Below are 144,179 nucleotides of genomic sequence, written 5' to 3' on the forward strand. Positions count from 1 at the left end.
CTGTAATGTATATCCTACAAAATTAAGAACTGTGAGGGGTGGCTTGGGCAGGATGGTTGAGAAATGTTGAATGTGTGAGAATGTTGGAAGGGGTGACATAGATCAAGATGCATTGTACTCATAAACTGCTTTGTTGAATGGCAGCTTAAAGACAATTAAAATACTAAAAAAAATCCTACATTTCAGATCCAAAAAAAGAAGAGGTTTAATGCAATTGTCTTAAATACTCACATGGCATTCCATTACTCCACATCACATTCCCAACTGACACCTGCACTTAATAGAGGCTTTGGAGTCCTCATTTCAAAGCAAAGGTCAGTCAAGGTGACTTAGGCTGAGTAACACTAGAAAGGGGTTAACAATATCCCTATGATTTGTGGCTTATAAGTAAGGGGCTAACCTTAGGACAGGACCTATTCATAGATACAACTAATAGCACCATTACTCAACGAAGAACAGAATGGGAGAGAAGCAACAAAAAATACAGAGAATTGCTTGCTTGCTTCATATTTTGTTCTAATGTCAGAATTTTTCACAAGCATAAAACTATCCTTTTTATGAAAAAAAAAACTCTTGGTAAGTCTTTTGGAATGACCTCACAAAGGGAAAGATCCAAGAACAAAGGTTTCTATGCATCTCTTAATAATCCCTCACTAGAATGCACTGAATCAGCATCCCATTTGTTTTCCTGTGTGTTAAATCAGCTTTCTCATGGCCATGGCAGAGTACCTGCCTGAAGCCATTTAATGGAAGAAAAATGTATTTGGGGTCATAGCTTCAGAAGTTTCAGGCTGCAATGACTTGGCTCCATGCCTTTGATCCCATTGTGAGGTAAGACATCATAGCACTGGAAGCACATGGAAAAGGAGTGTGTTCACCTTGAAGAAAACAAGAAGCAGAAGGAAAGATGATTAGACGTTCAGGATGCAGTATCAGTCCCATGGACAATCCCCTACATGACCTACTTCTTCAAATAGGTTCCACATTCTAAAGCTTCCAGAATATCTGAAAATAACACTGCTAACCTTGGGACCAATATTTCCATACATTAACCATTAGGGGGACACTCCATATCCAAACCATAACAATTTGGGAACGTAAATCCAAGGCGTGATTATGTGGAGGGCTAGAGCCAGAGACAAGAGGTAGGTAGACCAAAAGCTTAAGATTGTAAGATGTATGGCATAGGGAAAGTAATTTGGTATTTGATCCACTGAAAATATTTGTCTTTTGGCTACTGAAGATAAACTAGTAACCAATTAGAAATCATTTATTTTACTGCTTTTTGAATACTTATTTATATTCCCCAGAGAGTTCAGGGTCAAACATTAGAGAGAATGGGGATATGAGCTTTTTCAGAGGAATTGGAGATACATAAAAATGATTTATTTAACAAGGTGTGGAAGGACAAAAGAAATACACAAAGATGCTGAAGGCAAAAAAAAAAAAACACCAATAAACAAAGATGATTTGAAAGAAAAACTTTACTACAAATTCCAGATCTTTTCACATCAGCTGTGGAATACGTGTAAATCTGGGGTACAGATTAATGTGACTAAGGTCTTAAATTCAGGGAAGCCCTGCTTTTTATCTGAGGCTTGTGTGAAAGTTGATGAGTAGAATGTAGAATGCTCCTAACTGAATTTGTTCATCCCTCACACTTGTTAGACCTATGGGAACCATAGCAATGCAGTCTGTTAACACCTGGTCCTTGCCAGTACTAACTACACATTATGCGTTTAAGTGGGATTAAGCCTGTCCCAGTGTGCCTAGTCCTGTGTCATTTAATCCTTGGGAGTATTTAACAATGGAAATTATTTTAAAAGACATCAGAACTTATCATTCTGTTTCCTGAGTCTTTCCCACGTCCATCCTGACCACTATAAAAGTGTGTCTGGTAGACTGCATTCCACAGTGGTTGAGAGATGTGTTTGGGGTCTGTAGAATATTCCCCTTCCTCATGTTTCCATTACTCAGGAAACATTTTCAAAAGATGAGATCTGCTCAATTTTGGAATAGTTTCCAGAGAGATGTGGCAATGTGCCGCCTCATTTGATTTACTTAAAATTAGACCAAAGTGAGGAATCCCAGTGTCCCCCTGGGAGCTATTCTGTACCACTGGGAGTATAGGAGCACAGTCATGCCCATTTTCTGCTGGACTACAAGAAACTCTCCATCGTTGAACTATATGATGATTTCCCTTTCAAACATCGGTCATCTCCATGAGAGTACAACTATTAAGTTAATATTCTTTCTGAGTCCCTCTCTTTCCTCTCCCAGCTCTTACCTGCCATTACCTTCTGGCCTCATGTATGTTGATTGTAGTAGAATTAGAGAACACTTGAGGGAAAATAAGTCTGTGCCTATTCATGTCCTAATCCTGAGAAGTCAACTGCAGATTGCAGTTAAAGACTTAAGAATGGATCTCACTGCATATGGGCATAGCAATCACCTCTGGGTGGGTAGCTTCAACAACTGAAAGTTGTTTTTCTCACAATTCTCTCAAGACTATACATTTGAAATCATAGACAAATCGAGTTCTGGCTAGGGTTATTATCCTGACTTGCAGATCATCAGATAGCCACATTTTCCATGTTTCCTCACATGGTGAAGAGAGACAGAAAGAGAGAGAGAGAGAGAGAGAGAGAGAGACAGAGACAGAGACAGAGACAGAGACAGAGAGACAGAGAGACAGAGACAGAGAGACAGAGAGACAGACAGATAGACAGAGAGACAGAGACAGAGAGACAGAGAGAGAGGAGACAGAGACAGAGACAGAAAGAAGAAAGAAAGAGAAAGAAAGAAAGAAAAAGAATTCCCATCCTTCTGAGACCATCCTCTTTGTGGGTTAGGATCCTCACTTTATGAATTTATAATCTTCTCTAATTTTGTCACCTAAAGACCCTATTCTATACAAACTGGAAGCTTGGATTTTAATATGAGTGTAGATTGTATCTGTATGTATTCATATGTGCATATGTATGTATGTGCATTTAGTTATATGTACTTCAGTTACATAACAGGTTGATATATCTACCATCAAATAAAAATGCATGATGGTTTCAGCAATGAAAAAGGAAAAGAATGAGTATAGAGTATGTCTATTGTACCGGAATTTCTAACTATTTAATTGTTTAATTTCTCAATCCTTAGAGATAGGTCCCAAAGCATGAACCAAAATTGACCTAGAAATCCTAAGGATTTTCATAAGGCTACAGTAGAAGAAAATCTTGACTCACTCATCAGAAAATTTAATCTTCTGGTTTGTTCTTTTCACAAACCTATTTATGAGTTTGATAAACTTTCACAGTTTTAGTGCTGGTTGTATTGCTGATTTGGTTTCTTAACTCAGCTATCTCTAACTGTAAATTTAGGTCTTCCCATGACTTCTGATGTAATATTTCAGGGATCTGAGATGTATGGATTGATATTATGATTATTTTTTGTCGGTTGTGGGGCTTGATCTCAGGGCTTGGGCACTGTCCCTGAGCTCTTTTGCTCAAGGCTAGTGCTCTACCACTTTAAGCCACAGCTTCACTTCCAGTTTTTGGTTAATTGGAGATAAGTGTCTCATAGAGACTTTTCTGCCCAAGCTGGCTTCAAACTGCATTCCTCAGATCTCAGCCTCCTGAGTAGCTAGGATCACTGGCACCTGGCTAGTGGCACACTTTTTGTGGTCAAAATCCAAAGGAAGCTTTAATCCCTTGAGGAGGGTCTAAATATTCTCTAGCTTTATGACAAGAATACTAGAAAAGAGAAGAGTTCAGTGCAATGTTGGAAATCAGACTTTCTAGGGAGAAGCAGAAGGCAAACACTGAGCCATAGTTGACAGGTGAAACTAGGGAAGATTGAATGGAAGGATTCATGGAACAAAAGGGACAGCCTCTTGTGTGGTCAGGGGAGTAAAGAGACCTTGCACTGAGGTATGGAGTCCTGATGTTTGGTAAAGGGCAGAATAATGATAGTTAACTCGTAACTAACAAGTGCTTTTGTATTGCTGGATATTTATAAGTGCTTTACATTGATCGTAGTCCATTTAATTCTGACCATAGACCTTGAAGTAAGTACTGCTTTTCCCTTAAATTCCGAAGGAAGTGAATGGCAGAGAGATGAAGCACATGGTTTGAAATCACATGGTTTTGCTAGGTGCAGGATGAAGTTGACTTTAGTCTATCTCCTAGTGGCTGTTCTGTTCTGCCAGAACAAGGAAATGGAGACATAATCATGTTCCACCATGTTTTCTATACAGAGCATTGTTCCAAGAGAGAAGTATGTACGTTTTTCCCCTCAGGCACATATACTATGTAGAGAACAGTCCAATATGTGAAGGTACCGTGTGTCTTATAAAAAGCAACCATGTAAAAAACAGGAGAATTGGGGGACAGAGAGTGATAGTAAACTCCAAATGAGGACTCATCAACCCTGCCAGAATCAGGAGCATCTACACAGAAGAAATGAAGTGTGAAATGAGATCTAAAGATCCACATGTGTTACATTATGTGTGAATGGAGGAAAACCAGTGAGAAGAAAGAGGTAGGAGGAATAGTATCAGTCTCACAATGAAGGCCTGTAGCAAATGGTAGCACTCGCTCAGTTATTCCAAGGCCCCAAGAGTCCAAGGTATTACACTTACTCAAAAGTAGTTTAAGACTATTGGCCGGGCATCAGTAGCTCATGCCTGTAACCGTAGCTACTCAGGAGGCTGAGCTCTGAGAATCCTGATTTGAAGCCAAACCAGGGCAAGAAATTCTGTGAGATTCTTATCTCCAATTAAGTACAGAAAAAGCTGGACATGGCACTATGGCTCAAGTGGTAGAGCGCTAGCCTTGAGCAAAACCACTTTAGCAATAAGGAGCTCAGGGTCAGTGCCCAAGCCCAGAGTTCAAGCCCCAGAACAGAACAAAAAATACTATACCACTTACTTTTGTGAAATTATGCTCTTCATATTCTAGTTATTGGAGGCATAGCATATGTCTCATGTATCTTATATTTCCAATACCAAATTAACAATAAATGTTCAATGCTTGTTGAATCCCTAAATTCATGAACGATCCTGACTTTTTTCTTGCTGGATATCTTTTCCTGAATTTATGACTTCATCTTGTGTAATCAGCATTTTCCTGGTCACTCCAAAAGCACCATGCAGTGTTTCTAGACTCTCAAAAGATGACTAAGACAAAATCCATGGCAGGAATGCCACCATCTACTAAGGAAGACAAATAAAAACACAAGTCTTTCAACTCCAGTATGTCTATGTATAAAATAGAACTGAACGTATCTATATAAAAATCTCTTCCAAAAAACACTAAACACAAAAGAGGAAAAGTTTACCTTCCATTGTTAAACCAGGGAGAGGCCCCTACCATAACCAAAAATGAAATCTAATGTGGTCAGTAATCAAACATGCATGCTATTACTAAGTGCAATGCACTGAGAAAATAATGTCATTCTTATAATACTGTCCAAAACACATTATCTGAATTTCAATATTAGAGGAGGGAGGTTATATCAAGTAATTGCTATGTATTTTTCTAAAGGCCACAGTAGCAAATGGAAACTAAAAATATTAAAATGAAAATAAAAGACTGCAGATCTGTCCCAGATTAGAGGGCACTGAGGATCCAAGGAACTTGAGATTGGACTCTCAGACTGAAAAAGATTATCAAGGAGATGGCTCAAAAATTTCAGGTAAGGTCTGTATGCTAGGTTTAGAATCATATCCATGCCTATTTAATAAATTCGGTAATTGTACTTAACCAAAGGCTATGTAACAAGTTTACATCTGTAAATGTCTAGTGAAAGGTAAACACATTTTATATAATTTTCTTTGACTTCATTGTCATTTTTTTCCTCCTAGAAAGCAAGCAAGAAGAGAAAAAAATGAAGAAAGGAAGGAGGAAAGAGAGAGAGAAATAGAGAGCGAAAGAAAGAAAGAAAGAAGAAAGAAAGAGGGTGGGAGGAAGAGAGGGAGGAAGGAAGGAAGGAAAGAAGGAAGAGAGGGAGGGAAGGAAGGAAAGGAGAGAGGAAGGTAGGGAGAGAGGAAGGTAGGGAGAGAGGAAGGTAGGGAGAGAGGGAGGAAGGTAGGGAGGGAAGGAGGAAGGAAGGAAGGAAGGAAGAAAGGAAGGAAGGAAGGAAGGAAAGAAGGAAGGAAGGAAGGAAGGAAGGAAAGGTGGGTGGGTCATGAGAAGCATGAGGGAATATTTTGTTGTACTATATAATTGAAATGATTTTTATGTCTGACATCCATAAGCAGCCCAGAATCAACAAACTTATATTCAGAATTTGGGAACAGTGCAAACAGGAAAAAAAAAACTAAAACACCCTATGCTGGGCCTTTTACTTACGTCTCTGTTGCTCAGTACTTAGCATCATGTCATTTTCCTGTCTTCTACTGTGTACCATAATTTTAATTCTATTTTACAGAAAGAGTTCCAAAGCAATCCAATTCCTCTTTCTGAACACAGAGAGCAAACAGCTTAATTGGAAATTGCTGTTTTTCTTCTCCCTGTGATGGTAAAAATCATTTTCCATTTCTTCAGGCAGTTTGAGAGTCATTGCCCTGCAGGAAATGAAGAACGTTTCCCTGCACTTTATTTTTCTATGTGCCACAAAATTAATTACGATTTTGTTTAATTTTAGGGTTGAGTTAGAGATGACAGAGAAGTGAAACGAATTATGGAGGAGTAGATAATACACAGACTTATATGATGCTTTGGAAAAGTTGCCAGGCGAATAATTGATGGTGATCGGATGTGTCCAGACCTTCTCCGTGAAAAAGTCCTTATGCCAAAATAAACTAAAGCTGCCTCTCTCTCCCTGTTCATTGCACATTCCTAAATACATACATGCACACATGCACACACATAGACTAAACCTCGCACCCACAGGAGTTTGTATTTTGAGCCTGCCTCTCATCATTGTTCACCCATTCCGAATGTGGCTTGAAATGCCCATTTCCTTCTATCTCATTTGCAAGCCAACCTCCTTTGTCTTGCTTTTGGCCCACATTTTACTGTATGTGATTTTGTGTACCTAGTCTCCCTGACCCAATCAGTGTGTGTGAACTACTGCTTTCTTTCAGGAGATTTTCCTGCCCTCACAATACCACGCTATAATCAGAGAAGCGAAGCAGCTGTTCTCAGGCCCTGCCTGTGCAAAACACAAGAGTCCACATATCTTACCCTGTTGTACAAGGTTTTATGAGAACTAGATGCTCGCTTTCTATCACTGGACACTACAAGAGCCCAGAGTATCCTTTCTTTAATAGTTATTCTTCAAACATGCTCTGACATTTTGCATTACCTTACCTGTAACCCACATAGCTCTTCTATTTGGAATGAATATCTTTAGCCTGCATCATCATCCTCCAAAATTTTAGGTAGGTCTCATATCCATATATGTATGATCTCTTTCTTGAAACCACCCTCTATTTTTTCTAGGTCAGAATCCATTATTTTCTTGTATATCTTGTAATTTTTGCTAGTTTCTTATTAGCCTGCCTTGAGCGGCTCTTGCTGGCCACAATCTCTACTCTTGACTGGGCTACTGATGGTGGGATTTGAACTTTCTGAAGATAGGTAGAGAGTCTGTATGTTAGTGTCTATTCTACTTTAGGGTATAGAGGTGTCATTCAGAAAGGCAGCCCATGAAAGGTTTAGGAAATATTGGAATATATGATATAGTCTAAATATCTCAGCAATGTGGAAAGTCTGCTCCTATGGAAATACAAGGGCACTGTGATTCTGGAAAAAGGCTGCAAAGAATTAAATAAGAACAGTGGAATAGACTACTTAAGAAAAAACCCCACCACATCAAAGATATGTATTACTGAGTAAAATACCTTGGAACCTTGTATAAAGCAATCTCTAAAGGGTTTATGTTTATTTGTACCATGCCCCTTTCCATGTGTGTTTGTGTATTTTCATAAATACCTTACAATGTTCTTTACTTCACTAATTCTTGAAACTCATCTGTAGCAGGTTGACAATATTCCCTTCCCTTTTATTTTTTGGCTGGTCCTGGGACCTGAACTCAGTGCCTATGCACTGTCCTTGAGTTTCTTTGTGCTCAAGGCAAGCACTCTACCATTTGAACCACAGTGCCACTTAATGGCTTTTTCTGTGTATTTCAGATAAGAGTCTCATGGACTTTCCTGCCCAGGCTGGCTTCAAACCATGATCCTCAGATCTCAGCCTCCTGAGTAGCTAGGATTACAGGTGTGAGCCACCAGTACCCAGCTATCTTTTTTTTTTTTTTTTGTAATGAAAAACTTGAGGTTAGAATTAGTCCACGACCTCAGGGAATCTCTATGTCCACCCGGGATCAGAATGAGGATTTAACAACCAAGAAGAGTTAGATGAAAGCTAGAAATGGTTTCCACAGAAAGAAATGGCAGGGCAAAGGCCAGACTTAACTGTCATCTGTCATCTAGCTCTCCTATGATTAGATTAGAGGTCTTGGATAAGCTATTTTTTTCAGGCTATTGTTTCTTGTTTATAAAGTTGCAGATGGAAACTATAGGGACACTTTTATTTTTAAAAAGTGGCTCTTTGAGAAGGTCCAAGTTTAGTTTGCTACATTCACAGTAGGGACTTAACTAGATTGAGAAAGCCTTAAGGTTTGTGTGTTGGAAGCCTCTGACCCTCCACATTGTTCTATTCGTGCTGAGGATTGACCTCAGCAGCATAGAACAAGGGGTTGGTTGCATTGCTGGGCTAGGTAGGGGGTCAACACATCACCTCTTTGAACCATTGTTTCAGAACAGCATGGCAGAGGCTGCAGGAGAAAGTTTAATGTACTCTACTGGTTAAGCCTATAAAGTATGGGTCTTGCTTGTCTGGATTTGCGACTCATCTCTAAACCAAAACAGTAGTACCTCATTTCCCTTATTTTTGTAATGATGAAAACAACAGACCTTAGAACTTCTCTTGAAAACAGAGCATCTTCAAATGCTCGCTATTTTTTATTCCTGTGCCAACCACTTAAACCTACTGGGAGGATCCAAGAACAGTTTGTAAACTTTAACTTACTAATGGAAAATAAAGGCAGTAGGACAAATATGCCTTTTTATTTAAAACTGGGGAAAAATGTGCCCTCTTGTTCCAAAGTCCCGCTGGGGTCATAAGCTAAAAATCCCAAAGAAAGATTCATGCCATTTAGAGAACATCATTTATTCTCTTGAAAATATCTTCAAATTCCGTTTCATAGTAAATATTCTTTAAGATGTCTTTTGTTCAAATCTGTTTGCAGATTTGGGTGTTTGGATGCTTTCTTTTACATATGCCCTTTTCCTGTTAGAAAAACAACTTAGGGGTAAGCAAATACTACGGTGTTTCAAGTTATAGAAGCCATTTTTTAATCTGTGGAGAGTTCAAACTAGTTGTTATGAATGGAGTGGTGAATCTTGTGCCCATCCCACAATTATATATTAAAAATTGATGATTTTTTTACAAGCTCACAGAAGAAAAGAGTTGGTTATGAGTCTCAGGTGAGACTTTGGACTTCAGGCTTTTGAATTGATACTGCAATGAGTTAGTACTTTGGTGCTATTGAAATAGAATGAATGTATTTCACATGTGAGAATGTCATTTTGGTTGACTAGGGTGAGAGACTATAGTTTTAATGTTGCTACCCAATTAAATCCCAACTCATGTGGAAGTTTAATCCATACTGTGAGGTAGGAGGAGATAAGACCTCATGGAACCATGAAGGTAGTGGTGGGACTATGAGGGTTCTACATCCATGAAAATTCAAAGATCTTCTCATTTTTGTTATTATAGAAAATAAACTATATATGTGTATATATATATAAACTAGATGTACCCTATATTCTCCGTAACATCCCCTTTTTTTGTTGTTGTTGGTTGTGGGGCTTGAACTCTGGGCCTGGGTGCTGTCCCTGAGCTCTTCAGCTCAAGGCTAGCACTCTACCATTTGAGTCACAGCACCACTTCCAGTTTTCTGGTGGTTAATTGGAGAAAAGAGTCTCAGGGACTTTCCTGCCAGGTCTGGCTTTGAACTGTGATCCTCAAATCCCAGTCTCCTGAGTAGCTAGGATTACAGGCTTGAACTACTGGCACCCCGCTCGTAGCATCCCCTTTCTACAAATTAAATATTCAAAAAAACGTAATAACTTTAGAACATAAACACAGGATAAGAAAAATAAGTCCTCTTGAGTTTTGAATATTCATGTCAAAATAAAGGGGTGGCACATGTTGTGGGTTTCTCCTATTTGCAAAGGATTAACTATGAACAGAATAATCTTGTTCTTTGAAAACACCACATCAATATATGCATTGATTGACTATAATAAAAAAGAGCTTGGAAAATTGTATAAGGCAGTTTCCAAAATGGTATTTGATTATTTGCACAATCACCTTATGGCTAGTCATACTTTTAGAAAGGCATTGTCTCTGGAATTCTGGAGCATTGCTGAACCTTGCAAATCTAGTAAATAGAAAATAAAAGCTGCCACTCCAGGCTGGGACTGTGGCTTAGTGGTAGAGTGCTTGCCTAGCATGCATGAAGCCCTGGGTTCAACTCCTCAGTACCATATATATAGAGAATGCTGGAAGTGGTGCTGTGGCTCAAAGTGGTAGAGCACTAGCCTTGACAAAAAGAAGCTCAGGGACAGTGCTCAGGCCCTGAGGTCAAGCCCCAGCACTGGCAAACAAGCAAAAAATAAAGCTTCCAGTCCAGCACCCACATTTATTGACATGCTTCTGTTTGCAAATAATGATACATAAAGCTGAACTTATGTCTGTCATGGAGATTGTGAAAACAGAGAGAAAAACTACTTATAAATAACTACTAAAGGTAGAATGAGTTCCTTTTGAGAGAATGAGCAGGAGGGAATGTGATCAAGAAGGAAAATGACTGGAATTCTTCAAGAAGTGGAGATATCTGGCCCAAGTCTTAAAAAGACGTTTATAAATATTTCTATGGTTACTATTAATGTGTTGTACAGAGGGGCTATCACTTCAGAAGTCAGGTAATGAGTACACTTCTTTTTATTTGGCATAATGTCAACCTTTCCTTGCTCCCGTTTTCCCCTTCCATCCTTGCCCACAAGTTACAAAGGTCATTTCCACACAGTATACTGACTATCATCATTGCAGTGTTCAGTCAGAAGAAGTTTTTTTTTAATTGTTGACAATTTGGAAAGAACGTGGCAGAAAACACTGGAATTCAGGAGAGGAGGAGAAGGGTGACCAGTAAAAGGGCAACCAGCAGAGACAAAGGAATGAAGACAGGTACTGCAGCTCAGGTTTTTGGAAAATGGCTTACACATGGTTTTACTTGCTTGAACTCAAACGAAAAGATGAAAAGCTAGGAAATGTTAGGTAAGACTTGTAGCGTTCATGTCCCTCTACCCTAAAATCCAGTCACCATTAATTCCCCACCTCTTACTAGCTTTCTGAAAAAGGACCACTTCAAACATTTTCTAAACTGTTCTTATGTGATGTTGTATTTTTTTTAATGTGGTAAAAATGTGAAAAGCAATGGCATGTATTAAATTAAACATGATAGAGTCTTACAGGACTTGTTGAGAGTCCTTAGTAACAATATAATTCCTAACTATTTAGTAGTTGAGGGAGGATGCTGCATTGCCAACCGACTCCTTTATTAAGCCTATATTCCCAGTTGAAGCCATTAACTAGATTTATTAATTCAACAATGATATATCGTACATTTGTACTGGGTATTAAAATAGAGCCTATTCTCATATAGCTTATTCTGGCAAAATAGTGTACAGGCATAGACATCCAAGCACTAACTGTGAGGATCAATATTTGGCATACAGTATACTGACTTCTGTAACACTGGTGGCTGACATGGTGTCTGAGGTAGAGCCTGGAGTATGGATGGTATGCAATAAATGTTGGGAAAAGATTGGAAGATAAGGAGACCAGAACCAAAGGAGGAAAGATTTGGGGTGAGAAAATGAGATCAATATGGATAATCCTGGAAACATAACTGGATGGGCTAATGTTAAGATGCTATGAGGTACTGGAGGAAGTGGAATGCATAATTCTGCTGGGTCACGTTAAGGCTGACAGTGACATTTCTTTCACCACAAGGCCGCCCAGACTGATTCCATTGCAGATACAGATATATTCTAAACCATAGAGTGAGTTAACTTAGAGAGTTGTTGCTAGAAAAGTTCTTGGAGCCTTTTCAGTACAAGCTTCTTTCCTTAATCTCTCTCTATCTCCTTGTACACTCAGTAATGTCTGTCTAACAAGCATGGAGATCTTCTTATCTGTTTTGCAATACCTTCTGGCTTGACCACTAGAACGCTCAGAGCTTATTCATATAATACTACAATAAGACAGGTCCCCAAAGTCCTGACTAGTTGGGTAATACACCTTACTCTCAATGCTTCATTCATTTACTTGTGTAGTTAAAACATCTATCATTTGCCAAAATATTTACTTAGAACACCAAACAGGATAAAAATGAAAAACGTAACAAAAGGTTAGCTGTGTTAATTCTTTTAATGACATGTTTAATATGTCATCTATAGATAGCATACTAAAAGTCTGAGGAAATTATTGCAAAAGTTGATCATGATGAGAAACCAGACAAATGTATCATTTTATTCTACATATCCTGAAATGTTGGTAGTTTAGTTAGTTTAGATTCATAAAATCCAACTTACGAGAAGAAAGAAACCTAAGTGGCTAAAATCTACGTGAATGTAAAATGTAACTCCACAGTGCTTTGTTGTTATGTGTCTGCTTAGCATTACACAGAATCCTTTGCACTGAATCCGATTGGATTTTGGACACTCTTACTGTTATGAAGACTGATTCCAACTTTGTTCAGGCTAAAGGGCATGGAATCTGTTCCTGAATTTGTTCACAGAGGGCCTCTGGCTGTGCATCCTCTGCCAATCACTATTGTAAATATATTATCTAAGTGATCAACATAGGAAATTTATGTTCCAATTTTTTAATTCAGCAACCACCATGACCAATCTCTGGGCAGAGCCCTCAGGAAGTGACTTGTATTTAGCTTTGAGTTTCTTCCATGAGCTCTATACCCATACAATAGGTGGATTAGACAAGGAAGCAAGAGATAGGTTGACAATACTTAATATAAATACCTTCTTTTTAGAATGGAGCAAATTATCTGAGATGGGTAACCTGACAAGTGTTTCACGGAAATAAGTAAAGAAGATTTAGGGTGTGTATGTGACATTCTCTAACACTTTTTGGTCTTCACTCTTGGCAAAAATAGTGTGTCAACAACTTTTACCTGATGCCCTGAATGTACAGAGGCTTTCATTTGGCACAAAACATGGAAAAAAGTGGAGAAAGACTCAGAGATATTTCCAGTTACAACTCCAGATGGCACCATTCACAAAGGCTGCAGTATCAATGGCACCCTCTCAAATTGTGCAGTGCACACTCCTTTCAATGGTGCAAAATAAGACAGAGAAACGTTCTTTTTATGTGCTAACAGGGCAGTATAAGAAGGTAAAAGATACAAGGTTATGTAGAAAGCAACTGAGGCTTAAGGCAGGTATGATTGATGTAGATTTGTGAGGCTCAGATACAAATCCAGTCTGTAGAACAGAATTTGGAATCCATGATGCAGGCTAATTGAAAAATATTGCTGATTAAAAGGTGAACCTGGGATTAGAAATTTGGATTTAAGATTGGCTAACAGAACTGGAAAAAACTGCCAAGATGAGATGGGTTGTTTTTGCTTTAGAAGTAGAGCATAAAAGTAGAGGGATACGGAATTAGACCTTGGCAAACCGTAGGGTTAAGAAAAAGGATTAGGGTAAGATGTAAGAAAAGCTATGACAAGAGCTGGAAGCAATACATTCACCCTCCAGCAAATTCTGTTCAGTGTCACTGGGCAAATTGCAGTGGTATATCACAGACCACAAGGACTCTGTGGTTTTGAGAATCTTTGTTTGGCAAAATCTGGTTTGCCATATAAGGTCACAAATTGTCCTTTTTTAAAAAAAACAACAAACACATATTCTATTACTGTTTCTTAAGATATGCCTCAAATGTATTCAATTCTATCTGAAATAACTCCCACTAAGTAAAGGAAATTGAAATCCTACAAATTCTTTTTTTTTTGAAGGTTGAAAATATAAGATTTAATATAGGAGACTTGATCATCATTAGAAAGTAAATTGGAGAATTTTCAAACTCAAAGGTATTTAAGCAGAAAGATTTACCCAGCTTATTTTGTTGAAATTTTAAGAACTTCAAGAATATTTGCCCCACTTTATTTCTGAGATGTAAAAATACAAAACTTTTTATTACTGAAATTACGTGACTGGTGAAATCATAAAATTGCAAGTTGGCTGCCAAAATGATACTATAATGTGCAATTGCAGGTGCGTATATTTAGACAACCAAATAGAATATTAATGTGACCAATTCTTAAAATATTGTTTCTGTTATCCTTATTCCCTTATTTCAAAATTATCACTTGATTCCTTCTTTCACTGATAGGCTTTATAATTTTTTAAAATGGCATTGGTATTGTTTTAACTTATAAACTTATTAATACAATATTTGGATTCAATATAGTAGTTCTTTTTTATTGAAAAGGTGATGAGTAGGGAGTATATTTATATAGGTAAGGCAATAAATGCACTTGCTACAAATTCTTAAGAATCATTTATAATTGTATATATAAACAGACAAGGTCAAATGCATATATTACATGAATGTATTAATTAACATATGGTAAGCACAGGGAAGAATTCCAATGGTGGAACTCATTGGAACAACTCTCTAACAAAGTGAATACCAGGAAGCTAGAACTTGGATGTCAGAGCGTGAGGCCAAAGGGAGGTGTAGATTAATGAAGAAAGGAAGAGAGAATACAATCATAATGTCCAGTGTGAAAATGACACCAGGAAAGTTAAGTGGGGTTGGGAGATGGAGGACAATAATGAAATGGTTGACCTTGATCCAGATGAATTTGACTCACAAACTGCTGTGTTGAATTTAAACCCCTTTATACAACTACGTAAGGATAATAAAAAATGAATATTTTAAAAAGCCATTCATTATTTAGGTAGTAAAGGAGTTTACATTCAGCTACTCTCTTTCATATTCAGAGGGAGCTTAGGCTCAATAAACATCTTTTGAAATTCAGTATTGGGAGAGAATTTTGGTACAATTCCTTTTGTTCAATAGGTACTTAATCCATCTCTGACATGGTAACAAAGTTAGGGAATGATACAGAATGAGAATACAATCCTTACTCTGTAAACTTACACCATAACCTACTTACGCAAGCAGTAAAAAGTAAAGACATTAGAGAAACACACACTAAAATGTGTAAACAAGGAAAACGTTAGAGAGTAAGAGGAGATTATGATTTAGCTAGGGTAATGATGGAAAAAAACTTTCTGAGGCAATTATATTTTATCTGAGATGTAAACATGAAATAAACAGCCTTATAAACAGCCTGAACATGGTGAATGGCATATACAAAGGTAATAGTGGGAGGAACTAAAAGTTGGAGAAGGAGTCAGAGGCCAGATTGTCTTGTAGATGATTTAGGACTGGATATTACAATGGGGTGACTATCAAAGTCATCTAGTAGCTGATGGACTAAGTGATTGATGGATGGATTCAATGGTGTACGTGGAAATAGAATACAGCACTTATTAATGGATTATTGTATAGAGCCCAAAGCACAGAAGAGTCAAGAATGACATTTCAGGAACAAAATTTAGTTTTGTTTTAAATGTGCAAATTTGAAAGTCAATAGAAGGTTTTTTCCTTCATACTAAAAAAAAATAAGTTGATAGACACACATCAAAGTGAACAAAAATGCTACCTTGTTACATGGAGTCTAAGTCTCAATACCTTCACTATAAGCTGCTGGATAATGACCTTGATACTGACCTTGGCATCCAAGGCTTTCAGTGATGTCCCCTCTACCATGACACCTTTTTAGTTCACTTTCCTTCCATGCAGTTCCTTAGTTTATAAACTATTAATTTCTGTAAAATATGAGTTATTTTCTTGCTGTACCCTAAATAAGGTAAAATCTAAATAGAGTGTTGTTATGGAAGAATGAAAAAAAGAACTTTCTGTTTAATTCTGTGCCTTGAGATAATGGGGAAAAATAGATTGAGGTCACAAGTTGAAAGCCTTCTGAATTTCTTTTCAGTACCTAGCCCACCAACCTCCACATTTATTTTTGTCTCTTATTGTATCATCATAAATTAATATTTCAAAAGATTTCATTGTAGTCTTTATACCTAAACTCACTTATATATATATACTATATAACTTGATTAAATCCATTTCATTTATATAACTTATTTTTAATTCCTTTTCCTTTTCTTCCTGCTTCATAACAGTTGAAGTGGATTTTATTATATTATTTTCATACATATACATAAATGTAATTTATAATGTTTGACATATATAATGCCATGTATATGTATATGCTAATATATATATATATATATATATAAAATGTTACATAAATGTGTACCTTGATCACATCTACGTCCATCATTTTCCTTTCCCTTCCCCCTCATTCATTGTTTACCATCTGAGCAATCTTCCTTTCATTACCATGACATATTTTTTTCTGGATTCTACAATATGAGCAACAACATTTGATATTTGTCTTTACCTCACTTATTTCTACCCATTTTCCTAAAAATGACATGATCTCATTTTTCTTTGTTGATAAATGATATTCCATCATGTATTTGTACCCCATTTTCTTTATCTAGTCATTGTCAACTTCGAGCTGTCTGAGTCTTAAAGATTTGATGGGATTAGCCTGATTCCTAGCCCTGTACAGGTATGTCCTGATTATTGGAGCTGTCTTTAAACCTCATTCCCATGCTAAAAGTGGTTTGTTCCTGGATCACAGTATGTGTAATTAAAGAAGATATTCTACAATTTATTTTGAGCAAGCAAACCTCTTCATCTTCAGTGTGTCCTACAGTGAGGTCTTTGTTTACATTTTGTCTCTACCATTTGTCAATATGGAAATCTGAAGCTCCTGGACAGAGGGAAAATAAATGAAAAAAATAAAGCCAGCAGTAGGTAAGCAAGGCTGAAAATAAAGAGAAAAACTAAGGCCTGATGACATTTTTCTTCGAGCCAATGGATTAAGCTCCACATTAGATGAGTGTTATTTCTGGACTTTAAAATTGCATGAGTCAGTAAACCCTCTTTATGGTTGAAGCCAATTTGACTTGGATTTACCAATGCTTGCCATTTGAGGCAACTTGATACAGAACCTTTGAAAGGTACCTGAAGATTCTGATGGGCAAATAAAGGGTCCACTGATATTTGTGGCCTCACACTGCCATAATCTGAGAACTTACCAGTTTATGATAGTAAGCAACATAGAACATAACTTTAAATCAGGGTAGTCCAGAAAGGAGGTCCTGTTGAGATTAGCCTTGTTTCATTCTCATTCCCTACTTAGCCCTTAGACTTCTGTATCTGTCTCCCAGAAGAGTAAAAGGAAGTAATTCTACTTATCTCTCCTTGAGAAAAGCTTCCTTCCCCGGGGCTAGGAGGGCCTACACCAAGTTTACTCTCCCACTGACACCATGAATGTATTCATTTCCCTTTAGGTATTTAACGTAAACCAGATAAGCCACAAAGTTATAATAACTTTAGTCAATTTCAATTCTAAGACAAGTGGAATGTTTGGGGGCCAACATTTCAAGTACAAGATATTGTGATTTCAATGAGGGTGAGCCTTTGGGGAATTGCTTTCTCAAACGTTCCTTCCAATGTTTACATTATGGCATACAGTCCAGGATTACATGGGGAATGATCCTCTTGAACCTTGTTAGAAAGTCCTCGTAAATCACATTCAAGAAAATATAGTTAACTTCCATATACATATATATGAAACTCAAGAACGTGGACAAGTGGAATGAATTCCAAACTGTCAGTTTATAGCAGTTAACTTTCCTTTTCAGTCTGGGGATTGAAATTTGGAATGAGGAAAGCTTTAATGGGAATAGCATGTTCTTTGAGAAGCCAGAGGTTCTGGCTGATTCTCGAAATAAGGAATGATACTTTGGAATTCAGAAAGCTGAGGTTATACTCTCAGGTGTGTGTGGGATTCAGCTATCTCCAAACTACTAATGCTGTGTTTTTCCATCTATAAAATGGGCTTCATCTTGCCATTTCATGGTGAAGTATAAAAAGGAAGTATTCTTGAATAAATATAGTATTTATAATGCGCTGTGCTCGATATATCAAGTTTTGCATATAGACATTAGTTGTTACCATTTCACCCTTAATATGTACTAATCATTAAGTAGTGATGCAGATTAATATTTAATACATTTAATACTCATACCATTAACAGCACAGGTTCTAGTAGGGTTACTTTTTCAGATGAAAACTTTTAAGCACAAAATTTTGAAGAAGTGCCCTGAGGTCATACAGGATGCTGCTGCTTGCTTGTAAGGCATCTATTTCCTTTTGTTTGGAGTATCACTGTGAGTGGGTTCAATTTTTCTGATGAGACAACTGGCTTAACTGTTTTAGTACATTTTGTGATGCTATAATGGGAGATATAGGTCTGAGTAATTTATAAGGCTAGACAATTCTTTTCTTAAATTATAGAGGTTAGGAAGCCCAAGATTAATGTGGCAGTATCTGTTGAGGGTCTTAATGTATCCTCAAACCACCTAAGGTAGATGACAGAGCCACGAATCAGCTCTATGTTCACTGGACAGAAAAGTGGAACAATACAAGCATCTTCCAGTAGGCCCTATATACTTCCAAATCATTGGGTTGGTGCTTAATTTCAGTGGTAGTTTTAAGAGCAGACAAAAATATTCAAACCACGGTACTTTCAAAGTATTTCTAACTTTCTCAAGATCACCCAAAACTTAGCTCCGACCTTTTGATTATCTTTTAGTTCATAGTACACTGTAATATTTCCATCACTCGCCAACTATTTCCATTTCAAAATTTTTGATTTTATACTTTCTACCTGTACCATTCTCATCCTTCTTCTGGGTGACATTTGGATGACTTATAATAGTGGCTAAGTAGATAAACTATAGATCACTAGGTATATTGTAAACTGATATTACTTTCATGGAAATTGTTGGAGGAATGTCATGAAAGCATGTCACTAAATTGCCTATCAATTTACAAGTATGTTGAATAATTTGATTGAGAAGAGTCTTTTTAAATTTTAACATCTTCATGATCTAATTAAAATCTTTAATCATTAATACATGATCATGCCATAATAATGTTAACATCATTTACACATCATTATGTCATCATCACATAGTATGTCACATTTACTGATTCCAAACTTTTAAAATTAGGATTAAGGGTTCTGAGTTCTTATTGTTTCTGGTAAATTTCACAATCACTTGAAGAAGTTCTCTGTTGTGTTTTGCTGTCAAATCTGGTAGGGTGCCCTAAAAAAGATCACTGTTCCTCAAGTCATGAATGTAAAAATTTCTAGTATTCTTCTCAATAGTTATCGTGTTAGCAATGGCTCTCAGCTCCATTCCCATAGATGCTATGTAAAAGGGAATGCGTTAAGCAATAAGGTATCACTACATGGCTATATGAACTCAACAAAACTTTGCTATTGTTCTGAAACCACCGATAGTGCAATAAATAAATTGGCTGAATTAGAATGACAGGCTGTAGAAGGTGAATGGATAACGAATTGTCAGAATTGGAAAGAAGACTGTTATGAAACTCTTCTGCACTCATCTCAAATTACCTTACATGAACATTGTGCCCTGCAGTTTGCAAAGATTTTTTTCAAATACTTCATTGAATTTAATCTGTACAACCACCTTATTAGGAAGATATTCTTTTTACAATACTACAACAGTAAGGACTAGACACATACCGGAACGCACCTAGGGTCCACAGCAAGAAATGGGGCTTAAATATTAATCATGACCCATCAATGTTGACCCTAGAGTCTAAGTCTAACACATTATACCAATGGAACAATAATACTATCAGCAGAGAAAGAGTTAAAATCCCATGAGTTTCTTTGTGAATGCTTGGCTTCCAATGAATGATTTGGATTTTTCTTCATTTTTTGTCTCTTCCTTTGTTTTGATAGTTTTCTTGGCCACATTCATGGGAAGTGACTCCAATGAAAACTTGGTGATTTCCAAGGCTGGTTAATGTATCAGTGACCACAGATTCTCAAGGATGTAGCCAAACTTGATGTCCTCAGTTGTGGGCCAGGCATCCTCATCCGGTCCAACAGGATGATCTCCTACTAGAGCTCAAGTCTCTGTGTACATTGGCCTTGGCCTTTATATTGGCCTTTATATTGGGCATGCAATCCATGTCTACAGCTGGGGCATTTTTTATATGAACACTAAAGACACAAAATACTTTCAGTTTCTTCAAAAACTACTTTTTGAAATATTTAATTGCCTTTAAGGAGTTGTACAAAGAAGCTGCTATTTAACAAAGCAGTTTATGAATACAGCGCATCTAGATCAATGTCCCCGCTAGCAACCTTCTCATTCATCCAGCCCAATCCACTCCTTCCCTCACTTTCTTAATTTTGTAGGATATCCATTGAATTCTTGACTACATTCTCTCCAACTTCTCCTCTTCATTTGTCTATCCTTCACCACTTGACCTCTGTCTTACTTCTTTCAAATGCCCACTTCCTGGTGTTCATTTTGTTGAACTTTGATGTTGCCTTTCTAATGAATTACACTCTGAGTTTTTCTTGGAATCTACCATATTCCTGTCAGTACATTTGTATACACTTGTATACTACCTGATATATCTACTTATATGTTTATAAATAAATTCTAACTTTTATGTATGTCTATCTGGGCCTAACTTACTTCACCTAACCTAGTTTTTATCAGTTCCTTCCATTTCATTGCAAATGATACAAATGGATGAGTAAAATTCCATTGCACATGCATATCACATTTTTTGATCCATTTGTTCATGGGAGGGTATCTGGATTGATTCCATACTTTGGCTCTGGTGAATAGTGCTTGCCGCAATGACATGCTAATGGCATGTATCTTGGATAGTAAGCTTTTGGACCAATGCCCAGGAATGGAATTCCTGGATCATAGGGTAGTTCTGTGTTTACTTTTATTGAGGAACCTCCATACTGCTTTCCAGAGTATTTGAACAAATTTACATTCTCACCAACAGTGTATTCTAGAGTTTTCTATTGACCACGGGACTCTGCTTTTTTCTCTGTCTCCTCTCCATTAGTGGCAGAGTTTTATTTATCATCAGTTTCCTTTATTTTTCCATGCTTTAAGTTAACATGTTTGTTTTGGAGAAGTACAAGCACTGGTGTGACCTCTGCGCTTACTTATTCACTTTTAGATCTTGTACACTGCTTCTCTGGAGCACTGAGCTCTCTCTGGCAGGTGGTGCCAATGGACCCTTTGACTCATTTAGATTTTAAGGGGAAAATTGTTCCTGTTTTGTTATCCATTGTGTATTGTGATATAATAACTTGTATAGTATAGAGGCTTCATAGCCTCATTTTTCAAGAAGATGAACACACACACACACACACACACACATACTTGAACACATCTTTGCACTATAACCATCCATTTAAAGAGAACTAGGATTGAACTTATGTCTGTCTAAGGTAAAAGTCAGTGTTTCTTCTTGCTTCCTTAGTCTGATATTGAAACTAGGTTTTGAAATGTGATATTCCACCACAGACTTCTAATTGATTCCCATGTCTCTTCTGCTAAGTTTATCTTTAGCTAAGACATAAATTCTAGAAAAAATAGTTATAATTTCTAGTTTTGGTGGTCCCAATATAGTTTAACTAGACTTATTTTCACAGCTCCAATTCTCCGTAATACTGAGTGACATTTTCAGCTGAGCAGCATTACCACTGATGTCAAAGATTGCACCGACCACCTTTTCAATTCTTGTGTCATGGTACAGCATTATAACTAAAAGGACAAGCTGAAGTTGTATGTAAAAGATGGTCCCTGTTAAAGGGCAAGTTATGAGCCCTTCCTTTCCTCTTTATCTTCCCTGTTGCTTGAGGCAAGGTAGTCATTGAGGCAGACATTTTGTCATGTGAAATTGATGTCTATATCTCATTGATGAGAGTAAAGAGGTAAAAGGTCCCTATGTTACTAACATAAAAGAGCTACCACTCCAAATTCCTACCTCCTCCTCACTACATACTTTCAAATTAATTAAGGCTGATCTTTCTTCTTTTAAGGAATTGTTATTTATTTCATGCATATATAATTGAAAACAATCTCAATGGATACATATGGATAGATCTTTAAGAGAGTGAATAGAAAGAGTTAAATGTTGATAGAATTAAGAAAATCTCGCATGCATGGAAGCAATCTAATGCAGTTATCGAAAGTTTTAAATGTAGTTAAGGGAAAACATTTCAGAAATGTAGATTCTTACACCATTACTTGGTATATCTGCATCCAAACAAATTACATGTATTATACTTGCTAGCCCTTCCAATCTTATGCAAAAAGACAAAGTCTGTAATCAAACCTCTGTAATTTCCACTTGCTAGCTGTTTGGTATTGCATGAGCCCATTTATCTCTCGGTCTTATTTTTTAATTGTATTTTATTGTAAAGACGCTGTACAGAGGGGTTACAGTTACATAAGTAGGGTGATGAGTACATTTCTTGTCGAGCACTGTTACTCCCTCTCTTTGTTGTTCTCCCGCTATTCCTCCTTCTCCCTCCAAGTCTTATTTTTACTACACTAATGATAAAGGTACGAGATACTGATAAATTATTGCATACAAAGTAATTTTACAGTGCCTTCAAAGAGAAGAGGTCCAAATACTAGGAATCCCCCTGGATCCTGACATTGGCTACACTTCTGGGCCTTTGTGTCTGACTAGACTTAAAGGAGCTGACTGTATCCTGTCTTCCATACTCCTACTCTGATCCCTTTCCTTTCTGGATGTACAAGAGGTATAGTTCAACCATTTCGTGAAGGCCCCATTAGCATAAATGAAGTGCACACAACCCAGGAGAATTGAGATTCTGTCAGTGGAAATCTCCAAGTGGAAAGGGTCCTGACGTGGGAGTTGTTGCTTTAGAGCCCTTGTCAGTAAGAGCCTTTGTCTTAGGGGTTTGTAAATATTTATTTTTTCCAACTACTATGAGAGGAACAACAGCCATTCCACATGAATGGATTACGTTAAATGAACCCAAAGTCTGTAATTCAAGCTGTCAAACGTGAGGGAATACCAGACTTAAGGCTGCTGTTCCAATCGGCTCAGAATAAATAAGGACTTTGGGCAGAGCTCTTTAACAGAGCGGCTCACGGACATATGGAAGACGTTACTAACAAAGATGACTGAAGAAAAGGAAAAACACATTAAATGAATTCAAGAAATACCTCGTCTTTCCTCCAGAGAGAAGAAGGACTGGGCTTTGAGGGAAAAAATAGTTGGCCTAGAAATAGGGAAATGGATTAAAATTAAACCAAGAATGAGGGGTGGCACGTGGAGGCCCTTCCTGTTCCTAAGACATTTGTCTGCTTTTCATTTCTTCTTTGGGGAGTCTGGTGGTAGGACAGCCAAATAGGAACCAATGTGCCTGTATGGACAGACAGGCTGAGTGAAGAGTCAGGGACATGTTTATTATGAAACTTATGCACTAAGAATCTCAAAGTTTCCTAACCATAGAATAAAGATGAAATTTGTGTTCATTGAAGTAAAAAATGCATTTTCAAAGAGAGATTGACCAGTGATTCAGGTAAAATTGATTCAAATCTATAAATGTTGCACTGGGAAATTACTTTTGCTAGACATAGGCAACAAGGCTTGAGAGCCAATCTGACTTAGTGGGAAAACATTTAGCTTCTAGTCCTTGTTGCATATCTCAGATGCTTTGAAGAAGGAAATAAATTAACCTTTCCTATCTAATCATTAGCTCAAAATGTCAGAATTTTCTTTCTAATGAATTAATACTGAATTGGGTCATTTGGCTAAAACTATGATATCAAGTATACCTGGTGATAGTGTCTTTTTATACTCTTGCTTGGGAAATGATTCAGGTGTTGTTATTAGGTTCAATTTTATTTAAGGTTCTCCTTTACATGTGCTAGGATATACCTCCTTAATCTTTCTAAGGCAGGTGTGGCCCAGTATATTGTTTGTCTAGTGGGAAATAGCAGAGATGACATGGGTTTGAGAAGAAGCTTTAAGGGCTATTGAGAGACTCAGTACATCTGTATCTTCTTCACCACTGTTTTCATGGCCAATCATGATCCAGATCTATAGCCATTCATCAATCTTTCTCTGTGGTGAGAATGACAAGAAGCTGTGTCTTTGAAGCTGACTGGACATGAACAGACAGGCTAAATGAGAAACACATGCTTATTATTTGAAGTCACTGAGATTTTGTGAGAGGGGTATGGTTTTTACGGCAGCAAAACTCACACATACTGACTACTGACTGGTACAACAGAACTGGAGAAAATTGTAATTCCACAATGCATACATTCTCACGTTAGAGTTAGTATATTCCACTGGTCCCTGAATAATTCTGAGAAGTTAATTTTCAATGTTCGTAGTCTTTCAACAGATTTTCTCCACTTAGTTAAGTCAGCCTAATTCCATCCTCTAATAATTGATTTACCTAAGCATTCATAAGAAAGACAAAGTGAAATTAGGGTGAGAAGCAATGCTGCTTACTTGACTAGAATATCCTGCTAAATGGGGATATGATGACTGCTCTCCTACCCTCAGACAGCCCTGAAGACTCTCTGAGCAGAGAGGTGACCTTGCTCAGATACCATTCTGGATGACCTTTCAATGTACTGTGGAGGATGACTTGTAGTGAAGGCAACTCAAGTCATTAAAGTTGACCAAGTAGGATGATGGATAAGACTGACTAATAGTCATCGTAATAATTGATCATTGAAATGAAGATAGGATATGAAAAGTTATTTGTGGGCAGAATTTCCATAAAGGGTTGGATGTGTGAAGGAAAGGTGACCAAAAGAAGGGAGTGACAAGACAGGTATTATTGCATTTATAACAAAGAAAACATCACAAGGAGAATAATGTTAAATGTTGAATATTGCATTTGGTTTGGGGTTTTCTCTTATGATCATGTACAGAGTATCTGTGGTTTCATGGTACTTTCCTTTGAAATCATATTTAAACTCAGATCACCGAACAAGATCCACATTGAACAGGCCACTTGTGGCCCTTCTAGTAAGTTTATGGAGTATTTACTGGAAGGCTACATTGTTTATGGTTCATGGGAGATATTCACAGGAAAATGAAAGAAACAAGGATTTGACCACACTTGTACATCCTGAGAGAGAAGACCACTGGACAATGCCAGGAGAAAGGCCTGAGGAATGCAACAAACCTAAGTTCAAATTCCATTTCTACCACGTCCTTGCTGGTTGGTTTAGAAGAATCTAAACCATAGAGTCTCAGTTTTATCACCTATAAATAATGGCATGTACTTTAAAATATATATATATATAATATATATATATAATATATATATATAATATATATATGCATATACTTAAAAGGATTGTTGTGATGATCCCAGGAGTTAATCAATATAATGTGACCAAACAGAGTAGGTATTGCATACATGCTATTTCCTTTCCCACACACTGAAATGCTGTGGAATGAGACTGTTTCTGACAGACACCCTAGAATGATATGTTTGTGACTGGTCAACTCACCCTGTCATTTTGGGAGTCTGAAAACAATCTTTCATGGTAAATCAAAGGGATTTTTCTATCAAAGAAAAAGACCAAACATTTTTACTACACATTTAAAAGTTGTTGAACCCAAAGAAAGGACATTTGGGCTGGAGGAGATGACTTGGGTACATATGGCCATGAAAGACAATACTCAACGTTCCATGTGATTTCTGGATGGGGATGATAGTAGTAGATGGCCTTTGTGGTTCCAATGAGAAAATGTAGCATGAGACATTTATCAATGTAATTCAGGACAGCTAATAACCCCACTGTGGCTCCTTATAATCTAGGCATAATCTATCACCTGAAGTTGACAAAACACTGATGAATTAACCAATATAGATGTTCCCATATTTTGTGCATCAAATGTATAATGAGGGTCCAGAACATGCAAGGTTCCAGCTATCTGTCAGGGGAATAGATAGGAAGCAATGTCTCTCTATTTACAACACACCATCAGCTCTAAATTCTTTCACTCTAGGACAGACATTGTGACTCAGCCTTTCCTAAGTGTTAGTCATTGTAGTCATCGGATAAATATTAGAAACAAAATATCTGTTTACTCTAATCTGATATCTATTTACTCTGATTTTAAATATAATGGAACTAAAAAAATGTTAGGGGATGGGTGGAGTTGGCAGAGATGGGGGAAAAATGATGAAAGGGGTGTCACTGAGCAAGATGTATTGTACCCATAAACTGACATGTTGAATTGAAACCTCTTTGTGCAACAAGTTAAAGCTGAAAATAAAAAGAAATAATTTTATTCTCTGTAAAAAATAATGTTATTTTCATAAAAATATACTCTTACTCTGATTGCTTTATGAAGAAATAACCAAATGGAATTTGCTTTAAGTATTCATATAAGCTTGACTTTTAACAAAGTATACCCCAGATGTGAACCATGAAAACAAAGCAACACAAGGCAAATTAATGAATTGTGTCCTGACATATGTAATATAAAAGTGAGAATGGTGTGGCAGAAAGGAATTAAAGTTTGTAAAATTGGGTTCTAGTCTTAGTTCATATAATAACTAGCTGCACAGTTTCTGTGATTCATTTCCTTTTGTGAGATTGGCTATCCCCATATGGACTGTAGAGAATGAACTGGCTATTTTCCCAGTTCACTACCTGTACCAAATACTTTTATTATGTAGATCTTATAAAAAATATGATCTCAATGTCTTTATGTGGATTACTTAGAATTTCTGTCACTGTGACAAATACCTGAGAGAATACTTTTCTTCCTTTCTTTCCTTCCTCCCTCCCTCCTTCCCTTTCTTTCTTTCTCTTTCCTTCTTTCTCTTTCTTTCCCTTTCTTTCTTTCTTTCTTTCTTTCTTTCTTTCTTTCTTTCTTTCTTTCTTTCTTTCTTTCTTTCTTGCTTGCTTGCTTGCTTGCTTGCTTGCTTGCTTGCTTGCTTGCTTGCTTGCTTGCTTGCTTGCTTGCTTTCTCTCCTTCTTCCTTTCTTTCTTTCTCTCTTTCCACCATGGGTCTTGAACTCAGGACCTGGGCACTGTCCCTAAGCTTTTTCTCTCAAGGCTAGGACTCTACCACTTTGAGTCACAGCTCCACTTCTGGTTTTCTGGTGGTTAATTGGAGCTAATAGTCTCATGTACATTCCTGCCCAGGCTAGTTTTGAACTGTGATCCTCTTGAGTAGATAGGATTATAAGCATGAGCCATCAATACCCAGCTAGAAATATTTATGTTGGTAATGGTTTCACCCTGTGTTCACTTAGCTCCTTGTCTCTGTATGTCATGATACTCTAGTAGAAGGCCTTAGCAGAATTAAGCTGCTCACATTATGGTAGCCTAGAAACAAAGAGACACAGAGAAGATAGGACAAAGGTAAGATAAATCCTCAAAGACATCTTCTTAGTGACCTACCTCCCCCAACCTGGCTCCATCTCCCATTGGCCAACACATCCAAGATTCATTCATATTATCACCACGCCAACATAATTATTTTTGCCATTCAGGGGAACAAATCCAAGGCCTTGCATATGCTCTAGCATTGACCTACATCCCCAACTCCCAATCATATTTCATTTGGGGAATATCATCATTAGGAACTAAGCCTTCAACACAAATGAGTATTTTGTTATGGGGATACTAAACTCAGATGCTATACAAAGGTTCTGTCATGGGAGATTTGTCTCCTGAGTACAGCACTTAGTAAGTATATGGTTGTTAGGGATTATCTGAGTAGGGACTATGGGCATGAAAGATGTGAACACATACTTTTCTCTGAAGAATTGTGGAAGTGCTAAAGTTACACATTTCAGAATAAGGGGAAGAAACAAGGTAATTGTCCTCATGATGTAGATTGTTATATCCCTTTTAACTGGAACTATTTAGATATATATGCTATAAACACATAAAGAAAAGCCAGAAAAAATAAGTTGGAAATACCTATTAAGAACCTAATAGTGACTAGGCAATATATTACGCACATTACCTATATTGATTTGCTGATTCTTGCTGATAAACTTACAGTATTTGGTTCTACTTCCATTTAAAATTTGCAGATAGATAAAAGAAAGTATTTAAAGTTTAATTAAAATTAACATTCTGTGTGCCTATAACTTTACAAATGAACCCCATGGATAGTAAAAGACAAATAATTATACTTGGACATGATTAATGGAACAGTAATCTAAACATTCACATAGTGAGAACAAAGGAGGATATTCTTAGGAGAGGATCACAAGGGCTCAATAACTATATGTATATGATCAAATAAAATGATGAAAATGAACTCCAAGAAATGGAAGCATTGTACTGTTTCTTCTTCTTCCTCCTCCTCCTCTCCTCCTCTTCCTCCTCTTCTTCCTCCTCCTCCTCCTCCTCCTCCTCCTCCTGCTCCTCCTCCTCCTCCTTCTTCTTCTTCTCCTTCCTTCTTCTTCTTTCTTCTTCTTCTTCTCCTTCTTCTTCTCCTTCTTCTCTTTTTTCTTTGGCTTATTTCTTTTGTCACTGTTTTTTATTTCTCTACTCTTTGTATTGTATATAAGTTTATCATATTTGCAGAGGGGAAAGGGAAGCACAGAAAGAGTGGGACAAAGGGTGAACCCTTTGACACTAGACACTATGTTGGAAATAAACTATACAACTGGGGAGAGAGAAGTCAGGAGGGAAAAAAGCTAGGAGAGATGAGGGAGGGGATGACACTGTTCAAAAGGAAATGTACTCATTACCTGAATCATGAAACTGTAACTTCTCTGTACATCACCTTTATAATAAAATTTCAAAACTCTAAGAAAAGAGAGAGGATATTCTACCCTAAAGTCTAAGTGACCTTAAAATCCCAGAATGTTTATTTCAGGCTCTGGTGAAAGATCAAATGCTAGACAACTATCATCAAAGTCTACAATATTCAAACAGTGGCTATTTTTTTAATAAAACTTTTTACAGATAAGGTACAGAAAAAAAATATAGCTCTATAGATTTTATAAGGTAATTTAGGAGAATTGTGTTTTCACAGGAATTATCAGTCACACATTATAGAATAATATTTTTAAGAGGAAAAATAAAGTTTGTTTAATATAAAAGCTAAATACCAAGTCATCGTTCCTCCTATCAAGGTAATGCTTTAAGGTGACCTGTTATAAATGCCATATTGCCTTTTGCTACTCTTTACCTACTATCAACAGAATTGTAAACAATTGAAAGACAGAAGAACCAGACATACTGGAATAATAACTGGGAGTTTAATGATAGAATATGAAAAGAAATTTGCCAGGTAAGTAAGAGACTTTGATAGGCAGATTTTGAACAAGTTGATTTCACCTCTCAAATTGAAAAGAGATTATACTTGCCTCCCTAGACTGCAGCCCCAGCTTTCACATTTCATTCCAAATGGGTGTTTACTTTTCCCCTATTATGGGAAACTCCTTTAGCCTGGCCACGGAACAGGCCTGAGCAGGCTCCATCCAATCATAAACCCTGAAATTATCCCTGAGTATCACCTTGTTTGTTCTACCCTAGAGGTCAGCAGCAGAAGCATTGAAGACTGCAGGAGGAGCTTTGCCTCCCCAACCCACACATCAGTGAGGTTCAGAATGTACCTCCAGATCCAGGCCTCCATTCCAGTCTAGTGACCTGCATTTCCTCCAACATGATTAAATTTGGTGTCAGACTTGACAGAAAGATAATGTTTTGTGGTTCTGTCCTATTGTGTTTTAGAGCTCAGAACTTTTTACTTCATAATGAAAAACGATCACTCTTTTGAAAGAATAATTGAAATGGAAAAGGCAAAGTAATCACCCTGAATCTGCAGATATTGGCATTTCAGAACACCAAGCACATAATAAAATAATCCTTAAGGAAATTAGTTATCGTCCAAGCATACTGTCTGCTTTGACTGCCTCAGATGCACTCCCATCAATATTAATATCATATTGAAACATGTTCAAGGTCTTCTTTTTTTGGTCTCCAATACAATATCTGAAGCTCAATGAGACATTTTCACACTATGGACTAGGTTTATTAATACCATGAAATAGCTAAAGTTAGGGAAGTAAGAAAACTCCCTAGAATTATGTTCATTCCAGAACTCTGTTTTCTGGGGTGATAAGCAAGAATATCACATGACAGAAGGTTGTCATCTCAGATGACATCTCATCTCATATCCTATTTGTATGCAGAAAGCAGAAAAGACAATGTGAAGTAAGAGAATAAAGTCGAGGGTTCTGATTACTTACCATGGAGAAGTTGTTTTGCAATTTTCTAACTTGTTCCTTTTCACTACCCTATGCCATTGTCATTAGTATAAAATATGGAAGCAAAGGGTCAGAACCTTAAAAAGAAAGCTCTAGGTCATTTGTGTACAGGTAGATGACATTGAATTTAGAGTTCTAGGATGCTCTGAATTCAAATGGCATACATTACTTATTTGGTTGGTGACATTACTTCCAACAAAGAGGGAATGTTTAGGTAGGAAGCCTGAGGGAGAGACTTTTATTGCCTTCAAAACTCAAGACAATTTCACAAAGGAGCAGATGTGTTTTCCCTCTTACATTTTCAGAAAGGGGAAGAAGAAACATAGGTGGTTATAATGCTTTCACCAGGCCATCTTAACTGCAAGATAGATAGATAGATAGATTGATAGATAGATATAGATATCATATTAAATTGCTCTATTAAAGAAATAGCATGATTATCCTAAGTGTGATCAAGGATCTAATCAAAGAATTCACAGAGACATAGGAAAGACTGGTCTTCCATGGGATTTTTGACTGGGAAATCTCAGGAAGACATCAACTTCTATAGTTCCATGATTGATCATTTGGCCTTTAGCACTTAGGGAAACACTGGAGGTACATTCAATTCCTGCAATTTTACATTCCTAAGTTTTGTCCAAACACATATTTTTGCAACAACAACAACAACAAAAAATTCTCGGCAGTGCTATATTATGGCTTTTGGCTGAAATTGCATGCCTAAAATGTGCAACTGAAATATGGCTTCATGGAGGAGATCCAAGTTTTTCAGAGTTATGTACTGTTTGAGAGGGGTCAACTGCAGATCTGCACATCTCTGCAGTGTCTTCAAACAATCTGAATTGCTGAGGTCTGCAAAAGTAATTTGGAAACCTCCAGAATTGGAGGTCCTTTTTGGCTTCCTGTCCTCAAGCTGCTATCCAACAGAATAGGAACCAGAAACAATATGCATTTACTCAAAGCCACCAGGTTGGAGACTTGCTAGCATTAGAAGAAGGAAGGCCCAGGAGAGCTGTCAAGTAGGCGAAACACCTCTTTGATGCCCTGGAGTCTTCATAAAAACCACACGATATTGGAGGTGAAAAGTCTTAGCAATAATTTTTCTTCAGCCAGAGACACTAAACCGAAGCTTAGAAAAGGAAAGGAAATTGTTTAAGAAAACACAGTGGATTGTTCCAAGATGAACACCAAATTCAAAGCTCCTTGGCCCATTTTGAGCTCAAGGAACGACAGAATTTCAAAATGAGGGAAAAAATTCAGGGATCATTACCTCACTTAAACTCCTCTAATTGGATGCTAATGTTTCCATGCAAAAGAGGTTTCATGGCTCATGTAAGTTTGTGCATCCGTGGCTACTGGATTAGTTTCTTGGAGATCCGTGGTCCTCATTTTTAAAGCTATACAAAATGTCATGGGAAGCAAAATAATTTGAATTTAAGTATTTATCTAACCTATTTGACTGCAGAATCATTTTCTTTTTGGCCTCCTACTCACATGCTGGGGGATGATGGGGGGAACATATGGTTTTTGAAAAAGATTTGAAGCTCTAGGCTTGACTCTATTTTATTTATCTATTTGGTTTCTCATTAATCGTTTTATATGTGTCCAGCTTGGGTTTACAATATGGAATGCTTACTTGGCCTGATCTCTCCCTATCAAACTATAAATTCTTTGAGCACATTATTGTTAAGGAAAATAAAGTTTCAATTATTATGTGATTAATACTCTAATGGAATCTCACCATGTAAAATTGGTAATTCTAATCACCAGAATACCACTCTTCATATTCAGCTCCAACTGACTTGCTATAGTCATAGTTTTACTCAATCCTAACATTTTCTCTATGTAGATGAAAGCTCATTACAATATTGACATCCCTCTTCCCTTTCTACGTATCCCCAAACTTGTCTGTTAGATATTCCCAGGTCCTTTTTACTGCTTCTTATCTGTCATGCTTTCAAGTCTCCTTTGCATTCTGGCAACAAATTCTAGTTGAAGCCATAAACCAGTATATAATTTCAACAAACCCAGGTCAGAAATGTTTTAGCTATTCCCTTGGAAAGATGTGAAGTTTTTGTAAAATGCAGGACCTTTGTGAATCTCAGTTTTCTTACCTAATTCATAAGAGGTATTTATCTATTTTATCAAACCAATCCCATAAAAGTCTAGTAAGAGAAAAACTTGTAATATAACTAAAATATTGCTGAGAATAAATTACATCATAAGGCATTATTCCTCATCTGTAGGAATTATTCCAGAACAGCATCATTTGGGTCGATTTCTGAGTGACTACTTAAATAAGAAAAAAGTAAGGGTATGCAATAAGTAGCAGTGAGTTGTTTTTTTTCCCTGACCACTTCTAGAACCTTGACTTCCAGTTTTATAAGATACAAAACATACTGAGCTGCAATTTGGCTTCTGTTTCTGTCTATATTCTTCACTTCAATGCTTTTTAGGGATTTTTGAGTTCCCTCCTCAATATGCTGCCTGTATATAAGCCTCTACCTAATGCCTGCATTGGGTGACACTACATCTAGGAAAATCACAAATAAAGTGGAGATATGAGAAGAGAGGTTCATAGAAAGCCTGAAATTAAGATAGGAAAGAAAAATGACCTACTCAAATTTAGGCAGAGGTGTCAAGGTATCCTTACTTCACAATCATTAAAGAGAGAATTTTGGAGCAAATAAATATTAAAGAGTTTCTAATTCAAAATTGCTACCCAGATATGAAATCATGTCTTCTTGTTGAACATGCTGATACTTTTATCAACTTTGAGCTAGGGAAAATAAGGGACTAAGCTCTAGTCTATGTTAAGTCAGCCCTATTTTTTAGTTCAGTGTGCCCAAAATACTTACCAATAAAATGTTTAGTTGAACCAGATGATTTCTGAAGATTTACATGGCTCTGCTCACAGTGTTCAACTTCTTGGAGTTCTGAGGTCTTTGTGCAATTAATAGTTATAATTCAACTATCCTATGCTAATCATGTTGCTCTGAAGATTTATTAGTGACCTTACCAAAGAAGGTCTAGAGCTTTAGAAAAATTCCAAGAAAGATGCCCTATGGTAAACACTAGGGAAAAGGTGATGAGCAACAGAGACAGGTCAGGATGCTCAACACAGTAGAAGGGTCAGAAAATAATAAAAAGTGAGGAATGCTTTCCATTGGCCATGTCCTTTGATCTGAGGAATGAAAAAAAATGAGCCATGGAGGTTTCAGACAAAGGAAACCACAGGTACAAAATCAGAGGCTTCCATAGGAATGATTAGTTTGAGAAACTGAAGGAAAGTAATTCTTCCCAAACAACAAAAAAAAAATGTTCTATTACTGGAAGAAATTATAAAAGGGACAATGTGCCCCAGAAGAGACTTTTATTCTGATCATTATTAGTCTGAATTATTATTTAGATGTGTGAATCAGCACATCTGAATCACAGAATGCTTCCTAGAAACATAATTTCTTGTTCCCCAATACAAACTCACCGAGTCAGGATCCTGGTGGTTTGGATCCAAGTAGACATGTTTTGGTCAACTGTCTGGATGATTCTGACTCACATGAGAGATTATTATTTCAAGAACTGAAATCATCTTTCAGGTGTATGCATTTCAGATTTGAAGTTGTATTCACAGAGACACCAGAAATCAAACACCTAGTTCAGAATATGTGGTGTTCAGAAGCTGCATGTTTACAACTCCTGCTTTTTTTGTTTACAAAGTACCTAAAATTTGTGAACAAAACGTGACCTCACTGGACTCTAAAATATAACTCTCTAGAGAGCATGATGTTTATAGGATTTAGGAATATCAATTATATGACAAAGACAATTTCCTCTCTGCAAACAGCCAACAATGGCTCTGTTTCTCCATAAATGTCACTACTTGGGTGGGAAAGATATGATTTGGTTGGTACTGTCATGTGAAATACCCTTTTATGTGTCATTTTTTTAAGAAATGAGATAATTTAACACTCCCCTAATCTTTTACATTAGTATGCTGTGACTTACGCCCAGATAAGAAAATAAGTGGAGTCACATTAGTAACCTCTCTAGGGCAGTAAAAGAAAAGATAAATGATAATGGAAGAACAGAAAAAACAACAACACAACTTCCATAGTGCTTTCAGTCATGCTAAAACCTGGTGCACAGGGAAGAGGCTTCTATTGAGAGAGATCATTGCTAATGAAGCATCACAGACAACTACTGCATTGGAGAGAAAGCCCTTTCCTTGTAGGAGACTTTGTTGTGGAAGACTTGGAAAATCCTCGAGGTAGAACCCAATTCAAGCAAGAACCTCAAATATTATTGTTTTTGTCTGAAGCCTAAAATAATGTACCCACTTTTCTTGCTTCCTTATGGTGGTTCAGAAATAATAAATCACATCCTATGATTTCTGATAAGACACCCACAAAGAAGAAAAGTATGAAGTAAAGCACTCTGGATGAGAACAATGTTCTCTAGGGCTGGGCAAATTGTGTTTCTATGGTTCATGCACCTGATATCAGCTCTACCCATTTTTTTCTATTATTTTGGTTGGTCTTGGGGCTTGAACTCTGGGCCCAGGTGCTGTCTCTCAGCTCTTCAGCTCAAGGCTAGCGCTGTACCACTTGAGCCACAGCATCACTTCCAGCTTTTTCTGCTTATGTGGTGCTGAGGAATCCAACCCAGGGCCTCATGCATGCAAGGCATGCACTCTACCACTGAACCACTTTCCCAGACCCAGCTCTACCTATTTTTTTAAATGTAGCTAAAGGTAGTGAGATACTCAGTATGCCCTTTTGTTTTGCAGGTTCCATTCTCTTTAAAAGGAAATGTTGGTTTCAAATGGCAAGTTTCTCTTCCCTGCACACCCATATACAATTTATTCTTACATTGGCTTGTTGCCTTAGTTTAAACCAATTGGATATTTGCACTGATCTTTCCCAAACTAGACTGTATATGACACAGGTATCTCAAGTTTCCTTAAAATAGCTACCATCCCGCTAATAATGTGGGTTCTAGTTAGTATTATTTCTCCTACACTAAATCAAGTTCGTGGATCACACAAAAACTGAGGTGGATTCTGAGGAATCCTCTCCCAAGGTCAGCCTTGGGAACATATATACCCAATTTATTCAGATTTATATGTGATGAGTTAGGGTGTGTCAATGCCAGGATTTCATAAAAAAAGTACTTGGGGAATGTCTGAAATCCTTGAAACACTTAGGGTCAAAGCATAAAAGCTGTTTGATCTATCAAATCTACCTTTCCCCAACAGGCTTGCAGAGAGTTATGATACCCTCTAGTTGCTTTTAGAATTAAGCATCATGGGTTATGGAGTAATTGTGTCTGTGGTTATATTAATGCAAATTGTCCAACAAGGTAGAGGAGAGAAAGCATTAATATTTTTAGCATAACATCTGGAGTTTTTCTCCGGCTCTGCACTAAGAAAGAGTTTGCTAGCAAAGTCTTTTCCCAACCCCAGATCTTTGTTGCTTTGACATGTATAGTAAAATGGTAGAGGGCAATGATTTATAAAAAGATTTGTGAAGATTCAAAGTTCATATTCCTGCCAATTTAAAAAAAAACATCTATTTTGAGCTTTACTGTCTGTAGGATTGCTTTTGCTGTCATTTTAAATCACAGAGAGCTATGTGTTACCAATGTTATATAATAAATGTTTACATTTCCCATTAATAAGACTATTCATCAAATACAGAATATATTATACAGCCCCTAAAATAGAACACATGCTAATTTCAATGCCTTACAATAAAGAATGCTCATGGTTTAACAACAAGGACACTAATATAACATCTCTAATATGAAGCACAACAGGATTGTGTTGATGTGTGAGGCATGGATAAAATGGAATTAGTTCATAAGAGGATGATTTCAAATGTTTAACAGTGAGGACAACATGACATCATCTTACCTGATACTTGAAGGGTGGGTGGAAATTGGGGGAGGAGGTCAAGGAAGTAGGAAAGCTTATAAAGTTATGACAAATGCATAAAGCGTATTTTGACGTGTGTGTGTGTGTGTGTGTGTGTGTGTGTGTGTGTGTGTGATCCCACATGTGTATGTGCATACTTGTGCTGGTATTGTGGCTTAAAGTCAAGCAAGCCCTCATCACTGACCCTTTGATGTTCCGTCAAGGATAGTGCTCAACCACTTGAGCCACAGCTCTACTTCCAGTTTATTTTTGTGGTTAATAAGAGAGAAGAATCTGTAATCTTCAAATCTCAGCCTCCTGAATAGTTAGATTATAGGCATGAGTCACCAGCAGCTGGCTACTTTTTAAAAAAAATCTCTATCTACTAGAAGTCAGGCTTGAGTTTCTGAGTATTATAAGGAACGTGGTATTAATTTTGCATAATTATGGTCAGACTAAACCCAGAATTCAGACTTTTTTTTGAAGAGCAGTAGACAACAAGGGTTGAAATTCACCCAAATAGGACTAAGGTGAAAGCATGACCCTCCACAAAAGAGACACATCTAGTAGGTTTATTTTAAATGAAATATTACTGTTGTGCTGTATTCTTTAGCACTACATAAATCTTCAGGAAAACATTTACAAAAGAAAAAAATGATACTGGCTGCAAAAGGATTCCTTGTAAAATCTCATGAAAAAGAAAATACATTTGTGTTAGGTTTTTCCATGAGACTAGAGAGGCACCATACAAACGAATACAATTTGGGCTAGAATAATACAAACCTCTAAATGGTGGTATCTTTGAGGAACTTTATAAACACCACCAAGCTCCATATTACATGAAACAACTAATTATAAAGGCAAATGCCTGATCTCATTGTCCAACTTTATGGAACCTGAGCTTTCAATAGCCCGATCCAGTAATCTGTATTTTTAAATAGTCCTAGAAGTGACTGGTGTCAGAGTTGAGGAAGACCTCTCTGGAGGAGGTAAGGGAAGAGATGAGACCTGGAGGCAAAGAAAAAGAATGATAATGGAACTGGGAGGTTCTTCTATCCTAAAGAAGAAACACATTCATGGCCTAACAGCAGGTTTGCACATAGAGTACAGGCTGACTTAAAGCATTGCAAGTCACACGCAGAAAGCAAATACTTCCACATGCCTAGGTCTGGAAAAGACACAACAAAACATCTTTTTTTCTGTCTCTCTTTTCTATTTCTGCTTCCCTTGGGACAGATAGCTCTGGGCCTCATGGAGTTATGAATCAGAGTGTTCTGACATAGGCAGCTAATAGAACATGCATTAACTTTAAAATTAGGAGCTCTGTGCTAGCCATGATTTCATTCTTTATTCTAAGCATATTAGCTTCACTTAATAAGGAAGAGATCTGGAGGGTTTTTTTTTGTACATTTCACTGACTCACAATGAATCTACTACCCATTTAGTCTTCTTTTACTTTGCTGCCAATTCTACTTTCTTTGCCTAAGAGCCAGATCACAGAAGTGAATACTTACCATACAGCTTGATTCCTGAACTGTGGGGACTATTGTCTCTGAGTAGATCTACTTTTTGGGGGTATTTGTATCTTCTGTCATTAAAGAGAAAGGTATGCATACCTCTGAAGCTGCTCTCCCTCCAGGGAGAAAGTTCACATCATGAAGCACTTCTGATAAGTTAAAGAAGTACTTACAGATTTCAGTTCAATGACTGGCTTTGATCTAGTACAGGATATGGGGATAAGACTATTATAGCAACCTCATTTTTCTTCTATACAGTATGAAGATACAAGCACAAATAATCTAATGTATTTAAACTATATATGTATATGTATATACATATATGTATATATATACAATATGTATACACACAAATATACACATAGACCCATAAGAAATAGGATTCCTGTCTCTAGGAAATAATCTGATATATGCACGGACCAGTTCACTATCCTGGACTCACTGTATTTTTTTCCATTTGGGAGAAAAGCAGACATTATCATAGTGAATTTATAAGTTTGAGTAACTTTCACAAGCAAAATGTTGCATTTATATGAATACATTAATAAGAATTCATTTATCCCAATTCCCTCAGGTAAAGAGTAAGTCCAATGTCAACGGCACTGATCACAATGACTATTATTTAGTATCCACCACATACATATGTGTTTTGTTTAGCCCTCTTAAGCAGATATTAGACTATCTTCAATGTGGAAGAGGAAGAATGTTTTAGAAAGACTGGGTGAGTGCACCAAGCTTGTACCAGTTAGTGTCAAAGCCAAGATTAGCCATAGAAATACATTTAATGCAAAATGGTCTGTTTGCTCAGTGATCACTGGCCACTATAAAACCAACCCAGATGTTAACCTTTTGACTCAGATGGATGGACTTCAAAAACAAAACCATAGCCTAAGTTGTTTTGAGCTCTCTCCTGGTACACACGGTGATTGTAATGGCTATTCTTCATCTCCCACATAGATGGCACCGTAAATGTTGGCGGGATGCATAGGATGGTACATGAAAGATGGTCTATCTACTGATATTCCCTAGCTATGAAGAAACTGGCTTATAACTTTGGGAACATATAGAAGATAGTGACACATTATTCAAAAGATGTTTGGAAGAACATCAAAGATAATTTATATATTGTATATAATATCTTAGTGCAAAATGTGGAACATAAATATTAGTTCTTTTCTGATAGGCACCAAGAGGAGCCATCCAGTTCCACTGAAAGGAAGAGCATGCTATCCAGGTATGGGAAAGCAGTTAGCTTCCACTAGCAAAACTTCACGTTTCACTTGATCACGAAAAGAACTGTATCACTTATTTCTGGCCCCGGTACAGCTTGCATCCAGAGACTAATTTTGGCAGAGTGTAAAGTCTTAGTCACTTTGTTCAAGGTGAGTTACTTTGGTTAGTTCCTCTAGTTGAGCACTGATTCAACCTGTATGGTATTCTAACTTGTCCCACTGTCAGTACTGTACCTTCCCTCATCCTTGTGTAATAGCGATTACGGGTAAACATCTTAACTTCATGGCAAGGTCTGTTTACTTAGAACATAATGTGAAACTTCTCTCCAGGTCCCATGGACACATAATAAAGTTAGAAGAGTATTAAAGGGAGAGCAAAGCCATACAGAGTCTTATTCTGGTTCCTAGTAGTGTGCTATAGGATACTGGGTACTTCTGCAGCCCATTACTAACCTGGCTAATAGCAGGAAAATTTAGTCCCAAGTAAGCTCCTAAAGTCCATCTGTGCTAGCATTGTACATGCTTTCACTTACTTTTATTCATATTCTCTTTACTTTCTTATGAAGAATCCTGGCTTTATTTCCTTCTTTGTGTTCTCCAAAGCATCCCATGTTCAAAACTGGGACTGCCCCACTTAGTTTTTCAGATTTGTTTTCTGTTCTTGATGTCTTTGGGTCAAAGACAATATCCCTCACCTTAAAGCTACCTGCCATCACCTACTTTTGATCAGAAGCTGTAAAGGTATTCGGACAATGGGTGTACAATAAAGAAGCTCCCATTGACACTCTGGGGTTAGCCTGACTGAGAAGTACATAATGCACACATGATGGATGGTATTCCATCACCTTTCAGCCGGCTTCCTCATTGTGTAAATACTATCCCGTTTAGTGAGGATAAATTTGTTTTCAAATGAATTGCTGTAGGATATAAACATGACTAAATAACTGGCCCAGTAAATGAAGACATGCAATGTATTATAATCACCTGTCATAGTCAGATAAGGAAACATGAAGAAAATATTCTTTTCCAACCAAGCATGTCTTCTTAGGAATGAAATTATAGTTGGTTTGTACTCATTTGCTTTACTTATCTTGTATGAGACCAAGAATGGAGGATGCCAAAAGATAAAAATGCTGACTGAAATAGCTAGGATGAGACAGGCCAAAAGAATTTGAGAAAGGAAAGAAAATTAAATTCATGAATGCTTAATACATGCCAGGTACTAGTGCAAGACCTGTGCATATATTCTATTCTATTTAATACTTATATTTTATAGATAAGAATCGGTAGAGATATCAGTTAATATTTTGACCTACATCCTTTAAATGATCACAGAGTTAGAAATAGAAACTTAAGACATTTTTTTGACCTCCAATGAATGGATCTGTTTCAAGAAATGAATGGAGATAGAAAACTTGGTGTTGTCTACCACATCAAATCATCAATGGTATAGCCAGTATAGATTGGCTAAATGGTAAGAGTAGGAGAGACAAACAGACAAATAGGTGAACAGACTGAGAAAAGGCAAGAATAGGGTGGGAAGGTATCATTAGTCATCATAGAAAAATTAAATATTATGCTTATTGAATAGAAAATACTGGGGAAAACAGGAGGCTATGTATAATTGCAAAGCATAAGTTTTACTTCCCCAAAGCATCCAGGAAATATTTGAGGATACATAGCAGGGTGCCTGAAAGAATTATCCTACCAAGGCTAAAGGAAAGAATGCATCAGCCCCATGTTTTCCACATACATGAATTAGTAAAAAAATTGTCATAAGGAAGATCAATCTCCACTTTTACTTCAATGATAAATATGGCAAATGTTCCGTTTACTCATCCTTTCTCCAATCTCCAATTCTAGGATCTCTTCATTATCTGGTTTTCTGTGGAATTTTCTGAGAGGACATCCTGAAATTATGGATCACACTGTTGACACTTTATGTTTGACATACAAGAGCTGCTTAGCTCCCCCTAAGTAAGGATCTTGCTGTATGCAGCTCGAGGTTTTAATTTTACCTGTTAACTTTCTAATCAAATTATCACTAATGTATCATTATAGGAAAAGTAAGATTACCTTCACAATATCTATTTATTTTAAAGACTTGTGTGCATATTGTCCTGAAAATGATCTATCCTTTTTCAAAGGATGTTCTTTCAAATGTGAATTTTTGTGTAGCTGGATGCCATAAGTATTTTAAAAGGAGGAACAGACAAGGTGACATGAAGCATTATAAAATAATGATGTCTAATAATACCATTTATTTCAAACAAAGGCCCTTAGGTAGTAGGAAAAGCTTTTCATTAAGAAGCCAGAACCCACCCCCCAAAAAAATATTACAAGGGTGTATTTTAAAACTGAAATCTGTTCCAGTGAAAAATCATAGAAAGTCCAATCCAAGCCGAAGATTTTTGCATATGAGTATATATTATAGACATAGAGGTTGGATTTCTTCTGCAGAGAAGGAATGCAGTGTTGTGACGTTTCTGAAATTCTAAACCTGGACAGAGGTCAGGGGGAGTCATTAGAGTCTGAGCACATATGCCAAGGTATGCTTTATGAATGCAAAATCTGAAAGGCTTGCTTTTAAGGACCTGCACAGGTTTCCCTCTTGGCCACCCTGCATCCGGTCTTTCTTAAAAGGAGTCTCCCTTGGAAAATAAAGTCAGTGATATTTTTTCCCCCAGTGAACCCACAAAGCAGGAACAGATGTGACACAAATAACCTCTACTTTATGCATACCTCAGAGAAAAATGACACGAACTGAAGCAGAGATCTGGCTTCAGGCCAGAGAGAAGGACAATTGGAGTTTAGGCCTCTAATGACATGGTTCACATCAGCTCACTCTCTTTTGCTTGTGTAGGTATAAGGAGTGCAGGTGGAAAGGGGAGAGGATCTGCATTTACTTATTGCACAAAGCTACCATGTTTCCCAGCTCTCTGTAATCATTTTCCTACATCAGAACACCCACTCACACTATGTTATTCGACTCTTTCTTAAGGCGTAGGGATAAAGAGATCAAGCAAAATGCTGGTGGCCTGAGTTCTAGCGTTTGAATAGTCTGAATTAGTTTTCTAATCCCAACATCTAACAACATAATTAAAAAATATTTATCTGCTCCACATTTCAGTTTGCTTCTTTTCTCTGGTAGATTACTGGTATCTATCACCTTGAGGTTTTTTTTTTTTTTTTCTTTTGATTTGTTAGCTAGTCCACAAGAAACATTTGGAGCAATTCTCACCATGTAACAAGTGGCTAATAAATGCTACTTATTATAATTATTAAGAATCACTTGTTTTGTAGTCTTTGGTTCATTTGTTGTTGTTGTTGTTGTTTTATTTCCTAGATAGCTAGTCCCTTGTATTCATATAGCATGGCAGATTTGCCTTGATATATAGTACAGTCTGAGTTCAAATCTTAGTAGTGTGTGGTCAAATGTTCAGCAACCAGTTCTCCCAAATAAGGTGGCTCAGATTTGTAGCATTGGCCAGTTTCTGTGGTGTGACTCTTCTTGCCATAGTCCTTTTTAAAATATTGACATGATGGCAGCTGGATTGCAGAATTCCTAAAAATGTAGCAATGGTCTCTTGTGGAGGGGATGTGAGTTAGCTTCATGACACCACGGAGTGGCTGTGCACAGGAGAAAAATGTGAAATCTGAAAAAAAAATGAGTAAAGCCATGAACAATTCATACCAGAGATTTTCAACGTCAAGAAGCTTCTGTCTATTGAGCATTGCAATATTTTATCCCTATCCGGAGGAATTGTTATTGAAATTTTCTGCAGAACACTCATCTCTTGCGTTTTCTCCACAGAAATGAGGACCTTGGTCCAAAAATCTTGGATGCTATCACACAATATAAGTTTCTTATGAAAATTCATAATGTATGCTGGAAGGTTAAAGACCTCCTCTAAGTCTTTGAATAAAGACATATACTCCTTTCCTGTTGTTTGTTATATTGAATTTTGAGTTTGCCTGTCTGAAGAGTTTCACTGAGTTCTCCCTTGAATCTACTGTATTTCAGTTAGTACATTTGTATACATTCCATAGCACTCAATGTATTTACCTATAAGTTTATAAGCTAATTCTAGCTTCCTATGAGGAAAAACATGTGATCTTTGTCTCTCTGGGTTTGACTTATGTTACTTCATCTTTCTTTCCAGGTCTTGTCATTTCTTTACAAATGATGCAATATCATTCTTTTTAATTGATAATACTCATTATATCTCACCATCAGTAAATGCACTCTCTCTCACTTCTTCTGTCTCTCTCTTTCTTCCTTTCTCTCTCTCTTTCTCTCTCTCTCTCACACAGACACACAATTAAGTTACACTGATTAATTCTCATTCATCCTGTCTGTTGCAACCTCAAAGCCATTTATTCAGAAAAATCTGCAATTCCAGAGGGTCCCTAAGACCCCCTGAAGTGCCACTGATATAAAACTCACCAAGCGCTCTTTTCCACCTCTTTCCCAGTTATCTCTTTCCCACCTCTTTCCCAGCTCTCTTTCCCAGGCCTTTACCCACCACGTGGAGGGCCAAGATGGTCTGGTGCCAGCCAGAATGATGAATAACCTACTCCTTACCTGAATACCACATGTGTGGTGCTGTTCTTACTCGGCGACCTCTTTTTAAAAACCTAACGTAAATGGTGCCATGACTAGGATAAAGGGCTTAAAGTCAGGATAGGTGGGATTCCTCTGTGGGTTTTTTCCTCTTTTTTCTTTTTTTTGTTTGTTCTTCCCTTTTCGCTCTGAGGAATACCCACAGTTCTGACGGTCTTTTGCGCACCCGTCTGTCTGCTGTGGACACAGCGCATCGATACCATTGCTGGCCTTCACATCCACGTCCACACCACTTCTCTACTCTGGTGAGTGAAAATACTCTCCACGGTTCTCTGTTGCTCAGTCTCTGTCCAGATGTGGTGCCATGCCAGAAAGCTCCTACGGCCTTTAGTGGAAAGGCCAGTCACCTCTGAAGCCGAGGATGCTTGGTTTTGGGGGCTTGGCCATTTCTCTCTAGAGGGCTCTGGGGGAAGTCGGGACGCCGCTTCTGCCTGGTCACTCTCCTTCACTCACCAGACTGACTCTCCTACTCATTTAATGGGGTGCTGCGAGTCACTCTTGAGCCATGAAACCCCTTTGAAATGCCTCCTGTGCTCCCCGGAAAGCCAGAGTGCCTCATTTTTATGCCATTCTCAGATGTAGACAGTTTTTGCTACTGCAATGGTAAATGGTCAGAAGTCTGTTTACTTTCAGGCTCTCTTTGCTTTCTCTCTTTGCCATTCATGTCCAACTTTCCCTACTTTCCATTTCTCTTTTCTACATTTTGGCTTGTGCCTTGAAGAGTGCAATGCAGGCTGGGTCCCAGGGACCCCCCTCTAGGTTCCCTCTCAAAGGCTAGCCAATGTAGGCTTGATCTATTTGTTCAGGGTTTCTTTGCATTTTTCAGAAATTCTCCATCTTGAATTCACCATCTTGGCCACATGGTGGGTTAAGGGTTTGGCCCCATCTGACCCTTAACCTTCCACCAAGCTTACTACTCCATCCAGCTATTCTAAGGTGCCTTGCTAACAAGTTGCTCTTTTCACAGGCCCTGGTAACTGAGGCCCAACCATATGATGTGCTTTGTTAGCAAAGATGTCTAAACGTTGTCAAAATTTTAGGTTTTGAGTTTTGCCTTTTGTGTTTTGTGTTGTGTATTCTACTACTGACTATGTGGTTCTAAAATACTGGGTATATCTGTGCTAAGATTCTCACATCTAAGAAGTTTTGTCATTCCAGAATATTTGTCGGTCAATTCTTGATAAGGAGCAGGTAAGCTCTACTTATTCTACTTGATCTCCTTGTTGCTTTAATTGGAAATAATAAAGGGCTTTTGTGGCAAAGACTGCAGTTCAAAGTCAGTCTGGGCTGAAAAATTCCTAAGACTCCATATCCCAACTAACTGCAAAGAGCCAGGCTGGAAGCATGGCTCAAGACTCTTATCTCTAACCAGCCAAACATTGGAAGTGGTACTGTAACTCAACATGGTAGAGCACTAGCCTTGAGCAGAAGTGCTCAGGGACAGTGCCCACACCTTGAGTTCAAACCTCCTTGAATACCAACTGGGACAAGCCATCCCAGCAACGAGCACCTAGACTCAGCCAGTCTGGGGAACAAGGGAACATGGAGAGGAGTAAGAGGAGATGATGTCACATCAGCTACTTTGTGCCTGCCCTTTCAAAATTAACCAGAGCTGGGAGGTCAGTACAAGTAAGAAGCCTGCCCATCTAATGTCCTTACCTGTCTATCTTTCCTTTGTCACCTGACTTCTCCTCTATCTAGTCACCAGATGTCAGAAGTAGCTAGGGACATTTCTACCAACATTTTCAGCCCCAAGTCCTTCCTATTGCCATTTATTTGCTCTCTAGTATTTTTTTCCCAGCCCCTCAATGCCTCATGAGACTTCTCTAGACTTCAGCTAAGGACTCATGCCACCAAGGGACAGCTGCTGCTCACTGCCTTCTCCGGGAGGGAACCAAATTCCAGCCTTTTACCCCTTTTGTAGTAGCCAGAGAGAATCCTCGTCCTATTTCATGATTGGAATGTAAGGCTGGAATGTAAGGTCCACTCCTGGATGGCGAGCAGACTCCACCCTCCTCGCAGCAAAGTCTCCACCCAGTACCTGCGTTACCTAGGCAACTGGCACACCTGGAAGAGGTCACATCTGCATCCGCTGAGGTCACATCTGAATTTGATGTGGCCACACCTTTCTCCGCCCATACCCTAGATAAGGCCTAGCCCAGGCCCAGATGCTTTCTTTCTCAGGCCTTTCCCCGCCTCGTGGGGGTCCAAGATGGCCTGGTGCCAGCCAGGAATGATGAATAAACCTACCCCTTACCTGAAAAAACAACAACAACAACAACAACTCAACAAGCATTTTTGTGAAGTCGGGTGCTCTTTTCAAAGAATACTTTAGTTAAGCGTTGTTGAAAAGGCACACGAGATTTTTTTTTTTAAAAAATGCCTGTACAGAATATTTCCTATAAAGAAGAATAGTAAAGCAACACATTTCAGTATTTTTTTGTTGCATTCTGATGATTCTTTTCTATTATCCTAGTCTATAGTCATATTATTTAAATAGCCTTTACTCATGTAATTTGCCTTATACAAATTCATAATATGTCAATATAGGACAGAATTCCAGCTAAAATGGCAACTTAAGACATGTGTTTTTCTTGGTTTCCTTCTGAATCACCATGAAAATTATAATAATGAAATTAAAGTGTATAAATTCATGAGGATGAAGAAAACCAGAAACAAGATGAACTGAAAAAGAAGCATTAACAAATCTTTGGAAGATGGAAAGCAGATGGGGTAAGTAGTAACTGATCTAACAGACTAGAAAATCCTTAAACCCAAGTGTCTTTCAAAAGGAATTCTAATTAAAAAACCAAGTTTATTTGCACTATAGAATTTTGAGAAGGAAAGCAAAAGAAGAAGGTACTAGGAAATTGGGAAAGTATGGGGCTACAATGAGGATTGTAACAGATTCATTAGCAATCCCCATTCATGATTCAGGAAGGAGGCAAAATGATCATTTATTTTTAAAAAGTACTGTAAAATGCAGAGGCCAAGCAAGCAAAAGCTAAAATGAAATTTCACTTTGAAAATAAATGAAATTGGGTGAAAGGTAGCTAGATACTCCCCACCTTCCCTCTTTTCCTAATAAATACATGCAGAATATTGTGATGGTGGAGATTTTATCTCCATCATACTGATTAGACCAATAAAACAATCACAGGGTCATGACCTTAAGAGCATAGATCACCATATATGGAGGCTGTCAACAAACAGGACTATGCTCTAGTTATTTTATCTTTTATTTGTAAATATAAACAAATAACAGTGTTCTGAGGCATTTTAAGAAAGACTTCAGGAAAGGCAAAACTTACAATGTAAAACTGTAAGCAGAAGTATTTAATTAATGCTAAATGAAATTTTATATCCACAAAACAGGAATATAATGTTATAAATTGGCATAATCTGAGAATGGAAAATAAAAGTCACTAGGAATTAACTTTGTGTTGGCCCCTCAAAAATACTTTCAAATTGAATTAAAATTATATTGAGAGAATATTTTAGAAAGTAGAAGAAAAAGGTAAATATTCTGAAAAAATGATAAAAGATGTTTTAATACTAGAGGACTGAATAGAAAGCCCAGAAAAACTAGCAATACTTCTATAATGAAGACAAAGAGGTTGTAGGCATGGATCAATGATAGAGCAACTGATTAGTAAGCATGAGGCCTTGAGTTCAAAGACCAATATCCCAAAGGGTGGGAGGAAACAATGGCATCATGATTTATATAAACAAAAGTAAAATTATGCCAGAATTTAATTTCTAAACACTGAGGATACTGGAAGACCATAAGATTTTTTTTTCAGAGAAGAGGAAATAAGAAGGGACTCATGCACCAAGTACTGAAGATGGAAATGGCATCACTATTCTCAACAGGACCCCAGATGCTAGATGAAAACGAAAGACATATCTTTAAAATTGTAAAATTAAGGACAAATAGTATCAAAGTTCTTGTTCATACAGGGGTGAAATAAAGACAGGTTGATATTTCAGCATGGAAAACTTTACTCATTACCTAAATATATCTCAATAAAACAAGGAGCCACAATGTAAACTAGTAAAGGATGAAAATCAGAGAACAGTAGCTTGTTCTGGGAAAACAAAGAAAAAATAATTCAGAACCAAGAATTGTTTGAAAGACTAAAAAGCAATTAATTTGGAACCTGAGGATAGTGGTCCCCAGGAGAAAGATCTACAAATAGATGATATATGGACACATAAGAGGTAGAGAGATTGATGATCATATGTTTATATATATACATATACACTTATATTTATACATACTTTATATGATAGAGAGATAGATGATGGATAAATAGATACATAGGTACATGTACAGATGCATTTTTATACCATAGAAATAGTTCTTAGACATAATAAGAGAAGTAGTATTGTTCTGGTAAATATTTTCAGACTTAGGAAATAAATCCCTGAACAAATGGATTAATGAGGCTATGTTGAATTCAAGAGGAAGAAAATTAATAGAAAGAAAGGAAAAAATTATGTCATGTTTTATGGCTCAGCTCTGAAAATATTTACACTGCCTAATAATAAATGTCTCGAATGTTGATTCAATTTAAAAATATGATAGAACTCTCCCAAAAAGTTAAGGGAATAAAAAGTGTCCCGGGGCACATTACAACCTAGCAGCCACATCTTCCCCACACATGGCTAAAATGTATAAAACAATGTTTTACTTTATATATGTATACTATCTCTGCATTAGAATATGCACCCATATAATACGTATAACACATATATGCATAATTGAGAAAAAGGAAGATGAATATCCAAAATGTTAAGATTGAATGCATCATGGAAACAGGAATCATTGTGAAGGGACAAAAGATGGCTTTCTTTGTTAAGTGTCATAACACCAATAGGATGTTAAAGACCTTTTCACATATTACCTGGATAAAAATTAAGTCACTAGGCTGCAAAAGGATGGAGGCTAGAGACAGATATGGATCGAGAGGCACATTTAATGGGTTAGGTATTGAGTTCTAAAGTGCTGAGTATGTCTTTTGTGAGTTATACATACATAAACTTTATATATACTATTTGTATGCATCAAGGGCCTAAAAAAGGTATTTTAATGCCAGAAAATATACTAAAGGAAACAGTTGAAGGATTATCTGAGCCTAAGCTTTCAAAATCAACTCTTGGCAACATAATAAACTCTTTTGTCCTCATCCCACCCCACACCAAGAAAAAAAAAAAAGGAGAAGAAAATTTGGAAATGAGAAATGGATTTCACCAAGCATCTAGATACTGTTGGCTTTAGTATCCAATAGGTCTTATCTTTGATTTTTTAAAAAAGTAACTAAATAAAGACTATGTTAGATAAGAAGGTGCCAGTATAAGATACAAGGGCATAAAAACCACTGGGTGAGAGGGAAGAAGCGCCACCTGTGTTTTCACAAGTCTGTCACAGATCTCTAAAATTTAGGATGCATGTGCCTCGCATCCAGGAATTTGCTAATGAAATCATCTAACAATACAAGACTTAGGTAAACTTAGAAATAAACCTTGGTTGCCTATTCTTCCTGATGGACCTAAAAATGGTCAGAGTTCATGCTTCCCTAATTACTCTCTTCCCTGAAAGTCCACACCATTTGAAACTTGTCCCTCCTTCATTCACACACAGCCAATCACATTTATATGCCACACTGTGAGAACTTTAGAAACCACAACTGAAAAAAGAAATGGTTGATCTTCAATTCCTGAAGATGGTTTGTTTTTTCCCCACGATTGATCAAACTCTGATTTGATCTATCAAAACTTCCATACATCACAGCAAAACTTTATAATGTTTATTCATCTGCATTCCTCTAATGTTATATAATAGTAAAAGCATGAAATTGAGACACAAGAGACTCTTAACTCCTGACTCTGTCTGCTTGTTCTGACTGTATCATTTTGAGCAATCCTGCCTGGCTTTTGAGTCGAAATTCTCTCAACTATTAAATGATGATAATAAGATTTTCCTCATAAGATTGTTATGAGTAAGAAATGGGCCAGTAAATGTGTATTTTATGGGCTATAAAGTAATATATAAATGTCAGTTCTATCTGTGACAGGCTTTTCTGTAATATGTTTCCATGTATCATACCCATTTATGCCTCTCTCTCTATTTCTTTTTCCAAATTGGCATTAAGAATTATTAAGACAGAAGTTGCCACAAATATTTATATCTGTCTCCTTGGGTCACGAAGCCTCAAACAGGTGAATCACCTATATTTTGTCCAAGGTACTATTTGTCCTGCCATTTATCCTGATGAATTTATAAAATTAATCAGTCGTATTACACAATTAGTCATTATGAGACTGTGAGAAATTGAATCATGCATCTCTTTTGTAAAATGAGCTGTTTCGAAAAGGGATTGCAATATATGCTATATAGGGCTGGATTCTAGTGTTTGACAATAAAATAAAATATAATTGATTTATAAGCACTGTATCTTCAGATCCATGTGTGCTGTATGATAGTTATTTTAGACCAGTTTATGTTTTAGAAAGCCCGCATTAAACATTTTTGTTTGAGTTTATAGATACACATGTGATGACATAGTATATGAACTAAGGTTTTTTTTTTTTTATAGTATCATAATCTGAATTAAAATCTCAACTCAGGTACTTAAATCTCCGAGCCTCAGTTTCCTTCTGAGGAGTACAGAGAGAAGCAAATAAAAATTAAAGATACTGTACAGGAAGTGCCTGGTTGTCATTTTACTACTGTTACAATTTTAGAATCAGATTTTAGACATTTGGACTCCTGAAACTCAGATGTCCTTCTCTGGCTATGTTTGAATTTACATACTAAGTTGGATGCAAACATTGTGGTGGATGCTGGCTGGTTTGCCCTAGATGTAGCTGACTGCCTTTTCAGACACAGTAGAAACAACAGCTCAAGGAAGAGAGAGTGGCTGAGCTGCATGTGAGAATCTGTGTCACACATGATGCAGATGTTAGAGGAGTCACTTCTCCATTAAGTAAGTGCCTAACATGTGTAGCAAGAGCAGAAGCAAGGCAGAAAATGAGCCATGACTGTCTGCTTGCAATTCTTATCCCACAACTATGTTCAAAGTATGGGGGACACAGGACATTCTCTATTGTTCTGAAAGTTGAGTGCTTTTGGATAAACTTGCATAGTATCACAATCTGAAAAGCAGTTGTAATATCCTGCGCTGGTGATTTTGTAGGATGGAGAATGTAACTGGAAGAAAAGAAAGACAAGAGACTTAGGACTATGAAGAGATAGAGCTCAGCCTTCTGGGAAAACCTCCTAAATTCACAGTCCAGTTTGCCCAATTTATTGGAACATGGAGTAATTTTGCTGTCACTGTTTTATCAACTGAAGCAGAAATGGTCCTGAAAGTAATGCAGTGATGGGAAGAGGGAGTGAAGAGAAACAGATCCAAAGGGAAACTAAGCATCTTCTAAGAGTCACATACATGGTGAGAAGAACCCTAGACTTCTACCATATTGGACCACACTGGAGATTGAGCCACTTGTGTGTGTGTGTGTGTGTGTGTGTGTGTGTGTGTGTGTGTGTGTGTGTGTGTGTGCGTGCATGTGCATGTTTATTGTTGTTACTTGTTTTGGTGGAAGAGTCTCAGCTAGCCTAAAACATATTGATGAATCTTAGTGTTGCTAACTTCATCTCTCAGAAAATGTTAAAAGATAGTTTTTTGTTGTTGTTTTGTTTTCTTTGTCGGGTGTAGGGCCTGAACCCTGGGCCTGGGCACTGTCCCTCAGCTCTTCAGCTCAAGGCTAATGCTCTACCACTTGAGCCACAGCACCACTTCCAGCTTTTTCTGCTTTGTGGTGCTAAGGAATCGAATCTAGGACCTCATGCATGCAAGGCAAACACTCTACCACTGAGCCACCTTCCCAGCCTGATAGATGGTTAGATTTAAACCTCACCCAGGTAAGGACATGGAGATGGGGACATTGGAACTTATATATATCTGACTCCCCAGACAAAATCTTTAGTTACTATGGCATGCATCTCTTTAAGGCTGTTTTCTGGATCATGTAATGGGTGTTAATGGGGTGACTACATCTTAAATTTCATTAGCACTTTTGGACATAAAAGATAAGCATGTTCCAGCTGTGCATACTGCAGGCTAATTCTATAAGATGACACTAGGGAAATCTGTATTTTTCTTTTAAAGTTTCACTGGACATTTTAATTGATATTCTTACTTGAAAATACAAGTTATTGTAGTCTCTTGTCATAGATACAAGGGTAGCAGAGGTTGTCAGTTGGGAAGATTGTATATAAAGACAAACCCTGGGAAGGACATGGAGAGAATCTAAACCTCTGGAGTTGACATCCGATGAAAAATGCCCATAAACACAAATGAAGGAGGCACAGAACTCATAAGGATACAATGACCAAAGTGATTGAATGAAGAGCCTTTCTTTGCAAAGAAACTTCCCTAGAAGGTCTAAGAACACTTGCCATTTTCTGCAGGTACCAATTCTCTCGTTTCCTTATTTTGTTCCATATGAATTTGAAGCTGGGGATAAGGAAATGATTTGACCAGTATTATGGAACTCCTAAACAGAAACTGGGATTGAAATTCAGTTAAATATTGCATTAAAAAGAAAGACTACACACTTGATAAACAACACTTTTCATTTCCAAGTGCGTACGTATCCTAAGAGCTGCTCTTAAGGTTGTAAAAACAGGATCATTTTGTGCGTAATAGAACAGAATTCCTCTGGCACTCATTCCCAGGCACTATTATGCAACCCACAGTTCCTCAAGAAGCCTCATTCAGGTATTTTGAAAGGTTATTCAGGAAGGATGCACTACATTCACATTCTACTTTTCCCTATCCTCAGTGTGAAACCAATTGAGCAAACAGAACCACCCCCCCAGACAGTGATGGGGAGGCATTTGATGGAACCGAATATTAGTAAAATGCATAGCAGACCCTCAAGTAGCCAAGCAGCTAAAGCCAAAGGATAGAGGGCCTTGCTTGAAAAAATGCATAGAGAAACTCACCTCTGATTGAGATTCTCAGTTAATTTTCCTTGGCTGAATCAGACTTATACAAGGGTGTACAGCCATGTCTGTAGAGTTGTAATTTGCCAGCCGTTGTCCAACTCTGGTCTTGAGATTGCTTTGCTGCTCTAACAAAATAAAAGGACCAACAGAGTTTTTAACCACCTTTACTCTTACTTTTCTTCCCATTTCCTTTTCTACACAGAGAAGTCGGTATATGTAGCTGGACAAGAGTTATTGATATATGTGAACAGTGGTGGTTGGGGACACAAAGCAATAGGGCATCAGACAAGACACTAAAAAGACAGAAGAAGATGAAGTCAGCATGTTTGGAAGATAATTTACACTAAGCCAAATAAGTCAAATGATGAAGCTAATGTGTAAATAATTGGAAAATAGTGAGATTCAGTTTCTCACTGTGGGAAAAATGATTGTCCAACATTTAAAAAAATTAAGATGTCTAGAACGCACATTGATTGAATTGGGAGTTTTGTTCATTATTCATAATACATTATCTCAAAATCTACCGGCACAGAATTATCACTTTTTCTGCTTACATATGGTATGGATCAATGATCCAGGAAAAGACCACAAGCAGAGACTGACTTTTCCCCAAGATAACCTGGCCTCAGCTCGAAAACTTGATGGCCAGGGGACACCATGGAAAGCAGCTGGAGCCATCTGGAGTCCTGAGGGGAGATGATCCTCTTGGATTGCATTCCTGTGAACCAAGTTGAAATTACATACTTTGCTCTAACCCCAACTCCATACCCAAGTAGCATCACTGTTGTCTTCACTTATGAGTCACACAGGTTAGTGAGATTCAAAAGAAAAGGCACATAATTTATATCAATGGCAAGAGTCATCACCAACTGTAAACCCTTAAGGCAGCCATGAGAATCTTTCTTATGAGTTAACATCATAGTCAATAGGAACATACGTGAATGTAGGTGAACCTATGTGTGTACATTTCTATACATGTTTCTCCTACCTTCGTTCACTGGTAGGTACTTCCTCCAAACAAAGCAATAGTGCTGAGCACACCGAACATTCACATACTTCTGGCTTCTAGATATATTCTTTCAAAAACAGGACTGAAAAATCCTTAGAGAAATGGCATATGGAGTGTGGGAAAACAATAAGATAATGTGAGGACATGTAATAAAATGGCCAAAGAATAATGAACTATAATAAAATATAAACTATGTCAAAAAAATCATGAAGGTCAGTTTGAAACTATCATTAATGGCCCCCAAATGGGATTCATTAAGCATTAAACTAAATATCAATAATAACTTGCAATAATGCATTAAATTAGGAGGAATTTGTTGAGTTCCCAGTGATCTAAACAAACCAGCAAAAAACCATATCAACAAATGAATGAAAGGAATTTGCCCCCATGTAAATGTAGAACCCATAATGGAAATAGAAAGATCACCAATTTGCAATCATCATTGCATATAAAAATGTACACACATAGGTTCACCTACATTCACATATATACATATGCAAGTGCAAATTCCTGTTCCAGCAAATGGGTATTTATTAGGATTTCTAACAGATCGTAGCTTTTTTTAGTTTACAGGAGTCATGAGTAAGTAGAGTTCAGGCAAAAAACAGACTTGAGATTTTGTGTAATTGTAACCCTCTGTACGGTATTTTCATAATAAAAAAATACAGTATTAAAAAAAACAGACTTAAGGGGGAATTCCGTTCCTGTCCCCAAACACACATCACTTAACAGAAAATTCCACTTAACTATGAAGATAGTTGTCCATCAGTAACATAACCAGGTGATCCATGCAGAAGAATGAACTCTGGTTACTTGTCACATCATGAGTCTCCCGATGTGACTTGCTGAGAAGAGTACAGTTTAAAAATATAGTTCTCCCACCAAGAATGCTTGGCTTATATTAAGTCATGACAACAGACAGGCAGGTTTCACTTGAAAGCTATTCTATAAAAACATAAATGGGTCATACTCTTAAAGACTTTCAAGAACAGAGAAAAGCTGAAATCTATTAAAAAGGGGAGAAGAGTGATAATACCTAAAAATCAAAATGATACACACATCTTGAGAAATACCCTTTCCCAGAACGGGACTTGGCATTTGCATTGGGTAACATGTGCATGGAGTGTAGAGATGGGTGCCACAGTTAGAGTTGGGAACATTCATGTTGGGTGTAGAGAGGGTACTGTCCATGCATCAAGGTTGTTTTTCTGCTTTGGAGGCCTGTATGGTGGTGATGTTAAAAAAAATGTCTGTCTCTGGAAGAAACATTCACTGAGAATAGTCATGGAGTCATTACATTTACTCTTGGTTAAAAATGGTTTAATAAAACATGAATAATGATGGTGTAGAAAAGGAGGAGATGAGCATGAGGAATCTGTACGTTCTAGGTTGAACCCTATTATAAGCTAAATTCCTAGCTACTGTACCTGTCAGTGTAATCTGATTGAGAGACAGGGTCTTCTCAATTGAGGTTATTCATTTTTCTTCTCCTAATTGATTAGGACTGATATCCTCATAAGAAGAGGAAGTTGGAACACAGATAAATTAGTAGAGGGAAGAGGATGTGAAGGGGCACAGATGTTAGCCTTTGAACAGATCCAGCCCCTCACAGACCTCAGAAGGAATCAACTCTGTTTACATCTCATGCCTACACCTTGATTTCAGTCTTCAGGCTAGATTTTAGGCTTTCTGACTTTGTAAGAGGATAAATTTTGTGAGAAGATATTGATTGGTGATGTTTGTTAAAATAGTCCTAGCAAGCCAATATTTCTTCCTACTTATATCCTTCCTAAAAGTTTCAAAAGAAAATGAAAGATAAGGAAAAGATAAGAGATAGAAGTGAAGAGGAGAAGAATGCCAAAAAAATAGAAAAGAAAAGACATAGAGAAATAAGAGAAGAGACAAAGAGAAGTGGGGCACAAGAAGTGGGTAGAGACAGAAAGAGGAAGAGTTCTGATCCCTAGGTTGACAATTCGAGTTGGGAGAGAGGTAGGAGGGAGGATTCAATATAATAGGGCAATAAGTTAATATAAGGGCATTATATGAATATACAATAATGTGATTAGATAAAAAGTGCTATCAAAATAAATAATAAATAGCAAATACCAGTAAAGTTTCAAGAAACTGGCCACTCATCTATGGCTGGTAAAAATCTAAAATTTTCCAGCTCCTCTGGAAAAGTTTGCATTTTCTTCTTGAGCTGAATAAGTGATTGCCATATGACTCAGAAATTGTACCTTTGGACATTTAAGCCTAAGTGTAGAAACTTTCTCGTATAAACCTGTACATGAGTGTTCATAACATTCTTATTTGCAATAGCTGTAATGGAAAAACAATCCAGATGGATTTAATGAAGATTGGATAAACATACTGTGGTACATCAATGCCATGGAGGATTACTCAATAATAAAAATGAACTGTTGGTACAACTTGTATAAATGTCAAAGAACAGCTCACTGTCAAATATAGCGTGGTATACAAGTCTATGAAATGACAAAATGCAAGAGATGAAGAAATGATGGATGACTGTCAGGAATGAGGAATGGGATCATGGGGAAGAATGTGAATGTGTTCATTAAAAGACCACACACACACACACACACACACACACACACACACACACACACACACACACAGAGTGACCCTGATGGTGGTAAACTTGCTTGATTTCTGGACCATGATGAATAAATAACACTACATGTGTGACAATATTACATGTAGGTAAACATACATGCATACACACATGCACAAGTATATATATGAAAATCTTTGATAATCTGAACAAAATAGATAGAGTCTTTTAATACAAATACAACTGTGGTATTGCAAACTTCTATTATTAAAGGAAAGTATGTAGAGTGTACATGGGATTCCTCTGTATTATTTCTATTGTGGAAGCTGTATTGGAGAATGAACTTAGGGGTTGTGTTTTCTAAGCAAGTTCTCTATAAGTTGAACCATGTTCCCAGCCCCTTTTGATTTAATTACATCTCAAGTAGGTCTTATGCTTTTCTCCTAAGGCAACCCTGAACTGCATTCCCAATACTTCACACATTTCTGGGATTACAATCATGAGCCACCACAGCTGCCTCTATATTATACTTTTTGCCAGTATATATAGTCAACAAAATAACAAAAATTTAATAGAATGGTAAAACTACTTAATTCTGAAAGTGTGTTATAAATGTTAAGTATGTGACTTCTATTTTCAAGATAGTTGTAAACATTATTAAATATGTCAACTTTAAGTGTAGATATACACACATTATACTAGGTATTTTGTGCATATTATACTATGTATATTGCTGTGCAATATACATATTTTACTGTTTTATATTTTTATATATGGTAGATATTCACATATTTATAAGTACATGTATTTGCCTTGACTTTGTGTGCAAAGTACTCAAAATAATACTTAGTAGTACAGCAAAAGCTAAACAAATTATAGATAATTTTACTCCATCCTTCAGAGTGGAGTATCATCCTGTTATCTCTGACATTAAGTAGGTATATTGTTTCTTATGAATATTAAAAGAATTATTGAATTGTTTCCTTTTTTTGTTGGTCATGGAGCTTGAACTCTGGGCTTGAACACTGTCCCTGAGCTCTTCAGCTCCAAGGCTAGAGCTCTACCACTTGGGCCACTGCACCACTTCCGGTTTTCTGAGTGGTTCATTGGAGATAAGAGTCTCATGGACTTTCCTGCCAGGCTGGCTTTGAACCTCGATCCTCAGATCTCAGCCTACTGAGTAGCTAGGATTATGGGCGTGAGCCACTGGTGCCCAGCTAGTTCCTAATTTTTTGCACCAACCTTCAAAGAGTTTAATTCACTAAGAGTGGTACTGTTCATAAAGATCTGTAATTTATGTAGAATGCTAAAGACAACGGATCACCAGAAGATCTAGGGTCCTTCTCCCAGCTTCAAAGTCAATGTATTATACAGCTTAGAAAAGCTCACTTTCAGTACTGGGTTGCACTTCTCTGTTTGAAAGAGAAGTTTGAATGGTATTACTTCTAAGAGTCATTTTCAACCCTTAAATACACATGGTTCTATGTTTTACAAGCACAGAGAAATTATTCATCTGGAAACACGAGAATGATGCTAGGATTCCAAAGATGGTTATATGTTGATTCCAAATTTCTGCCTTCTACCTCTCTTTGGGTCTACTTGATAGTTTTCTTTCTGGTCTCTATTAAAGCTCAGTTATGAGCATCTGACTTCTACCCTTATAGCTCTTTGAAGTAACTGTTAGGTAAAATATCTGTCAATGAAAACCAAGACACATTTTTTAACCCCTTCAGGAGTTAAGAATTTGTAGACATTTAAGCTGCAATTACAGCATTAATCACTACCATTTTTTGTATCATTCCTGCCCAAATCCAAGAGGGTGTTGCACTTTCTAAATTTAAAAATAATAAATGCATGTTGTGATTTATGAAAGCACTAAAAATGGTCTTGCAAAAAGAGCAGCTTGTTTATTTTATCTAATATTTATAACACGACCTAATGTATTCATGTTGTGTTTTTAGCGTACTCCTGGGTAATTTTCCATGCCAAAGGTTAGCCAATAGCTGACAGATGTCCTTACTCAAAAACACCAGGTCTTGCACTGCTCCGAACATTCCATGGATTCGTACTTTCCTGGCCTCTTAGATCAAGAATCCCCAGAGACTTTAGAGTGGAAATTGTTTTATATTTTTTTAAATTTGATTTTGTATTTGAACTAACACTTGTTAATAATATGGGCACGGTTGCTTGTACTTATTCTACAGATGTGTATAGTGTACTCTGAACAAGTTCATATACTCCATTGTATTATTATACTCATCTTCCCTCCTCTCCACTTTCTCAAATAATGTTTGAAATGTTGTATTTTGCTACACAGAACACACATCACGTCACATATGTGTAACACACTTGGCTCCTGTTTTCTCCCTTATTGTCTTTTACTTTTTCCTTCCCCTACTGCTGAACCTTCCCGGTACTCTTTATACTATGTCCCAATGTTAGTACTGTAATCACCACCACCATCATCATCATTTATCTCTAGATCATTCAAAGAGTGAAAATGAGAGAGTTAGCTTTTTGATCTTGGCCTATTTCACTCACATGATGATACCTCCTTCCATCCACTTTCTTGGACATTCATTTTTACATTGTGGCTAAATAAAACCCCATGGTATACTTACACCTTTTTTCAAAATGAATTTATCATTTGTTGAGCACCTTCGGTAATTTCACAGCTTGGATATTGTGAACAACACCCAATAAATATGGGTGTGCAGTGCTGGGCACTGGTGGCTCAAGCCTGTAATCCTAGCTACTCAGGAGGCTGAGATCTGAGGATCGCGGTTCAAAGCCAGCCCGGGCAGGAGAGACCATGAGACTCCTATCTCCAATAAACCACCAGAAAACCAGAAGTGGCGCTGTAGCTCAAGTGGTAGAGCGCTCGCCTTGAGCTGAAGAGCTGAGGGACAGTGCCCAGGCCCAGAGTTCAAGCCCCACGGCCGACAAAAAAAAAAAAATGGGTGTGCAAATACTCATATTAATTTATATTTCTTTGGATATGTGCCCAAGAATAATATGATAGATGTATTTTCATGTTTTTGAGGAACCTTTCATATTTATTTCCGTTGTGGTTGTACTAGTTTACATTCATACTAACAGGGTATGAGGATTGATATTTTTTTTTGTTTTATACATTTTTTGAGGATTGCTATTTTTAACTATTTAAGAGATCCTTGAAAGGTAAATCCTTGATGTTTATTGAATACTATGCAAGATTTTAACATTGGCTGAGAAACTATAAAACAAGTATAACACAACCTGCAAGGTTTTTCCAAGGAAGTATCAATATCCTCCATTTTATACTAATCAACATAATTTGACTTTATTACAGCTCTTTCAAAAGATATTTACAACCTGGTTCACAGAGAAAACAAATAGGATCAGATGATATGAACCATGTCAAAGTCACCTGCTTTATAAATGGCAATCCAGAGGCCAAAACTCAGCTTTCTTAGTGCCCCAATCCAGAGTTTTTGCCTATGGTTTTTATTGCCTCCATAAAATACTTTAAAAAATAAAATGAATCATAAAATGTTTGAATGACTGCATATAAACCACACTGATATAATAGAACACTAGTAGATTGAGAATGATTTAATAAGATGGGGAAATACTTTGAAAGTATTGGAAAATAAGGCAAGTCTGTGAAACCCATGAAGTTACCTTTCAATACTAAGGCTGAAGTAAAAACAGTTGTGCACATAAATACTAAATGGGGTGTGAATAGATTCTCATAAAAGGTATTCCTAAGGAGAAAATCCAAGAGGTAAAGCCAATGATGTAAAGACACCATAGGCATTTGAGTGTGTTCAAACATATATTCTCTGAACAAGAATTAATGGTGCCTAATTTGAGATTAAAAATGAAAACAACCCAAGACACCACTTAAATATCATAGAACAAATAGCACATGTATTAAGGAGCAGTTAAAAGTAAAACAGTTTTAATGTTCGTGGCTTGTTCAACATGGGAATGCAGATTTTGATTAACTGAGGTCTTTGCTAATTGTGTGTGTCACTTAGGCATAACCACTAAAACACTGAAAAGAGGAGATTAAATAAGAGCATGTCTTCAAAGCCCTTAAACAACATGACAAGCAAACAACAAAACCCACAAACAAAGAGGAATAAGATTTCCAGGCTGAAGGAAGGGTAAATAAGGCTAAAAGCAGCTGGATTCCCAGTGGAAGACTAGAGAAAAAATTATCTAGAAAAGAACTATTCAGAAAAAAACAGAATATTGACTGGTATGTCTTTCACTGAAGATATTCCATACAGTGGAGCCTCCACCCTCTCTTTTCTGAGGTCTAGATGTCAATGTTACAAGGAAAACTTAGCTAACCTGAGTGATCTCCCAATACCAATAGTTTTCAAATGAAAAAATCAATGTTGTATTTCTGAATACACTAACTCAATAGAGTCTCATGTCAGGGTCATTTTATTATATATACCAAGAGACAATGGTGTGTGCCAGTGGCTCACACTTGTAATCCTAGCTACTAAGGAAGTTGAGATCTGAGGACTGTGATTCAAAGCCAGCCAGGAAAGGAAACTTTGTGAGACTCTTATCTCTAATAAACTTCTCAAAAGAGCTGGAAGTGGCACTATGGCTCAAGTGGTAGAGCGCTAGCCTTGAGTACCAAGAGGTCCAGGGACGCTGCCCAGGCCCTGAGTTCAAACCCCAGGACCACCAAAGAGGGGGAGGGAGGAAAGAAAGAGGGGGGGGGGAGAAGAGGGAGGGATGGAGGGAAAAAGAGGAGAGAAATAGCTATGTAATTGGAACTTTAAAGGTATTAAATATTCTTTCAGTAGATATCCTATGGAATATTGGAGCTAGTATTTGTTTATAAAGCTAAAACTGGCTTTCAATGATGAGGAAAAAAAGAAATCACAGAAAAAACACTCCACCCTTGCTATGCACAAGATGCCATATTTGATGTTGGGGATACATTTAAGGAAAGATATACTCTACTTAAAAATAATAAAACAACTCTCCAATGCCATGTAAGGTAGCTTCTGTTATCCCTTACTGACAAGGAAAAAAATTGTCCTGAATGTCAGAAAGGCTAAATACATTGCATAAAGGCATGCATCTGGTAGACAGAACTGGACTTTCTAAGAGGTTCTGACTAGAAGGAAGGACTGGCAGTGAAGTGCTTTGATTAACCAGTGATTTTCTTTGCTTATGACACAGTGAGCCATGTTCCCCATCTTTTCTGCTTTAGTTTGTTTTGACAGTCTGTCAGTTTGCTCAGGCTGGCCTCAGACAAAAATCTCCTACATCCACCTCCCAAGTAGTTGGGACCCACAGGCATAAACCAACATATCTAACTTGTTCGTTTTTTAAATAGGAATTTTTAAAAAATTATCCTTAAGTATTTGTACAAAGAGATTGCCATTTAACAAAGCAGTTTATGAATACAATGAATCTTGATCAATGTCACCCTTTTCAACATTCTCATAGATGAGATAGGGTCTTCATGAACTTTGTCCAGCTTCTTGCATCTCTAGCTCATAAGTAGGTAGGATTACAGGCATGTGCCACTAAGCCTGGCTTGACTTTTTTCTTCTTGTATTACTGACTTTACACTTGTTTTGTTAACACAACCCTAGAAAATGAAAACCTGATGAAAGTATACTTTGTGTGACATAAACTAACGAGAAACCAAAGCCCATATTAAACTTTAGACACCCAAGATGACTGTCATCTTTGACGTCAGAGATATAACAATATCTCAGAACAACTATTGCTATGATTTAGAACTCTTTCACTGAACATCACAAATCTGCAATGTGTATCAAATCCAAAACACTTGCCAGATAGATCAGTGTTAAGTATAGAATATAGTAATCTGAGACTTTCTATCCGAACTAATGTTGTTGACGTAACTTAGATATTGGCCAAGGTGTCCTTGGAGACACTGCTTTCATTTAATTACCTCCAGAACATCTCTAGAGATGCACTGGAACTGAGACAAACACCTTCATTACCATTTATAAAATTATGAAAAATTCATGAAATTCATAGAACTTCAGATGTTAACTAAGAAACTATACGTTTAGTTCAACTAATTAAGAAATAGGAAGTTGAAATCCCAAAACTGTTAACCAGCCAGGTGCTGGTGGCTCAAACCTGTAATCCTAGCAACTCAGGAGCTGAGAGCTGAGTGTCACAGTGCAAAGGCAACCAGGCAGAAAAGTCCATGAGATTCTTATCTCCGGTTAATAACAGAAAAACCTGGAAGTGGTACTATGACTCAAGTATAGAGAGCTAGCCTTGTGCAAAAAAGAGCACAGAGATAGCCCCCAGCTCCAGAGCTCAAGCTCCAGGTCTAGAAAAACCCACTGTTTTCTATTGTGTTTTCAATATGAAGAACTTATAGAAACAGTCCCACCGGTGAGCTAGCACAAGGCAAATGAAAATCATAATCTACTAAAAGTCCAATTTTTTAACTGGTAATTCAAGATGTATTCAAAATAATCTGTGAATTAGGCCAGCATCATTGACTGTAAGACATTCACTTCTCATCTTCTAGAAGACAAAACTCAGAGTGGAATTGTAAAGAAGTGGCCATCATAGGAACAAAATTTATGATGCTGCAGGATTTATTATTTTTTAAAAATATACAGTTTAGAAATATTTCATCCACCAGTCAACTCTAGAACAGAGAGCTGAGACAGTCTTGTTTAGGGTCTTTCTGATGTGGTTGACCATTTTCATATCCTAGAGATAGTATGCTATGGATCACCATCTAGCTCTGTGTGAATGATGAGCAGAGCTTAAATTCATCAGGAAGGAGACGTGAGACTAAAGGACACAAGCTAAGAAAGAGTGGGGTACCTTCGTGTGCCCGACTCACCCAAAGTTGTACACAGAAGTGTGTCCTGAAGACAAGAAGACAAGGAGAGGTCGTAGAACATAGAAAAGCTGTACCACAGGAGCAAGTCTGAATGGTTCTCTAGTCTTCTTGCAGGATCCTATTACAAATAAAACAGCCAAACAAATGAAATGTTCTTTACAGACAGCACGTAGTAACTTCACAACGAACAAAATCAGTAGGCAAATGATGAATAATGTCCCCAACTGTAGAGAATCTTGTCTTAGCAATAGGAAGGCAAAAACTTATTATAACCAGTGCATTTTTTCTAGCCTTTCCCCATGAGCCCATGTTTATTGTTAATGGAATCTATATCTATATAAAAATATATAGATATAAATATGGATTTGGAGGTTTAAGGATTAAGAGGCCTGTTCCAGGTTTCAGAGGAAAAAGAGGCAAACATAGGCATTTTCTGGACATTGTGGCATTCTGTAACCTGATGATTGAGTGTTTGTTTTCCCATTGTCTGCGTCTCGGCCTGGTTCTCCAACATGAATAATTGTCAAGGTTTTGCTAGGCTGAAGTATATTCCAGAGAAATTGGATCTGCAATTTTGCAGAATTTCAAAATGCCTTTTGCAGTTCTGTGTCAAATTGTTTGTTTAAATCTAGTTTATTTTACCTTCTTGGTCCTGGATGTACTATCAGCTAAAATATTTATACCACTGCCTCTGAGGAGTTGTGCATTTCCCTTGTTCTGTGAAAAAATGTGCTGACCTGCTTTATGTATATGAGTAATTGTTTTTATTTTAAATACTTGAGTCCCTGTGGAAGGAAATTGAGTTGTCTGGTTTATTCTCGCCTTGACCATTTCTTGCTTTGTTTTCATTTTTCACACTTACCAACAAAGCTCTTGTGCTGATCACCAACAACCTCTATGTAGATCACTTGAAGTTGGGGCGTCCATCATATACCTAGCATTTTGCAAAGAGGTGTAGGGATCCTATGCAAAAGTGAACTTGTTTTGCTAACCATTGCTGAAATCCTCCTCCCTCATTCAGACACTAGACACTGAAAACAGTTCAAGTCTCATCTTCTTTTTGTCAGTCTTATTTCTGAAGATGAGTCCCCACCCTACACACACACATACACACACACACACACACACACACACACACACACACACACACACACACACACACACTGCCTCACAGCATCCATTGCCTGTCATAGAGAGAAAATAGTTTGTCAGTAATGACTATTAAAAAGAAGCAGGACCGTAGAAACGGTTGCTATTTGGGATTAGGAAGTCATGGATATTAGGCTGAGATATGAAGACCCAATACCATGGAGATAAATTGTGAGAGCTGAATTTGGATTACCAGTTATTAATAGATTTCAACTGAGGTAAAGGCATGGAGGACATTTCCATTCTTAAAAAATACAGTTTCTGCAACTGTGTAGTCAGACATACTTATATTTTGTAGGTCTTTGGCAGGTTACTTTTAGAAAGGTTGAATATAGTGGTACATTTATTTTTTATTTTTTATATTTTGGGTCCGGTCGTGGGGCCTGAACTCTGGGCCTGGGCACTGTCCCTCAGCTCTTCAGCTCAAGGCTAGCGCTCTACCACTTGAGCCACAGCGCCACTTCCGGGTTTTTTCTTTTTGCTTACGTGATGCTGGGGAATCGAACCCAGGGCCTCATGCATGCAAGGCAAGCGCTCTACCACTAAGCCACCTTCCCAGCCCCATGGTTGTACATTTAAATTAATCACACACTCACTGATGTGGTAACTACTCAATAAGTATGAGTGCATTATTAGCTTATTCATTTTTATAATGATGTTTTTTGTATTTTTATTTCACGTCAGATAGTTTGGGATCAGTATTTTCCTAGAAGGAACATGACTCATGTGAGGGCTATGTTTAACAGTACTTCTTATATATAAGTTACTTGGGAATCTATGTTAGGATGCTCTATTGCTCCTGAGGATAAGCTTTATAATAAAGTATAAAAATTGAACCTAGCGATATGTCTTACCTGGCTGCTGTCAATATTGAAGATAACTTGTTTCCGTTTCTGTTTCTCTGTATTTCCGTATTCACCATGTCTGAAGCTTGGATTTGTCTCCCATATAAATAAGTGTTATATGACCTTCAAAGTTCCTCTCCTTTCTCTCTTCATTTCTCTCTCCCCTTGTCACCATCTTTCCCTATCTCTCTTGCTCTAGGTTTGTTCTCAATCTTTTTCCTTCTTACCTTGTACATTTCAACAGCATTTCTACTGGAAAGATCTTCCTATCACACCACACAAACAACATTATATCCATGTTTGACAACCCTCAGAGATGCACTGTATTGTGAATGAGATTCCTGTCAGGATAATTTGATAACAAGCAACAATGACAAGCTCACTTGCAAGCAATGGTATATATTGTACCGTGTATCTGAAAAATCCAATTTGATGAGTGTTGGGTTTCTTTCCTTGTTTTTGGTTTCTCACTTTATTCTCCAGTTAACTCCACTTATGCAGGTAAAATGTCCAAAGCAGGGATAAGTATCCAAAGTGCAGGCTGCATCAACCAGTTGCAGGTGAAAAAGCATGTGTTGGGCCACAGGGTAGCTCTATGCTAAGTCTTTTGAGGAATATCCATACTGCTTTCCAGAGTGGTTGAACAAGTGTACACTCTCACCAACAGTGTAGTAGCATGCCCTTTAGGCCACATCCCCCCACAACACCCCACATCTGCTATTTTTACTTTTCTTGATAATGGCCACTCTAACTGGGGTGAGTTGGAATCTCAATGTGGCTTTGATTTTCATTTCTTTTTTATTTATTTTTCTTATAAAGGTAATAATGCACAGTGGGGTTAAAATTACGAAAGTCAGGCGATGCATACATTTCTTTTTGAACAGTGTCACCTCTTCCCTCATTTTTCTCCCCATTTAAAAAATTTTTATTTTCTTGTAAAGATGCTGTACAGAGAGGTTACAGTTACATCAGTAAGGTAATGAGAAAATTTCTTGTCAGGCATTTTTTTACCCTCTCTTTTGTTTTTCTCCTACTATCCCTTCCCTCCCCTTCTTCCCCCACTCTGTCCCTCCAAGTTTTAAAGTTCATTTCCAACATAGTGTCTTGTAAAAAATATCATTGTTGCAATTCCTTCATGTGTCTATTGGAGAAACCTCCCTTTAAGCCATTTATTAATTTGGTTATTGTTTCTTTGAGGATTTGTTTTGGGGGAGTTTAATTTTTGAACTCTAAGAATGTTTTAGATACTGGGCTTATGTTTGATGCATACCTATTAAAGATCTTCTCCCATTTTGTGGGTTTTTTTATTTATCTTGCTAGCTATGTCCTTTGCCATACAGAAACTCTTCAGTCTGATGCAATCCAATTTATCCAGCCTTTCTTTGATTCTGGAATCATTACTTAGGAAGTTGCGACCAATGTCTAGAAACCCTAGTGTTGCCCCTATTCTTTCCTATAATATTTTCATGGTATCTGATCTTACATTGATGTCTTTGATCCATTGGGATTGATTCTGCTACACAGTGATACATAAATTCTAGCTTCAGTCTTCTGCATGTATATAGCCAATTCTGCCAGCACCATTTGTTGAAAAGGCTGTCTTTTTCCATCCTGTGTTTTGGGCTCCCTTAGGTAGCTGTAGGTCTGTTGGTTCATATCTGGGTCTTCTATTCTATTCTATTGGCCCTCAGGTCCTCAGGACCCACTCCTGAGCTTTTATCCAACTGACCACAAACTAGGCCACACCAGAGCTACCAACGCAACCATGTTTATTGCAGCATTATTTAATATAGCCAAGATATAGAATCAACCAATATAACCTTCAGTACACAAATGGATCAAGAAAAGATATATCTATGCAATGGAATTGTATACCTCAGTCAGAAAAAAAAATACTGCCCCATTCATAAGGAAATAGAAAGACTTGGAAAAAATTATATTAAGTAAGCCCAACCCAAAGAAACATAGGTTGCAGGTTTTCCTCATTTGCAGTAATTAGAATGTGCCTATAAATCTACAAGTAAACACAGTGCATGGTTTAAAAAAAATTACACTTGAAAATGATAAGACTCTAAACATTTACACAGCAAGACCAGTCTAGGTCCAAGCCGCACTTCTAATTTTCCTCCATTCCACTTACATTACTCTCATCAGACTAAATTCACTGCCCAAACTTTCCATTTCTGTGCTTTGCTCCAAACTGAGTTTTGCAAAATGCTAAGCCCTGTCTCCACTGTCTCTTGCAACCTGCCCTTCTCTGAAAGAAAAATGTGGCATTTAAGAACACCCCAAATACTCTCTTCCTGGAAACACTAAAAATGAAAAAGAGTGACGCAGAAATTATCTGATTATATTCTGGAGTTATCCATTAAGAGTGGACTGACTGAATTGAAGGTTTGGATTGCTTAGTCTCTGTTTTATCTTATTGGAAGATCTTTTTTCTCTGTTTTTCCATTTTAGAAAATCCATGAAGTACTATGTTTGTAATGCTTCCTGGTCTTGGAATTTTTCTCTATTCATTTTATTCTCCTTTGTTAATCAAATATAGCTTTTGGACGCAGAGTTTTGTGTTTTCTAAGCAACAGGTATATGACTTGAAGTCATGTTCCCAGATATTTTAGTCTTAATTATTTTTGAGATAGAGCTTTGTTTTTTTATTTTCTTAGGATAGCCTGGCACCAGCCTTTCAACCTATGCCCCTAAGCTTTGCCCACAGCTGCCCATACAAATTGTATCACCTCACTCAACTTCTTGTTGAGATGGTGACTTGATGACTTCTTGTTGAGGCAAAGTGCATAAGAGTGAGTTTGATGAAATTCCCATTGGCCAAATCTAGGATGAGTTGAATAACAAAATAGAAAATAATGTTGATTTTTAACTCCTAAAAATAATAAATGCTCATCAAGTTACTCAACTACAGTAAATGAGTAAGTTAATGAATGAATAAGTCAATAAATAAATGGAAGAAAGGGACCACATTTTCTTTTATTGTATTAGTTTTCATCTTCAGATAACAAATTATCACTACTAAGTGGAGTAAAGTGTTATTAGTCTGAAGTAGGCTTCATTGAGCTAAAAATCAAAGTATTTTTTTAATGATAGCCCCAAGGGAGAAATCATCCCATGTACTTTCCAGCACCTTCAATATTTTTGAACTCCCAGATTTGTAACTACTTTTATCAATAGCAGGGATAACCTTTGAATGCTCTTCACATGACTCTGACATACCTCTCCTACCTCCTTCTTATCTTTTTGAAGAAGATTTGTGATTGTGATCCACCATATACATAATTTATTTATAACAATTTCTTTTTCTTATGTCAGTGACTGGTCATCTCATAATTCCAAGAGCAGCTTCAACACCTTATCACTAATATTATGCAAATGTATATGTGTATTGTATCTACATATAAAAAGAATATATCTGATATGCATATCTATACATACATATTTAATATGACTGACATAAATGTGCACATATTTAAAACCACGTACATAAGGAAAATATATAGGTTATAGACAACTAATGATAAGAAGTGACTACACATCATGAAAATTGGAACCTAGAGGACAACAAAGAAACAGTGTCAGAGTACTGAGTGAAATAATAAATAAAAGCAAGTCAGTCTGGAATTTTACACCTAGCAAAAGTATATTTAAAATTTTAAAGCAAAATGAAGAGTTACATAAATCAAAAGAAAGCTTAAAGAACTAGTCTCTAGTCATTTATCTCTAGAAGAATTTAGTTTTTAAAACCTTCAAACAAAAATATAATTATGAAAGGAGTTCACCATCCATGCAAAGAAAGAACATGTTTGCAGATATTATGTAGAAAATGAAGTCCTTCCAATTTTATGAAGTTTCATTAAATAACTGAATTTGATTTCCCACAAGAACGTGAAACAATCAAATTTACCCTACCCTACTGAGACAATCAAATGGTAATCAAGATATAAGAACCAAGAATTTTAAAGACATTAGACCAAGAAGACAATTATTTCTGAGAAATAGAAATTAAGGTAAGCCCTAAATTGCCATAGTTTATTCTTTGAGAGAGTTTTCACATCCAGCAGTAGAAAAGGGAATCAAAGTCTAAGGAAAATTGATTTCTTGAGTTAGGGGGGAATGCTAGGGTCTTGGAAGACAACGTTGAATAGACTTCTCATTGCAGAATAACGGGTCAGAGAAAGCTTTGAGGGGTGTGAAGAGAAGCTTTTCATTTAGCTTCATGGAGTGAGTTATGACCATATATAAAGGGTATCTCTCCAATTTTAATCCAATGTTATTAGAGTGGCAATTGTTTTAAAAATTGGTGAATGTCCAGTGTGACTTTAGGCAGATTCATACAAGAATCCTGTAGGAATTACCCCAATGTTTCTGAAATTCATATGTAAATTTATGGCACCTTGAATAGCCAAAATAATTCAAAACATAAACTAACCAAGGATGATACTGCTTTATAGGAATTTTTTTAAACTGTAAAGATTGGTAATGCTTTGTCACAGAGTTTGATTCTTTTAAGCTCAAGAGACCCAGGAGCATGAAGACATCTGTTTGCCATCAGGAGCCTCTTCAGTAGCAGACTTCAGCCACAAAGTTACTGTTCATGTTCCAAAAACCTATAACCATTTTTGTACTGCCTGACCTTAAATTTCCCCTCCCTCATTCCCTTCCTCCTTCCCTCCTTCCTTGCTAACTCTCTTCCTTTCAAAATTTTAAAATGGAATGCTAAATAATATAACTAATCTTTTTAGATATATTAGTTAATAGTATAGCTACCAGAACAACTATGTTTATTGTAGCATTATTCACCATAGCTAAGATAAGGAATCAACCCAGATGCTCCTCAGTAGATGAATGGATCAAGAAAATATGGTATATACATACAATGGAATTCTATGCCTCAATCAGAAAGAATGACACCTCCCCATTTGTTAGGAAATGGAAAGACTTGGAAAAAATTATATTAAGTGAAATAAGCCAGATCCGAAACATGGGTCCCATGGTTTCTCTTATCTGCAATAACTAGTATATGTCTAGGATAATCTTACTAGACAAGCAGACAAGGTCAAAAGCTATGTACATATGACCATATAAGATGATGCTAAGAGGAATGAACCCCAAGATAGGGATACAGAGCTTTTATCTTTGTCACTGTTGTTTTTAATGTAGTATATGATTTTTTTTGTTTCTTTTGTATGTTTTTCCCCCATGGTATAACCCCTGTTTTCACTTTATTTGATTCTGGTGCCATGCACCTTGTATATACATTTTTCTAATTTGGGGAGGGGAAGGGAAATAACAAAATGCTGAAACAAGGATACAGGATGACCCATTGTAACAATGAGATGTACAAGACACTATGTTGAAAATGAACTTTACAACTTCTGGGTGGGACGGGGAGAGGGAAGAGTTGGAGAGATGGGGAGGGATGGGATGGAGGGGAAAAACAAATGAGGGGGTAACAATGCTCGATAGGAAATGTACTCATTACCTTACTCATGGAACTATAAACCCTCTGTATAGTATCTGTAATATTGTATTATAACAATGAGATGGAGAAGACACTATCTTGAAAACGAACTGTACAACTTTGGGGTGGGGTAGTTGTGGAGGTGGGAGGGAAGGGATGGTACAGGAAAAACAAAGAAGAAGGCAACAATGCTCCATAGGAAATGTACTCATTACCTTGCTTATTTAACTGTAAACCCTCTGTACAGTATTTTTACAATAAAAAAACATACAAAAAAGAAAGATTAGATAGATAATCTTTCAAGAAAGAAGAGATAGGTAGATACATACATACATACATACATATATAGAAATGATACATATATACATACATATATGTTAGTCGAAATTCAGGTCATAATTTGGAAAGTGTCTAATTTCTCAGAACTGAGTGAGGTTTCAGGTTATTTGGGATCCATCAATGTTGCCAATAGTCTACTAGCTCAAGATCTGATCAATTGCCTTATATAAATAATTGGGAGTATGAGTGCCCTTGTTTGTGAATTTTTATGATTTCTTTCCCCTTGAATTATCATATAAGCATATGCTTGCTTCTGTAATAACGTTAATTCAAATCCACCACAACAATCTAAACAAACTCTTTCACTTCCAAAAACAATTGGAAGCCTTACTATATATTTGACCTTAAGGTGCAAACATAAATTCTTAAGATCTTCTATAAAAGACAGAACAAAATATGAGCAATTTCCCTTATTATTACTTCTTTAACATTCAGAGTTGACTTTACATTGCCTTTAGCTTTTAGAAAGTTATTGTAAGTATTGAATGGAACAAAAATAAAGTAATTCATAACTCAATAATCCTCTAAGATGAAAGCTACTATACATGTTTGTGAATGTGCATGTATGTATATGTAGATAGGTAGACACCTAGATAGATAGGTAGATAGATAGATAGATAGATAGATAGATAGATAGATAGATAGATAGATAGATAGATAGATAGATAGATAGATAGATAGATTTTGGAAAACATATAGTCCTATGTTTTAACTTTAGCTTCACATTTCCTAATAAGGAATATCACCCTGTTATAATTTCTTGGCCTCTGTTCTTATATCTCTAAGACAAGAATCATCCTATCTATATTGTATAATTGTTATGAGGCTAAGGTAAAGATAGTCAGTATTAAGTTCCCAATTAATAGTGGGTCTTGGTTATGGTTCAATCATACCCTTTCTCTCTTTGTAAGATAGAACAAAGTACTAAAAGGATTCTGGTCATCAAAAGAAGGGAGAAAGCTGTCAGCAGTAAGCAGAACATAACAATTTACAAATGTCTTATTTCACAACAAACTCTGGGACATTCATCGTCTCTGGGTATAAACAAGCTCTGAATCTGGGGATGGTTCCTAGCTCCAGAGTCCAATGTAAACGTACCTGACTGACAAACGTGTGCAAACATGACTCACCAGCTCTTGACTGCAATATGGGTCCATCTGCTGAGCAGAGCCAGCTGCCCCACCCACAAAGGGCTGTTCAACATCTCTTAGAAATGTACAACTTGTTATATTGAAAATGAACTTTACAACATTGGTGGGGGGGGGGTGGGGAAGGATGGGAAGGGATGGGAAGGGGAAACAAAGGAGGAGGCTACAATGCTTGATAAGAAATGTACTCATTATCTTGCCCATGTAATTGTAACCCCTCTGTACAGTATTTTCACAATAAAAAAAATAAGAAAGAAAGAGGGAATTCTGCTTTTTCCCAAGGCAAGCTCCCATTTCAATTACTCTGAAAGCTCTGGAAGAATAGTAGGAAAATTTTGTTAGGGTTTTCTCTCTCTTTTAGCAAAAGGGAAAACTGATTTCAGGGAGAAGAGAAGTGACTTTCTCTAGGTGTCACAGACAGATGCCCAGTTCTCTTTCTGTTTAATCTGACACGTTTTCACACATCTGCAACTCAGCAAGGTATTTACCAACATAGTTTATTCCCCTCTGGAGGTGGAGAATGGGGTGATAATGATAGAATTATATCCTGGAGTCTTCCAAATACCACCCAAGAGTCTCACATGCTGGGAATTTTCCTGGATTGCTGGATTCATGCAATCTGACCCCTGGTTTCTACACTGCCCAAGTGTGGTTTTGCTGTGGTCATTAGACTCCTTCTTGACAACTAGTCAACAATTCAAATGTACTAGTTACATCCACTCATTTAACCTTCACAGATGACATGGACAGGCTCTGGCCTATCCATGGCTCACTGAGACTAGAGGTTTTCTCAAAAACTTTGTCTTTTTCGAGCCTCTACTCCATTAATATAGTTGGGAAACATTTCTAAACCTACTCCCAGAGCAACTGGAGGCAAATGGGCCTCTCTTCGAAAATATTATTCAAATAAAACGCATATAAAATGTATAATGGTGATGTGCTGAATTCAGAGTTTTGGTACATAGTAAGCACACTATGGCAATTTGTTGAAGAAATGAATAGATGCCACAACTGGAAACATGACTTGTACTTGATCAATTTTTCAAACCAAAATTACTCTTCTGAAGTATCTCAGATATGAAAATAAGAGGAATGTGTCGAGGTATTTAATCTTAGTGACTATAAAGCAAAATAATAATATGACATTTTCCATAGGAGAAAAAAGAAAGCATGAAAGCTTGAGCAGGGTGAGGTTTCTTCCTTTTGCTGTGAAATCACTATGGTTCATATGACTTTCATGAATAGTAATTAGTTCTTTCTAGGGTACATATACATACACTACAAATATATACATATACACACACTCACATTGGATCATGTATATGCAAATGAAAATCTAGTCTGGTATGGTAGTTGGCATCATTGACTATCTCCTTTACATTGAGATGATTGTATAAATCATAGTGTCCAGAAAAAGGAATGTGGAGTAAAAAAAAATTATTCCTTTTAAATGTTGCTCCTCTTTCTTAAATGTAATGTTAATTCTTCTCCAGTGTGATCAAAAGCAAATGACTCAGCATATATTAAGTGAAGTAAGCCAGGCCCAAAGAAACATAGGTCCCATGGTTTCCCTTATTTGCAATAACTAGTATATGTCTAGGACAAGCAGAAAAGGTCAAAAGCTATGTACATATGACCATCTAAGATGATGTTAAGAGAAATGAACCCCAAGATAGGGACACAAGTGGTGTTTTCTTTCTTGCTATTGTTTTTAATGTATTATGTGATTTTTGGTTACTTTTGTGTGTTCTTCCCCCACGGTATAACCCCTGTTTTCACTGTACTTGATTCCAGTGCCCTGCATAGTGTATATACAATTTTATAATTTGGGGAGGGGAAGGGAAATAGCAAAATGCTGAAATAAGAATACAGGTTGACCCATTGTTACAATGAGATGTACAAGACATTATGCTGAAAACGAACTTTACAATGGGGGTGGGGAGGATTTAGGGAGGTGGGGAGGGAAGGGAGATAGGGGAAAAACAAAGGAAGAGGTAACGATGTTTGATAGGAAATGTGCTCATTACCTTACTCATGTAACTGTAACCCCTCTGCACAGCATTTTTACAATAAAAACATTATAGATAGATAGCTAGATAGATAGCTAGATAGATAGATAGATAGATAGATAGATAGATAGATAGATAGATGTATATATATGTAAAAGAAAACAATTGCAAGCCGGGCGCTGGTGGCTCACGTCTATAATCCTAGCTACTCAGGAGGCTGAGATCTGAAGATTGCAGTTCAAAGCCAGCTTGGGCAGGGAAGTCCATGAGACTTATCTCCAACAAACCACTCAGAAAACTGGAAGTGGTGCTGTGTCTCAAGTGGTAGAGCTCTTGAGCTGAATAACTGAGGGACAGCACCCAGGCCGAGTTCAAGTCCCACCACTGACCAAAAAAGAAAGAAAAAAGAGTAACTGAACAAGTTTACATTCCCACCAAAAGTGTAGCAGTGTTCCCTATTGGCCATATCCCCCAGAAGTCTGCTTATCCATCAGAAAGAATTATATTTGTAAGGAAATTGAAAGACTTGGAAAAATTATATTAAGCCAAGTAAACTGGAGCCAAAGAAGCATAGGTTTCATGTTTTCCCTCCTTTTGTGGCAACAAGAATATGCCTGTAAACCTACAAGTAAACACATAAACGTATATACACACATATATATGCATATATATGTGTATATACACACACACTGGTACATGATAAATAATATAGGACTCTAGATGTATATACACTGAGGCCAAAGGAGGATAAGAATAGGAGTGGATGACAAAAGCTCACTAGTTCTGTGCATATGATGATATAACATAACATTTCATGAAATGAACTCCAAGACAAAGAAATGAGATACTTTAGTTTGCTTTTATTGCTGTTTTTTTTGTTTTCTTTTCCTTCTGTCTTATTTGTTTGTATCTGGGAGGGTAGGAGGTGCACAGAAAAGGTGGAACAAAGGATGAACGAGTCCAGCAACGGTACTCACTAGACATTATGTGGAAAATGAACTGTATATCTTGTGGGTGAAAACAGGAGGGAAAAAACTAGGAGAAAGTGAAGGAAAGGGAGACATAGGTCCAAAAGAACATGACTCATTACCTGCTTCATAACTGTATATCAACTTCACAATAACAATAAATTTAAATTGTTGCTCTGTATTGTTTTATTAATTTTAAATTAATTGTTATTAAAGAGTTTTACCCTGGTTTTCCAGAGAAGAAGGAAAACACTTCAATCACGTTGACCAGGAGATCATTGACAGAAAGGAGTGGATACACCAATAGTTAAATATGTCAGCATAAGGGAGGGAGTGAGCAGGCCTTTAAGTTGGAATGACCAATTGCTTGAGAAAGTTGAAGACCTTGGCTTTGGTCCAAGCTCAGTTCCCTCTTTGCTTGGCAAGTTTTACTCCTCACTTTTTCCATCTCTAAAAATAGATGGATTTGGTATAATCATTTTGGAACAAATTTAGAAGATCTCCTATGATTCAACATTTTATTGCTCAGTCTATACCAATGGGAATAAGAACATGTGTATGACAACACATATTCTGGAGACCTCTTAGCATCTTCCAATAGGAGGATGGCAGATTCCAGAACTGCACCCTGTTTTTGTGTCTCCTGAAACCAAAAATAAATTTCAGGTCTGAGACCACAAGATAAAATAGGTAAGTTAATAAGCCAGGAGAGGGCTCCAGTAAAAAATATTACATAGACAGTAACTGGAGAAAAGTTAACCAACACCAAACTTTAGGTTAAATACTCATGGCTCACACCTACTATCCTACCTACTCAGGAAGCAAAGGAGGACTATAGCTTGAGTACAGCCCAGGCAAAAATTAGTGAGACTCAGTCTCAACCAATAGCTAGGTAAGGTAGCATCTGCCTGTCATCCCAGTGATATGGGAGGCTGGGGTCAAAAGAATTGTGATTCTTCATTGCCTTACTCATGTAACTGTAACACGTCTGTACAACATCTTCGTGATAAAATAACGTAAAAAAGAACTGTGATTCTAGCCCAGCTAAGGCCAAATATGTTCTTGAGAATGCCATCTCCTTTGAAAAATCTGATTGTGCTGATATGCCTCAGCTATAGTATAAAGTATAAACAAGGGGATCATTGTCTATGTTCCTATACCAAAAATCACCCAGGGGTATAAAGGGTTAGAATCAGGATCAAGTGGTAGAGAACCTGCCTAACCTGTATGAAGTGATTATTTCAAATAAGTAACACATAGATTCATGCACACACAGACACACAGACATAGACACACATATGCACACACTACTTCAAGTCAATAAAAGAAACAAAGAAAATCTTTGTATCCACAGAGCTGAGAACTGCCTCACGGAAGGGGGACTGGATTAGTTTCATTCATGCACCATTCCAGCACAGTTTTGTTTTGTTTCATTTAGGTTTCCTTCAGGCAAGAGACACCTGTGCAGGCCACCCTTCAAACAAAACAACTGCATGGGGGACTATGCATGGGCCAGCAAGGTTTTCCCCAGCCCCTGGACAGAAGCCAACTAGTGACTCTGTTTCTTTACTCATGGCATATAGGCATAGAAGTGAGCAAGATGGGGGGCTTTTCTCTTGTCAACTATATCCTCAAGACCAGTGCCCAGCCAGTGTGTTTAGGCAAATACATTGATTATAGGACTCTCTATAAGGTAGGCTGACTAGAGGCTTCCACACTCTATTCTAATTAAGTGGTTGAGCAAAGGTATTTAGAAACTGACTCCTGGGCTGAGACAAAGGAAAGGTGCAGGAGCAAGTCACATGACTGACTGTAGCCCTCCGCTCACCGCAGAACAAAGCAATAGAGGAGCATACACAAGTGAAAATAGTTATTTTACACTCACGGTACAAATCAAATATGAAACTGGAGGCAAAAGTAGAAACAGAAAGACAAAAATTCTCTGGGAACAGTTTGGAGATGCCATTGGATCCACGGTCCAGGGTCAACTCCAGGTTTTGAAAGTAGAAAAACTTGACACAGTGTCCCCAGATGCACTAGTTGAATATCTTTTCCATCATTTTTAACTTGTACTTCAAACACATGGAACAAGCAAAACACACCATAACACAACATTTAGGGATTCTTGCAACCCCATAGAACTTGCCTTTTTTATTTGGTAGTTTTCCCTCATTTCATGCCTTCACTAACCACAGAATACTCCATGCAGGCTCCATAGATGGGAAATCCTGGACAATCCAGGGGACCAGCAGAGATACATGTGAGTAAACATGCAGGAAAACTGCAGACAGAATGGTGAGATGAGGGATGGACAAGAGTATCCTGAGGACAGGAGACTGGACAAGAGTCTCCATTGTGTTAACACAGCTCAGCAGAAAGACAGTCTTCTCCTCAATAAGAAAATACTGACTTTTACTTTCTATTTCTCTTTTATGATTTTTTTCTATTAGTTTATCTTACTCTCTGGTTCATTATTCTCATTTTCCCCTCCCTTTGAAGTCCTTGAGTATAGGATTTCACTTTACAACTCATGAAATATATTCCTGGATATTATTTTGTGTAATCTTCAGCCCTCACACATAAACTGCTTTCTCTTCATCTTTCTTCTTTCCCATATTATTTACCTCCTTTCTGCCCTTATTATTGACAGCACATTGTTAATTCTTTCAAAAATTACTTTTTTTCCCATTCTACCCTCCAAAATGTCATATGAAAATGAAAATGATAGTCCTTTTAATGTGTAACATGACTGGTAGTAAAGATGATATTATTTTGTTTTTATTTCATGTAACTATCTGGTTAGGTCTTGAATTGGTGAGTTTCTTACTATGGAATTATACCTTAAAGACAGTAGTAAGAAAAGGCACATCACGGGCTGGGAAGGTGGCTCAGTGGTAGAGCGCTTGCCTTGCATGCTCAAGGCCCTGGGTTCGATTCCTCAGCACCACATAAGAAAAAAGAAAAAAGCCGGAAGTGGCGCTGTGACTCAAGTGGTAGAGCGCTAGCCTTGAGCTGAAGAGCTGAGGGACAGCGCCTAGGCCCAGAGTTCAGGCCCCACAACCAGACCCCCCCCCCTCCCAAAAAAAAAGAAAAGAAAAGGCACATCAAACATGTCACTATCCAGTCCTTCCAAACCATACAAAATAATTCAACTGAGAGAATTTGTATGACCAAAATTAAAATTTTCAACCAGTGATGTGAATTCAGATGATTGTATCTCAAAGCAGAAACACAAGAAGTATGGGGGGAAAAAAACAAGGCTTCATTTTACTTCATAAACACATGACAAAGATGAATGATAGTAACATGGATGAAATCCCAAATATTGAACTCAGAAGAATGATGGAAATGATAGCCATTGAATGAAAGAAGGTTATGTACAAATATATCAACAATTTCAATGAGAATATAATTAGCCATGTGAATTCAGACAGAATACAAGAAGCCAAATTAAGTCAGAGATGATACTAATAAACAGAAAGATGAAATAAAAAAGACAACAGAAGATATAAAAGGGACCAAATTAAAGAAGGTGTGTCAAGGCTGGGGGACAAGATAAGGGTAATAGTAAAGCAGAGGAACATAAAACTGCACACTAAATTTAAAAAAATAATGTGACTTATCAGCATGATTGATTTGCCAACCTAAAGGCTCAAAGTACAAAATCAGACAAGAAAATCAGGGAAGAGTTGCTAGCAATGTACTTCACAGAATTGCATCACTATCCAAGAACAATCAATAATGTTTACTATTTAAAATTAGATTCAGTATGTATTCAAATGTTTTTTTTCTTTCATGTGATTGTTTCTAACACATTTATAAGATTATTTCTTTGTTGCTTTGTATGTCCCTCCCCCACGGTATAACCCCTGCTTTCACTGTATTTGATGTTGGTATAATTTGTGGAGGGGAAGGGAAAAAAACAAATCGTTTAAATAGGGATACAGGTGGACCTGTTGCAACAATGAGATGTACAAGTCGTTATGTTGAAAATGAACTTTACAACTTTAGTGGTGGGGGAGGAGGTTTGGGTGAGGGAAGTGGGGGGAGGATGGGAAGGGATGGGAAGGGGAAACAAAGGAGGAGGCTACAATGCTTGATAAGAAATGTACTCTTTATCTTGCCCATGTAATTGTAACCCCTCTGTGCAGTATTTTCACAATAAAAAAAATAAAATTAGATTCAGAAGAATAGCCCAGCTTATTATTTAAAGCTTCTCACTTATTTAAAATGCATGTAAAATCCATGTTATCCTAAAATTGCTCTATATCCATATTTAGCCTAACACCTCCTCGTATGTACATATTTCAAGTATACTCAGTTGCATGGAGAAACAATCTTCAAATACCTACATATGTACTCTTTACTCATGTCATTGGACCTTAATAAAAGAGAGTTTTAATTTTAAAAAGTTATCAAGAAATATGGATGAAGCCAGGTGCTGATGGCTTGTACTCACTACTCAGGATGCTGAGCTCTAAGGATTATGGTTCAAAGCCAGTTGGCTAGGAAAGTCCATGAGGCTCTTATCTCCAATAAACTACTCAAAAGAGCCAGAAGTGGCACTGTGACTCAAGAAGTACTAGAGTGCTAGCTGTGAGTTAAAGACGCTCAGGGACAGCACCCAGGCCCAGAGGTCAAGCCTAGGACTGACAAACAAACAAGCAAAAAAACAAAGTATGAATGAAATAAGCAAAAAACTTAGGATTTTTGAAAAGCAAATCTCTGAGTCATAGGCAGGGAAGACATAGGCACAGAAAACATCAGAAACTTAAGAGCAGAAAAGTTTGCACATAGAGGTCTAAGCAAGTAGAGGAGGACTTTAAGACAAATAGACAAGAAATAGAAACTACTCATATCATGTTATGGCTCATGCATTAAATTTAGAGAACAAGGGAACAATATTGAAAGCTGCAAGAGAGCAGCAACAAATCACTTATAAAGGCAGACTCACAAGTAAAAGAGCAACTTCTTCAACATAAACTTTGAAAGGAGAGCATAGAACAATTTAAAGCTCTGAAAGAAAATAACTAACAAACTAAATCATTCTATCCAATAAAGCTAGCATTCATAACTGAAGAAGAAATAAAAACTTCCCATGATGAACAAAAACAAGCATTTTACTATCTCTAAAATAGCCCTGCAAAACAAATCCAAGGAATTCTGCATACAGAAGAGTAAGATAAATGCAAGTAGACATATATGAGAAACAACCAATTTCACCCAATGAATAGGCCAGTTATTGAGAAGTAAAGAATATCAAATATAGCAACATCAAAGTAGAAAAAATGCATACACCTTATAATAATAACCCTAAATGTGAATGCCTTCAATTTTCTAATTAAAGACACACACTAGTAGATTTTTTAAAAAAGCTATGACCCAATCTTCTTTCCTGCAAGAAACCTACATTGCTGACATTACCACTTCTCAAGTTACCACATAATAGAAACACTATGAAACTTTTTCTGTAAAGCGAGTACTATCCAGATACCAGAACTGTAAAATTAAAAGAAAATAAAATTGGTAACAAATTTTTGATGAACGTTGACACAAATATTCTTAACAAAATACTCACATACTGAATTCAACCACACACTAAAAAGATCCTAAGCCAGGCGCACACCTGTAATCCTAGCTACTAAGGAGGCTGAGATCTGAAGATCACAGTTCAAAAACAGCTCAGGAAGGTAAGTCTGTGAGACTTTTATCTTCAGTTAACCACCAGAAAACTTGAAATAGAACCATGGCTCAAAGTGGTAGAACACTAGCCCTGAGCAAACAAGCTCAGCAATAGTGGCCAGGTCCTGAGCTCAAGCCCTATGACCAACAATGACAACAACAAAAAATCATTTGCCATGATTCATATTCAAAGATGATTCAACACATACAAACCAAAAAATGCAATACACAATATCAGCAGAATAAATAACAAAAATCATATTATCATATTAGTAGAATATAAGAAGGCCTTTAAATGGTGCATCATCCTTTTGTAGTGAAAGTTGTGAAGAAACTAGGAATAGAAAACCATGTCTCAACATAATAGACTATATGTGATTAACCTATGAGAAATATTGCCCTAAATGGAAGAGCCCCACTATCATTTAATATTATGCCAGAATTCTTAGACAGAGAAATAAAGCAAGGACAATAAACATATATACAAAGAAAGAAAGAAATTGCTGTATAAGTACCACACACGGATTGTGCCACTAGCATGTTCTTCTCCCACGGTATAACCCGTTTTCACTGGATTTGATGCTGGTATTCTGCACCTTGTATATGCATTTTTGTAATTTGGAGAGGGGAAGGCATATTGGGAACGCTTAAATGGGGATGCAGGCTGACCTATTGCGGCGATGAGATGTACAGGACACTATGTTGAAAACCAACTTTACAATGTTGGGGAGAAGTAGGGTGGCAGGAGGAGTTAGGGAAGTGGGAAGGGAAGTGATGGTAGGGGGAAAACAAGGGAGGAGGTAACAATGCTCGCCACGAAATGTACTCATTACCCTACTCATGTAACTGTAACCCCTCTGTACAACATGTTTACAATAAATATATATATATATATATTATAAAGAAATTGTCAAATCATGCTTATTTGTAGATGATATGGTCCAAACTTTCAATGATTCTAAATACTCTATCCCCCCAGAACCTCTAAAATCTGGCAAGCACTTTTGGCAAAGTTGCAATAAAAAAATCAACCTGTAAAAAATTGTTTCTATTTTACAATTAAAAAAAACTGGCTGAAAAAGGAATCAGGAAAGTAATCCTATAACAATAGCCTCAAATAATTAAATACATGGGAGAAAATATAACTAAGAAAGTAAAAAGACCTTAATTATGAAAACTTAAAGATAGACACAGATATAAACTAGACAGAAAATTTCCATCTTTATGGATCATCAGAATAAGTATTGTAAAACTGAGTATACTACTAAAACAGTATTGATTCAATGCAATCCATCTCCAAATTCCAATCTCATTCTTTACAGGAATGGAAAAATCAAAACGTAAAAGCACAAAATATCTCAAATAGTCAAAGCAATCCTGAGCTGAAGTACAGTGCTGAAAGTACTATGGTCCCTGATTCAGACTCTACTGCAAAGCTAAAATAAGCCAAACAGCATGGTACTAGCATAAAAATAGTTATGGAAACCAACAGAATAGATCCAGAAATAAGCCCACACAGTTGTCATTAGCTGATTTTTTTTTGACAAGATGCCAAAAATATACACTGGAATCAAAGACAGTTTCTTCAACAATGTTGGAATATTCTCATGTAGATGGCTGAAATTCTATCCCTGTGTGCTTCCTTTTCCTGAAATGAATGCAGAGTGACTCGAAAGTATAAAGACCATCACCTATTAGAATTTTATAATCTTTCCTTTCAACAACCACATAGTTTCTTTCTCTCATTTTAGTTCAATAATCCTACATCTGTTTCTCACCTGCTACACTTATAACCAACTCAGAGTCTACATACCAGACTACTATCAGAACATTCTTCTAGAGTTTTTACCATAACCACATTGACAGGCTTTCATACTGGTCAAGACATTGTATTACCTAGACTTGATTTGAGAATGGAATTTTTACTAAAAATTTCTCCCTTCTTCACCAGATTTCATATGATTTAAGCAATGAATTTTCTATCAAAAAGAAATAGTCTTGTCAGGTTTCTAGAACATTAGTATAAATATCCACAGCTGAGTTCCAGCTGATTCACTTTTTCCTTGCACAGTGCATAATGAATAGAATAAAACTACTCATTATTTTTTATTTTATTTTTATTCATTGCCCAAAATACTCAAGTACCTCTAACAACAGCACTGCAAAATGACAATTTGCTCCTCTGCAAATTCTAGGATATATCTGTAGGAAATTCACAGAGACAATGTGAATTCTTAATTAATATATATCTCCTCAGACAGTGGACTTCCTTTAAGACCTTTAGATTTTATGGTCATTGAAAATTTATTCCACAACCTTACTCTTAAGGAGAGATTGCACATAGAAAGTAATTCCTCAACAACCTCTTCCCTTTTCATTTTGTTAATTTTTTTATTGTAAAGGTACAGAGGGGTTAAAGTTACATAAGTAAGGAAATGAGTACAATCTTGTTGAGCATTGTTACTCTCTCCCCCATTTTCTCCTTCTATCCTTCCCCCACTTCCTTTTTCTTAAAAGAAAGCAAAGACTTAAAAACAATGAAAATCAGGAAGTGGATACTTGAAGGAGATGGGGAGAGGTGGAGGGGTCAAGGGGAAAGGGGAAGATGAATTAAGAGAAGTGAGGGAAAATGCCATCAAGAATTCAATGTGCATCCTACGTTAATAAGAGTGAGGGAAGGGCTAAGTAAGGGAGAGGGATTTTGATCAAGATGTATTGCTTTGTTAAGTGGCAAGTCCTTTGTATAACTGCTTAAAGATGATTTTTTTTTTAGAGGAAAAAAAGCATAAAAAAAGATGTTGGCAATAAGATGTAGCACAAATATTTTGGAACCTGAGCTGGGCTCAAGGCTTGGTTCAACACATACTACATGTTCAGCATTAACAAATGACTTAACTTCTTTGAGCCATCATTTTCTTGATAATGGAAGACATATACACCTGCTTTAATTGTTCTCTTCATCATTGTTTCCAAATTATATTTGGAGTTTTGTAAATTCTTAGGTATTCAATAAAAGTCAGTTCTCATCATCCATCTACCATAGCCACTGAAGTCATGGGCTTTGCTTGGGATGTAGTAGAGTGAAGTAGTTTTCAGGCTTTCCTATGTCCCTTAAAGAAACTAATTGCCATTCTATAATAATTACAGTTTTTCTGTTGTTACTCAGAAGAATTCATCTAAGATGGATGTAAACATTCAGCCATTAGGGAGTAAGAATGGGTTTGCAAACAATTATGTAAATGAGGCCACAGGCTTTTCTCCAGAACTAACCACATCATGAGTGCAGCTTAATTAATGTGGACAGCACCTCATTTTCTTCCTCCTGAAAAAGATGAATTGGTGTCTAACACTGAGTCTCAGCTCACCTATTGGTGAAGGTGAAAGATGACTGAATTATCTCTGCTTTCTTTCATGGATGTCTCTGAAAATACCTGAACAATGTAGGGAAGAAGATTGCAGGATTTGGGGAAGAAATCAGAGTCCTGGGATTTTGTTACGCCTATTATTTCATGGTAAATGTTAGTAGAAATAAGTTCCCTACATTATATTTCTGAATTATTACTTCATCTTCATTATATTATTTCTCTCCTAGATCTCCAGAAAACATGAATTGTACCTACATGGTAAAAAACAGGTCTATGATTGTGAATATGCTATTCATTGAACAAGAAGGGTTAAGGTGGGAGGGGCTACTAATTTTTAAAAACAAATGTAAAACTAGCCAGTCATTATTGAGTCACCCAGGTGAGGTCATTTTATTTCTGTGGTTCTAATGAGCTTATGTTTTCTCATTTGTACACTTAGTAGAAATTATAGAATTGCTTTCAATGAAAGGCAAGCCATCCTGAAACTCAAGAAACTCTTCACAACTATTATTTCTATTGAAACACCCTCACTTATTTGGCTAATGATTAGAATTTCTTAATTCAATTTTTCAGTATCTTTTCCTGAGTACCTGTTATGAATTTATTTCAGTTCTAGGCACTTGGAACAAATCATTGTGCTGAAGATACAAAAATCACTGTCTCCATGGAGCTGTCATAGATAACAAATAAAATTGTATGCATATCTAGGAAATGTGTTCTTTTTCTCATATATAATTTGCTTATGTAAACAGATAATATCATCATTCCAAGAGTCTCATGGAAAACAAAGTTGAATAAGGTAAGAATTCCCAAGAGAGTGATGCTTAAATCAAGATTTAAATGAAAACCTAAGATCCATGCTAAAGAACAAATATGGACATAATTAATTCTTGGTGATTTTGTTTTTATCTCTCTACTAGTGATTTTCCCAATCCATTAAGACATATAAATTAAATAAATATGTTGTAAATAATAGTCTGTGTGTATTATTTAAGTAATATGGTTTAAAACACAGCATAAATACTAGACACTACAAGATAGGTGTTCTAGTCTCTTTCTGCGTATAAACTTCAAAACCCTTAGCTAAAAGTAACCTGAACATGCTTCTTAGTATCTTTTTGTTTGAAAAATTGCAATGATACCTGTTTTATCTCAAACGTGCCTGCCAGGATCATTTGGGATCAGTAGACTATGAGCATGAACAGTCTTTGATTTATTTAAAAAGATCCCATGCTTATATAGGCAGGGTTCATCTCTTCAAAATGCTTTTATAAGTTTACTGTATAAAAATATGGAAAATTCTCCACTAAAGAACTCTCAACTAACAAGTGTTCTTGTCTTAATCAACATCTCTGACCTTCATAACAAAATTGTGTTGACTCTATGCACCATACATATGTAAGATTTCTTTAGTGTTGTCTGCCCAGTGCCCTATTTAAACAGCATGTTTTATTAACCCAATGTATCTAAAACCTTATCATTTCAATTTATCACTGAAATCAATTGTGAATGTAATACTTTACCTTCTTCTTTTTCACACATTACTGTTATGATCCAGTGTGCTTCTATTCTTAATTTGGTGTATCATCCCTTCATCATCTCTGGGATTAAGCAGTAGTAAATCCTAAAATATCCCTTGGTCCCAATAAAATGGGGATAGCTGTTTATCTCATTCCTATAGCACATCTTTCATTTAAAACTAAGTTTTCATCAGAAATATCTAATCTATACAAAAGGTAAAGAAATAAAAAACAGAGACAAAATGGAATAAAGGAAAGTGGGAGGTGGGGGAGAAATGCAAACAGTGCAGTAAAAAAACCCTCATGTTTCTATATCTTGGAGTTCATTTCAATAAGCCTCATTATATATGATAATATGCACATAGCTATTGAGCCCTGGTAATCCACTCTTAAGAATATCCTTCATTGGTCTCACATTGTAAATGTTTAAAGTCCAGTTTAAGTGTAATTTTTTTGCCTTTTACCATCCATTGGGTTCACCTGTAGATTTACAAGCACATTCTAATTATTATATGTAAGGAAAACCATGCAACCTGTGTTTCCTTGGGTCTGGCTTGCTTTGCTAAACATAATTTTTTCCAAGTCTTTCCCTTTTCTTACAAATGAGAAATGTCATTCTTTTTGATGGAAGCATAGAACCCCATTTTGTGTGTATATATATATATACATACACACACACACACACATACATATATCACATTTTCTGATCCATTCAATCACTGAGAGGCATCTTGGTTGATTCCATATCTTACCTATGGTAAACAATGCTGCAACGAACATGTTTGTGCTGGCATTAGTGAGGGCTGGTTTGTAATCATTTGGATAAATGCTCAGGAGTAGGATTACTGGGTCACAGGGAAGCTCGATGTTTAGTTTTTTTTTAATATTTTTATTGTAGAAATAATGTACAGAGGGGTTACAGTTATATGAGTTACAGTTATATGAGTAAGATAATGAGTACATTTCCTATTGAGACTTGTTACCTCCTCTTTTGTTTTTTCCTACCATCCCTTCCCTCCTCACCTTCCCAACTCCTCCCTCCCCCACCCCCAACTTGTCAGGGGTAATACTGTGGGGGAAGAATATACAAGAGAAACAAAAAAATCACATAGTATATTTTAAATACATTAAAAACAATAGCAAATGAACCCCTATCTTGGGGTTCACTTCACTTAACATCATCTTATATGGTCATATGCATATAGCTTTTGACCTTTCTGCCTCTCAAACAAACTGACTTATGTTTAGTTTTTTGAGGAACCACCATACCATTTTCCAGAGTGGTTTAACAAGTTTACATTCCCACCAACAGCATAGTATTGTTCCCTTTTGGCCACATTCTTATCAGCATCAGTTGTTAGTTTTCTTGTACATGGCCATTCTAACTGGGGTAAAGTGGAATCTCAATGTTGTTTTGATTTGCATTTCTTTTATGGTCAGAGATGTTGAACATCTCTTCCTGTGTCTATTGGCCATTCTTATTTCTTCTTCAGAGAAATCTCTCTTTAAGTCTTGAGCCCATGTATTAATTAGGTTGTGTGTGTGTGGTTTTTTTCCTGAGAATTTGGGGTTTTGTGGGGGAGGGGAAGCACAGAAATGGTGGAAGACAGGGTGAAGGAATTGAGCAGTGATACTCACTAGACATTATGTCGGAAAAGAACTATACAACTTGGGGGAGACAATGTCAGGAGGAGAATGAGTGGGAGAAAAAGAAGGAGGTCGTGATACTGTTCAAAAAGAAATGCTTAAGAGGAAATGTACTCATTACCTTACTCATGTAACAGTAACCCCTTTGTGCAGTATCTTTACAATAAAAAACAAAAATACTAAAAAGGAAAAAAAGAAATGTATTCATTACCTGATTTATGTAACTGTAATCCCTCTGGACATCATCTTTACGATAAGAAAAGGGGAAAAAAGAAATATCTAACCTAATTCTAGATGCCATAAAAGACAGTGTAAACAGATTCACATAAACTAATACTGAGATGCCACAACACCCCAGTTAGAATGGCCACTATCAAGAAAACATACATTAACAAATGATGGCAAGGACATAGCCAAAATGAAATTCGAATATACAGTTGGTGGGAATGTAAGCATATTTAACCACTCAGAAAAGCAGTACAGAGCTTTCTCATAAAACTAAACATAGACCTACCCTATGACTCAGCAATTCCAATCCTGGGAAATTTTCCAATAGAACACAAACAAGGTTATAGTAAAGCCATCAGCACAATCATGTTCATTGCAGCACTATTCACCATAGCCAAGGTGTGGAATCAACCCAGGTGCCCCTCAGTGGATAAATGGATCAAGAAAATGTAGTACGTACACAAGAAAATTTTACTGATCCATTACAAAAACAACCCAGATGCCCCTTAGTAGATGAATGGATCAAGAAAATGTGGTATATATATATAACGCATATATATGTATATTATGGCATTCTATGCCTCCATCAGAATGACACCATCACCTTTGTTAAGAAATGGAAAGACTTGGAAAAAATTATATTAAGTGAAGTAAGACAGACCCAAAGAAATATAGGTCCCATGGTTTCCCTTATTTGCAATAACTAGCATACATCTAGGATAATCTTACCAGACAAGTAGAAAAGATCAAAAGCTAAGTACATATGACCATATAAAATGATGCTAAGCAAAATGAACCCCAAGATAGGGACACAAGAAGTTTTATCTCTCTCACTCTTATTTTTAATATATTATGTGATTTTTTTGTTTCTTTTGAATGTTCTTTCTCCATGGTAAAACCTGTTTTCACTGTATTTGATTCTAGTGCCCTGCATCTTGTATATACATTTGTCTAATTTGAGGAGTGGAAGGGAAATAACAAAATGCTGAAACAAGGATACAGAGTGACCCATTGTAACAATGAGATGTACAAGACACTATGTTGAAAATGAACTTTACAGGGCTGGGAAGGTGGCTCAGTGGTAGAGTGCTTGCCTTGCATGCATGAGGCCCTGAGTTCAATTCCTCAGCACCACATAAGCAAAAACAAAAAAGCTAGAAGTGGTGCTGTGGCTCAAGTGGTAGAGCGCTAGCCTTGAGCTGAAGAGCTGAGGGACAGCGCCCAGGCCCAGAGTTCAGGCCCCACGACCAGACCCCCCCCCCAAAAAAAAGAAAATGAACTGTACAACTTGGGGGAACGGGAGGAGTTGGGGAGGTGGAGAGGGAAGGGACGGTAGGGGAAAAACAAAGGAAGGGGTAACAATGTTGATAGGAAAAGTACTCATTACCTTACTCATGTAACTGTAATCCCTCTGTACAGTATCTTTACAATAACATGTATATAAAAAGGAATCTAAAATTGAAAAACAATATAGTTGTAAATCTGAACATTTCTTCTATTTCAAAGTTGAGTGATCTATGTATTTACATGCCTCTAGATTAATTTAAAATACAATGGAGTAAATAAAAAGGGAAACTGTAAGAAAAAATAAATGGAAAGACTTGTGGAAAATTACGTTAAATGAAGTTAGCCAGGCCCAATGAAACACAGGTTGCATGGTTTCCCTCATTTGTGGTAGGTAGGATGCACCTATAAATCTGTACATAAACACTTCATGTAGTATGCAAGTGGGTACAAATGAATTAACTGAAGTATAATAGACACTATGGAGAGCTCAAATAGTGTCATTTTTAGAATGACTAGGTCAAAGCCCAACAAAGTCAGCGCTGGGAAGTGGGTGCATACAAGATGAGGGGAGTCCAAGGGTAGAAGAGTAGATGGATGAAGCAGGGAGTAGAGAGGGAATGCAGTCAAGAATTCATTGTATATACCATCTAATGGAAGAAAGACAACCTCTTCAGGAAATGGTGCTGGCAAAATTGGTTAAACACCTGAAGAAAACTATTAAACACCTAAAGAAAACTAAACTAGATCCTACTATATCACCCTGCACTAGAATCAACTCCAAATGGATCAAAGACCTCGAAGTCAAAGCAGACACCCTGAAAACATTACAGGAAGGAATAGGACAAATGCTAGGGCTCCGTTGCACAGGTCGAAATTTTCTTAATAAAGACCCAGAAACACAACAAATCAAAGAAAGGATTGCATAAAATTGCAGAGCTTCTGCATGGCAAAGGACATAGCTAGCAAGATTAATAGAAAGCCCATTGATTGGGAGAAGATCTTCACTAGTCATTCAACAGAGAAGGGCCTCGTAACTAAAATATACTTAGAACTCAAAACTAATGTTGGGTTCTGTACTTAGAACCCAACAACAAATCCTCAAAGAAACAACTGCCTGGTTAATAAGTGGGCTAAAGACTTAAAGAGAGACTTCTCTGGAGAAGAAATGAGAATGGCCACATAGACACATGAAGAAATGCTCAACTTCTCTAGCCATAAAAGAAATGCAAATCAAAACATTGAGATTCCACCTCACCCCAGTTAGAATGGCTATCATCAACAAATCTAATAACAACAGATGCTGGAGGAGATGTTGCCAAAAGGGAACCCTACTGCACTGTTGGTGGGAGTGTAAACTTGTTCAATCACTTTGGAAAGCAGTATGGAGGTTCCTCAAAAGACTCCACATAGAGCTCCCCTATGACCCAGCAATCCCACTTTTGGGCATAATCACAAAACTAGACCATAGAAAAGCTACCAGCACAACTATGTTTATCGCAGCATTATTCACCATAGCTAAGACATGGAACCAACCCAGATGTCCCTCAGTATATGAATGGATCAAGAAAATATGGTATATATACATATATATACACAATGGAATTCCATTTGTTAGGAAATGGAAAAACTTGGAAAAAATATATTAAGTGAAATAAGCCATACCCAAAGAAATATAGGTCCCATGGTTTCCCTTATTTGCAATAACTAGTATACATCTAGGATAATCTTACCAGACAAGCAGAAAAGGTCAAAAGCTAAGTATCTATGATCATATAAAATGATGCTAAGTGAAATGAACCCCAAGATAGGGACACAAGAGTTTTTTATCTTTCTTGCTGTTGTTTTTAATATAGTATGTGATTTTTTGTCTCTTTTGTATGTTCTTCCCCCATGGTATAACCCCTATTTTCACTGTATTTGATTCTGGTGACCTGCATCTTGTATATACATTTTTCTACTTTGAGGAGTGGAAGGGAAATAACAAAATGCTGAAACAAGGATACAGGGTGACCCATTGTAACAATGAGATGTACAAGACACTGTTGAAAATGAACTGTACAACTTGGGGGAACAGGAGGAGTTGGGGAGGTGGAGAGGGAAGGGACGGTAGGGGAAAAACAAAGGAGGGGGTAACAATGCTTGATAGGAAATGTACTCATTACCTTGCTCATGTAACTGTAACCTCTCTGTACAGTATCTTTACAATAAAAAATTAAAAAGAAGAAAGAAGAAGCAGAAGAGTTAGTACCAGAATTATAACATGAAAGAAAGACCATTTCTGGACCATTTCTGGCTTTGAATTAAAGCAAAGCGATGAACTGAGGATTCAGACAGATCCTAGATGATAGAAAAGGCAAATTAATTAATTCTGTCCTAGACCTTGAAGAAGGAAAGCAGGCCTTGATATCTTGATTGTATCCCAGAGAAGTACTCTGCAGGTTTCTGATCTAAGAATTTTAAGAAAATAAATTTGTGTTGTTTTAAAAAATAGAAAAGTAGGGAAAGGGTAGATAGAAGAGATTGAAAGGGGTGACACTGATCAAGATGCATCATTTTCATAAACTGCTTTGTTAAATGGCACCCCTTTGCACAACTACTTAAAGATAAGAAAAAATTAAATAATTTACATATCAGAGTCTTTCAGAATTACTTGATTGTCTCAAATTGAATTGTATACCCATCTCTAAATTAATTGTGATTGAAAACTAACTTCATGTCATACTACCTGCATTTTGAATATTTACAGTGCACCTAGATCTAACAGCTACTCTATTAATTTCTTCTGAAATGGTATACCAACCAATAATATGCTTTATCATACTATTATATAACCATATTATTCAAGTTTCATATCAGATTGGGCTGGGGAGTTTATGATTGTCCTGTATATGTTAAAAAGAATTAAATTACTGCATTATACCTTGCAGAGATGTGACTACTGCCTTTCATAAGTAATGTTACGCTGTAACTTTGTAAAGGGTAAAATTAATAAATATTCACTTGGAAAAGCCATTGACAGGAATGGCAGGAAACAGGCAGAAGAGCTGGGAAATGAAAATGAAAGAAAGCCAGGGAGAAGTAGTGAATAAGTATAGAATACTGATATTCCCCCTCTCTCCTGTGTAATCACAAACTCACTGATCTGAGAGACACAAGACCCAGTTGATGATGAGCATGCCAATGATGCTGAGGTAGTCCTTGTCCATTCTGGACCTGACTTCATCACAGCTTCACAGCTTTACCCTCATCGGCGGACTTCAGAGACTCTCTATTATTCTAAATTCATACTAATGCTGCAGTAGCCCTGTAATTAGATAAAAATGCATAGGTTAGACTGAAAGAAAGACAAATAGATCCCAAAAGATCAGAGGTATCTAGACCAAATCCATACACTGTCAAATTAAAACACAGTGGCAGAAAAGTAACTGATAGACGAAAGTTGAATGCTCTATAGATATGAAAACTATGAAAACTCTAGAAGACTGAAAAATGAATGAGATGCTAGACATAAAGATAGGATGCTTGTCTAATAAGGAAAATGACTTTCTGCAGGTACAGAAAAGTAGCAAGAATGTCTCCTGCTGATGATTCAAGGAGAAAAACTGTATCTACAGTGAGAGGTTGAAAATCCTATCAGGCTGTATATGCACATCAGGTCAGAGTATTATTGTTCATATGGAACAGGATAGTAAGTAAGGAATATAATGCAAAGCAAATACCCTTAGGCAATTGTATGGTCTGGGCACAAATTAACAGAAACCACACTATAGAGATAATTCTAAAATCTGGAGAATACATGTATCTTATTGACAGTTGGGGAGATGAGAGGAGACCACCATGGAAAATAAACAAATAATCCCAGATTGCAATTTATTTAAGAAAATAATCCACCATTAAGATCAACAGCAACAAAAGAGCGTAAAATTAATACCCTGAGAAATTGAAATTAGAGATCCTGAAAAAGAGTGTACCAAAGAAATACTTTTAAAATGATTAAAGAGAACATAGAAAGCAACAAAATTTAACTAGGACAATAAAAATATTCCAAAATATAAATAATTACAATTTGAAAAATAGGTACCATAAAGAAAAAAAAGATAGATAAGTTTATATTTTATATTAGTCAGTGAGCAAGGTGTATAGCAGATTAGCCATAGCATAATGAAAAAGGACAGTTTATTGAGAAAGAATATTAAGATTTTCAATATTGCACTTTGAAAATATACTATGATTGCAAAATACAATATGTAATGCACAGTAAATATCGAAAAATATCTAAATGAATGAATGTAAATTTTCCCAGTGAATAATAAAGACATGACTTTGAAATTTTCTTTTTGAAGAAAAATATGACATCAGTTTATATATTTAGTTCTAAAGAACAAAAATAAAAATAAACATCCACTCAGGCACAACATTTTAAAGCTGAAGACACAATTTTTAAAAATTCTTTAAAACAAAGTAAAATGCATGCAACAGCAGAAACAAAAAAAGTAGTAATTAGATGTTCTTGTAGATTTCTTATCAGCAATAAAAGAGATTAGAATACAAGAGTATACACCATAAGCCAAAGGAACCTAATATCAAACTGATGCTTTTGTAACACCACAATGTCACTCAGGATTGATAGCAAGTTAAAAAAAATTCCCAGTGAAAACTGAAGACTACATAAATCATCACAAAAATATTGCTAGAGAATGTATTTCAAAGAGTAGCAAGTTGTAACTAGGAGGAATTAAAGATATACAGAAAAATCACAGTGAGGGAAGGAGTTAGAGGCTTGTTAGTAAATCTAAGTCCACAAGAACATAAATAGGAATATCTAAATTTAAGTAATTAAAAGCAAGATAATTGTGACTCATGCTTGTAATCTTAGCCACTCATGAGATTGAGATCTGAAGATGATGGTTCAAAGTCAATCTGAGTAAGAAATACTCTGAGACTTATCTTCAATTAAGCACTGAAAGGCTAAAAAAGTGGAGCTGTGGCTCAAGTGGTAGAGTAGTAGCATTAAGCCAAAAGCTCAGGGACAGTGCCTAGGCCCTAAGTTCAAGCCCCAGGACCATCTCTCTCTCTCTCTCTCTCTCTCTCTCTCTCTCTCTCTCTCTCTCTCTCTCTCTCTCACACACACACACACACACACACACACACACACACACCCCACAAGATGTGAAGAAAGGTTTTTGAAACAATAGCTTGACAGATGAATATAGTAATGCCATTAAGAGGTCGTATTCTAAGCTCTTTGAATTGTTTGACAGAAGTCTGTAGATACTGATAAACCTTAGCTTTGTTCTCATAAATGTAGGCGAATGTTTAAAAAGTAAGAAATAAGGGAACAAATGGAATTCATTAATACAGATGAAGTTGGGTATATAGAACAAAAGTAAACACATTTTAATAGAAAAAAACCAAAGTAGAACCATAGAAATAAACTCAAGAAGTCATTCACCACCAATTAATATGGCCATATTTATTCTATTGACTAAAGACAGAAATATAAGGAAAAAGTAAGTGAAAAACAAAGTTGACAATAAAAAATAGAGTGCAATTCCCCAAGAAATATAGCAATTCCCAAGGGGGAAGAGTTGGAATAAGAAAGTTGGTTGCTTATAAAGAAGGAGGTTTTAAATTTTAAAAAAGCATATTAAAGTTGTTTTTTAAACAAAAATAAAAGATAATATCCCTACATACCTAAAGATGTATGCTCTATATGTGTGTATGTGTGTGTGTGTGTGTGTGTGTGTGTGTGAGTGTGTATGCCTGTTCTGGGGCTTGAACTCAGGGCCTTGGTGCTTCTTTGAGCTTTTTTGCAAGTCTGATACTCTACAACTTGAGCCACAGCTCCACCTCCAGCCTTTTGGTGGTTAATCGGAGATAAAACTCTCATGGTCTTTCTTGCCTGGATTGGCTCTGAATTGTGATACACAGATCTCAGCCTCCTGAGTAGCTAGGATTATATGCATGAGCCACAGGACTCAGATAAAATGCTGCTCTTAATAACATAAAATATATTAAGTGATACTTACAAAAGCAGAAGGAGAAAACAACATAGTTATAATTATCTTAACTCACTTCTCTCAGAGTCTGGTAGGGATGAAGCAGAAGAATAAGTATATGAAATATGGAAATATTTCATATAGCTTCATATAATAGATCATGTAAGTTTGCAAAGATATGTTGGCATAAGCATACTGCACAAAATCCAATAACAAAAATTCAATAACAAAAAGCTACCTTTTATATATAAGATATATAAGCTATATTATAAATAATAATATATAAAATATTTTATATATATATATTTTTGGCAGTCACAGGGCCTGAACTCTGGGCCTGGGCACTGTCCCTTAGCTCTTCAGCTCAAGGCTAGTGCTCTACCACTTAAGCCACAGTGCCACTTCTGGCTTTTTCTGCTTATATGTTGCTGAGGAATTGAACACAGGACCTCATGTATGCAAGGCAAGCACTCTACCACTAAGCCACTTTCCCAGCCTACCTCTTATATTTTTAAAGATGGCAATTAACAATTTAAATATCCACAATTAGGAAGGCAGATATTTACATATGAATCACATATGAATCTGCATATGAATCATAACTATATTAGTAAATCTTATGTAATATGGCCAAAGTGGTTATTGGTGGAAATAGTGCTCTTAATTAGGAAAAAATTAAACAAAAATTAACTTTTACACATTGTAGATTAAACAAGAGATAATTAAAGAAGAGAACAAATAGATAAAACCATAACCATTTAAGTGGTTGAATAAGAAACACACCTATACCTGAACACTTAGGCTTCAACTGAACGCAAACTTTTGTAGACACAATATAAAGAAATCTTAAAGTGTGTATAATGCTTGTTTTGTGCGAGAGTCCACCATAGCTGGTTTGCTTTCTGCTTTTATTTACATGTGGTCAATCCATATCCAAAAATATTAAATGGAAAATATCATCAATGAGCAATTCATATGCTTTCACTAGCCACATGATTGCACTATGTTCTGAGTAGAAATTATCTCTATGATTAAGAATTTGTTAGGATGTTCAGTACAAAAATCAAGGATGTGCCGGGCGCTGGTGGCTCACGCCTGTAATCCTAGCTACTCAGGAGGCTGAGATCTGAGGATGGCGGTTCAAAGCCAGCCCGGGCAGGAGAGACCGTGAGACTCCTATCTCCAATAAACCACCAGAAAACCAGAAGTGGTGCTGTAGCTCAAGTGGTAGAGCACTCGCCTTGAGCTGAAGAGCTGAGGGACAGCGCCCAGGCCCAGAGTTCAAGCCCCACGACCAACAACAACAACAAAAAAAACAAAAATCAAGGATGTAATAATATTATTAGTGTTCTCAAGGCAATTTGTTAGAAAACCTAAACATGGGGCTGGGAGTACAGCTCAGTGATGATTATAACTAATAGGAAAGTCCCATGCTAATTTTTCTTTAGGATTCAACAAAACCTCCTTTAATTGGAATCTGAGTAAGACATGTGAATTCTTGTTTATATGTGTGTATGTATACATTTGTGTGCTGGTGTGTAAGTTTATGCATATATACATGGAGTGTATGTGTGTGAATATGGATGTGTGTATGTGTGTATGGATGTGTGTCTATGTGTATGTCTACAACTTGACTAGTTGTTCTTAATGATCATATGGACATTTTCAAGGCTTAATCTAGCCATAAAAAGTTTTGAATGGTAATAAAGGAAGACAATCACATGGGCAGAAACTAATGCTTTATACAAAGTTATGATAATTAAAACAAAGTTTAATTAAATCAGAACAAGACAATGGAAAAAGAGGCTTGGAACCTCAGGAACAGATTTATTTCTATGAGAAGTTGCTATATAATTAATGTGGTATTTCAAGTCCATGTGAAAAGAAGAAATTAAGAATTCATTAAATCGTACTGATTCAATTACCTATTACTATAGAATAAGTGAAATAAAATTATTTTCTGCCTTATTTAATATGAATTACCAGTCCAAAAGTATAAATCCAAACTTCAGAATATTTAACAATGTTTATTACCTGACTTCAGGCTAAGGAAGTCTCTATATAGAAGGCAGCTTTGTCCAGTGTTTTCTGCATATATTCAACATAATCCTCCTCAACATCCCAGGACGGACGCAGGAATGGTGATACATAGTTGTTATCCCAGTTACCCAGGAGTCAGAGATTAGGAGGATTGTTTTTCAAGGTTGGCCTGGGCAAGAGTTAATGAGAAACTATGTCAACAAACAAGCTGGGCATGGTGGTTCATAGCTCCAATCCTAGCTTAGTGGTGGCATAAGTAGAGGGTCATGGTCTCAGTCTGGCCTCAGTTAACAACATGAGACTCTATCTGAAAAATAATTAAAATAATTAGAGCATTAAAGGGCTGGCATGGCTCAAGTAGTAGAGTGCCAGCCTTGCAATGACTTGAGTTCAAATCCCAGTAAAACAAATAAGAAAAGGAGAGGGAGGGGGAGGAAAGGAAGAAGAGGAGTAGGAAGAGAAAAAGCAGCAGGAGGAGGAAAAGTAGGAAGAAAAGGAATAGGAGGAGGAAGAAAAGGAAGCAAAGGAGAAAGAGAACAGAAAGGAGGAGTAAAAGAAAAAATCAGCAGGTGTTTTACTCTTTTGCATTTTATTTTTTTAATTTTTATTATTATTATAAAGGTGATATGCAGATGAGTTACAGTAACCTAAGTCAGGTAATGAGTACATTTCTTTATAGACAATGTCACCCCTTCCCTTGCTTTCTCCTTGTTTTTCCTTCCTATTTCCATACCCACAAGTTGTATAGTTCATTTTCAACATAGTGTCTAGTGAGTACCATGGCTGCAGTTGTTCACTCTTTGTCTTTCCATTTCTGTGCCCCCCCCTTACACTCCCAAAGAAGATAAAAGAACAAACAAGACAGAAAGAAAAGAAAACCAAAACAACAACAAAGAAAAAAAACCTCTTGTTTCCATTTCCTGGAATTCATTTCAATAAACATTATTTTATATGATCAGAAGCACATAGGCATTGCACCTTTGTGTTTCTGTCTTAAAAAAAACATTCTCTTTTTGTCTCACTGTGTGTATCTAGAGTCCTATGTAACTTACACCCCCCCCCAAAATGGTACCTATGCACAATGGAATTAGAAAGGATAATATAGTGTGCCATTTGCAGGGAAATGGATGGACCTAGAACAAATCATGTTAAGTGAGATATGCCAAACTCAGAGAGTTTGTGGAGAGTCACTTAGGATGCCTTTCTAATTTCCTTATTTCTAAAGTTCTGCAATCTTAGAACTGTAGACTCATGCCATTAAGGTAAAATTGGCTGGTCACCAAACAAAGAGAATAAGGAGAAGGACACGGAGTTTCAGAAAGTTCTAAGCAGTTCTGTGAACAAGAAAATCCTCCTTTCTATTCTCTTTCATCCAGGGAAGCCTGGATCTTTCAGATCTCAACACAGTTATAAGAAAAACCCTTACAGTAAAAATGAAGTACCTCTAATGCAGGGTCTCAGAGTTCCCAGTCCTGTATCCACAGATGACCAACGGTTTGCTACATCAAAGTCCACAATGCAACTCAACAAGAAGACTGTGTGCGTGTGCGTGTGTGTGTGTGTGTGAGAGAGAGAGAGACATTCACCATTTTATAACCAGTATGTAGACTAGTCCCTGAAGCATAGTATGAATGAATGAAAGACTTTACTTACAAATTCATCAGCAACATGTAGTGATGGAGTTTCCATCATGTAACTGTTTTTACATCCTTACATGACGATATAGCCTTGCGGCAAGCTTTAGATACACTGCTTCCTGTCTTCGGAATCACTGTTAGAGTTAATGACTTCTGCTTTGTATAAAATAGATTTAAGTAGGACAAGGGGTTTCCCTACATTATCAAGAGGTGCAGCACCTTATACAGAGTTACACACTGAGATACCAAACCATTGACAGTTACAGCCAGACCAAAGATGAAAGGTTTGAAAGCATGTCATTCTTGGATACAAGTTTAGCATGTATAACCTGTAGCCTCTTGCCATCTTAGATATGGGGATGTGGGTGCTGGACATCAGTAATGCCAGTAATTGACCTATACGTTTATATTTCCAGTAATACCATTTCATGTTTTCTTATCATTGGAGTCACTGCATGCCTGGATTTATCACCCAGAAGGTCTTGCCTTACATCCTTGTTCTAGTTGAGTTGTCATTAACCCTCCCTTTTACTTTCAGACATGTACAACTTTATGATAAATTGTATGATCGTTGAGCCTTAACAGTCTTGTAGCCTTTATCAAAATGACAGAAGCATATCACATACTTTCCAAACACCTGAATAATGTCCTTATCACATCAAGTGTTATACGTTGTACTGACTCAGCAATCCTCTCATTCCATCTCTTTCATTTCTTCTATTGTGCTTGCTCTAATTTGTTTTCTCCTTTCTCCCAATATTTCCACTTCTGTGGCGTTGTGAAAACCTCCCTTCCTCCTTACCCAAACTGGCAAACTGGGGTTCCTAGACCTTCTCATGTCCAGAGGCAATAAGGGAACCCAGAAGGGTTTCAGACCTGTTTGTACATCTTGAATTTTAAATACCCAGGTGCAATGTAAAGAAAACTCAATCTCTAAATTTGATCCACAAAATGGGATTTTTCTATAAGATAATCGATATTTCCTTTAAAAGAATTTTTATTTCCTGTCAGACATCAGAAAGTTAGAGTTAACAGATTTGAGGGTTAAAAACTAAAATCCTAAATTCTGAGAATTGTCAACATAGCAAAGATACAAAGGGACTTTGTTGGTAAACAGTCGTATCTGCTATGTAGTTTTTAAATAGATTTTATTTCTCTGAGATTTCTTCCAATCCTTTCTCTCTATAATATATAATCTTATATCTTATAGTATGCAATACACATTATATATAAGATTATATAACATAGATATAAAATTCTATATATAATCTTAATTGTATTATCTTGAAGTAATTGTGTAAAAGAGGTAATATTCCAGGTCAGTTCATGAGCAGTGTGCATCTTGATCCATGTCATCCCCTATCTCATGCTCCCCCATTCCTTGCAACACACCCCCTTCGTTTTCTTAGTTTCATAGGATATGCCTTGAATATTATCAAAGGAAAGCCATACAATTGACAAAGAGGAAAAGATGATTACACATGACACTATTTTACATCGTGGTTTATAAAATTCTGTGCTTTAGAAAGTTATGTTTGTATATGTGTGTTGTCACAAAAGCTTCCAAAGTTGTAGCCTAAAACAATTTTTAGTTAAATTTTGAAATGACTTTCTTTCCCCTATATAGTTTTCTTTCTTTCTTTTTATTGTGAGAATACTGTACAAGAGTTACAATTACATGGGCAAGATAACGAGTACATTTCTTATCAAGCATTGTTGCCTCCTCATTGCTTTCCCTTCCCATCCCTATATAGTTTTAATTTAAAGGTAGGTAGAGAAAGAGTAAGGTTCAGGCCCTTCAGAGGCAGTCTCTGTTTCAGAGGATAACGGTAGTTTCTTTAGTAAGAAAGAGAAAGAAAGCAAGAAGAAGGAAAAAAGAAAAAAGGAAAGAAAGAAAGAAGGAAGGAAGGAAGGAAGGAAGGAAGGAAGGGAGGGAAGGAGGGAGGGAGGGAGGGAGGGAGGAAGGAAGGGAGGGAGAGAGGGAGGGAGGGAGGGAAGAAGGAAGGGAGGGAGAGAGGGAGGGAAGGAGGAAGGAAAGAAGGAAAGAAAGAAAAAGAAAGGAAGGAAGGAAGGAAGAAGAAAAGAAAGTAAAAAAGATAAAAAGAAAGGAAATAGAGATAGCAAAACAGAGCAAACAAAAACCTAAAAGCTTAACCTCCAACAGAGCCACAGACAATAAAATATGAATAAATAGGATGTGTCCATTTGTGGCAGCATGAGAATGACCTAGGAACGACAAGCTGTATCAGATACCCAACTGTCCATTACCTAAAAATGATTCCAACTCAAACCTACGTCTAGGCAGAGAAGAATAACAAGGAAAAAGAACCTTGGAAATGACAAAGTTCTACTACGTCGTATGCCATCTATAGCATTGTGACAAAGGCATTACTATGGCCATCTCCAGGATGAAGGAGAATGGGGCTCAGACTGAGAGTATGGTGCTCAAAGTCACGCTGTCCCAGTACAGTGCCTGGCTCATGCTTGAAATTCAATAAACAAGTCTAAAGGAATGAAGCTTAATTAGCTTAAGTGCTGAGTTAATCTTCTTGAAAGAACTGCCTGACCACTTTTTACTTCCTGGCACCACTGTTGGGCACAGAAAGAAGTCAGCCAGAGCTCCTTTTCATCTTCCAGCCCCAGCGATCCATTTTAGCACCTGAATGAAAGTAACTTTTATATTCTCTAATGACTGTAAGTCACTTTCTATTACTTAATAAATGTGATGGATAGAAGAGTCCTTGGGAAGCCAGATAACATTTACAAATGAGTTGGTGTGACTTGACAGATGGATTTGGAGCTTGGAGTGGGACCAGAGTTGCTGAGAGCTATAGGTAGAAGCAGAAACAGGCCTTGTATGGATGGTGGTAGTCTGGCTTTTTAACTGATTAGAAAATCTAAAAAGAGCTGCTTGCGTATTTTTGCTTTGTTTTTGTTTTTGTTTTCTTGAGTGTGTATATAAGAGTCAGCTACTTGGTGGAATTTAGAACATACTCTATTCAGTCTTTCCATGCAGTCCTAGACTACCTGACCTGTAAGACTATTTAACAAACTGAAACTAAAGTCATGATGTCTAAAGCATCAGTGAGACTTTCCTGGGGAACTGGAACTGGAAAATTCAGGTGAAGTCACAAGTTATTTTGTTACAGTATTTGTTTAATTCAGTTTATGATATTTTAATTATCCTAAGGAAAGTGAGGCTGAGTTGCCATTTAGGAAGAGAAGCCCATCTCTTTTTTTCAGGTAAAGAACTGAGAGGAATAAGAAAGTGTTATATAGCAGCTAGGTTTTTTGGGGGAAGCAAACATAGTAGACTCTTTGTAGAAAGAGGTCACAGAGATGAACATCCACTGTGGTCTTCTTAGAAAGTAGCTGTCATGCTACAAGGATTCTTCTACCTCTTTCCCTAGGTGGACCTTTTCATTGGCTTCACACTGATTTCCTGATGGCTTGTCTACCTACTTCCCTGTTTTTTGGGCTGGTTACCATCTCAAGGTATGAAATAAATTTACAGAAGAAAATCCAATTGATCATGCTCAATGTACCTAAGACATGATGCCACTACTGATGTAGGATTTTGAGCATGTAGGATTTCTAGAGCATTATGGGAAGATGTGTTCATTTGTTTGAGCAGGAGCCTGAGGCACCATGGGAACAAGAAGTATCATGATGGGCTACATGTGTGTCTGCCATTTTCTATCCCTATCTACCTAACAGTTCCTTTTTTCCTTCACTACGTGATTGGTCTAACAGAAATAATCCTGGCCTACAGTTAGAGTCTTAGGTTTGGTTTTTGGATGTGTCACCTGGGATATTGTGTTCCTTTGTTTTTGTTTGTGTTTTTGTTCTTTACTAGAAAAGTTATTTTAGAATTTTAGAATCACTGCATATGGGCAGTGGTTCTAAATTTTGGCTACATACGAGAATCTCTTGGAAATCTTAAAATATAGATGTACATGTCCATTAAATGGCTATTATTGAGAACTTAGCTGTATAAAAACAACCTAGAATGCAGCTAGTATGGAAGAAACTACTATTTCCCTAATCAGAATGGAAGGTTTAACTTTTTTTAGGGGCACAGAAATGTCCAAAGTATACTCCAAACCTCCAATCAATGGGGAAACTGGAGCTCAGAGAATCATCATCTTACTTAAAGAGTCACACACTTGGAGTAGAGTTTATAGTTCCTAGAATCTAGGTCAGGATACTTCCTGTAATAATAAAACTATAGCTTCAGTTGTTCACAGGTTTTCAAGGGGGGAAATGGTATTGGGTATGTCAATGCTGTAATAAATCAGAGGCAGATTGGTTGGCCTGTGTTCTGATTACCAACATCCCCCATCTTGTATGACTTGAACCAACAACCTGTCCATATAATTATTGATGTCAGGCAAGTGACTGACTTGCATAGAAGAGTGCATACAGCTGGCATCCAGGATGAAGTGATGCATCATTTCTACCACACTGCTTTCAAATGCAAGCTGTCAGTAATTTCAAAGCAAGAAAACAAATGGATGAGCTCCATTCCCTTGTAAGTTACTGGTTTGCAATCCTTGATTTTAACTGTAGTATCAAACAAACAAACAAAAACAAAGAAACCTGCTTCTGGGTTTAGGAGTCAATTTAACTAGTGTGATCTAATCTAGTGTGTTTTTATGTAGTCTGGTGCTGTGTCACCTCCTTTCTACATGTGAGCAAGTCAGAAGCTACAGATGGTGAGTCCAGGGACAGATTTTTGTTGTAACAGAAGGAGAACCAGAATTCAGAACTCTGGTTTCCTTGCCTCGTGTTCTTTTGAGAATTGTAAAACACAAACCCTGAAATTAGAGAGACAGAGATTCAAATACTAAAGATACTATTTCCTTGATGGAAGACCTGGGGCAAGTTACATTCTCCTTGCCATCCTTGGCTTTTTCCACTATAACAAAAATGAGAATAAGAAACCGTTGCCTTCATAATGTTATTAGAGGAAATTAAATTTTCAAAAATGCATGGTAAAGGTTTAGCTCAGTGCCAAATACAGAATAAGGATTCCTCAAGGCTGTCATTGTTTTGTTGTGAGGTTACCTCCTATCTATGTTAAAGGAGGCATTGTCAGAATTCCTGATTTTTTAGGGGGGACCAGATACTTTCAAATTGGCTCTTGCCATACTCTGGTAAACAGTAACCCTACCCTCTCTGCCACCAAATTGCAATGCCCTTCAGTTTACCACAATGGGAACTCCATGTACAAGTAAGCTGTAACTTGGATTGCAGCATTTGGAGCCAGGGTCTCATGAGTCTATGGCTAAATGAAGTCAGAAACTTGATAGATGACCACTCCAAGACATGGCATCTCCTTTCTGTAGTGGTTTCAAAAAGGACACAAGGAGATACTATTTTTAAATAAAGAAAAGAAAAAAAAAAAAAACCAAGGGAATCAAAACGCGAAGATCTTCAGACTTCTTCACCTTGGAAACAACTTACTCTTCCCTTAGCCCAAGTGATGGTAGTAGAATGTGAGAAATTGCTTCCCTCCTTCCAGAGTCTGCCTCACATAGCTTACTCTGACCCTATCTCATCTGTCATTGTCCAACAGACCCTAAGGAAGTTGCATGTGATGGACAGGATGGGGGTGGATTTGTTTTCCAAGGTTTTAGAACTCCCAAACTATCTTGTGAATTATGATTATCTAGGTGTTTCCAACAGGAGAAAGCTTCCAAGGGCTAGAGAGATGTGACCTGGGGCAAAACCCCTGCATTTGCTCCAACAAATCCTGCCACAGGGAGGGGGAAGCTTGTGTTCACATTCTCCCTTGGTTCCCCCTGAGGTGCTTGAGGAGGGACTGAGCCTCTTTCTTGCCCTTGGTGTTGACATCCACAAGGTGGCATCACAGATTAAAGTGAAATGCCGCAAACGGTCTTTCCTGTTCCCAGGTTAGGTTCCAGTGGGCATTCGACACCTGAGTATGAAGAGGACATCAATTCTCATCTGTTCATGTTACACATGGCAACCACTGAGGCTCAAGGCCAAGGGTATAGGCTCCCTGAGGAAGTTGTGGTATAAGATATAAGTTGGCCAGTCACTAATCAAGAAGAGAAATGTGTTGTTCATTTTTAAGTATTCAGATATTGGGAAGTATTTCTCTGTACAACAAAGCGTAAAACACACCAGTGTGATTTTTTTAAAGAATAATTTCCTGCTTTGAAGTGGGTAAATTAGAATGTAAACACCATCAGGGTAGGTACTGCAGCCCTATAGTTTACCATGGGGGAAATTGGGGAGATGCTTTACAGAATATAGCATTGGCTTATTGTTCCTGCTCCTTTTTTCCCATAGGGGAATAGTACTCCTTACTTTTCACTTAGTCAACTAATATATGACTAAGGAGATTCTCACAGGTGCAGGGGATGGCTGGATGGGTGTCCCCTCAAAGCCTAGCCTTTTCTTAGAGTTGAGGGGACCAAACCAGCACCACTCTGTATTGTGGTCATGGGTCACCTGGGAACCTGTATATTGATGTTTGAAGACTGTGGAGTTGTAGTATGAGTGTTTGGAGCATCTTTTGAGTTCACCTCTCCCCACACACACACTGGGTCCTCCACAGAATCAATCACAGTCACACTGACTTTGGTTCTAACTGACAGGGAGGTCAAGCAGGCTCTAAACACAGCCCAGACTGGGGCCGCATCATGAGCCTCTCAGCCTCCCTTTGCTGTCATAATGCACCCAGCTCACCAATTTGTCACTCTCTAAGGCACCTTAGCAGAGTCATTTCTCTTTGAGCCTCACATCCAGAGCTCTCCCTGTATCCAGAATTTTCTCAAAGCCACAATAGATCCTCCTCCTCTCCAGAAGCTTAGGACCTTCCACTGATCTTGCTCCATCTGCTTGGCAAAACATTGGCTTTCCAATGTCTAATGTCCAAACCCTTGTTACACAGTACTATATTCATCGATTTATTTCTTCCTGGCCACAGCCCTATTAGCAGTTGTGAACATGAAGGTTATACCCCAGAGACTTTGAGATTGAATGAGGAAGATCCTGAGTCATACAGTAAAGAACAAGCAGACAAGTACGGGTGAATTTGAAGTCCAAAGTTGTTTACCTTAAAGCCCGTGATGATTGATCATACCTCAGGACTATATCCAAGTCATCATCTTTGGTTAGGAAGTGATCATTTGTGGGGCTTAAGTTCCACGATTCTACCTCACCTTGAGGCATTGGTGTGAGTGTCCCAGGGCTACAACAAAGACACGTTTCTCCTTCAGTTTTCATTCCTTTGTGTGTTTGGAAGAAACATAACAATGATAGAAAAGCCTAGGACAGAATTGTTTGTGTGTAAGCATGTGCATGCACACGTGTGTGTGTGTGCATGTGCATGTGTTTAATCAACATAACTCCCCTTCTAATTCAAGTTTCGGAAGACCAGTGGGGGAAAATCAATCAACCCAATTCTCTCTCTTTCTCGTCATTCCAGAATAGTAAAAATTTCCATTCACAAAAGTATACCCAAACTCTGTAAGATCTAAAACTGTTTAAACAAGATTCACATGCTTGTCAACATAATTTGTATCCCATGAATAAAAAGTGAAAATCATGTGGCTTGTAAAGACACTAAATACGTAAATCAATGATTGATTGTGTCAGTTAACAATAATTTGTGTTTACTAGTCATTTAAAATTGATGAAGATCTTTCAGATATAATTTTCTATTTAATTGTTCCAGTAATCATGCAAGGTAGGTATTAGCATCTCCACTTCACAGATGCAGAAACCAAGGCATAGAGATGATCATAAGTTTCCCAACCACTGAGTGAGAAGCCTCAATCATGCACAACTCAGGTTTGCATGGTCAAAATACTATGCACCAGTTCTTAGAATTTTCCATAGGAGAGAGCTGTTTCTTTAGCTTTTCAACCACTGGAAAATACTCTTTCTGCCAGAAAATGTCAAGGTCTCAAGAGTCTAGATCCAAGGAAGGTCTTCATTTAAAAATTAACAGAAAACAAAAACCAGATTGCTGGATATGAGACAGAAAATAAATGAGAGAAAGAAAACATAATCATTCATTCACCTTGACTTGTAGTCACCTGGATATGTGAAAATTACAAGGGACAACTTCTTTTACAATTGTGCCTTTACCATACTAAACCACAAACAGGCTTTTTGTGTCTTAGTGGATACTGTATAAGTAATGATAATGCAATGTTATACTGACAAGTAGTCAGGACCATGACTGTCAGAGGTTATGTAATACCAGAATCAATCAATCCTTAGGCTCCCAGAATTTCTTAGGAAACCCTGTGATATGCTATGACCTGACCTTGAAGCTAGAATGGACACTTAGAAGAATGAGACAATTGGCCTCCTACAGTTTGATAGTTCAAATATCATTGTATAAAATTAGAATGGATTTAAATCACCTTTTAATGCACTATGTCCATATTACAAATAAAAATACAGAGGAAAAGAGAGGGAACTGCTCTGCGTAGGATTCCACAGCAACTCAGTTCAAAAGCTGAAGTGTTTACTCCTAAGGAATGCCTTTTACTTTGCACTCTTCAATGCCTATCCACTGCCATCTCAAACATATGTAGTCCTTGACAAATGGCAATGAAGAATCAAAACTAAACATCCACCTGCCCTTCAGAATGAATAGGAAATGGCCCAGTTAGTAGAATTACAACTCAGGCAAGAAGAAAAAAGCTATCATAATATATAACAATAATGTAATATAATGAGTAAGGTACATAATCCTGCTAATCACACTAGGAGGCAGATATGTCCTTATTTTAAAGTGGCAAAAAGAAATAGAATTGGAGTGTTTGAGTATTAAACCAAGGCTACTCTCAGCAAAGAATAGAACTAGAATTTTGAGAACAGGAGAGGAAAACTAACCAGAGGAAGGAAAAAATTAATGATTGAATTGAGTTTTCCATGACAAATAGGTGAAGCAGAGAGGGAAGTATTAAAGATGAAGAAATAGCATGTACAAAGCAGGAAAACATTATGCCACATTAAGAAACTGGAGAAACTTTAGTCTTTTTTGGAATATTGGATTAGGGGAAGAGAATAATGAGAGATAAGAGTTAGTTTCAAATTTGAGCGTCTTAGACTCTTAGACCACTTTTATAGTGAGGAAGGTAAGTGAACATTAAGGTGTTTTAAGCAAAAGACAAAGTATTCTTTTCTGTGTTTTGTGTTCCTAGTGCTTCCCTTTGTTAAAATAGGCTTCAGTCACTTCTAGAGTACAAAGAACACTGCACCAAGTCATGCAGCCTTACAAGACCTTGTCAAAAAAAAGGTATGAGGAAGAGAGAAGGGGGAAGAGAGTTAAGGAAGAAAGATGTAGGGACATAGGAATGGAAAGGGAGGAGAACAAAGTTATTTTATAGAATGATATACTTGGGTGATTTAAAATTTTAAAGTGGAAGTGATATCTCACTACTCCAAGTTACTCCAACTTCCCCACACATTTCAGATTAGGATCACATATCAATGCAAATTTTCTAGTATTGTAACTCTATCACAGTCATCTTTGTAATCATCTTATTTATGTACACACTGACCCCAACATGCATACACATTTTCCACCTAAACATCTACATGGGCAAGATTAAAGAATATATTTTTTTTCAGTAGAAGAGAGATTTGACCATTGCAAGCATATAATTCCAATTATTTATTCAATAAGCAACCACCACCTATAAAGGCTGAACATACTTTAATCCAAAACATATGTGCAAGACCACAATGGATCATAGATATGTTTTTGTTGAAGGAATGGCTAAGTGACCAACTGAACAACAAAAGCAGTTCCACCCTCACAATGGACCATTAAACGTATTGAATATCCAACTTCTAATTAAAAATAAAACACAGCAGCCAGCTATAAACAACTATAATCTATAAACAGCATACTGAAAGCAGAAATAGCAACTACAAAACTATATGCAACACTATTTGCAGCTACTGGAAAATGGGCAGAGCATAATTCTGATCACGGATAAAAGGCTCACAAACACAGTGAGTCCTCAAACCAATGGCTTCTAGACTGAGTATACATCTTGGACCACATGGAGGAGGATGCCAATATACCTTGTTCGAATATCTGCTGAGAGAGAGTACCACTAAGGAGCAGATTATGTGAGAGGACTTTCAGCTATAAGGAGCTACTCTTTTGACTCTTTGCCTGAATATGAAGCTGAACAAATTGGTCTGTGTAGCAACTTCAAAGATAGCCTGGACTACATAGACAACCTCTGTCTCTCTCAAAAAACCAAAATGGCATAAAATAATCAATGAAAGAAAGCAGTTAGAAGAATAATGATTAAATGATACCAACTTGTCATTTGAAATTGTGCAGTGGTCAGAAGACAGAAGACAATCCGTTCCAAGTACTGAAAGACTCTGTTGACCCAGAATTGGGTAGCCCAAAGAAAATATGTGAATATCCTAAAAAGAAAATGGACCATTTTAGGTAATCACTTCATTAGTCAATAGCACATAGACTAAAGGAAAATGGGCAAGCAACATGATGTTGATAATGTTACATGGAAAACTAAATCTAGACAAATGGATGGACAGCACTGAAAATGAGAAAGGATGTTGTGACTCATTTCATAAGTATTTTAATTAGGCTGGGTGCTGGGGGTTCATACCTGGAATCCTAGCAACTCAGGTGGCTGAGATCTGAGGATAGCTATTTGAAGCCAGTCCAGGCAAGAAAGTGTGTGAGACTCTCATCTCCATTAACTACCAAAAAAGCCAGAAGTGGAACTATGGCTCAAGCTACCTGAGTAGCTAAGAACACTGTCCAAGCCTTGAGTTCAGCCTCTAGGATAGGCACAAAAATATGACTATTTAGAGCAAAAAGTAGTAATCACAGCAATCCTTTAACTTTAACTTGAATGAAACATATAAGGACTTTGTATTCAAAACTGACATGTTAAATTGAGGCCCCTTTGTACAACTTCTTAAAGATAATAAACAGATTAAAAATACAACACAAATATTGATTGTAAAAATCAAAGAATAAGAAAGTGGTTTTGTTAATATTGACAGACATTAGGAAAAAATAACATTTTCAGAGTAAAATAAATAAAGAAATTTAGGATGATAAATGTCATGAGTCTTCACAGTGTAGATTTAATAAGCCTGAGATTGTTATTACAGACCTATAACAGTTTCAAAATGAATGGCCAACGACAGAAGTAAGTAGGTACACATATGAACCCATGGTGGAGACTTCAACATTTCTCTTAGTAATCAATAGTATATATAGACAAAATATCATTTTAATGAATTTATTCTGACATCCATAGAACCTTCTACTCAACAACAATAGAAGTCATCTTCTTTCCCTGTCCACATGGACCGTTAAGCAAGGTAAAGAATTTGCTGGACAATAAAAAAGATCAATACATTTAAAATGATTGGATAAGGAAAAAAGAAGGGCAGAATTGAAATTTTAACATTCATGTAATCTCTTTTTCTTTCTATTATGCTATCAGATTTTGAAATGGATAATTATGATTTAAATCTGTTGTTACTCTGTGCAACTTTTGGCAAGTTTTTGAATATCTCTGAACCTCAGTTTTCGCAAACAAAACGCATAGCTATAAATAATTTTTTCTTAATTTCCTTCCCACTATTATTTATAAAGCCAAACCTAACCAAATTCTTGATATAAATATATAAGGACATCTTATGTGTGTGAAATTCTAACTATATTAAAGAGTAACTTCTCTGATTCAAGAAATATTTGTGTGTGTATGTGTGTGGGGTGTGTGTGTGTGTGTGTGTGTGTGTGTGTGTGTGTGTGTGTGTGCATGTTTGCTATGCTATGTATTTGTAGTTTGTATACTGGGACTGGGGTTGGAACTTGGGGGCCTCATGTTTTCAGTTGGCATTCTTGCTCAAAGATGAAACTACCACCTGAGCCATACATCCAATATGGCATTTTGCTGGTCAATGGGAGATGGAGTCTTGGAAATGTTTTTGCCCTGGTTGGCTTTGAACTTTGATCTTCCAAGTTTCAGCCTCCTGATTATTTTTGAGCCACTGGGGCCTAGCAAGGAATAATTTTTGACATGAACCCATGATGTTTTATCCCATCTTCTAGTTTGTAAATTCATCTTCTCTCAAAAATGTTGGCATTCTAAAGGTCAGAATTTTTTAGTCTTAGAACGGAAATATGGAGAAAATACAATTTTCAGTTACATGCTTACTGGGGTAGGAATCTGATGTCATGAGGTAGGTGGCAGTAATAAAGTGCTTGTTTCTGGAGCAGTATTTAAGGAACACATTGATTCATAGGCTACACATTAATGCTTGTGAAATGTGAGATAGCCATAATGGAATTGGCATAAAAATTTAGATTAATTTTTGTCTCAATCTATGCATGCTGACTTACAAAGTCCATTTTGCAATTGAAGACATAAATTATATGAGATGCTTATTTACAGCATCAATAACAGTTACCAGTGGCATTAAGAATGATAAAGCATGCCATTATTTTGCATCCATTTCTGACCTAATTGTAAGATTAAGAATATTTAATTCAATATTCTTCAAACCGGATTCTGCAGAACCTCAGAACCACAATGCGTGTGTGTTGTGATCATAGGAGGGAAGAAAACATGTCCAATGTAAGTCTTGGAAGCAATGACCTAAATAAATTCACAAGACTCTGTAGATCTTGTAATTTTCTAATTTATATTCTAAATCTCTACAGTGCAAGAAGTGTGACTATTGACTCCAGAAATGTTCAGTCATGTGGATTTATATACTGTGACCGATATAATGACTTAATAGAAACTTCAGTAGCTTAAAACAACAGAAATGGACTATATTCTCATATTTCTGGAGACTAGAAATCAAAACAATGTATCAGTAAGATTGATCCTTTTCTGTCTCCATCTCTGTCTCTGTCTCTCCCTCTCTCTAATTTATTCTAACAAGGACATTATTCTGGATGATCCAAAACAAGCCCCTCCTCAATTCATCAACTCAATCACATTTTTAAAAAATATAAAGCAAAAGTTGCTTTGCAGTTGAGACAATACTTTCAGGTTCTAGTGATTAGGATATAAACAGGGCTTTTTGGAGGAGCCCATTCAGCCCACAATACCATGAAAACCTCTCATGGAAATTATCTTGTGTTTGGATAAACACTTAGACTCATAACTGTCTTTAGACCCATTAGCATATGCCATACATTCTGGAAAGATTCAGCAACCAATACAACTTTGATGGAAAGGATAAACATGAGAAAATTCTGAACATTAATCAATTATTTGAAAGAAGGCTAAGGATACATTAAAAACATGAAAAACCCAATGGATAGAATTTTGTTTCAATGTATATACTATTTTATATTTACCTGATTGGAACCATTGGATTGTTGTAATGGAGAGAGGGACTGGAATGAGAATAAATGCTCCTGCACTTTATGTGGAGGCCTGAGCTGGTGCAGCCGTCAAGCAGGGAAAACCTGGTAGTACTAAGTGTAATCAGAGACCCAGAAATTCTGCTGTGAGGATTTAGAGAAAGCCTCATACAGGTTTATGAAGACATTTGCATGACAAATTCATTTATAGGACATGTGTGTGAGGAAGGACCCAATCTAAATGCCTATTGCCAGAGTAGGTAAATTTAAAAGAAGATATTCATTAGGGAATAAAACTATAGTCATAGGAAATAAATTAGATGTATTTAAGTTAATGAGGTTACAGTGAAAACATGACATTTATTCACCAAGATTTATTGAATCAATTATCAAAATAAGTAGAGTAAGCAAACTAATCTTAATTTTATTGATGTAAAGGAAAACATTACATATGTTTAAGGATAAAATGTTTTCTTAGATGGACAAAATATCTAGGAAAACATCAAATGCACTAGTCTATGTGCTTTGAAGAAGGAAAAGAATAAGTACAGGTTAGAAAATAAATGGAAAATAAAATATAAAGTGTCATAAAGTATAAAGTGTCATAAAACAAGTATGGGTTCTTGAGAGAATAAGTGATAATAACCATGAAATAAAGAATAACTTTGACTCAGGTGTGTGCCTTATCTGATGTCGATGCGCAAGCAATGCAAACGGACAAGAAAGATGAACATACAATTACCTAGGTTACATCTAAAGCCAAATATAAGAAGCAGAAAGAACTGAAAACTGAAAAGACACAGGATGATATATATACATATATTTTTTTAAATTTATTTATTTTGTTGGTCATGGGCCTTGAACTCTGAGCCTGGGCGCTGTCCCTTAGCTCTTCAGCTCAAGGCTAGCATTCTACCACTTGAGCCACAGCACCACTTCTGATTTTCTGGTGATTTATTAGAGATAAGAGTCTCATGGTTTTTCCTGCCTGGGCTGGCTTTGAACCATGATCCTCAGATCTCAGCTTCCTGAGTAGCTAGGATTACCGGCATGAGCCACCAGCACCCAGCTACAGGATGGTATATTAATGATCATTTGTGTGTGTGCCTGTGTGTACATCTGCTTGCCTACACACACACACACACACACACACACACACACACACACACACACACACACACACACACACACACACACATATGGTTCGTGACCTATGAATGGTTCAAACTATTATTTAAAACTTACTTTTATTAGTAGTACTGTATTATCATTAAGTAGTTGGACAAAGGAGGAGTATCATTAAACAAAGCATTTTATGAATACAATGCATCTTGATCAATATCACCTCTTTCAATATTCTTACCTATCCCTCTTTACCCATCCCTTTCCTCCTTGGGTCTCTATCTTCTCTTTTTTGGCAAAAAAACACAACTTTTTAAAAGTAGAAAAAAGAAAAGACCCCTGCCTAAATGCATCTATAGTCAATTTTGACAGTTGGGTTTTTATTTTTTATTTTTTTATTGTTTTATCATTGACTTTTTTATTGATAAGTTTTTTTTGTTGTGAAAATACCATACAGAGGGGTTACAATTACACGAGCAAGGTAATGAGTACATTTCTTAGCAGGCATTGTTGCCTCCTCCTTTGTTTCCCTTTATCATCCCTCCTTCCCATCATCCCCTCCCCCCACCTCCCGGCCAGTAAAGTTCTTTTTTCGACATAGCATCTTGTACATCTCATTGTTGCAATGGGTCCACCTGTATCCCTATTTAAACAATTTGTTTTTTCCCTTCCCCTTCCCAAATTGGGTTTTTAATGTCATAATGTATGAAAGAAACAAGAATGAATTAAAAGAAACCAAGAAATCATTAAACTTAATAAGCCAAAGCCTAAACTGTTCATATGCACGAGACCCTGGCGGTAAGAACATTAACGTACAGAGGTGTAATTGCTGCTCAAAGCTATTGTTTGCTATGTTGTAGGGCATACATTTGTCGTCCCTCACTCCACCTTCATGCTCTTGAGATGAAGAGCTGAATAAGGACCCTTGGGTTCTCTTCTCAAAGGAACTGATCAACCACTTTGGAAAGTAGTATGGAGGTTCCTCAAAAGACTCCACATAGAGCTTTCCTATGGCCCAGCAATCCCACTTTTGGGCATTTACCCAAATGATCACAAACAAGACCATACTAAAGCTACCAGCACAACTATGTTTATTGCATCATTATTTACTATAGCTAAGATATGGAGCCAACCCAGATGCTCCTCAGTAGATGAATGGATCAAGAAAATGTGGTATATATACACAATGGAATTCTATACCTCCATCAGAAAGAATGACATTGCCCCATTTGTTAGGAAATGGAAAGACTTGGAAAAAATTATATTAAATGAAGCAAGTCAAGCCCAAAGAAACATAGGTCCCATGATTTCCCTTATTTGCAATAACTAGTATATGTCTGAGTCAAGCAGAAATGGTCAGACAAGTTGATTTAGGTGAAATGAACCCCAAGATAAGGACTCAAATTGGTTTTCTTTCTTGCTATTGTTTCTAACATATTTTTAAGACGATTTCTTTGTTGCTTTGTATGTCCCTCCCCCCCGGTATAACCCCTGCTTTCACTGTATTTGATGTTGGTATAATTTGTGGAGGGGAAGGGAAAAAAACAAATTGTTTAAGTAGGGATACAGGTGGACTCATTGCAACAATGAGATGTACAAGATGTTATGTCTAAAAAGGAACTTTAAAACACAGGAGGGGGGGCAGATGGGAGGGCAGGGATGGTAAGGGGAAACAAAGGCAACAATGCCTGCTAAGAAATGTACTCATTACCTTGCTCGTGTAATTGTAACCCCACTGTTCAGTATTTTCACAATTAAAAAAAAAACTTATAGGGGGCTGGGAAGGTGGCTGAGTGGTAGAGCGCTTGCCTTGCATGCATGAGGCCCTGGGTTCGATTCTTCAGCACCACATAAACAGAAAAAGCCAGAAGTAGCACTGTGGCTCAAGTGGTAGAGCGCTAGCCTTGAGCTGAAGAGCTGAAGGACAGCACCCACGCCAAGAGTTCAGGCCCCGCGACTAGACCCCTCCCCCCCAAAAAAACTTATAAAAATAAAAAAAAAGAAAAGGAACTGGTGATCAGTGAGACTAAGGTTTAAAAGGAGTCTTTACTAAGCCTGTAAAAAACATGGCCATGCCAATGATGACCTAGAAAAAACTCAGGCATTTGATGCCTTCTAAAGAAATAATAATTTGTCAAGAAGACAATTCCTTGAAGTAAAGGCTTAGCCATTTTTTACTGCCATGAGCTATTTAAAAGAGCAGACTTTTGAACCTAACTTGGGAAATTCAGTTAAGAACATTCCAATCATGCTGCATTGGGTCAAAGAAACATAGGCTGTAGCCATGCTGGAGTACTAAGAAATTCATAAGCACATGGGCCGGAAAGACATTAATAGACCTTGCTAAATCCGTGGTAAAAGCATCTCCATCTTGTCTCCTCTTATCATATACTTTGATAGAGACCAAGTCCACCATGACTGTTCTGAGCCAAAAATAAATTAATTTCCTGATGATGGTGTTTCCTTTTTCTCAGTAACATAAGAATTACATTTTATACTCTTTCTGTAGTAAGCTAATAATTATTCTTCTCCCTTCTTACTTTTTTCTTCATCAGAAAACTAGGTATTAACCAGACCAAATGTATTTCAGAAGGCTCAGTAGAAGGTTAATCAAGATCCCAGCACTGCCAATGTGGTAACAGGCATATAGTTTATGTCAACTATTGGCAGTATGTCTGTATACCATTTTCATGGATGTGGCTAAAAGCTTCTTTCCACAATCCTCTATTCTACAGGGGAGAATGTGTATATTATTCTTATATCAGGTAGATGTTATACTACATATTTTAGTTCTATCTGTCTATGCAATATTAAGAACATTCTAGGTATTATACCTAATCAGGTTATGATTCAGTTGAGAGAATTGATCCTTACAGATTAGAACTACAAATCATATGTTCACAGAATTGGAAAGAGATTGAATATAGTTACTGAGCCCAGTTTAAAAAAAAACCTGGTTTTCTCAGGTGAAAACCAGTATTCCATTTGCTGTGATGTTGTCTAAAAGAGAAGGAAGGGAAATAAATAAGTGGTCAAATCTTTGGTTAAGATCCATTTATTTCAATTATAATTGATTTCCAATTTTAATGCACTGACATTTATTTATAGTCTGTGTGTGTGTGTGTGTGTGTGTGTGTGTGTGTGTGTGTGTGCATGTGCGTGTGTGTGTGTGTGTGTGTGTGTGTGTGTGTGTGTGTGGCTGGTCCTAGGGCTTAAACTCAGGGTCTGGGGCACTGTCCCTGAGCTGCTGCTTCTTTATTATTTTTTCGCTCAAGACTAGTGCTCTAATACTTGAACCACAGCTCCATTTCCATCTTTTTGTTTGTTTTTATTTTTTTGTTTTTTTTGTTTTGTCCAGTCGTGGGGCCTGAACTCTGGGCCTGGGCGCTGTCCCTCAGCTCTTCAGCTCAAGGCTAGGCTAGCACTCTACCATTTGAGCCACAGTGCCACTTCCGGCTTTTTTTTCCTGCTTATGTGGAGCTGAGGAATTGAACCTAGGGCCTCAGGCATGCAAGGCAAGTGCTTTACCACTGAGCCACCTTCCCAGCCCCATTTCCATCTTTTTTTAGTAGCTTATTAGACAAGAGTCTCACAGACTTTCCTGATCAGGCTGGCTTTGAACCACAGTCTTCAGATCTCAGCCTCCCGAGTAGTTTAGGATTATGGGCAGGAGCCACTGGTGCCTGGCTCATTTAATTATAATTTCATTTTAGCTTGCCATGGGGTGATAAATTCTGAACATCCAGACTGCAATAGTCCTTTTATACTTCTTCATCTGATCAGTGTGTGAGGCATATTCTTTTGAATAAGTATATTATAAGAATTCAAATAATGTAAATAGAAAAATGAAGTCTTGTGATCATTCCATTGCACTCCCAATAAAACAATGACAGGCATTTTCTTCCTGATGGCATAAAAAGGAGAAGCTCTCCACTCAGCTCAGTTCAGGAAACATTTATTGAGCATCTCTCTCTTTTTTTTTACGAGAAAGGCACAGGGAAGTCTTTGAGGACAAAAAGGAAAATAAAACTGTCTCTTGTCCACAAAAGAATAAATACACAAAAAGTAGGGAATCACAATTAGCCTGGACCTTGTGAAGTTCTGGACAAGCCCCTAGAGCCTTGTAATTGAGGAGTCCCATGACTTTGGAAAAGATGCTAAAGATGAAATGTAGTTAACAAGAATAATTCGGCTGGATGAAGAACAGAGCAGAAAGCTGCCAGAAGTTCTTGGAGTAAGAAACAGATGGGGAATTTAGAAGATCTTGAAGGGACTGATTCATCTTGAGTATAGAGGTTTTAGAGGAGATTGCTGAAAAAGGCAGTTGAGAAATAACCTGAGGCTCTTGCTGCCAGGCATTATGAATCACATGTGAAATCATGGCTAAATTCTCTGGTTTTGTGGGGGCAGGGGGGATGATATGACCCATGGTTGAGAACCTTGTATCAGCATTGTCAACTTTTTCTCTATGGTACAGAGGACTCTGAGTCTCTGATAGAACAGACGACATTGTGTCAGTGCCACATTGATTGGCCAAGATGTTCAGCCATTCATTCAATGAACAAATGTTGACAATGGTATAATAAATGGCCCTCATAGATTTACCTACCACAGGGCATTTTGAAGTAGCTGCCATTTATTGCGCTATTAATATGTGCCACAAATACCCAGGAGCCCTTTCAACAAAACATCACACCCCTATTTCCTTGCTAGAATCTAAACTTGTATGGGTACCTTGTATATTTTGTTTCATGGATCTTTTCTGAGCATAGTTAATATTACTAAATAATATTTTTTATCAATTGGATGTTTCTCTTGATTCCCATATTTTTCACTCAGATTAAATAAGTCTCCTGAATCTCTCACTGGTGTTTCTTGGCTTTGGGCGAATCTTCCCCATCTCCACCTAGACTCTGAGGAGGTAAGAAACAGATGCGAATTCTATCCCATTTTCAAAGAGATCGGGTTCTACTTCTTAAGGCTCTGCCACTACTCCCCAGAGGTGCAGGGAGCCAAGTGTGTACTCCAGAAGCTTTTCTGTGAAGGATGGAAGGGTCCCATGGTTGAGCTGTGCAGACGGTACCCATTCTAACATCAGGAAACAGGACACTCAGGGAATGGCCATCTTGAGTCAAGATGGTTAGAGATCTGTGGGGCTTCTACTATATACAAGTGAGAGTAGGGTGCCACCCCCTTCCCCTGACTTCAGAGGCTGAAGTTCTGGTGTGGAGCCTAAGACACAGGCTCTGACCAAGTACAAGCTGTACAAATGCTCCTTGGTGCACATGTGCTGCTTAAAACCCTCTAAGAGTTTCACAGGGGTCCCCAGGCTGCTTACAGAATTCCAACACACAATTAGGGCCACTTGTCCGCCCTCAGCCCATCTGCCCATCTCCCACACTTTTGTCCATCTGCCAATCCTGATCAGCCTTCTGATTTCACATTAAGCACTACTTTAAAATCATAAAAGGGCTTCTACAACGCTCTGCATTCCAAGGACCATGAAGTCAGGAATAAAGTCAAGCCCAATGTTCCATTTACAGCAATTCAAAGGAAGTCATCCTAAACTGTCACAAAAAGTGGGTGGTTCAAATGACATGAATAAAACCAAGGTTTCTGAATGATACAGTTAGTTATTATCTTGATGTACAGGGTAAGCACATCTTAGAATAAAGCAGCTAGTCTGCAAGCATCCAGTAATACACAAAGAACCTGGGAAAGGGAGAGGGGAAGGGACCTTTGGTAAGGAATCATTGATTGAAATAGCGAAGTCTTTAATTGCACTCTTCATTGAGTTAGCTGTTGAGTAAATAATTTGCAAACTAATGAGTAAAGCTTCACAAACAACTGGAAAAGTTTAGGTAAACAAATTCATCATGTTTCCTGATGTCTGTCTTTGACAAACATGAGAAATTTGTTCAAGTGACCCAGGATAATTAAGATCTATTGGATTACCAAAAGAATATGTCAGACTCCTTTAGTTTTGCCAAGCTTATGGATATAAAGCAGTCTGACACTGTTTTCAAGTTGTTATGTTTGCTTGTTTGTTTTGGTTTTGGTTTTCATTTGCTTGTTTTCATTTTAAATTTTCCCTAATTACTGGTAAAGTAGAGCATGTTTACGTAAGTTTACAGACCATTACATTTTCCTCTTCTGTGAACTGGCAATTCAAGTCTATGCTCATTTGTATTGATTTGTTATTATCTTTCTACATTTATTCATATATTGTGGATAATTTTTTATGTCTCCATTTATCTTTTAAATATATTTTGTAAGAAATTTACTTTTAACCAGCACATGAAAGTATTATTTCCACAAAGATACATTCAACTGTTACTATTTTTTTCCTAAAAGGTGTTTTATAGGTGTGTGTGTGTGTGTGCGCGCGCGCGCGCACGCGCGCATGAGTGTGGAGAGATACAGATATATGAATTGTAATTCCCTCTTTCTATATATATAGAATATATTATATATATTCTCTAACATGCACATATATATGTATATATGTCTAGAATTAGAATTGCTAGATCACATGGTAGTGGTTTCATTTTAATTTATTAAAGTTTTTTCCAACTGTTTTCCATAATGGTCAAATCCATTACTTTATACTGAGGTTACCATTCCTTTTCTCCATACCCTCACCAATACTTACTTCTTGGCATTTGTATATTAGCTAGTAAAACTTAACATCTCAGTGTGGCTTTGATTTTCATCTATTATGAGTGATGCTGAACATTTATCTACCTGCTGGGTGTGTATATATCCTCTTTTCAGAAATCCAGGTGTTGATTCATTCTCAATCCTATCTTATTCCCAGAAAAGGATCTTAATAAAGTCAACATAAACATACTCTAGTCTATCAAGCATATAATTACACTTTAAAATAATATACTTGTAAGTCAGAAAAAAAGCAGAAGTGTTTAGGTCCTATGTTTCACAAGAAAAAAATCAGCATATTGGAACGGCAATGTACATGACAAGTTGTAACAAAGAAATGAGTAGATTTCAAACTGTTGGAAATATTGAGAAGGAAGAGTCAGGCAATTTTTACAGAAGAGATGTTTGAAGAGGATATGAAGCCATGTGTCTGGGCCATCATATCCACATGTGATACACTACGTGATTTAAACTGCAGGCATTTATTTAATGATCTCATGGCTCTAGAGACAGAAATGTCCAAGACAAGGATGCCAGTAACACTGGGCTCTGTGAAGAGTTATCTTTAGATTGCATATTTGGGCATCTCATTGTATCCTCTGAGGGCTTTTCCTCTGTGAAAGTACAAAGGAATCGGTATCTTCTCTTTTTCTGGTCTAATAAGGGAATTAGTCCCATCTCAAGTGATCAACACTCTTATGGCCTGAGATAACCCCAATTAATTCCCAAAAGCCCCACCTCCAAATATTGTAGGTTGTGTATTAGGGCTTCATCACAAATTTTGAACACACAAATATTCCATGTGTAAAAATGATTTTGACTTGAGAAAGAGTAAATGGGTTCATAGGTGAGTTGGAGATAATCTTAACAGTGGGATAAACATGAGAAAAGGCATGGCTGGTTTATGCCAGTATCATACTATTCAGCTTGCCATGAAATGAGGAACTATGATGTTTATCATTTATCGTTGTTGTGTTCATCGTTGTTGTGTTCTGAGCCTTTTGTAATTTCATATGAATTTTAGAATGTTTTCCTATAAAAACTATTATTAGAGTTTTCCTAGAAAATTCATTGAAACCATACATTGCTTTGGATAGAAATAGTCCTGTCAACCCAGAAACATTAATTTTTTGCTTATTTGTACCTTCTTCAGGTTCTCAATCAATACCTTATAGCTTTCAATGTATGGCTCTTTCGTTGGCTTGAGTAAATTTATTCCTAAGTATTTTACTCTTTTTGAATAAACTATTCAATATATTTTGTACTCCTGTTAGTGAATTGATATACCCATGAAGAAGATTATGCAATTATGGAATATGTTGTGTTCTACAAATTGCTTGTCCTGTTAAAACTGTATTAACTTTTCCTGCTGTTAAAACATGTTAGGACTGGAGGGAAGTTCAGTCAATTATGAATAAAATTATCAGAAAAACTAGTCTGGTACCATGGATCCCAGTTGGTCATTAAACAGTTCTGAAGTCCTTTATATAAGAATCTTTCTTTAACACAAATAGTCACATGAATTATTACCACCACCACCACCAACATCATCATCATCATCATCAACATCCCTACCACTACAATGATCATCATCATCGTTAGTTGTTTCATCTTACTATGCAGCACTTGTACAAATGTATATAAAGTTATTTATTTGCCTCAAATACACATTTAAACACTTGTACTTTCTATCCTTTTGGCTGCCTAAGTATGTTTTTAAATGTTTAACTTGTCATAGAGAGATTACTGGGATAAAAGCTAGCCAGTGACAGCTGATGTTTGCTTTGTTCTCAGACTGTCATGTAGCATCTGGATCTGTGATGACTGTGTTAATCATCGTATCTTCCTGTTATGCTGCTCATCAGAATCTGAAGAAAGCCTGATACTCAGTTTTACCTTCAAGGATCTTTTTCTATCAGGTCCCATCTTCGGTGGTTTTCAAAGAAACAAAATTGAATCAAAAAGCAATTCCTCTTTCCAGCTACTAATTCCTTCCCTTTGCACGCATCAAGGTTGGATTTAAATATGCTCAGATTATAGTTTTGATTCCATCAACTGTAAGCCAAACAAATCTTCATGGACTATCTTCTCTCTCTCTTTATCAGGCATAAGATGTCACTTAAGAAGATTTAACTAGGTTATAGAGTGTGATAATATTTTGATAAACCGTAACATTCCATATCTGAATCATTATTACCATTTTGCATGTTTCTGTCCTGGGATTGAGACTTTAAGGTCAAGGGCAGTGATTCTTTTTTTGGTGCTCCCCTCTATAGTTCCAGAACAATGATAAAACTCTCAGTGAAGTATGTACCCTGAATGAACTTGGAAAAATATGTATATCTATCTATCTATAGAAGATAGACATACATACATAACAAAATTCCCTTTGTTTCAAATCATTTTAGGAACTGCACTTTCCATAAGTAAATATGCAAGCACATTAAAATCAATGACAAACCCAACTTGCATGCTTTGCCCTGAACTATGTGTTTGATGTTAAACAGCAAACCCACCTTGGGAACTGAAATATGAAACATGGTGGGTGATTATTTCTTTTCTCCTTTGCAATGCAGGGCTGTGGTTGCAGAAATAATTTAATACAGTGCGCTGCATTTCCCCTGCAAGGGTGCCAATTCTGATTATGCGCTTCCAGATGCTGCTTTTTGTTGTGGTTCTTTCACTACTACCTGGCCAAGGCACCGATTGGCTTGGCCCTCTCTTCATCTCTGGTTAGAAATATTCAACTGATAGAGATAAGAAAAGAAAAAAAAAACACCTGGGAGAGTGATCATCCCAAGGGGCAGCATTCTGGAATCCTCTGGACGCCCAAGCTCAACACCTGTATCTTATTTTTTTGGTGGGGGGGGGGGGAGCCAAGAATATGAAGATGAAGTTGAACCTGCCAAGCTAAGGACAGCAGGCAATAAGCCTACAACAGATTTAACAACATATTTCATTCCTTTCTACTACATTTTTTGTTAGATATTTCATGGGAATTGCCACTCGGGAGGTGCACAGAGCCAACCTGGAATGTTGCCAGCACAAGCAGTGAGTACAAAGCTTTCAAAGGCTGACGAGTCTATGTGCAGGAAACCTTGAGGAATGGCCACCCCTTCTCAAAACATCAGCAACAGTGTGGGAGAAGGCCCTGAATGAGTCCTGAATATGGAGGCTGCAACTCCAATGACAATGCTATCTGTGCACTTTCTCCTGTGTAACTTTGGCAACAGAGGCCCATAGTCATACCACTGCTCTGTCTCTTAAGGTGAGATTCATTATCCACTGTTTTCTGTGTCTTTCACCTTACCTGGCACATGGCAAGTAATCAAGAGATGATAGAACCAATCATTTCACTTAGCCATCCATTGAAGAAGAGGTATGAAGAGAGGTGAAGAATCTTCTCCAGGTCACACCTCTACTGTCAACTTCAAGGCTGAAATTCTGACAGAATCTCAGACTTTCCATCAGATTCTGTATTGCCACAAAAAGTCATTGTGGGAAAGCCATAGTGCAGAAAAGGTATGTAAACTTTGAGTAGCTGATTTTAAAAAAACAACCTGCACCTATAGGTCTGTGCAGGGTTGTGTGTGTGTGTGTGTGTGTGTGTGTGTGTGTGTGTGTGGTTGTGTGTGTGTGTGCACGCGCGCGTGTGCCTTAGCGGGATGGAGGGAATATTAAGTGATGCTAGAAGAATTACTGGCAGACAATGCCTTGCAATTCTACTTGAAATGCATCTCTCCTTAAGTACATATTGATTACAGCCCAAATACTTCAATTCTATTTTTAGCACAGCACCTAATTAAAATGGATTCTGAATGGTTCAATCCCTCACTTTTTCCCCCTCCCCCAACCTTTGTATCACTCAGATCAGAATAATGTGAATAATGCATTGATATGACTTTCTTTTTTCTTAAAAAAAAAAGATCTGCAAGCAAATATGTCAGCAGTATCTTAGTCTTGTTAAATAGTGACCCAGAGGGCCATTTTATCTTGGCAGACTGAATCTTAATGAATATCTTTGAAAGTGTATCTATCACTTTTATGTTTATACCATAAGGTAGTCGTAACAATAATAATTAAAAAACCACAATTTTCTTTAAGTATTTGCTATGTATCAGGAATTGTACTAAAACAACTGCATTCACTATTACATTAAATTGCATCTAGGTGCAAATACAATTATTCCCACTTCACCAAATTTGTCCCAAGACCACTCAACTATGAAAGTCTCTAGAATATTTCTGGTCTCAGATTCAGTTCTTATTTATTAGCATGAACTTAATTTCTTAGGGAAGAGGAGGAGCAAAGTGATTCAAGAGCTATTAAGACCTAGAATTAGGCTTCAGGAAGTTAACCCCCCAAAAGTAATTGTTAGTTATTCTGAAATTGTTATTTCAATGAGTTAGGGACACTTAAGGTACCAATCTAGATCTACAGCAGCTATCTTACCAAGGAAGAGGCCTCAGTGATCAACACCAAGAGGTATGACTCTTTCCTTTGAATGTCCCTTCTTTGTTTTTTTTTCTTTTTTTAAATTGTAATGTAAAGATGATATACAGAGAGGTTGTGGTTATATAAGTCAAGTGATGAGTACATTTCCTTTTGAACAGTGTCAGCACTCCCTCATTCTCTCCCATTTTCCCTCTCCCCGTTCTCTCCCCTCAAGTTGTATAGTTAACTTCCAACATAGTATCTAGTAAATATCACTGCTGAATCCCACTCTTCCTGTGCTTCCCTTTCCCTTCCTTGAATCAGACTTATATATAAGACAAACAGTACAGAAATCAAATACAGAAAGAAAGGTGAATAAACCAAAGACAAAGAGGGGGGAAGAACTTCAAACAGTTCAATAAAAAGAAACCTCTTGTTTCCATTTCTTGGAGTTCATTTTATATGGTCATATGAACATAGTTAATGATAATGGAGCCCAAAACACAGGATGAAGAAAGACAGCCTTTTCAACAAATGGTGCTGGCCGAATTGGCTATCCACATACAGAAAACTAAAGCTAGATCTTTAGCTGCACCAGAAACACTCTGCACCAGAATCAATTCCAAATGGGTCAAATACCTCCATGTAAGACCAGATACCCTGGAATTATTACAGGAAGGGATAGGGAAAACACTAGGGCTCCTTGGTACAGGTCAAAACCACCTAAGTAAAGATCCAGAATCACAGCAAATCAAAGAAAGACTGGAAAAATGGCATTGCATCAAACTGAAGAGTTTCTGCATAGCAAAGACTGTAACTAGCAAGATAGATAAAAAGCCCACAGAATAGATGTTTGCTAGCTATGCATCAGACAAGGGCCTCATATCTAAAATATACTTAGAACTGAAAAAAATTAAACAACCTAAAAACAGATCCTCAAAGAATCACTTCTTGGTTTTATACTTAATCTGACCAATGATGGTATAGCACAGAACCTTCAAATATCTTCCTACAGGCTACACAGTTAACCAACAACAAGGCCACTATCCATTTGTCTTCATGAGCTAGATAAATGACACGTTTTTATAGATGGGGAAAGATTTGAGGAGTTTTTGTTTTTGTTTTTGGGGTTTTTTTTGGGCCCGGTTGTGGGGCCTGAACTCTGGGTCTGGACGCTGTCCCTCAGCTCTTCAGCTCAAGGCTAGCACTCTACCACTTGAGCCACAGTGCCACTTCTGGCTTTTTTTTCTGCTTATGTGGTGCTGAGGAATCGAACCCAGGGCCTCATGCATGCAAGACAACGCTCTACCACTGAGCCACCTTCCCAGCCCAGATTTGAGGATTTTTATGTATGTATCTTGGTCATGATCACAGGTATTTGATAAAGGAGTCAAAACTATTAGAACTGTTAAATATAAACTACAGAGATCAAAATAGTATTTTGGAAATTCTTCAGAAATAGTTGACTGATTCATCTAAATATTCTAATCCAACTATAGTCTTCAGTAGGAACTGCAGTTACTAACAGCACTAAATCATGTGCGCCTAAGATCTAAACTCTAGGATTACATAATTGCTTCTGGATGTAGAGAACAGGTTCAGAATTTTCCTTTCTTATGAATAATCAGCTTCAATGATCATCTTGCATAGTTTTCTCAACAGGTTCCGATTATAAAGCCCTCTATTTCTATTAAAGAGATAGAAATGAAGATCTTAGTATTTTTCTCAACAATGTTTTGAAATCTATCACTAGATGCCCTTGATTTTATTAATAACTGCTTAGTTACTCATATGAATCACTCTGTGTGTTTCAATCTACTAAAAATTTCAATCCAAATGGAATCAATTCCTGAGGAACAAACCTTTCTGAGACGCAACACTTATTTACACCACAGATCACCATATCCTGTTCTAGTTCATAAATTCCATTCCAGATGAAACACTCAAGTTGTGAAAACATAAGAGGTCAGTTCTTTTGGTGACTTCAATTAAGATGCTGAAATAAATTTAAGCTTTAGCCCTGAGCTCTCTCCTGGAAGTTCAATGAGAATGCTAGCTACAGTCTGGTATAGAAAACGTAGAATTTGGGGGTGTTGGCTCCTAGTTTGTTTGTTATGTGTGTGTATGTGTGTGTGTGTGTGTGTGTGTGTGTGTGTTATTCTATATTGTTTGTTTCTAGACTTAATTGATTATTATTTCTATAGAATAGATAGGATATAGGATTCAATGTAGGATGCAGGGTTTTTTTCCCAGCTATAAAATAGCTGGAATAAAATGCCATGACTTGTATATTTTGTTGTTCTTTGTGGAGAGTAGGAAAGTCCTGCAGGTTACAAAATGGTGTGGTCTGCTCAATAGTCAATATGCCACACCATGATGGCTTCATTTGTTTCACAGCCTGATTTCCTTCTTGCTTCCTGAATGTGACCTGCATCCTTCTGTTTGGGGACTTTTGGCACTGTCTGTTATCTCTATTTGCAATACTTTACCTCAAAGCTGACCCAGATTGATCCTTAACCCTCAATCAGATGACATTTTCTTAATGAGGCTTACCCTGACCATGAATTTCAAAATACTCCTTTGTCCTCCTACAAAAATGTCCTTGTTTTTCCATAGTTATCACTTTCTAATTTCTTTATTTGTTTTTCTTTATTAAAGATCTCTATCCACTTTACTCAAGGATATATCAGAGATACACAGAGGACATAAGCATTTAAATACTTGTTACAAAAATGATTGTTTCATGTTCTTTCCTCCAGTTATTTTTCATTATATTTGCAAAAGTGTCTTGATGTATTAACTACCATTAAAACAATTCTAAGGCAATGATGCTGTGGACACACAACTTTTGCACATCATTTTTGTGACAAGCCTTTAAATGCTTCTCACTGAAGAGGACCTCCAGACCTGAGGCGACAGTCCACCCCCCAAAAAGCCCCTAACCAGCGATCCTTCAATGTAGGGCCCATGTGGCTTCCTTGCTTCAAATTGAACCATTCTGCAGGACCATCTTAGCTCCATACCAGAGTGTGGGTGAAGTACTCATGTGGCTGAATCAGAATCCCATCTAAGCATACTCTAACACATCTTTAACACCCAAATCTCTGCCCCAGAGTCTGTTTCCAGATAACTTGGGCAGTCTTACTGAGTTCCTAGATCTTTGGAAATGACACTAATAACATGTGGGACTATTTTCTTGAAAACCTTTGTTTACAACATTCTCAGATTGACAGTCTTTACTTCCAGTGTGAAACTTCCCTTCTCTGTTCGATAAATATGGTCAAATGTGAACTGATATGGTACTACATTGCTAGAAATTTGTTTTTGAAAAAGGAATGAAGCTAATTCCATTAGCAAGTAGATCTTGGTTTAGAAGATGATTCTCTAACATCTGTGCATTAGAAATTGTTATGATCACCATCTTAAAGTGAGATTTGGGAAATATTTGAGAAATATATATGCTTGAACCCTATATTGCAGTACTAGTGATTTCTCAACCACTTTGAAGGAATCATGAGCCCAGAGGATGACATAATGCATGTATTGTGGATTCTCATCACAGAAGGCACCAGATAGCAGGCTCTGTAGAGAATTAAAGAAAGAAAACCACATGGAATACAGTTCATGCTTATGGGCGATATATGATCCATAGGATATGTCAATTAATGTACACACATTTACAAAGAATCAATTATATGGAAGATACTATGTGAGCCTCCGTGGAAATGCGGGGAGGAATAATGCAGTTCCTTTCCTCAAAAGCTTAATTAGAGCTAGTTAAGAATTTTTAATTTCTTCTGTCACATATTTACCTATTTACTGTATTCATTCTTTCATGCAGTAAATACCCCCTAAATAAAACGTGATAATAATGGAAAATGAACATGTAATAAATACCTAACAGGAAATTACCAATATCCTGCCATCAGATGGTTGAAACTTTTGCTTCTTTGCAGTTTTCAATAGCCAATGCTTTGCTAATTAGAACGATTCTTCTGGCAATACACAAGCAATTACCTTGAGGTGGCTTTCAAGGTTAAAACATTCGTCCTTGGAGCCAGAGATTTATGTTTCATACCTAAAATCATATCCAATCATCATCTATGCCTCAGGAGGCTGAGATTCAGATGATTTCAGTCCAGAGCCTGGGAAGAAAACTCCCTGAAAGTCCATCTCCAAAATAACCAGCAGAAAGTCAAGCTGGCAGTGTGATTCAAGTGGTAGAGGACAAGCAAGCCAATTCAAGCAAGCGGGAGGCCTAGAGTTCAAACTGAACTCCAAGACATGTAGATGACATGTTTTCATAAATCTGAGGCAGAGGTTGGTGTTAAGAGTTCCTTTTGGTTTTCCAGACTTAAATGAACCATTTTTGAATTTGGAGCATTTCATCATCACTGGTCTGACTAGCTTGAGCTAACAGAGTCTGCTGGATTTCTAGGAAAAATCTCTGTTGTCTCAGGGTGAAGAAATGTTCCAACAAGGAAAAGATGTAAATGAAGAACTATAACCATTTAGAACCAAGAATGAGAGCTAGCTCTGTGTGGTGCTACTAAGTGTTGCACAATATGTGCACAGGAAATGCCAGATAGATGACAGGTAGGGCTGCCTGTCCTCTTTCCTCTGACCCTCACCAGGCAACAACATGAATCTTCCCTTCACCACATGATTGGCACCAAGAAGACTTTTGAAAACACTGGTTCCAGACATCTACTACTGGCTCATTAGAACCAATATGGAGTATATCAGCTGGTTTCCATTCCTAGTAGCACAGTTCACATTTTGAGTATGGAGATCTGAAATTTGCATCCAGTCATTCTATCCATCAGCAAGGTTCACTTGATTTAGTTTATCAAGACATCAGTTTGTCTGTCTCTCTAGTTGATTTCCTATCTTTCCTCCTCTTCTATGTGGTTATGAAGATCAATGGGGAGAAAACACATTACTCCCCAGAAAGGAAAGAAAAGGAAAAGGAAAAATCATGAATTATAGGACATTATTTGGCATATTGTCTGCCTTTGTCAAACCAGTGCTCTCTTCATCTGCTGCTTCTACTCACTTGCAATCCACTTTTTGGCCATGTTGAACTATTAGTTTCCTCCATGTCCTTTTACCTAACTATTGATATAGTGTTTTTTCTCTACTTGTATCAAACTTTCTATTCTCCTGCCTTAATCATCATTCTACTTATCAATTTACTATAGGGTTACAGTCATTCTGGGGATCCTATGTCTCCTAAGTCTCAGTCTTCTGACTGTGGCAACAGTCTGTATGTGTTCCATATATGTGTGTATGTATGTGTGTATATCCTCTTGTCTCACGTATGACCCTTATATTGACAGTCACACACACACACACACACACACACACACACACACACACATCTATCCATCCCCTTGACAGTCACTTTTACTTGTACCTCCCCAGCTCCATCTTTCCTATGATGTCAATGCATAGTAAGTGGCCAGTGAGTATTTTCACTTGGAAGAAGATGCAAGAAAGCTTCTCCAAACTTTTTTTGTAACTGCTCCAATCCCATTCATGAGGGCATAGCCTTTGTAGCTCAATCACTTCCAAAAGGTGCCAAGTCTGTTAACATCATCAGCACCAATATTCAGGCCATAGCACCTACAATGGACCAGACCTGCTATAGGCAATGGAATATAAAAAGACATGGAGCAAAATCCCATACTCAGTATACTTCTGTTTTACAGAAATATAGGGAAAATCTACACAGCCATAAAGCAGGCAGGAATGAATATTAATTTTAGGATGAGTTACGAGATGGGCTCTCTAAGGAAGTAACATTTTCGCTGAGCCAAATGGAACAAATACAGTGCTAACTTTCCAAGTTGAAATAATCATGGCACATCAAACTCATGATACATTGGGCATCGTATCAGAGTTCCCCATACAGTTTGGGTGCTCAATAAATATGTCGCTTGTGCATAAATCATCTAAGTCCACAAGAGAGTATTGAAAATTCTTTCTTCTAAGGATTCTGTAATTTTGTAGGAAAAGAGAGGATATGCTGGGCTGGATGAGAAGTCTAGAGCAGGCCAAGCAGAAGCTCTGAACGCATGCATTCATCTTCTGGTGCCTCTTTCTCTAACACCAACTCAGCCCTCTGTTCTCTATTCTGGGAAAAACAGACCTATATTCTTCTTGAGAGTTCTAAGTCCTTTGGTTTATCTGCTTCCTCCACTGGGTGCTCCACCTTGGATTTTCCCCAAGTGCCGCCTGCAAATGTTTATTTTTATAAATGTTGCATCTACGAGACAGGAGATAGGGAAAGGGGTGAGCCAGAGTCATTTATGAAAGCACTTTGGCACTCTGCACTGGAAGTCATTTCCGCAGAAGGCTGCCCTGGACAGAGTGCACTTACTCTCAGACCTCCCTTCCCAACTTCCAAGCAGAAGTCACTGCAATTTTTATTACAGTCAGAAGCAGTGTAGACTTCTGAGCCAAACGGCTTCTTTCCTGAAAAGCTGGTGGTGGCCTCCAACATTCTGCCCTCACCTTTAACAGGAATATTTTTTCCATGTACTTCCAGCAAATGACCAGATACCTTGGCTAGAGAGAGAAATGTGGGTCAAACTCATCTCCATCAAGCCAGCCTTTAATGGTGTCAAATTTTTGCAAATCCTATCCCAGTATTGGAGGCACAAGACACAGGATTTTGAAAGGGCGGGGAGACTCCATCTTTAATGGAGGTAAATATGGTATCATAAAATTCTGATGAAATGGAAGTGATTCTGCTTTACAAATTGAGAAAGGGTCAAAGAAAGAAGGCAGGATTGGAGGCAGAAAAGGAGGAAGAAGTTTGAACTTCTGGAACTTTTACAAAGCCCGGAAACCAGTGACTCCTGTCCCCACCATCCATTTTATCTCTATCACCTTTCAGTTAAGCTTTGCAATCTTTGTCTTTGAGCTTGTCCCCTGATAGCCTCACTGACTAGAGTCATACTGACAAGTAGGTCACATAGAACCCTCTGGAGGTTTCCTATATCATCTCATGGGAAACTCCAAAGTCCTTGGAACAGGGGACTTCGCTCTATCTGACCACAAAGCCTCTCCCTGAATTCATCATCAACAGCCCGTAGCACCCTTGACCTCTCTCAACTCTTTGCTGTTCCCCTGACTGGAATTCTGTCCCCCAGATTTGGGAGGAGGATGCTGAATCAGCCTAATAGCCACTTTTCCTAAACATTTCAGGTTTTTGACCAAACGACTTTCGCAGAGGACATAGCTGAACACTCTTGTTCAAAGTCTAACTCTACTTCAGCATTTATTTAATCTCTTCATTTCTTGCTTTATTTTTCTCCATAGCACCTCCATCCATCCTATAGTCTAAAAGGATTTCACTCCTTGATTTCTTTTGTTTATGCTTTCTCTCAACAATAAATATATGATCCTTGAAGATAACCTTGATAATCCTTGAAGATAATCTTCTAGCTTTCCTATTGATATCTACACTATCGATTATCTACCTACCTGTCTGTCCATTTATCTATTAACTATGGATCATCTATCCACTTATCTAAGTATTCATCTATCTTCTATATATCTAGTAAATAATATGGCGGTAGCATGTTTAAATGTCAATTGAACATTAGTGATTGAGAAACATATCTTAAAGTAGTTTAATGAAGAGAGTTTCATTTCATGTATTGCACTTCCAATTTACATTAAGCAAATAACTATTAAGTAAATAAATCCAAACAAGAGGAGAAAAGGGGAGCACTATTCTCGCTTTTTAAGTTCAGAATGTTCTTGGCAAATCAGTGCTGTTTTTTGTTTGTTTTTTTTTTACCAATGCAGCTGTTCAAATCACATAAATAAATTCAGGTCATTCATTCAGAGAATATGGTCAGACAAGTGGAATCAGGGCAAACATGTCCACAAGTCACAAACCACTCACTTTCCTTCTATGTAAAGTGAAGATTACCTTGCACCATGTTTTAGAGTCAAGTCATATAATGATGCAGACAGAAACATATTTTGAAATGTAGAATGTAAGAAGAAAAGTTGGAATTGTCAAATTTGGCACAGACTTCCAAAGCAGGATGATTAAAGTATTCATTGAGCACTTAGATTAGACTATGTACTAGTCTAAACATTTTATGGCCATTATCTCATTAAGAGTCCTCTTGATGACCTTCTAAAGTAAGTTTACAAAATTATCTTGCCCAATTTACAGATTCAACAACTATCTTTTCAAAAGACTAGCTTGTTCATTCAGAATTAACATATCGTTTTGTACAGGAACTCAAGAGCCAAGTGTTTTCTGTCTGCTTCCTGACAATGGGAATTTATATCTCTTTTGGGCATGATAGCCTATTTTGATTATAGGGGAAAATTGGAAAGACATCCCATTAAATAGAACAACAATATGTTTATTCAAACAGGTATTTCTTCAGTTACCATTACAATAATTTAAAATAACCGTAAGATATGCATGACCATAGAGAGAAAATAAGAAGCAAACTTTCCGTACTCAAAATGAGTTTGCAAGGTAGCATAGCTGCTGCTACTATAAATTCAAATGGCTCTATTTTTTTAGTAGCACAGAGAAAGGAGCTGTTGATTTCATCCAACATGGAGCAGACAAGGAAGATTTGAAAGACAGACAACTTCTTACTGCTGTCCCATTCAATAGGTTACGTTTCAAAGAAGGAAGTACATTCCAGGCAGATGTTGTAGCAGGAATGAAGAATGGAGCTTGAGCATTATGGGATTTACTTAGGGGGAAAGATCTTCACCGATATTGTAAGGAGGAAGTGAAGATGGATTTAGGACTTTGGCTTGGGGACCTAGGGAAGCTATGCCAGCTTATTCATGACTGTGGTTTGGTTGGATCTGTGCATTGTTCAGATTACCCCGAAAGCTACCACAGAGTATAGCCAAGGATTACAAAAAAGGAGATGCTGGGTGAGAGGCCTCAAAACACCTAGGAGATAATAAACGCCAGTATTAGGTTGGGAGGTATGGGAGGATGCCTCAGAAAATTTGTCAGTCCTCAAGTTTTTCTGCCCATTAAATCACTCAGGAGCTTTAATCTCTGGTTCCCAGAATGCAGCCAAAACTAATTAAATTACAGTTGTTGAGAACAGACGGGACACCAGACAGGACATCAATAGTTTATAAAGATCTGCAGTTGATTCCAATGTTTAGAAAAAAAATTGGAAATACTGGTTTATATACCACATCTGGATAATTAAGTTTATAGCCAGCAATGAAAAAAGGAGGCATAAAAATTTCCAAAGGGGCTTGATGAACATGTTGGGATAAATGATAAACTATTGTAAAGATTAAGTGAGATAATATTAGGAAGTTTATTATCTGGCAGGGCATATGTGGCTCATGCCTGTAATCCTAGCGACTCAGGAGGCTGAAATCTAAGGACTGCAGTTTGAGGCCAGCCCTGGCAGGAAAGTCTGTGAGACTCTTGTCTCCAATTAACCACCAAAATGCCAGAAGTGGAGTTCTGTAGCTCAAGTGCTCAAGCAGCAGAGCAATAACTAGCCTTAAGCAAGAAAGCATAAACAATAATCCACAGAGTGAAGAGGCAATGTATGGAATTGGAGGAAATGGTTGCTAATCATATATCTGAGATTAATATCTAAGATATATAAGATTAATACCAAGTGATAGACTGTTTGCTAACGAGCTCAAAGCCCTGAGTTCACTCCTTAATAAATCCACCTCCCTCCAGATAATAGATATAGAAGAAAAGATATAGAAGAAACTCAAATGAGTCAATAGAAAGAAAACAATTAGCCACAGGTATATGAAAGTAATTGCTCAATATCACTAATCATCAGGGAAAAGCACATCACAATGGAATGTGATGTTCTATTATACATTTTAGAATGACTATTCTCAAAATATAACAAGTTTGGGAGAAGATGTTCAGAAGAGGAAACCCTTGGGTTACAAGTATGGCAGTATTTGCCTGTAATCCCAGCTACTTGGGAGGAGACTGTTGAGTCAGACCTTATCTAAAAAACAAATTAAGTGGCTCAAGTGACAGAGTGTTTGCCTAACAAGCTCAAAGACTTGAGTTCAATCTCCAGCCCCTAACACCACCATCAAAAAAAAAAAGTTAAAAGAAAAAAGGACGAAGAAAGGAGAAGATGTATGCATTGTTGATAGAGATGTTGACTAGGACAGCATTATGGAAAACAGTATGGAACTTCCTCAAAATGTTAAAAGCAGCAAAGCTTCCAAATGGTCCATAATTTCACATTTGACTTGCATCTAAAATAAATGAAATCAATATGTAAAGGAAATACATTTAGCCCTATGATCACTGCATCACTATTCACAATAGTCAAGATAGGAAATCAAACTAATCACCTAAGAATGGATAAAATGTTTCATGTATACACAATGAAAGTGTTATTCATCTTTATAATAAGAAATGTTACTTGTCTTAGTTATAACATCATAAGTAATCATGGTTTCGTTAAACTCATCCATATCAGGTGTTAAAATATTGTGGTGTTTTTTCATGTAATGGCTTTTTGAAGGACTATATGAATAATCACATGTGTATACATTTGCACATATGTCTTAATATCTTCTTGGACTATGTCCTACCTTCATCTATAACAGCATAGGAAGGGGGGTTGTAGCAGGCTTGTCTGTTTATGGAATACTATTTCATTCTGTGTGTATCTCTGAATAAATGCTCAAAGTCTTTTACTACTATTCATCTTTACCAGTATTCATGAAATTTTCACTCAAGCTTGTTCACACTTAGAAAGAAATTGTAAATTAAAAAACACTATCATCTCCACCTAACAAGCTATAAGAGTGTTGCCCATGGTTCTGTGACTTGAATCAGCAACAAGCAAATAAAGTAATACTTGATATTATATTAGCTGATAAACGCATTTGAGTACACACTAAATATTCCTTTAAGTTTACCATTTCAGTGAAAATCAGTAAGAATATTTTGGTCACTTGTCGCCAAGTTTGGGATATCCAAGTCATATAATTCCTGCCATCAGATATTCAGAGATTGATAAAATATTTTGTAAGTATGGAATATACATATATATTAGGGAAAAGTTTGATTTCTAAATTATTACAAGAAACAGATGTTCAAATTAATTCTGTAGAAAAAGATGTCATCCTATGAAAATTAAATAGTTAATATAAATAATTAACTCCTTCCAACATATGTTTCATACTCAAATATGCACATATACAAATATGTGACATATTCTCAGGTGAATCTGAGGTCCCCTGGTATTAGTAACTCTTACAAATTTCTCAGAATAACACCTGGCTCTTATTTGATTCTTACTTGAAAGAAAATGCTTGAGTAGCTGGGCACCTGTGGCTGACACCTGTAATCCCAGAGACTAAAAAGGCTGAGATCTGCTGATTGTGGTTTAAAGCCAGCCTGGACAAGAAAGTCCATGAGATTCTTATCTGCAATTAAATAAACAAACAAACAAACAAATAAATAATAGAAGCTGGAAGTGGAGCTATGGCTCAATTGGTAGAGCACTAGCCCTGAGCAGAAAAAGCTCAAGGACAGTGCCCAGGCCCTGAGTTAAAGCCCTGTAGACAGGAAGAAAGGATGGGAGGGAGGGAGGGAGGGAGGGAGGAAGGAAGGAAGGAAGGAAGGAAGGAAGGAAGGAAGGAAGGAAGGAAGGAAGGAAGGAAGGAAGAAATGTAGGGAAGGAGGGAGAGAAGGAAGGATAGGAAGAAAGAAAAAACAAAGGGAGGAAACGAAGGATAAAGGAAGGAAGGAAGGAAGGAAGAAGAAAAATGTTTGGGGTGAAGTAGAGGCTACTAAAGAAAATATATTGGAAAGATGGACTGGAAAACTATGGAAGGGTTATATTGATAGAACAATTATCTACAAAATATATAGTAGATTATAATTTTAAAGCATTTTTATGCTTCATAATGCCCACTTAAATAAGTATGACTGTGCTCACCAAACCCAGTGTATGTCATATATAACTGATATCAACTGTCAGCATGGAATGAAGAAAAGTACAACAAATAAAGCTGAATTTTAGTCCCAAAATGCATAGTTTCAGTTGCTCTTAAACCTCTGGAACAAAAAATAAAACCTCTGGAACTTCATTTTCCTGTGCTGGTGGAAGGGAGCATGTCTATGCTGCTGCTTCTCTTGTAGGAGAGTTAATAGTGAACATGAGAGCACTTCTGTAAAATCTCAACTAATATGTAACTGTGGAGTAGCCCCAGCCTGCTATCAGTTCCCCAAGAATACATACATTTCTCCATTGAAAACAAGAATTATTTTACTTAATCAAGTCTGAAAACTAAGGAAAAATAAGAAGCAGGTGGAAAGGAACAGGAAGAGATAAGAGATGGGCAGGGGTGTAAGGGAAAATGCCTCTAATTCATTGTCCCTCCAATTTCTCTTTACCAGAGAGGTTATGCACTTCTTTCTCTCAGCCTAGATTCTGGATTTCCACTTTGAAGACTCTAAGACTACCTTGCTATGCACCTTCAGTTCACCGTGCCATGTTCCTCCAATTACAACAATCACGGGGGGCGGGGGGGGGGGTCTGGCATTTGAGACCAGCTTGAGCAATCAAGTCATACTCAGTTCTTAAAGGGTATAGAATACAATAAAATGTAAAATAAATAAAATGAAGGACACTATCAAAACAAGTCTGCCTTCATGACAAAAGAGATCTTAATAGGGGAAATTCTAGAAAGAAAGATCCTACATTTTGAATTACAACGTTCTGAGAAGGATCACGGATTCTTGCATTTTTTTTCATTCTCTCCCACCTAGGCTGTGAATTATCCCTCTGCCCAGATCGCCACACACAAGACTTTCAGGTCCTATTAGTGAGATCATAGCCATCTAAGACTGTCCCCACATCATTGGCTTGTGTTTAAGCCACAAATATTTTCACTCAATGGCCTCAAAAGATGAGCGCAGTGAGGCCATCCATTTGGACATATCTAAGAGGAGCTTTAAAGTAGTTCCTTTAAGCAAAAAGATAAAGCATTCTGAATATGCAAAAAGAAAAGATGCATGCCAAGGGCACTAAGAACTGTGATGAGAATGAAGCTCCAGGCATGGAATTCTGAAGAAGAACAAGAAATTCATGCTTTGAAAGTAATGGGTACGGTGAATAGTAAGTGGTTGGTTTAGATGGAAAAAAAATTGTGAATGGAAACCATGAACAACAAAACAAACAAAACAAAAAAACAGTGCTACAACAGTGTCAACATATGACATCCAAAAAGCTTGGAGCCTGAACTAAACCCTCAACAAGACAGTCTCTAAAATGAGAAGGGGCAAGCCGTTGACCTGGAGTAAGGTATGGTCACACTGAATTATTAATAGGTTTATGCTAAACAAACCCAAAGCAAGAAGTTCTGGAGTGGCTGAATGAAGAAGCTGCTGCCACATTTATAAAAAGGAGTTGAGTAGTGTGTCTATTTTATTAAAGATATCATCATGGATATGTATAACCTCTCATTAATGCTTTCTTACTCCTCCTCTATACATTACAACTCAAGCTTCATCTCTGAGCATTTACTTCAATAACTCTTGTCTGGAAGATTCACCAACTCTTTGCTTGGATCTCTAGAGACAAACTATCTCTTTTAATAGAACATAGCACAGGAAAGAATTTATACAAATCTTCAAAATAAGCTGCATTTCCATGTGCATCTCTCCTCCTGCTTTCTCATCATAATAATGGTTATTTCCTTTACCTTCTGAAGCTCATTGGTCACTCATTGCCTGGCTAGATCCCACTCCCCCTCCTCCTGACTTTTCAGCTTATTTGTTGCATAGGAAATTCCACCTCTTCCCTCCCCCACCCCATTTATCCTCTCCACAATCAGTTCAAGAAGACAAAGTTGGCCCATGTTAAAATGCTGAAGTGTCTCCAAGATTAGCTGCACACAAAAGTAAATTATATATTCTATCATTGCTGACATATCATTGCTAACATGTTTTTCCTGCCCTTTGCAGCCAAATTTCTGTACCGATTATCTCTATACTCTTACGTTTCCCATCTCTTATTTCCAATACTCAAATCAACATTACGATCTGGCTTTCTTGTTTTCATTCCTTCCTTATCCCAATGACATGTGTCAATATATGATTTACAATCTATAAATATGTGTTGAATAGATTAATCTCTCTTTTCCTCTCCTTGACACTCCCCTGAGCCAAGTTTATCAAAGGCTTCTCTGTTACTGAATGTAATGCATGCTTCTCATTCTGACTCTCAGAATTATTCATAACATATGATGCAGCTGTCACCGGGTCTTCAGATTTCCTATTATTTTTCTGTACCAGCTCTATTCAGATATTATTCCGATGGCATAAAATTTACCTTTTTAAAATTGTACAAGTCTGTGGTTCATAGGGTAGGCATGGAATTGCACAATGCTAATCACTATCCAATTCCAGAATATTTACATCACATCAAAGAAACTCCATTTCCTACAGCAGTCACTTGCAATTTTTTCTCTTCCATCCAGTCCTGGCAGCTACTAATCTGCTTTTAGTCTTTATGGATTTGAACAGTTTATGTAAGTGAAGTCATCCCAAAGGAGTGCTTTTTTCATTACTTTCACTAAAATATTTTCAGATTTATTCATAGTCTAGCATGTATCAGTGTGCCATTCATTTTTATAGCTGAATAATATTCCATCTATTGATGTATCACATTTTGTTTATGTATTTACTTGTTGGAAAATTGAGTCCTATGAAACTTGGACTACCATGATAATACTGCTAGGAATTGTCACATTCAAGTGAATGCATGGAGGTGTATTTTCATTATTCTTAGATATATACTGGAGAGGACTGGGAAGGTGGCTCAGTGGAAGAGCGCTTGCCTTGCATGCATGAAGGCCTGGGTTCATTTCCTTAGCACCACTTAAACAGGAAAACCTGGAAGTGGCACTGCGGCTCAAGTAGTAGAGCTCTAGCTTTGAGCTGAAGAAAGCTGAAGGAAAGAGCCCAGGCCCAGAGTTCAGGCCCCACAACCAACAACAACAAAAAAAATGATATAGACTGGAGAACGGAATTTTGAGTGTCACATGGTAAGTATGTGCTCCACATTTTGAAGAATCCCAAAAATGATGTCCAAAGCAGGTACACCATTTAATATTTCTACCAGGAATATATGAGCGCATGGATTTCTCTACCATTTTTGTCATTGTAAGCTTATTGTCACCTGTCTTTTTCAATTTTAGCCCTCCTAATGTGTGTGAAGTAGAATTTCATGGTAGCTTTGAAATTCATTGCCCTCGTGGTTGATAATGTTGAGCATATTTTCATGAACTTGGACGGGAGCAATGCCTATTCACATATTTTTCATGTTTACTTGTGTTATTCGTCTTTGTACTTGAGTTGTAATAATTCTTTGCATAGACCGGAGACAAGTCCCTCATCAAAGATATGATTTGCAAGTACTTTCTCTAATTCTTTGTATGGCCTTTTCTCCTTACTGATAGTGTTCTGTGAAGCAAACTTATTAAATGTGATGAAGGCTAGTGTACCTAGTGACTCTGTTTTCCCTTGGGCTTTCAGTCTAAGAAACTTTGGGCATTTACCAGGTTTTTCCTTCTGAACTATGCGTTATATCCATTTTTCTCTTTTCTTCCAGGACCCATTTTATATAGATGTTATGCCACGTGGTGTCCCACTGAAGAAAGCTAGCTCCACTGAAGCTACTTTTCTAGGAAACACCACAAGTTCTACCTCCTCCTTAGTACCTCCCTTTGCCACCTTTCCTTGGGAGTAATTAGTGGTCAGTTTGCAGTTAGAACTATAAATTATAAAATGTGTTGAATAGACTGAACTCTCTAGAAGTAGAAAAACTTTTGAGTCAGTTTTAACCAATCATGTGTACATGAATAATGGAAAAGTATGCATACTTAACCTGACCTTTGGGCGATAAACTCTTACTTTGGGCTTTATTTAAATGGGTCACATCTCATACATATGCTTCAAGCTATGAGATGGCAGCATAATACATTACATGTGCAGATCATTTCCAAAATTATGTCATCATGATCCTTTTCTCTTCTCTAAGATCAGCCCACTGTTGTTACTATGAACTCTTCCAATACTCCCTAAATCTTAAAAAGTTGAATTGATTGATTGATTGATTGTAGCTTTTGCATTGGTCCTAGGACTTGAATTCAGGGCTCAATGCTAGTGCTCTACCACTTGAGTCACAGCTCCACTTCTGGCTTTTTATGGTGTTTAATTGGAGATACGAGCCTCACAGACTTTCCTAGCTAGCTGCTTTGAATGTCAATTCCCAGATCTCAGCCTCCTGATAGCTAGGATTACAAGTGTGAGCCAACTGTACTTGGCAGAATGTTGAAATTGTTAACCATGTGTTTGTTCTTGATCTACCTATTTTCTTGGGTCAGTTACCCTAACAGTAGACTTTCTCGCCATTAAACACTTTGTTTTGCCATTTTACGTTCATGTATGTATCTTTCTTCAATCCTTTGTTGTTGGAGACCAACAATCTGGGTCTTCACCTCAGGTTAATCCACATGTCTCTAGAGGGTTGATCTATTCATTTTTTGTTGTTGTTGCTTTCTCAAAATTGATCATTTCCATTGACCCAGGTTCAAGTTTGATAGCTCTTTATTTAACCATGTTGAATCAACCATGGACCTATCTAGTGTATTTCTCACTTTAGTTATCTATATCCAGCTCCAGAATTTCTACTTAATTCCTTTTTATATGCCTTCATCTTTATTCTCTATTTTATGATATATTATTTCTTACCTTCCTTCATATTTTTAGGCATGGTGTCTTCTTGCTTCTTGGAGTTTAAATCCCCACTCTCACATCTAGACTTTCCCACAGATAATATCTGACTTAATGTATACCATAATCCTTTGCTGAAAACAAGATATTTTTATTAAGTTAATGTAATAACTTAAAATAAGTTCTCTTCTTTCCCAGGATCTTGATATTGTCATTTGTTATTGTTGTTTGCACCATAGTAGTTTGTTTAATCACTTCCCTTAAGTGAATTTTTGGTGTCTTTACTGGGTTGCATATGGAAGTCTCTGATCAGTAAGTCTGGTCCTCAAGCCAGTGATTCTGTGAAGATTATAACAAAGTTGAATCTATCAATCTCATACTTCAACACGTGGCTCTATATTTTGAGACAGAGCATTTTCAACACACTGGTAGTTTTTTACTCTGCCTTAGCCTTTGTTCCTGTTGTGCAGCGCTTCAGCATTATCCCGGGTGAGACTCAAGCTTCTCTTAGCATAAGCACACATCTCTGGCTGTGTACATAATTTTCTCATTCTCTGGAACTATTTTTCCTCTTCTAGACTTTTGGGCAACCTCATATCTGCCAGTGGTTACAATTGATACTACTATCCCAGCAGCTTCAAGTTAAATAATGGTGATGATTGTTTTTGGATAAACCCATTGGGAAAAACAGCTTTTCTTGCTGAATGAGCTCTAAGTCTATTTAAATAATGATAATTCCTCTGAATGGAGTTTTCCGCGGAGTTACCAGGCATATCACATATGGGGAATTTTCAAGGCAAAAAGCATTTGGGAAATCTATAAGCAATTTCTGACCCTTCTGGTGGCTGCTAGCTTTTTGGCTTCTACATTCTGATAACTGTAATGCTGTTTGTTTTCATGAATACCGACTGGGAATAAGCAATTAGGAAGAGTGTGTTAAAATGCCACAAAGATCTTTGCTGTGCTGAGATTCACCCATTTATCTTCAGTGAATAGTCTGAATTCATCAAGCTTGTTTTGTTTTTAAATATTAAACTTCAGATAACTTTGACAAATTGTCTAGCAACATCTTGCTTTTAGAAAGTAGATTTTCAGAAGTCTTTTTTTTCATTTTTTTATTGTGAAAATACTGTACAGAGGGGTTACAATTACATGGGCAAGACAATGAGTACATTTCTTATCAAGCATTGTAGCCTCCTCCTTTGTTTCCCCTTCCCATCCCTTCCCATCCTCTCCCCGCACCCCCATCTAATCCTCTCCTTCCCCCCCCCCCCCCCCGCCGCACCAAAGTTGTAAAGTTCGTTTTCGACATAACAATTTGTACATCTCATTTTCAGAAGTATTTATTTATCATTTACCTCTTATCTTATTGGCTACACAGGGAATTTAGAAGTTGATCTTCTGGATATGGCTGTTTTATAACCATTGAGGAGTTTCATGTGTATATTTTGAGATTCTGTAATATACTCTCTTCTCTGTTCTCTGATCTTTTTTTTTTCATCTCCTTAGATGTCCCAATCTGTTGCCATGGCTTGAGCTGCTGCCTTTACATGGTGATTTCTCACCTGCAGTTCCATGCAGATGTTCCTTCCAAACTTCAGCCTCACACATCTGATGTCTACAGAGATCACAGTTACCTCAAACCCAATGGTTTTGAATTGAATGCATCGTTAACCTTTTCCTCCTACCATATTTTTTTTTTTTTGCAATCATGGATAATATTACTACTATCAACTAGCCAGGAACCCAATAGTGATCCCTGGCACCTTCCTTCTCATAAAACATGGAGAAGCTCCATTGATCATTTTATCTGCTATTCCCATTTTCCTGCTTCTTGACATTACTTCTCTTTCTTTAGCTACTTGTTTATTATAATTTAGAATGGAGCTTAAGTCCATTAATAAGAGCTACAGAAAATGTCATGGAGGTGCTGGGAAGGTGGCTCAGTGGTAGAGTGCTTGCCTTGCATGCATGAGGCCCTGGGTTCGATTCCTCAGCACCCCATAAGCAAAAAGAAAAAAGCTGGAAGTGGCACTGTGGCTCAAGTGGTAGAGCACTAGCCTTGAGCTGAAGAGCTGAGGGACAGCGCCCAGGCCAAGAGGTCAGGCCCCACGACTGGACCAAAAAAAAAAATGTCATGGATTCTACCATCATCTCTAGCATCCAACTCTCCAAGTCACCTTGATCATTGTATATGCATGTCTAAAAGAAATCCTGGAGTGCTTATATTCTCATGTAATTTTGCTTAAATTGCTGTAAGTTGAATTCTCCAAAGGACCCTGACATGCACAATAAGCTTCATGCAGAAGCTCTGGCATTGCTTTCTTGTGTTCTCCATTATTCTAATTTTTATTCACTAACACACATCTACTGACAGCTGAACTGGACAAGCTGTTGTGACCCTTTCTATACCCTTTCACTCTATCTTTTTCTGGTATGTCCTTGACAGATCTTAGAAAAAAGACAACTTTCTTCTCAGTTCATACTATACCATAAATGGGTATGGTATGATGTGATCCTACCCATTTATATAGCCTGAATGAGAAGGAGGTGGGAGGAAGAGGGAAAAGGAGAAGGCAAGGGGGTGGGAGGGGAAAAGAGGGGGTAGGGTATGGAAACAAAAGAGAGAGGGGAAGAGGGAAAGGGAAAGAAGGAGGGAGGGAGAGGGAAGGAGAAGGAAAGAGAGGAAGGAAGGGAAAAGGAAAAGGAAAAGGAAAGGGAGGGAGAGAGTTTCTTCCTCTCTCTTTTTTTGGTTTCAAATAAAATCACTCTTCTAGTTTCAGGAAAGAAAAAACAGGCTTAAAAACACTAAGTTTTGGACATAAGTCTCACCTGTTTTAAGTATAAATAATAACCCATTTTACAGTTTTACAATTTTTAAAGGTAATGTTTATGCACTGGATATAGAAGAGATATGAGCACCAAAATAAAAAGGCTTAGCTTCTAGGAGAGCAAAAACTTATATATTTGCTGTCAATTTAGTCCAGTGAACATATTCATGTTTATTGGTCATGGGGGCAGATGAAGTCTCACTTTGGCTTTGGATCTAACAGGCATCTGTTGCAAACATGATTTCTGTTTTAGTTTTCGCATTTGCTAGCTCTTGATTTGAGACACTTGTTACACCATTCCATTTTTTATTTCTAATTTATAAAATGTGACAAATGCCATCCAAACTTCGGGGTTGTTGGAAAAATTAGTGTGAAGCATTGTAACCAGCACAACCAGGATCCTGCCAATGGTAACCATTTGACAGTTGACAGCTTAGTCTGTCATCCTGTGGTGGTCATTCACCATGCAATCTCTTTTTTTCTTAACAAAGTTCAGTTTGTAATCTTTTGT

Source organism: Dipodomys spectabilis, unplaced genomic scaffold (assembly GCF_019054845.1).
Source record: "Dipodomys spectabilis isolate Male_0828 unplaced genomic scaffold, ASM1905484v1 ptg000046l, whole genome shotgun sequence".
NCBI classification, from domain to species: domain Eukaryota; kingdom Metazoa; phylum Chordata; class Mammalia; order Rodentia; family Heteromyidae; genus Dipodomys; species Dipodomys spectabilis.